The 136,853-nt window shown below is 44.0% G+C and overlaps 4 protein-coding genes, 1 long non-coding RNA gene and 1 pseudogene across 10 annotated transcripts; 4 read left to right on the top strand and 2 right to left on the bottom strand.

The window, feature by feature from the left end:
* Window positions 1–25,049: 25,049 nt before the first annotated feature.
* LOC311150805 (disabled homolog 1-like) lies at window positions 25,050–74,885 on the top strand (annotated as a pseudogene). Its single transcript has 12 exons — window positions 25,050–25,140; window positions 59,795–59,934; window positions 61,283–61,381; window positions 63,609–63,740; window positions 66,264–66,383; window positions 67,731–67,769; window positions 68,954–69,019; window positions 70,434–70,502; window positions 72,976–73,094; window positions 73,352–74,213; window positions 74,408–74,535; window positions 74,793–74,885. The product of its transcript is annotated as a disabled homolog 1-like (transcript).
* Window positions 74,886–80,555: 5,670 nt separating this feature from the next.
* On the bottom strand, window positions 80,556–82,429 carry LOC311150821. The gene is made up of 2 exons (XR_014615141.1): window positions 81,817–82,429; window positions 80,556–81,695 (listed from the first exon to the last, which is right to left on the bottom strand). It is a non-coding gene; the product is annotated as an uncharacterized lncRNA (long non-coding RNA).
* A 66-nt stretch (window positions 82,430–82,495) lies between these two features.
* LOC311150817 (complement component C8 beta chain-like) lies at window positions 82,496–85,282 on the top strand. 2 transcript variants are annotated; one of them, XM_084188352.1, is made up of 5 exons: window positions 82,496–82,697; window positions 83,141–83,297; window positions 84,306–84,469; window positions 84,872–84,999; window positions 85,191–85,282. In XM_084188352.1, the coding sequence occupies exons 3-5, from the start codon at window positions 84,326–84,328 to the stop codon at window positions 85,225–85,227; spliced, it is 309 nt and encodes a 102-aa protein (XP_084044478.1). In that variant the 5' UTR covers window positions 82,496–82,697; window positions 83,141–83,297; window positions 84,306–84,325; the 3' UTR covers window positions 85,228–85,282. The 2 variants fall into 2 exon arrangements, with proteins under 2 accessions (XP_084044478.1, XP_084044479.1); XM_084188353.1 differs by lacking the exons at window positions 82,496–82,697; window positions 83,141–83,297 and adding an exon at window positions 83,575–83,866.
* A 131-nt stretch (window positions 85,283–85,413) lies between these two features.
* Window positions 85,414–91,211, bottom strand: c8a (complement component 8, alpha polypeptide). Its single transcript, XM_084188338.1, has 11 exons — window positions 90,990–91,211; window positions 89,471–89,585; window positions 89,182–89,329; window positions 88,829–88,976; window positions 88,468–88,657; window positions 88,193–88,375; window positions 87,672–87,915; window positions 87,302–87,439; window positions 86,853–87,010; window positions 85,905–86,130; window positions 85,414–85,746 (listed from the first exon to the last, which is right to left on the bottom strand). Exons 1-11 carry the CDS (start codon window positions 91,136–91,138, stop codon window positions 85,598–85,600), a joined length of 1,848 nt encoding a protein of 615 aa, XP_084044464.1. The 5' UTR covers window positions 91,139–91,211; the 3' UTR covers window positions 85,414–85,597.
* A 5,782-nt stretch (window positions 91,212–96,993) lies between these two features.
* Window positions 96,994–110,089, top strand: LOC311150802 (uncharacterized protein). Of its 4 annotated transcripts, XM_084188333.1 has the most exons (19): window positions 96,996–97,165; window positions 97,518–98,673; window positions 98,804–98,998; window positions 100,136–100,625; window positions 100,815–100,930; window positions 101,104–101,129; window positions 101,225–101,265; window positions 106,034–106,166; window positions 106,388–106,547; window positions 106,855–106,975; window positions 107,205–107,239; window positions 107,561–107,624; window positions 108,403–108,437; window positions 108,692–108,755; window positions 108,883–108,981; window positions 109,082–109,095; window positions 109,369–109,399; window positions 109,537–109,609; window positions 109,729–110,089. In XM_084188333.1, exons 1-18 carry the CDS (start codon window positions 97,145–97,147, stop codon window positions 109,604–109,606), a joined length of 2,871 nt encoding a protein of 956 aa, XP_084044459.1. In that variant the 5' UTR covers window positions 96,996–97,144; the 3' UTR covers window positions 109,607–109,609; window positions 109,729–110,089. The 4 variants fall into 4 exon arrangements, with proteins under 4 accessions (XP_084044460.1, XP_084044459.1, XP_084044458.1 ...); XM_084188332.1 differs by lacking the exon at window positions 109,082–109,095 and having other exon boundaries at window positions 107,567–107,624; XM_084188331.1 differs by lacking the exon at window positions 109,082–109,095 and having other exon boundaries at window positions 96,997–97,165.
* Window positions 110,090–112,323: 2,234 nt separating this feature from the next.
* Window positions 112,324–128,855, top strand: LOC311150812 (phospholipid phosphatase 3-like). Its single transcript, XM_084188347.1, has 6 exons — window positions 112,324–112,773; window positions 120,927–121,084; window positions 124,357–124,637; window positions 124,873–124,930; window positions 125,429–125,605; window positions 125,757–128,855. The coding sequence occupies exons 1-6, from the start codon at window positions 112,632–112,634 to the stop codon at window positions 125,883–125,885; spliced, it is 945 nt and encodes a 314-aa protein (XP_084044473.1). The 5' UTR covers window positions 112,324–112,631; the 3' UTR covers window positions 125,886–128,855.
* Window positions 128,856–136,853: the final 7,998 nt, after the last annotated feature.

Consider the following 136,853-nt stretch of genomic DNA (forward strand, 5'->3'; position numbering starts at 1 on the left):
TCTTTCAATCTCTCTCTCTCTCTTTCAATCTCTCTCTCTCTCCCTCGCTCTCTCTCTTCATCTCTCTCTTTCAATCACTCTCTCTTTCAATCTCTTTCTCTCGCTCTCTCTTTCAATCTCTCTCTCTCTCTCCCTCTCTCTCTCTCTTCCTCTCTCTCTTTCAATCTCTCTCTCTCTTTCTTTCTGTCATTCTGTCTTTTTCTCTCTCTCGCTCTCTCCCTCCCTCGCTACCTTTAATTCATTTTCTCTTCATTCCTTGTCAGTCATAAATCTGTAGCTACTTAGGCACAAATGAAACTCCACTATCCATCATCAAATATCAGCTCTCAGTGCTCTCCTCATTCAGTTTGCTTTGGGTGGATAAAATATATTGGAACATATACTGTGTAGATTCATTGTTAATGAATTAGACTTTGGAGTGGTTTTTTGAAATAGATGTATCACAGTAACGCCCTCTGTGGAACAAACCAAAACTGGGTCAGTGCCTCAAAATACAAGAAGAAACAGCCTCATTACCATTTCTGTGTATTGTGAGTCTCTGCTCTATTGGAAAATAACACCCTGAACAACAATAGACTGGCAGTATTATCATGAGGGAGTGAGATGGTTGGAAGTGAAGGCCACCGAGTCTCCAGATGTCAGGATAGCTCTATGTGTGTGTGTGTGTGTGTGTGTGTGTGTGTGTGTGTGTGTGTGTGTGTGTGTGTGTGTGTGTGTGTGTGTGTGTGTGTGTGTGTGCGTGCGTGCGTGCGTGCGTGTGTGAGTGTGTGGGTGTGTGGATGCGTGGATGTGTGTGTGTGGATATGTGTGTGTGTCTGTGTGAGAGTGCATACATGTGTGAGTACATGTGTGTGTGTGTGTGTGTGTGTGGGTGTGTGTGTGTGAATGTGTGGGTGCATGTGAGTGTGTGGGTGCGTGTGTGCGTGAATGTGTGCGTGCATTTGTGTGTGTGTGACCTACATACCACTGGTTTACACAACAAGCTCTCACAGTCTCACGTCAGAATTAGAAGTTCATCCATGTTTCTCAAACGTCAACGTGTTTAAGGTTAAGTTTAGGCATTAACTCCGAATGGTTAAGGTAAGGGTTAAGGTTTGGGAAAGGCTTAAAACAAAAATCTCAAAAACAACTTTCTATCGCTGGATTCGAACATGCAACATTTCGAACCAGAGACAGATGCTTACGCCCATCCGCCATCCCCGTCCTTCACTCACTGTTGCCTCTAGTGGCCGATTTCCAAGTCAGCTCCCGACATCCTCAGACATGGATGGACGTCGAATACTGACTTGTATCATGGGTGACCTAGCTGGGTTTACATCACATTAAATCGCTCTTCCGTCTTCTAACTAATACAGTGAGGCATATCACTCCCTCCTCCTCTTTAATGAAAATTACGATAAGGTTCTTTGTGACAGGGAGGGAAAATGCCTTCTCTTGTCTTCTCTGACACTCGGGGGGTTTTGTTTGAAAAGTACTCACAGCATATGTAGATTGGCCTCCCGCTCGGACCAGGCGACGTGACATAACTTAATCTGCCTCATAAGCGCACTTGAATGTGTGTGTGTGTGTGTGAGTATGTGTGAGTATGTGTGTGCGTACGTGTGTGTTTCTATGGTGTGTGTGTTATGAGTGGGGGGGGGGGGGTTATATGTGTTAGTGAGACATTGAGAGAGATCCACAGCAGCTGAGTCCATCTGTGAGTGTGAGTGTGATCATGCGAACATGTGCATGTGGGTGTTTCAGTCAGTCTATCAGTCAGACTGGAGTAGCTGAATCCTCATGACAGAGTGTGTATGCTGCTAACCACAGCGCCTCTTTTAACCCAATAAACCCAGCTCAGTCCTGACACACTCTTCAAAGATGACCTCCATTTAGTTTCGAATGCTAACAGACATGACATGATATGGCAGGCTTATTTCCCAGTGCATAGAGGCATAGAGGATGGTATGCTTCTTCTCTCTCGGGTTTGTCTATCTTCCATTTGTCGCTCTATGCTCTCTACAGCCTCATTCGCAGAACTGTCACACAGACCAGGTCTCTTTCTCTTCACCAGACATGTTGAGACTTGTTAAGGAGGGCTTCTCTTTCATTGTTGTGTGTGTGTCTGTGGGGATATGTGCGATTTATTTTTGTGCTATTTGTGGTACACTTGCGTGCACGCTCACACACACATATGCATGCACACACATATGCATGCACACACATAGACGCACCCGTGCACATGCACATGCACACACACACACACACACTCACACACACGCATACACACACACTAGCATATAATCCATCAAAACACTTTGATTGCATCATGGTTCCATCTTTTCTGGGGTTGTGACAAGCCTTTTTGCTTCACATGGTTCAAATGAAATCCAATTATATCTGTAATGGCTTTCAACTCTTCCATTTTTTTAAGAGCCAGCTTGAATCCTCACTTCTTGGCCTCAATGTGTTCCCTAATTCAGTGCTATTCTATGGAGAGTTGAAGTGGATAGTGTGTATATTTTGGCAGAGTTTGTCCCAATCACCCTTATGGGACCATAATAATGTATTATGTGTGTAGTGTGAGTGAACTCTCATCAGAAGTTCTGCTTCCATCCCCAGGCAAGTGTATTCTATGGTTGTAATGATGGCTGTCGATTTTATTTGCATATTTTAATGAAATGGCTTGAATTTCAAATTAATCACTTCCCATATTTATGGGGTAATTTGTGGTGTTTGTCCTTGACTTGTCAGCTTCAACTGTCTTTCTGCCTGACGTATCACACGCAGCATACATTTATCACTGTTACTCTCTCTGACGGGTACAAAGTTGGGATGATACCTTTAAACTTTTATCTGCATTCTAAATCCCACAGTGACCTCTTTTCTGACAGAAGTGTGTCCTACATATCAAAGATGTTCTCTTCTGGGAGAGAGAGGGTGTGTGTGTGTTTGTGTTTTTGTGTTTGTGCGTGTGTGTGTGCATGTGCTTGTGTGTTTGTGTGTGTGTGTGTGTGTGCGCACTAGTGTGTGTGTGCCCAAGTGTGCGTATGTTTGTGCACTTAACTGTGTGTGTGTGTGTGTGTGTGTGTGTGTGTGTGTGTGTGTGCAGGGTGTCCCAAACACCCAATACACCTATTAAATAAAAGGCTTTGACAAATTGAACACGAATAAGGGGCAGCACGTTACCATGGTAGCCAGTAAGCCTCTGTGTGTTCTGTGTGAGTTGCTGAGTAGGCAAGGCCAGCATCACCCCTTTACTTTACTCTATATAACCTGAGAGTCCATTGTCTCAATTCTACATTCTCACTGGTGTCTCACTCTGTGTGGTTTCTCTTCAATATAGCCTTAAGTCTTAATTTAGCGATGTCTATGGGAATTATCATTATGTATTAGCTAGTCAGGCTAACTTAATGGTAATGGATGGGACTGGGGAGGCAGAGGCAGGCAGTGTGGGATCAACTTTGGCACTGAGAGCCAAAGGCTCAAAGGTCATAAATCGTTTATCAACGTCAGCTCTCCCATCAACGATAATCTGAATGCTAATGTCGCTCACTATTCTCCATCAACGACTTGTGATCACAATGAGATCATTTGTAGACTTGATTAAAACAGTCCATTATCATAGAGCTCAACGTGTAGAACACGCAACATTAAAAAACACCCCATTATCTCCTGTTCCACAGAGACCCCTCTAAGAGAGACCCCCCCATCAGTCAGTCGGAATGTCTTGGTGTCATGAGCACATTTGAATCACCAAACAATGACGAGGCCCTGTCCCACATAAAGCCTGTATGAGAAAAACAAAGCATCTTTGGGATTTGTGTGAGAGAGCATTAGAGCAAATCAGCAATGTACTGTATATTCATGTCTAATAACATTTTTGTATGTGTCGGAGCATGTGTTGTGTAACGTTCCTATAGACACTGCTAACCATGTAAATGTGTAACCAGGAAAGATTGATTGATCTCATCCCCTATGGGGTTTCCTATGGGGGTTTCGGGGGGCAACAAGCACACTATTTTCATGAGAGAGATTACTAATCAATGGCCACAGGCAATAGTACGACGGTGATGACGGGGATTTTGGATCTAGCTAATATTGGATTATATGGAGATTAACAACAGCAGCTAAATGATGACGCTCTCTCTCTCGCTCTCTCTCTATCTCTCTTTTTGTCTTTGTTCACATCTCCATCTGAACTGTGGGGAATCGCTATCTCATTGCTCTGCCTCGTTCTGCCTCGTCTCTCCAGGGGGATTCCCCCTACTATCAATGGAGTCCCATCTACATGGAAATCAAAGCTGATGGATGTGCAGATGTGGGAACAAGATTAGAAAGAAAGAAAAATGCATATTCTTTCCTCTATACGTTTCGCTCATAATAAGGCACAGGCACGAGCTATTACTGAGAACAAACATAACACAGTATCCTGTGAAGGAAGGTATAGCCTACATGGTTGGGCAAGCGTGAACATGTCAGGGTGGAACGATAACAACGTGGGCCGTATGTAAGTCCTGTGGACTCCCGCCTCTCTAAACATTTGATTTGCCAGGCTGTGGTTCCTTTGTCTGTATGTTGGAAACTAAGGATTAGTTGTCCCCTCACAGGACCCAGCTGCCTGACCACAGTCATGGCACTGACCTGTTTTGTTGTTATTGGCAAGATGGATGAGTATCTAAGAGACGTACAGTAGGGTGGGCGACGCTGGAGCTTATGGCCGAGGGAGGGGAGAGGGAGGTGGGAGGTGGGGTTAGAGGGGATCAGGAGGTGTGGGGGGGGGGGGGGGAGGGGAGCAGACAAAAAGGGAAAGATAGACTCCATCTGTGAAAAGCATTGAGATTACTGTGTGGGTAAACCAAGAGCGACATGTCAATCAACCACTCTGTGTGTGATACACAAACACCATACACACATTCTCTCTCTCTCTCTCTCTCTCTCTCTCTCTCTCGCTCTCTCTCTATCGCTCTCTCTCTCTCACACACCCACACCCACATATAGGGGAGGGGGGACCCCCAACACTGCCGTTGCCATTTGTAATGTGAAGGATGGATTGCAGCCAGTAACTAATCAATCACACACAAAGGCGGGAACACAATGCTGGACCATTTTAATAATAGACAGAAAACGTTTAAATATATTCTCCTTATGTTTTCAATTAATGTAATTTAGAAATAGATTAGACATCGATGTCAAATTCAAATTTTATGGCACAGTATAGAGTCTAGACAAACTTGGATGGCAGGAAATATTTTGAAGAATATTTCATGTCTGGCAGAAATATACCCCATATTTTTTCTGCAGAATGTGCAGATTGTCCCTGCGATGATGAGTAGAGAAGTCCCACATTGCTAGGACCTGCCTCTCTGAGAACAGTGTTGCAGAGCCCCCCCTACCCGGCCCCCCACCTCACGAAACAACAGAACGGTAGAGTTGGTGTCATTGTGGCCGAGTAACAGTGATTGAAGCTGTCTGGCTCCCCTACACCTTTCACCCCAGTGGGAAATTGAAATCAATATGGCCTGTGATGAGGAGACTCAATGGGGCTGAATGTAGGGATGGAGAGATGGAGGAGGGGGTGGTCTTGATAGATGGCTGGTTAAGGAGCCTGATGGATTGGTCTTTGGGATTTCCAGAAATGAGCCAGATCTTTGACTCTCAAAAGAACATGAGAACATTACCTCCTCCTCTTATTGAGCGAGGTGAGGTGAGGAAGACATCTGCCATGGCTGGCTGCAGTCTTCATATTTAGGCTGGGATCATTCACTGTAGATATTGTACATGATCTGCCTGCTGTGTGCTCTCTTGTGAGAACTAGAAGTCCATGGGCAACCGGTCTTCCTCTGCCCCCTCCCCCCTTTTATTTTTGTGAAATGTTTAATCCTCTTCCCCTCCCCCTCCAATCCAGACCATCTACTCTAACGGATCCCCCTTTCTACATTATTCTCCATGCATTTTAATTTTTTTCTGTCACTGGGGGCTCACTTTGCCCGCCCACTCCCCTAATTTTAGCTTGAAACTAGAATAGCCGAGCCAAGAAATAGTTAATCCAGGGCTGCTTCTATGATTGGCCGCTGTACACAGTGCTTGAGCCACCTTGAATGAGAAACAGTGGTAACTAGGCAACTTCAGCAGCGGTAAAATAATTTTAAAAAGAAGATAAAAAAGAAGATATGTCCACGAAACACTGAAATTGTAAAATTGTCGAAAAATTAGAGGCGACACAATGTGATTTGCGTGGCCAGCACATGGAATTAACGAATGGATTTTTTCTCTCTCTAAGAAGGGAAAACAGAACGCACAAATGAACGGGAACCTGATTTGGATTAAAACGGTTAAACTGGAAATTTCAGCATAGTTGACATATGAAAGGGTAAGTGTCAGATCTGTAATAAACATATTTTATATTGTAGGCTATTTTACAATCAAGTTGAAGTTAGGCTATGTTATTTGATGCTAAAGAGCTCACCGACACGTTTTTTTTGCCTTGATTTCTGATCAGAATTATTGTTCATAGAACTGTCTATTTAGGTGACCGAATTACAGTAATTCGATTTCAGAGATGAAGCTTTATCATTATGTAGCCTATGCTATTTCTCTGAATTGAATGTTTTATTACTGTAGCCTACATACCGGATCCTGTGTTAACCAGTCGCAGTTGGCCAGAATAAAATGCGCACAGCCACATTTCCATAATTTTCGTTTGAAAGTTGTCTGGCTCAAAATCGGATGCAGTATGACTCGGGATCATATTAAAGATAGACTTCAATTTCAGGGGAACCACGCACACCAGCCCCGTCCAAGGTCCCCTGTCGGAATAACAAGCCCCCTTCGTGGACAGATCATCAAGCTCTCCAAACGCCTCACCAGGAGCGTTTTCACTTTGAGTGGATATTTGTATATAGGAAATCGAAATGAAAATACATTTGACAGTAGACTTGTGTTGAACTTAATGTAGATAGGTTACCCTTGTTGCAGTTCAAGCTATGATACTCGACCAATATGCTCACCAGCAATAACGGTCTGTGAATGCATCCGTTTGAATTGGGATGCAGCGTGCGGTACCTGTGGATGGAACCGAAGCACTCAGTGACGCCGGGCGGTGTGAGATGTCGAAATCTCTGCAGGAAATCATAGAATATGCTTGGGGTCAACGCCTACTAATCACGGTTCAAGTTCATGGTTCATGGTTCATTGCGGTGAAAAATGTTGGTGTTTGGAGGAGCTTTGATGCGCGCGTGGGGGTTGTCTGCTGCTTCAAGGCGTCAAATCACCCCTTAATTTATGGTCTAGCACAGCTAGTGTCTTCTCCTAGAGAGGGAGATTCTGTTAAAATATAATTAACCAGAATTTCCTCATGCTTTTGATCAGACCTTTTATTGATGGCCTATAGTTATTAATATCATATTTATATGCAATGGAGGAGACATTGAAAAGAACCAGACTCAACCAGACATTTTCATGAGGAAAGAAGAACAACCAACCAACCCACACATCCATCCTTCTGGCTGGCACTGGACAGTGAATGGGCAGTGAGCTCAGTGTAATTGTTCATTGGAGTATCAATAATCAGTTCCTACATGGATGAGACCGTAGAAGATTGAACCATATGTACAGTATGATGCTCAGTGGTGTCTTCATGAACAAGTCATTTGAAGGAGTGGCTCAACCAACCTTTCAACCAGTGATGACCTCGAAGACAAGTGATAGGAATAAGGGATTACTTGAGTGGCTGGCTGGTATCAGACTGCTCCAGACTATAGCAGTAGCACAGACTGAACTAGATTCTAGCAGCTAATGATGTGAACAACAGAGTGATTGATTGGTTTAGAGGCCTGAGGCCCTGTTTGTGGTGTGGCTCCACTGTTTATCCACAAAGATCAGTGTCAATGGTGCAGCACTGCAGGGGGCAGAGGGGCAGGGTTCAGGGGTGTCTTCCTCTATAGTCTGCCAAACTCAGTAATCTCCTTAGAAAAAGCCCTGCTACCCATCTGAGCTGAAGCAATGCGTGAACACATACACACACATGCACGTTATGTTATTCTATCCTCGTGGGTACCTAAAATTAATTATTATTATTTTCCCTAACCCCTAACCCTAACCCTTACCATAACCCTAACCTTAACCCTCACCCTAACCTTAACCCGTAACCCAAACCCTAAACCTAAGCCTAACTCCTTACCCTAACCCTAACCCTAACCCCCCCCCCCCCACACACACACACATGTTCTGTTGTATTCAGTTGAATGCAGCAGTCCCATAACATTTCCTTGCAGTCCTCTGGTGGGTTGCGAGGCTTAGATGGTACGGCACAAAAACATTGAAGAACATTAACTTCTGCAGAAAACAGCTCTTTGTTGCCCTCCCAGTGGAATCTAAACTCCTGACAGCCAGGCAGCAGAACCAGGGAGGGAGTATTGGAGCCATACTAACGGATTAAGACTGTAATGCCTTTTCCCCATTCTGAAACTAGTGTAAAAAGAAAAAGGGTGAAATAGGATGTTCTCTTTTTACATTTCATGTTGTTTCCCTGAAATGTTATGTACAAGAAAGAACAACATAGCCTACCTATCCTGTTGGTTGTTATTCCGTGAAGCACACTCCCAATGCTTGCTTGTTTTTGTTACTCTTCTCCACTTTTCCAAAATGATGTGATTCTTCTTTTGTCCCACTGAAAGCTTTCTTAAATCTGTTGTTTTCTCTTCTGTATTATTATTGCAGTAGCATTACCTCAAATTGAACTCCCACAGGACTCCTCCCGTAAGGCCCTGAGGTGCTGCATCTTCAAGAGCAGTGCAAACATAGACACGAACATGTAGGGCTGTATAGAAGAACATTGTCGCTGCAGCGGCCTAAATCTTTTATAAGAATTTAATTCACTGAGCTAGCTCAAATAAGAATGAACTTTCATTGCGCTCGTATCCCTCTCCCGACCTTGCTTGTCACCATGAAAGAAGATGTTAGCCAGGACAGGTGCAGATTAGGGGTGAAATGGAGGCGGCCATTTTAGATTAGGTACAATGCAATATTTTGTTTAGATTAAGTGAATTGTGGGAGTTTGTTTCAGGCACGTGTTTGGTTGGCGTTATGTCGTCATGACAGGTGCTTCCGTCTGCAAATAAAAGTTTGATGGGAATCACTGGACAGAAGAAGTAACATAGTGACATACTGGGATATATTCCAAATTGTGTGATAAATCAAAACATCTTGAGATTTTTTATCTGGATTAGGCTATTTTGAGTATAATTTTTTTAAATGATCCAAATCAAAAGATACCTACACTTTCTCTGATGAGAGTTTGAATAATGAGGTCAGCTGATCCCAAATGTGACGATTGTTTTAAAAAAAAGGTGTAGAAAAGTCACAGTCATCCATTATTTCATTATGTAGACAGAATAATAGGTGTCGTCACAATATCCTGGTGACTGATTTGACCTGAAACATCTGATGAAGACAGAGTCAGACCACAGCGTCTGGCCTGGACACTGAACCAGAACAGCCTTCTCAGCCATCACTCCCTCTGGCCACTCCACTTCCAAGAGACTGCATGGAATCTCCAGTGCATCACTGACAACCACCATCACTGGGGAGATGTAGCATGCCAAACCAATTAATCATTAAGACTCAATTGGCTGGGAGGTATGGGGCGGCCTGCCATATGCCTCCAGGTTCCAATGCAATCTGTACCAGAGTTTCTACTGTACCATACAATTTGCTATATTTTTTGTAGTATCACTGTACGACTGTGATATAGCCTACTTCTGTGACTAAGTCTGATATAGACCATAATCCAGCTCAAAGGTGTGTTTTGGTGTTTTCAATCCATCGTCTGTATGTGTACATTTTTTGTGTTTTTTTTTTCAATATAAAGCCGCCCAGTCTTTGTATTGATATGAGCCGCCCGCCAAGTCTCAGTACTACTCAAATGAGCTGCCCAGCCCAGTCTCTATTGAAATGAGTCACTGTGACCTTCAGCTCAACTCATGTAGGGCCAGTTGGCACCATATGAAATAACCATCCATCTATTGAAGTATGAGGCTGCGGAGCCGTAGATAAATCTAAAGAGGGCGAGGGAGGGAGGGAGATAAATAAAGCGGCCTCTTGTCTGTATCCGCTTCAATATTGACTTCACTCCTCACTGCCAAGGAGAGGCAGCATGTGATTGCAGAGATCTATCCATCCCCAAATCTAGTTTGCCTTATCACTGCCAAGGTAACAGACTCACTCACCTTATCAGTGCCAAGGTAACAGACTCACTCACCTTATCAGTGCCAAGGTAACAGACTGACTGACCAAGACAAATGGAAGGAGATGGGGTAGAGAAGAGCCCCTCAAGCACAGATTCAATGGTCTACTATATACATCAAGCAAGAGTAATACAACACGGTTCATGTGTTGCATTAGGGATACATTTCTCTCTCTCGCTCTGTGTGCATATGTGTGTGTATGTGTGTGTGTGTGTGTAAAATTAGGTGAAACCCATTTACGTGGCTGTAGGTTTAGGTGATGGGGGAACTCATCGTCAGAGCAGTTCTGCTCCAGTTTGTCTATTCCAACACGTGCTGTTCCAACTGAAACTCCTCAAGCGTTTTCACCGCATTACCCAGAAACCATGTTCGTGTGACCCAATTTATCAAACACTCCTCCCCATTCATCTGCTCTCACAGATGCACTAGAGCTAGAGGACTAGAGGAGGCTCCGTCAGTGTCAGAGCATTCATCACCTTTGAGTAGTAAGGTCTCTACAGTTTCATCACTTCACCACTTGATACTAACGCACCTCAGGCTAGAGTTGTACGCCATATGTGGTTGATGGTTTGAATCATGTTGCAGGAGTAGTAGCTAGATGAAGTGGTGTGTATGTATGTTTTCTGTTTTCAGCAGGAATTTTATTTTATTTATTTTTTATTTACAGACAGCCAGGGGCACACTCCAACATTCAGACATAATTTAAAAACGCAGTATTTGTGTTATTGAGTCCGCCAGATTAGAGGCAGTAGGCATGACAACATTAATATTGTTATATTAATAGGTGTGTGAATTGGACCCTATTGCTGTCCTGCCTGAGCATTCTAAATGTAATGAGTACTTTTGGGTGTCAGGGAAAATGTATGGAGAAAAAAGTACATCTTATCTTTAGGACTGTAGTGGTGTAAAGTAACTAAGTAAAAATACGTTGAAGTACTACCTAAGTAGTATTTTGGGTATCTGTACTTTACTATTTATATTCTACTGAGACTTGTCCCGAAGCCACTCCTGCGTTGTCTTGGCTGTGTGCTTAGGGTCGTTGTTCTGTTGGAAGGTGAACCTTTGCCCCAGTCTGAGGTCCTGAGTGCTCTGGAGCAGGTTTTCAACAAGGATGTCTCTGTACTTTGCTTCATTAATCTTTGCCTCGATCCTGACTAGTCTCCCAGTCCCTGCCTCTGAAAGACATCCCCACAGCATGATGCTGCCACCACCATGCTTCACCGTAGGGATGGTGCCAGGTTTCCTCCAGACGTGACACTTGGCGTTCAAGCCAAAGAGTTCAAGCTTGGTTTCATCAGACCAGAGAATCTTGTTTCTCATGGTCTGAGAGTCTTAAGGTGCCTTTTGGCAAACTCCAAGCGGGCTGTCATGTGCCTTTTACTGAGGAGTGGCTTCTGTCTTTTACTGAGGAGTGGCTTCCGCCACTACCATAAAAGCCTGATTGGTGGAGTGCTGCAGAGATGGTTGTCCTTCTGGAAGGTTCTCCCATCTCCATAGAGGAACTCTAGAGCTCTGTCAGAGTGACCATCGGGTTCTTGGTCACCTCCCTGACCAAGGTCCTTCTCCCCTGAATGCTCAGTTTGTCCGGGCGGCCAGCTCTAGGAAGAGTCTTGGTTTTTGCTCTGACATGCACTGTCAACTGTGGGACCTTATATAGACAGGTGTGTGCCTTTCCAAATCATGTCCAATCAATTGAATTTACCACAGGTGGACTCTAATCAAGTTGTAGAAACATCTCAAGGATGATCAATGGAAACAGGATGCACTTAAGCTACATTTTGAGTCTCATAGCAAAGGTTCTGAATACTTACAGTGAGGGAAAAAAGTATTTGATCCCCTGCTGATTTTGTACGTTTGCCCACTGACAAAGACATGATCAGTCTATAATTTTAATGGTAGGTTTATTTGAACAGTGAGAGACAGAATAACAACAAAGAAATCCAGAAAGACGCATGTCAAAAATGTTTTAAATTGATTTGCATTTTAATGAGGGAAACAAGTATTTGACCCCTCTGCAAAACATGACTTAGTACTTGGTGGCAAAACCCTTGTTGGCAATCACAGAGGTCAGATGTTTCTTGTAGTTGGCCACCAGGTTTGCACACACCTCAGGAGGGATTTTGTCCCACTCCTCTTTGCAGATCTTCTCCAAGTCATTAAGGTTTCGAGGCTGACGTTTGGCACCTCGAACCTTCAGCTCCCTCCACAGATTTTCTATGGGATTAAGGTCTGCAGACTGGCTAGGCCACTCCAGGACCTTAATGTGCTTATTCTTGAGCAACTCCTTTGTTGCCTTGGCCGTGTGTTTTGGGTCATTGTCATGCTGGAATACCATGTTCAATGCCCTGGCTGAGGGAAGGAGGTTCTCACCCAAGATTTGAAGGTACAAGGCCCTGTCCATCGTCCCTTTGATGCAGTGAAGTTGTCCTGTCCCCTTAGCAGAAAAACACCCCCAAAGCATAATGTTTCCACCTCCATGTTTGACGGTGGGGATGGTGTTCTTGGGGTCATAGGCAGCATTCCTCCTCCTCCAAACACGGCGAGTTGAGTTGATGCTAAAGAGCTCCATTTTGGTCTCATCTGACCACAACACTTTCACCCAGTTCTCCTCTGAATCATTCAGATGTTCATTGGTAAACTTCAGACGGGCCTGTATATGTGCTTTCTTGAGCAGGGGGTAGTTCCCGTGTAGTTCTGGGCTGATTCCTCACCGTTCTCATGATCATTGCAACTCCACGAGGTGAGATCTTGCATGGAGCCCCAGGCCGAGGGAGATTGACAGGTCTTTTGTGTTGCTTCCATTTGCGAATAATCGCACCAACTGTTGTCACCTTCTCACCAAGCTGCTTGGCGATGGTCTTGTAGGCCATTCCAGCCTTGTGGAGGTCTACAATCTTGTCCCTGACATCCTTGGAGAGCTCTTTCATCTTGACCATGGTGGAGAGTTTGGAATCTGATTCATTGATTGCTTCTGTGGACAGGTGTCTTTTATACAGGTAACAAGATGAGATTAGGAGCACTCCCTTTAAGAGTGTGCCGCTAATCTCAGCTCGTTACCTGTATAAAAGACACCTGGGAGGCAGAAATCTTTCTGATTGAGAGGGGATCAAATACTTATTTCCCTCATTAAAATGCTAATCAATTTATAACATTTTTGACATGCGTTTTTCTGGATGTTTTTGTTGTTATTCTGTCTCTCACTGTTCAAATAAACCTACCATTAAAATTATCAGTGGGCAAACATACAAAATCAGCAGGGGATCAAATACTTTTTTCCCTCACTGTATGTAAATAAGGTATTTTTGTTTTTTATTTGTAATGTATATGCATTGTCATTATGGGGTTTTGTGTGTAGATTGCTGAGGATTATTATTTTTTAAATCCATTTTAGATTAAGGCTGTAACGTAACAAAATGTGGAAAAAGTTGTGGGGTCTGAATACTTTCCGAAGGCACTGTACTTGTGAAAATACCACCAAAGCGATTGAAAAGAACTGTAATGAAATTCCTTGTTCACACAACTCAGTTTTCTCAACTGCGTGGGTTTAATTCGGCCAGATTTCATTGTTCGGTGGCGTTATCTGTGGTGCAGAACTCATCCAGTTTTCCATACAGCTGCTGAGGTCAGATCCAGAGGGAAAGGACCTACTCTCTCCTATATGTTTCTAATGAGTGTGTGCGTGTGCGTGTGCGTATATGTGTGTGTATGTGTGTGTATCGATGTGTCGGTGTGTCAGTGTGCCTGTCTATGCCTGTGTGTGTGTGCGTACATGCGTGAGTGTGTGTGTGTGTGTGGGTGTGTGTGTGTGGTAGAGATGTCCTCTGTAGGAGAGGTTTAACACCATGCAACGTGGTGCAGAGAGAACCATCTTACCCTGGCCATCTGCATAATATTGGCAGAAGGAGTACGATAGCACAGTGTTGCATCGTCAGTAACATCATTCCTCTGACATGATGTCATTGTTCTGCCCCACTTTGTCTGACTCCAGCTCTTCTACATTACTTAAACTCTCCTCTATAGAAGTCATTGTCAAGATGTTGCTTTAGACAATCGTTAGACGATCATATTTTAAAGCAGGGTTTTCGATACTGGTCTTGTTGTGCAGACTTTTGTTTGCCCAGCGCTAAGACAATATGAAGAGTCATTCCAAAACACTATATATACATTTTCCGAAATGTTGGTAAATTAGCTTTTATTGTTTAAAGAAATCATGAAAGAGATTGGTGTGTTTTTTCACTATCTAATGATGGCTTGGGTTGTTGAAAATCTATCACTTGATGGTTTCATTTCTGAGAGACATGTTTTGTTGCAAAACTCTATATATCCCCCTTACTCTCAGAGAAGTATGTAAACTCAGCAAAAAAAGAATAATGTGTCCCTGAACAAAGGGGGGGGGGGGGGGGGGGTCAAAATCAAAAGTAACAATCAGTATCTGGTGTGGCCACCAGCTGCATTAAGTACTGCAGTGCATCTCCTCCTCATGGACCAGATTTGCCAGTTCTTGCTGTGAGATGTTACCCCACTCTTCCACCAAGGCACCTGCAAGTTCGCAGACATTTCTGGGGGGAGTGGCCCTAGCCCTAGCCCTCACCCTCCAATCCAACAGGTCCCAGACGTGCTCAATGGGATTGAGATCCGGGCTCTTTGCTGGCCATGGCAGAACACTGACATTCCTGTCTTGCCGGAAATCACGCACAGAACAAGCAGTATGGCTGGTGGCATTGTCATGCTGGAGGGTCATGTCAGGATGAGCCTGCAGGAAGGGTATCACATGAGGGAGGAGGATGTCTTCCCTGTAACGCACAGCGTTGAGATTGCCAGCAAATGACAACAAACTCAGTCCGATGATGCTGAGACACACTGCCCCAGACCATGACGGACCTACCACCTCCAAATCGATCCCGCTCCAGAGTACAGGCCTCGGTGTAACGCTCATTCCTCCGACGATAAACGCGAATCTGACCATCATCCCTGGTGAGACAAAACCGCGACTCGTCAGTGAAGAGCACTTTTTGCCAGTCCTGTCTGGTCCAGCGACGGTGGGTTTGTGCCCATAGGCGACGTTGTTGCTGGTGATGTCTGGTGAGGACCTGCCTTACAACAGGCCTACAAGCCCTCAGTCCAGCCTCTCTCAGCCTATTGCGGACAGTCTGAGCACTGATGGAGGGATTGTGCGTTCCTGGTGTAACTCGGGCAGTTGTTGTTGCCATCCTGTATCTGTCCCGCAGGTGTCCGTCCTGTCTCCCTGTAGTGTTGTCTAAGGCGTCTCACAGTACGGACATTGCAATTTATTGCCCTGGCCACATCTGCAGTCCTCATGCCTCCTTGCAGCATGCCTAAGGCACGTTCACGCAGATGAGCAGGGACCCTGGGCATCTTTCTTATGGTGTTTTTCAGAGTCAGTAGAAAGGCCTCTTTAGTGTCCTAAGTTTTCATAACTGTGACCTTAATTGCCTACCGTCTGTAAGCTGTTAGTGTCTTAACGACCGTTCCACAGGTGCATGTTCATTAATTGTTTATGGTTCATTGAACAAGCATGGGAAACAGTGTTTAAACCCTTTACAATGAAGATCTGTGAAGTTATTTGGATTTTTACGAATTATCTTTGAAAGACAGTGTCCTGAAAAAGGGACGTTTAGTACTGCTAGGTTTTACACAGTCAAATGTGACAAATAACTACATTTCTTATAAAGAAGTGTACAAATGATACATTTGTGACCTCAATATTTTACAAATGTAAAAAATAAAAATTCTATAAAGTAATATGAGTTCAATGTAAAAAATGTACATTTGACATTTTAGTCATTTAGCAGATGCTCTTATCCCGAGCGACTTACAGTAAGTGCATTCATCTTAAGATAGCTAGGTGAGACAACCACATATTACAGTCAAATATACAGGATACGAACATTCCATTCCAGCTAAACAATGGATATATAGCGTTTTGCAAGAAATCACATTTTCATACATATCTAAAATATATTAATAAAAAATCTGAGAACAGTAATATTTTACACACACATGAAGGTACCCATAAGCAATCATTTCTGATTTTAAAAAAAACGTGAAAAATGTGGGGATAAAGCGTTTTTGAAATAACATCCTAATATTCTAAATATTCACAAAGCATCTCAGAGTGCTGATCTATGATCAGGTCCTTCCTGTCCATATAGTCCATATAATTGTATTCATTATGATCTAAAAGACTACACTGATCCTAGATCAGGACTGTTACCCTGAGACCAATGAATACTTGAGAATTGGAGACCCTTGTTCTGAAGACATAAAATACTTTACTGTACCATGAACATCCCATATCTGGTCATAGCTAACTTGTCATATATTACTAAAGGGGCTAGCCAACTAAGCAATATGTGAGTTCATGACCTTGGCGGTTGGCATTGTAGCAACGGCAAGAATATTTCACTTATCATTAGCAGCATGATTAACTGCCAATGGGCTGTGGTGTGGTTATATCCCTAGCTAATCTCCTGAGTGTGATAACATATGAGATGACAACAGTTTCACACCCAGTTTCACACCTCCCTCCCAGGCTCCTGCCGTGGTGGCTCCATTCGTTGTGGTGCGGTGTGGTGCTTCGCGGCCTAATCACTCATGTGAGATTAATGAGCAACATTGAGGAGACGTTGAGGTGTGTTGGGAGCACAACTAATTACTATAGCTGACAGACTGCACTGCAATAAGAAGGATAGACAAAGATGAGAGAGAGAGTGTGTGTGTGTGTGTGTGTGTGTGTGTGTGTGTGTGTGTGTGTGTGTGTGCGTGAAGGAGGCTGTCATCACCACCACATCAATATCTGGCACGTAGTCCCGTGTAGCTCAGTTGGTAGAGCATGGCATTTGCAATGCCAGGGTTGTGGGTTCGTTTCCCACGGGGGGCCAGTATGAAAAAAACAAAAAAACATTTATGCACTCACTAACTGTTGCTCTGGATAAGAGCGTCTGCTAAATGACTTAAATGTAAAAAGAGGTCTTTGGCCTCATCATTGGGACTTCCTGGTTTAAATGAAGTCTTAACGGCACACGTGTCAAACTCATTCCACGGAGGGTCTTCGCTCCTCCCTTGTACTTGATTGATGAATTAAGGTCCCTAATTAGTAAGGAACTCCCCTCACCTGGTTGTCTAGGGCTTAATTGAAAGGAAAAACCAAAAACCCACAGACCCTCGGCCCTTCGTGGAATGAGTTTGACACCCCTGCTTAAAGGTGTATGTTGATGGCTTTTGGCTAATTCAATCAAAAAGCCAGGTTGATGCAACATGATTACGTTGATGATAAGGCATGGTGAAATAACCAATGTTTCCCTGGTGGCTATGTAAAGCATATTCCAAATGATGACCTTTCAGATGACCTTTCAGTTAGTCAACAGAGCAGACTGCCTGGCAATGCCAATGGTTTTTCTCAGTCACTTTGTGCATCAAGACTTTTAGTTATTTTCGTCTCACAAAATCGGTTTGTTAGGGTGTTTGACCTTCAAACCACACGTCTACAATACTCTACAATCAAGACGTTTTTCTATTAAAGTATATTAAAGCCATAATAAACAACACTGTCATGACAAAATATTGTGGTCACAGTTGAGTTGAGATAGTGTTGACTCAGCTCACACATGTTTTATTGTATCAATCACCCTTTTGCAATTATGGGAGTCACCTCTCAGGTGTTTATTTACCATAGTTCTAAGTGAAACACAGAGACGGAAAAATAACCCTTAATAGTTTCATTAATTACTGGCTGCATGAAATAATGACCACACTGAGCTACTCTGTTTTCTTTTGTAATGTTCAAAGGAAACTTGCCTCAACTCTCTTTTCATAACTCGGAAGGAGGGAGAAAAAGGAGGACTGAGAAGGACAGAGGTGGGAGAGTAAGAGAGAGAGGGAGAGAGAGGGAGAGAGAGAGGAAGAGAGAAAGAGAGAGAGGGAAAGAGAGAGAGAGAGAGAGAGAAAGAGAGAAAGAGAGAGAGAGAAAGAGAGATAGAGAAAGAGAGAGAGAGAGAGAGAGAGAGAGAGAGAGAGAGAGAGAGAGAGAAAGGACTCAGAGCCAGAGAGATGTGTTGTCTTGGTTGAATACGAGGTGGTTGAGTGTTCTTCCAGGCCTCCTCTCCTGGAGCCGGCCCAGTTCTCGCCCACTGAATGTGTTAAATAGGCTGTTTGAACACACTGTTTAGACACTGAGACAGAGCACAACAACAGAGCAAATCAACAGTGAATTAAAGACTCCTCAGGGAAGCCATAGAGAGACATCGAAGGGGGTTGGAGCTTCCTACTGCCCAATTACTCATTCCAGGCTACCTGGGTCCAGCCTCTCCTCACACAGACTAACGCACGGCAGCATGCACACTGCCTGTATTTCTAGACATTAGGAGTCACGTTAGGAGACCAGATAGAATGAGACATTTTACATTTTAGATATTTAGCAGACACTCTTATCCACAGCGACATACAGGAGCAATTAGGGTTAAGTGCCTTGCTCAAGGGCACAGCGGCAGATTTTTCACCTAGTCGGCTCGGGATTTGAACCAGCGAACTTTCGGTTACTGGCCCAACACACTTAACCGCCACGCTGAGACGAGACATGAAGAACGATACGAGACTTATAGAACATATAATGTAGATTTACATGAAGAAGTGGGAATTATATTTCCTCTTGATCTCTGTAATTTGCTTGGTTTATTACTGTCGCCAAAGCAAGGTAGCTGCTACACTCATTCCTAAGTGTAAATATGCCTTTGATGCTGTGCCATTGTATCATCAATCTCAGCAATATACAACTACAACTAAGAAACCTTAGCAAGACTCACATCTTCTATGAATTGTATGTGCATGCTGTATGTGTTTTCTTATTTATGTCACTTCCCAGACTTGAAGTTCCCTCCTCTCCCTATTAAATGCGGCCCTTTGTGCTGGAAGCTGAGGTGGTAAACTGGCTAATGTAGGAGCGAATTTAGAGGGCAGACCATTTCTAACCCTGTGCCCATCCATGTCTGGCCCTGTTGAAGCCGTGGCTAAGTGAGTGCACTGCTCCAAGGTTTATTTTGACATAAATCCGCGTGGCAAAGAAGCAACTGTGCCGGCAAATACTAATTTAGTTTACCAGCTGTATCCAGTGAACCTGAAGTGATGCGGCTTCTAGTTTCTATCAGGAGGCAAATGAGTATACTGCTGCAACACATCACATGAACAGAAGAGAACAGTATGTTTTCCTCTTTCTCTTCTCCCCTCACTTTGACCGTTGTGTCGTTTCGGTGGTCAGGCCCAAAGCTCTTCCATCTTGTCATGAATGAGGTTAACTAATAGGGCATGAAGGAGCAGCCTGATATCAGAGGCTGTCAGTCCTCTCGGAAGGCCAGACAAACGGTTCCATCAGAAATCTATATTTTTTGACTGTCTTTGGCTCCAACCAGCACTATGGAGTTTTACTGTTAACACCTGGGTTTAAATAGTTATTGTTTTCCTTACAATAGCCAGTGTGGTGCGCCTGATTATCGGTATAATATTTTTGGAACTATATCCATTGGTTCTATAATGCCAGGCAAGCCAACTGCAGCACAAACAAAAGCAACAATTACATTTATGGGCCCGTAATGATCTATATACTTGGAAACTACCTGGTAACAAAATACATAATTATAAGCCAATTGTATTACCAATTTTATTCAATAATAATTTAAAGTATGCCTAATTAGGCTACCAGAAAATACCACATACTATTTCCACCCAGGCCTGGCACTGTAAAACCTTGTTGTTTGGGCTCACAGATGTAATAACACAATTCATTGGTAGCCTGGAAAGAGTAATACATTGAAGTGTAACCTCACAGACTGCTGTGTGGCTCATATAGAGCGGTTAACCAATTACAAGTAGCTAATTAGCTATCCACCAGCAGCAAATGATGTCTTATCTCATAATGGAGGGCTATCAGGCGATGATAGGACACCAGAGACTATAGACTATCATTAATTGTGAGAGCTTGATAACAATGGTTGAATCTCCTCCTGAAATGCGTAATATTCTCTGTCAAGCCCAAAGAAGAAACCCTGCAATAACACTTATATTTTAAAACATATTAGGCCTTGAAGTATTGTAGAGAGTACATGGTCGCTGTTGGCTGGGACTATCCTAGGTGACACAAGGTAAAACAGCAGGGTGAGTCTTGCGGGCGCCAGGCTTGCGCTGCAGCTAGCTCAGGCAGGTTGTGACAGTGCTGTCCCCATCCATAAGCTGGGGGGTGTTTTGTAACAAAGATGACCGGCGCTAGGTGCCAAAGCCAGTCTGTCAAACAAACGGACCCACCGCCCCCAGGCCACGCCAGCCTTGGCAACACAGTAACCCACACAGATGATCTAGGGACAGGCCTGGCCTGCTAGTCGACAGACGTCAGCCACACACACAAACACAGGCTGGAGTGTGATGTCTGCTGAGGCGTAATACATTTTTTACATTTTTAGTCATTTAGCAGACACTCTTATCCAGAGCGACTTACAGGAGCAATTAGGGTTAAGTGCCTTGCTCAAGGGCACATCGACAGATTTTTCACCTAGTCGGCTCAGGGATTAGAACCAGCGACCTTTCGGTTACTGGCACAACGCTCTTACCCACTAAGCTACCTGCCGCCCCATGACCGTTCAACCTTTGTTACCCATCTGTAAGGTAGCTAGGGGCCAATCTTACCATCTGAGCCTGATGGTACACTGAGATTGTGTTTTAAACGGTGCCTCTATTAGGAGATACAATTACAGATAAACTGGAAATAGAATGACATGATGTTGGCTTATATTCAGACCTATCATTACTTCTGTTTATGGCTAGTGATGCTGGTTAACATGACTGACGTACACATAAAGGAAGCTTTAATGTCATGATGGAGATTGAATTTAAAATTGAATTGAATATTTCATATTACAAGTTTTTATTTATAAAGCAGTTTTTTTTATGGGATTTGAGTTTTTCCTTTGGTGAAATTCAGAACACCAGTTGTGTTTGAAATGTCTCAGTATCAGGGGATACAGACAGTCACAGATAAACATCCAAATGTAAACATCTAAAGTGGAACCAATCCTGTCGTTTGATTATTATGTATGTCCAGGGAGCTGGTTAAAGATAATTTAATATGTCATCATATTGGCAACATCTAAAAATGGAATCAAAAGAATGTTGAATCAGTTCCAATGTTAATGGAAACATGAACTAATATGGTAATACTGTATGTGTTGTATTGAATATCTCGGGGATAATTGTTTTCCTGTCTTTGCAAAAAAATATTCGGAGCACGTCACATCGTATTCCATTTATGCCACATGACAGGTTATATATACCTGATACCCAAGGGCTCTGGCTTTGCCATGCGAAGGTGTGTGCTCTGACTCCCTCCACAAAAATCAATGGCTTACTCAGTGATTGATGTTCTCAGTGATAAGAGGAGAGAGTTGTCATATTTCATCAGGCTTCCTTCCTCACACGGCAAGAGGCTGTATTTGTTAGCTAATCCCGTTACGACGGCAGCAGCATATTTTTTGACGGGAGAAGGGGAGGGGGATAGTGGGGCGGGGGGGGGGACTATCCCCTGAGAATGATTTCATTTCTGAAAATATGTTTTACTTAAATTAGCTCTCTCTCTCTCTCTCTCTCTCTCTCTCTCTCTCTCTCTCTCTCTCTCTCTCTCTCTCCTCGTCTCCTAAACTGAGAAAAGACCCGAGTATGGAGGTGTAGAATAGACGGAAATGAAATTGACTTACTTCAATAAGGAAGTGTTCCCTCAATCTCTCACACTAGAAACATGAGAAATATAAATGAGCCAAATGAATAAATAAAGTATCCAGGCTTTGACAGACTGACTCTTAACAGCTCAGAATGAGAGGAGAAGCTGCGTTGAACACACACCAACGCATGACACTCCATCGCTTGTTAACTCTGACCCAAATCATTAGAGACACTGGAAGCTGTTAAAACATAGAGCAGATTGTGTGTGTGTGTGTGTGTTTGAAAGAGTGGTTTGTGAGGCATATCACTCCCTCCTCCTCTTTAATGAAAATTACATTACGATAAGGTTCTTTGTGACGGAGAGGGAAAATGCCTTCCCTTGTCTTCTCTGACACTCGGAGGGTTTTGTCTGAGAAGTACTTATATGTAGATTGGCCTTGTGACATTATCTGCCTCATAAGCGCACTTGAATCATTCCCTTGGTGAAACGCTCACAGGGCGACAGTGAAATGCTTGCAGGGCGACAGTGAAATGCTCGCAGGCCGACAGTGAAATGCTCGCAGGCCGACAGTGAAATGCTTGCAGGCCGACAGTGAAATGCTCGCAGGGCGACAGTGAAATGCTTGCAGGCCGACAGTGAAATGCTCGCAGGGCGACGATGAAATGCTCGCAGGCCGACAGTGAAATTCTTGCAGGCCGACAGTGAAATGCTCGCAAGCCGACAGTGAAATGCTCGCAGGGCGACAGTGAAATGCTCGCTGAGTGACAGTGAAATGCTCGCTGGGTGACAGTGAAATGCTTGCAGGCCAACTAGCTCTCACAGTCTCATGTCAGAATTAGACATTCATCCATGTTTCTCAAATGTCAAATTTCAGTGTTTAAGGCTAACTTTTGGCATTAACTCCACATTTTTAAGGTTAGGGTTAAGTTTAGGCATTGACTCTGAATTCTTAAGGTTAGGAATTAACTCTGAATGGTTAAGGTAACGGTTAAGGTTTGGGATAGGCTTAAAACTAAAATCTCAAAAACAACTTTATAACTGAAACCTACTTGAAGGTAACAGCGCTCACTGTTGCCCCTAGTGGCAGGTTTCCACGTCATCTCCCGACGTTCTCAGACATGGGTGGACGTCGAATACTGACTTGTATCACGGGTGGCCTGGTTGCGCAGGCAGCGCGATCCACAGGGCCAGACGTTTACATACTCACACGCAGAAAAACAGTAATGACTAGGCGGGTTGCAGTAAGCTGTTGTTTTGGGAAATGTAATGTGATGAGTCTTTTGTGTTTGGGCTCTGAGTAATAGCAGGGCTGAAGACTCACCTGCAGCGACGGAAGAGAGGAGAGTAGCTATTGCTCTGGACCCGATAGGATATTTCTATCTGTCTCTGTCGCTCACACACACACACACACACACACACACACACACACACACACACACACACACACACACACACACACACACTCTCTCTCTCTCGCACACACGCATGTACAGTACAATATCACACAATGTCACAGCAGACGCATGTGCACAATGCCATGTGAGCTACTGAGCAGAGCTGCTCTTTTTGAGGACAGACACAGGGGAGTAGAGGTCTACTCTTTCAACAATGAACCATCACCATGCCAACCACATTGTTGTTCTCGGTACCAGCCTTGGCCTTGGCACTGCCCACATGTTAGCAGTGGATGATTCAAGGGCATTAAGCGCGCTGGGGGTTCCAATTCAAAGTGTGTGTGTGTGTGTTTGTGAGGGTGTGTGTGTGTGTGTGTGCGTGTCTCTGCGTGTGAGTGTGTGTGTGTGTGCACACTTGTGTGTGTGTGTTTTTGTGTTCCAATACAACGCTCCCATGCGAAGATTCTCTCTCCACAGTTCTCCACTAGAAAGTCTGCTTCTTGTCCTTTCTTCTATAATAGAGAGCAAATTACAGGAAACACTGACCATATATGGGGTGTATAACTTTGTAATATTGTTTGCTTACAGCTACAATCTGGGATTCGTTTTTTCAGGAAAACGCCAGCCTGCCACTTGTTTTGGTAAATGTTAAGAATTCAAATGACCATTAAACAGATTCCCAGATCCCAGATTGTACCTTTAAGAACAGAAATAACCTTGGTGATCTAGATGGAAACAAACACGTGACAGCGAGACGAGATAATGACTACACAGTTGAGTGATTAATTGGTATCTGTCGTTCTCATGCTTTAATTAATGTAATAAGGACTAATGCTGGAATGTGTTTGTCATGTTAATTACCAGTGGCTAATTTCACACAGACACACACAGACACATAGACACACACACACACACACACACACACACACACACACACACACACACACACACACACACATACATTGTCATTAGCTAAGGCTAAATGTCTTCCATGTCTCTTTGACTTCCAGTGCTAATCGAGGGAGGGACAGAGGTGTACAACAGAAGGACAGTCTCTGAAGTATCCTACCAGAGAGGAATACCAGTACTCAACCTGGACTAAAGAATAATACAGTACAACAACAACCCATGTGTTCCCTTTGGAAGGAAGAATTCACCAATCACTAGGTGGGATCTGCACTAAAGAGCAATAGAGGGACCATGTAATACTTGACCTTATCATCTAGCCACCATGTTAGAACTAGTCTGAAGCATTCAGAAGGACCGCCACAACATCTACCCTTCATCAGCTCAGAGAGAAGACTCTGAGGATACTACCAGGATGGGTCCACGTTGAAGGAGATCAGAACCCCTGGATCTCTTCACCAAAGAGGAATAACACCAGACTTCTCACCATGGACTTGGAGGAAAGCTCCGTCCTAGACCTGGAGTAGGGGACAGTGGGGTTGTGGGCAGTCCATAGGAGGTAGGGTGTGTGTGATAACCATCCTGGAGTAGGGGATAGGGGACTAGTCCATAGGAGGTAGGGTGTGTGTGATAACCATCCTGGAGTAGGGGATAGGGGACTAGTCCATAGGAGGTAGGGTGTGTGTGATAACCATCCTGGAGTAGGGGATAGGGGACTAGTCCATAGGAGGTAGCAGAGGAGTGATAACCCCATGGTGGATCTGCTGTGAGGAGTACTGAGGACAGGAAGGACCCAGGAGGATGTCATCAGCCGGAGGAGAGTCAGCCAGCTCGGAGCTCCAAGCAGGTGTCAAAACCAGCACGCTGAGACGGGAGTCCAGGAGGACTAAAGGTAAGAATTCTAGATGCATGGATGTAATGTATGCTATGCAACACCCCCCCCCCCCCCATCCCCCCTACCCCCGCCCTCACACACACACACACACACACACACACATACACACACATATATACACACACAGACACACACACACAGACACACACAGTGGCTCACACATACGCCCACATGCATACGTGTACACACACATGCATACATACAAACAAAGGGAAGGTACATTCCCCTTGGTACAAATGAAGTTATTATATTCTATTGCATTCTAACCCACCCACACACCAGATGGGAAGGTATGTTAAAAACATGTACATACATGTTACAGCAACCCACACAAAGCACACAGACGAAATGTACACTGTATTCTCACAGAATACAAACACATCCCAATAACACACACACACACATTTATAGACAAAATAAAAAGACAGACACTTGCATGTGTGGCAGTGAGCAGTGACACACTTCTATCTGTATTAATAGTGAGTCATTGTAGACGTGGATAAATATCATTCCTCCTATCAGAGAAAACTTCAGTCAGCCTTCAGTCACAGAGAAGAAGAGAGAGGGAAAGAGACAGAGGGAGAGACAGAGGGAGAGAGAGAGAGAGAGAGAGAGATGCATAGAGGACGGGAGAGAGACAGAGCGACAGACACAGAAAGAGAGAGAGAGAGAGATGCATAGAGGACAGGAGAGAGACAGAGCGACAGACACAGAAAGAGAGAGAGAGAGGTAGAGCGCCTCCAGAGCTGTCCTGCTCCACCCAGGGACTCATCCAGATGCAGCAGCAGATCTAGAGCAGCTATTGGCTGTAGCCAGGGGGTTGGTAGTGTCATGATTTAGTTGTGGGTTCGTTTCCCACGGGGGGCCAGTATGAAAAACTCACTTAACTGTAAGTAGCTCTGGATAAGAGCGTCTGCTAAATGACTAAAATGTAAGGAGAGAGAGGAAGATAAATGTATTATGCTTGCTTCTCTCTTGCTCTCTCCCTGTCCTTCTCTCCTTTCATCCCTCCTCACTCCTTCCCTCCCTCTCGCCATCTCTGCGTCCATGAATAAAGCCGGTACAGTAAATCTGGCTTCTCCTAGAACAGAAGCAGCAGCAGCAGGGCTCTGGGGTCAGGTCCTCTGGGGTCAGATCCTCTGGGGCCGGCCATTTTAGTGGATCTGTCCGTCAGATCACACCAGATAAATGGCCGGGCTGGCGGAGAGCCTATCGATTTGAGTTAAGTGGAGGAGGGGAGAGAGAGGTAGGCTTATTACACACATGGCCATGCGAAGCGACACCATAGGCCACTGGTGGAGAGAGACAGGACAGGCTATCAGAGCATGTTATCAGTGCAGGCTTTAGCATGTTAATCACTGGAGATGCTGTTTAGATTCATAGTAATGGAAATGGGATTAGCATGGAGATTGGTGCACACTGTCATAAAGCGCTGGGCTCAGAGAGGTGACTGACTAGGCTGGGTGAAGAACCCTCTCAAGGTGTATTGGCAGGATGGCTGGATGGATGGATGGATGGGTGGATGTATGGATCGTGGGAGGGTGGATCGGTGGGTGGATGAATGGCAGAGCTTTAGACAAAGCCTGTACCTGTTTGGCTAGGTGGGTGGGCGGATTATAAAGTAGGTTAATATAAGTGTGTTTTCAGATGCAATTTGGTTATTTCTTTCATTGTGCTTAACGTTTCCCCTGATATCGCCCAATAATTTAGTTTTCATACTTTAAAAAAATGAAAATAAGTAATATACACTGCTCAAAAAAATAAAGGGAACACTAAAATAACACATCCTAGATCTGAATGAATGAAATAATCTTATTAAATACTTTTTTCTTTACATAGTTGAATGTGCTGACAACAAAATCACACAAAAATTATCAATGGAAATCAAATTTATCAACCCATGGAGGTCTGGATTTGGAGTCACCCTCAAAATTAAAGTGGAAAACCACACTACAGGCTGATCCAACTTTGATGTAATGTCCTTAAAACAAGTCAAAATGAGGCTCAGTAGTGTGTGTGGCCTCCACGTGCCTGTATGACCTCCCTACAACGCCTGGGCATGCTCCTGATGAGGTGGCGGATGGTCTCCTGAAGGATCTCCTCACAGACCTGGACTAAAGCATCCGCCAACTCCTGGACAGTCTGTGGTGCAACGTGGCGTTGGTGGATGGAGTGAGACATGATGTCCCAGATGTGCTCAATTGGATTCAGGTCTGGGGAACGGGCGGGCCAGTCCATAGCATCAATGCCTTCCTCTTGCAGGAACTGCTGACACACTCCAGCCACATGAGGTCTAGCATTGTCTTGCATTAGGCGGAACCCAGGGCCAACCGCACCAGCATATGGTCTCACAAGGGGTCTGAGGATCTCATCTCGGTACCTAATGGCAGTCAGGCTACCTCTGGCGAGCACATGGAGGGCTGTGCGGCCCCCCAAAGAAATGCCACCCCACACCATGACTGACCCACCGCCAAACCGGTCATGCTGGAGGATGTTGCAGGCAGCAGAAAATTCTCCACGGCGTCTCCAGACTCTGTCACGTCTGTCACATGTGCTCAGTGTGAACCTGCTTTCATCTGTGAAGAGCACAGGGCGCCAGTGGCGAATTTGCCAATCTTGGTGTTCTCTGGCAAATGCCAAACGTCCTGCATGGTGTTGGGCTGTAAGCACAACCCCCACCTGTGGACGTCGGGCCCTCATACCACCCTCATGGAGTCTGTTTCTGACCGTTTGAGCAGACACATGCACATTTGTGGCCTGCTGGAGGTCATTTTGCAGGGCTCTGGCAGTGCTCCTCCTGCTCCTCCTTGCACAAAGGTGGAGGTAGCAGTCCTGCTGCTGGGTTGTTGCCCTCCTACGGCCTCCTCCACGTCTCCTGATGTACTGGCCTGTCTCCTGGTAGCGCCTCCATGCTCTGGACACTACGCTGACAGACACAGCAAACCTTCTTGCCACAGCTCGCATTGATGTGCCATCCTGGATGAGCTGCACTACCTGAGCCACTTGTGTGGGTTGTAGACTCCGTCTCATGCTACCACTAGAGTGAAAGCACCGCCAGCATTGAAAAGTGACCAAAACATCAGCCAGGAAGCATAGGAACTGAGAAGTGGTCTGTGGTCACCACCTGCAAAACCAGTCCTTTATTGGGGGTGTCTTGCTAACTGCCTATAATTTCCACCTGTTGTCTATTCCATTTGCACAACAGCATGTGAAATTTATTGTCAATCAGTGTTGCTTCCTAAGTGGACAGTTTGATTTCACAGAAGTGTGATTGACTTGGAGTTACATTGTGTTGTTTAAGTGTTCCCTTTATTTTTTTTGAGCAGTGTACTCATAAATGAAAAGAGGTACAACCCATCCACAATAAAGGACAAATCCTTTTAGCCTTTTAGATTTGAGCCTTTTTGTCTGAGGAATTTCGATCCATGGTGTTTTCTAACCAGACCAGATGTCAGAAAAACCAAACCCTTACTGCAGTGTGTGTGTCTTCCTGCCTGTGAAGGTAAAGGCAAGCCACCCCTCTGCCCATCGATGGAATTGCTTCACATGCGTGACTTCACTCCATCTCCATAGCAACTGTTGCTTGTCAACTGTAATCTGTGCAACAAACAATTTTTACTTCAACAAAAGAATGGGGGAAAAAGCCTCAGCATAAATCTACAGTCAGTGAGTATTGCATTGGCAGGGTTGAAAGATGCCCTAGAAATTAAACACCATTATGACCCCGTACATTTTAGCTCCACATCATCTTCTATTCCAATCACAAATAGGTAATGGTGACACCTTAAACTCAATCTAGTTATTAACCAATTTATCATCGGAAGTCCCACTATGCCATCATAGGCTACTCAGATGTGTCACACACCGACATGTTTATTGAGAAGGCACTGAAATGAAATATATTTTATATATTTAGTCAAGAATAGAATCTATCTTCTATATTGTTATATTGAAAAATTATCAAATTGGGGGCACATGCCCCTTCAGTTTCAATAGGCATGACACCTCATATCATACTGTTGTAATCATTGCTGTAATGATTCTGTAATTTACCCCCTGCTAAAGAGTCACCTGATCATCACAACCCAGCCAAAGCACATTAATACATTTTTTACATTTTACATTTTAGTAATTTAGCAGACGCTCCTATCCAGAGCGACTTACAGTAGTGAGTGCATACATTTTCATAAATTTTTCATACTTTTTTCAATAGTTGTGTGTAACTGTGATGTGATCAATGTATTATCCACTGACTGTATTGATGATGTGCACAATACCCCTCGTTAACTCACTAATTGGTTTAACTAGCTCTGGTCCAGGGCATTAGTGTGGCTTGCTAACGCTGAGCCTTCAACAAAGGTGCACAAACACCCTGGACCAGAGTGTAGACCTAATTTTATCCTACCTCCAGGTCTGTGTCCATGGGATCCAGGAATGTGTGCTGATGTTTAGTAAAAGTGTGTGTATGTGACGTGTGTGTGCTGAGGCTTGTGAATGATACTTTATCTTTCAACACGCAGGGGATGGAAAGGGAAGAGGAGGCAGATGGTGCAGATAGACTCTACTCTAGTCTACTCTAGTCAGGCCTTCATATTTTATGCTGCTTCTTAGCCCCAGCAGACCAGGAAAACTTCTGTAAGACTAACTGACTAAAGCTGAGTTGTGAACGAACTCAGACAAAGAGACAGATGGATGGATGAATGTAATACATACATTCAAATTGCACATGTATAGATTCATATTATAAATAGACAATGATGCAAAGATAGATGGGTAAAATCCTCGCAACGTTCAAAGGTTAAGCTTTATTGGATGCTGGGCTCCCCAACTAAAGTTGCAGTTGCCAACTACTCGTATCTGGAGGGCCACGTATGATTCTCCATCTGGTGCCGTCCTGCCATCTGTCCTTTCCTTGTCCCCATTTTACTGAGGCGTGGGGGTGCAGACACTATCTTCTCACAGCCAGCTAGTCCATTGACTCCACTCCGTAACCAGTATGGAGGAGGGCTAGCAATTGTCCTCTCAATAGGCTGAGGTATTTCGTCTCAGGTGGTTAATTGGAGAGCTTTAGTCTGAATTGATCCAGAAACCAGTTACTCTACTGCATCCACGCTCTACTACACCCACAAATCAAATCAAATCAAATCAAAATGTATTTGTTACATGCGTGGAATACAACGGGTGTAGACTTTACTGTGAAATGCTTGCTTACGAGTCTTCCCCAACGTGTGCCTCTTTGCTTGACATCATGGGAAAATCTAAAGAAATCAGCCAAGACCTCAGAGGTCTTGGCAGAGGGGTGGCAGCATCATGCTGTGGGGGTGCTTTGCTGCAGGAGGGACTGGTGCACTTCACAAAATAGATGGCATCATGAGGAAGGAAAATTATGTGGATATATTGAAGCAACATCTCAAGACATCAGTCAGGAAGTTAAAGCCTGGTCCCAATTGGTCTTCCAAATGGAAAATGACCCCAAGCATACTACCAAAGTTGTGGCAAAATGGCTTAAGGACAACAAAGTAAAGGTATTGGAGTGGCCGTCACAAAGCCCTGACCTCAATCCTATAGAACATTTGTGGGCAGAACTGAAAAAGCGTGTGCGAGCAAGGAGGTCTACAAACCTGACTCAGTTACACCAGCTCTGTCAGGAGGAATGGGCCAAAATTCACCCAACTTATTGTGGGAAGCTTGTGAAAGGTGAAACGTTTGACCCAAGTTAAACAATTTAAAGGCAATGCCACCAAATACTAATTGAGTGTATGTAAAATTCTGACCCACTGGGAATGTGATGAAAGAAATAAAAGCCTAAATAAATCATTCTCTCTACTATTATTCTGACATTTCACATTCTTAAAATAAAGTGGTGATCCTAACTGACCTAAGACAGGGAATTCTTACTAGGATTAAATGTCAGGAATTGTGAAAAACTGAGTTTAAATGTATTTGGCTTAGGTGTATGTAAACTTCCGACTTCAACTGTATGTGTGTGTGGGTGTGTGTGGGTGTGTGTGTGTGTGTGTGTGTGTGTGTGTATATGTGTGTGTGTGTTGTGTCGTATGCTTGTGTGTGTTATGTGTTTGGGTTTTGTGTGAGAATGTCAGTGTAGTGTGTGTGTGTGAGTGTGTATACAGTGTGCTTACAGTGCCTTCAAAAAGTATTCACACCACTTGACTTATTCCACATTTTGTTGTGTTACAAGGTGGGATTAAAATTTATTTAATTGTCATTTTTTGGTCAACGATCTACACAAAATACTCTGTAATGTAAAAAATTTGAACATTTGTAAAACGTTTATGAAAATTAAAAAACTAGTATATCTTAATTAGATAATTATTCAACCCCTTTGAATAATTTGATTTTCTCCAAACATAACGTTTTGTATTCAGGACATAAAGTTAATTTATTTGCCACATTTGCAAAAGGATGCATGTTTTGGAATATTTTTTAGGTTAGTATTGTGGAGTGACTACAATGTTGTTGATCTATTCTCAGTTTTCTCCTATCACAGACATTAAACTCTGTAACTGTTTTAAAGTCACCATTGGCCTCATGGTGAAATCCCTGAGCGGTTTCCTTCATCTCCAGCAATTGAGTTAGGAATGATGCCTGTATCTTTGTAGTGGCTGGGTGTATTGATACACCGTTAATTAATAACTTCACCATGCTCAAAAGGATATTCAATATCTGCTTTTTAAATGTTTTACCCATCTACCAATAGGTGCGCTTCTTTGCAAGGCATTGGAAAACCTCCCTGGTCTTTGTGGTTGAATCTGTGTTTCAAATTCACTGCTCGACTGAGGGATCTTACATATAATTGTATGTGTTGGGTACAGAGATGAGGTACTCATTCAAAAATCATGTTAAACACTATTATTGCACACAGAGTGAGTCCATGCAACTTATTATGTGACTTGTTTAGCACATCTTTACTCTTGTACTGATGTAGGCTTGCCATAACAAAGTGTGGTGTATTGAGAAATGTATTATGTGTTAATGAGTTTAGATTTTAAATGGTTGCAAATAGCCAATGGGATTTGTATGCAGGGGTTGAGTTATTTGAATTAACAAATGACAATGAATTAACAAATGACAATGGGGTTTCCGTTATTGCATTGAAGTGATTGGATTACGTGATGCAAGGGCGGTGAAAGTTCAATGATGTATTGAAGAGTTGGGCTGAAGACACTGTAGAGAGTGGTCGACTGGAATGTGTTAAGGAGAACAAGAAATAATTCTGTTCTGGTTATTATAAGTGTGCTTCGGAGTCTTCAGTAAAAGAACCCAGCATCTTAGGATGCAACAACAAAGGGGTTGAATACTTATTCACTCAAGAAATGTCAACTTTTAATTTGTAATTAATTTGTAAAAAAATCTGAAATACATAATTCTACTTTGACATTGTGGGATATTGTGTGTAGTCTAGTGACACAACATCTCAATTTAATCCATTTAAAATTCAGGCTGTAACACAACAACATCAAGGGGTGTGAATACTTTATGAAGGCACAGTATATAATAATATGCCATTTAGCAGATGCTTTTATCCAAAGCGACTTACAGTCATGCGTGCATACATTATTTTTTTTTTGTGTATGGGTGGTCCCGGGGATCGAACCCACTACCTTGGCGTTACAAGCGCTGTGCTCTACCAGCTGAGCTACAGAGGACCATATATATAGTCTTGTGAGTGTGCAAAGAGTCAGTGCAAGATAGGGTAAACGCAGATAGTCCGGGTAACCATTTAATTAACTATTTAGCAGTCTTATGGCTATTTAGCAGTCATATGGCTTGCGGTTAGAAGCTGTCTCGGAGCCTGTTGGTCCAAGAGCCGATGCTCCGGTACCATTTGCCAGACTGTAGCAGAGTGAACGGTCTATAGCTTGGGTGGCTGAAGTCTTTGGCAGTGATGTCCTGGGCCGTCCGCATTACCCTCTGTAGAGCTTTGGATCGAAGCCGGTGCATTTGCCATACTAAGCGGTGATGCAGCCAGTCAAGCTGCTCTCGATGGTGCAGCTATAGAACTTTTTGAGGATCTGAGGGCCCATGCCAAATCTTTTGAGCCTCCTGAGGGGGAAGAGGCACTGTCGTGCCCTCTTCACGACTGTGTGGGTGTGTGTGGACCATGTTAAGTCCTTAGTGATATGGACGCCAAGGAACTTGAAGCTCTCGACCCGCTCCACTACAGCCCTGTCGATGTGGATGGGGGCATGCTCGCCCCTCTTTCTCCTGTAGTCCACAATCAGCTCCTTGGTCTTACTGACGTTAGGGGGAGAGGTTGTTGTCCTGGCACCACACTGCCAAGACGCTGACCTCCTCCCTGTAGGCTGACTCATCGCTGTCGGTGATCAGGCCTACCACCGTCGTGTCATCAGCGAACTTGATGATGGTGTTGGAGTCGTGCCTGGCCACGTATTCGTGGGTGAACAGGGAGTACAGGGACTAAGCATGCACCCCTGAGGGGCCCACATGTTGAGGGTCAGCGTGGCAGAGGTGTTGTTGCCTACCCTCACCATCTGGGGCCGGCTTGTCAGGAAGTCCAGGACCAGTTGCAGAAGGAGGTGTTCAGTCCCAGAGTCCCAAGCTTGGTGATGAGCTTGGAGGGGACTATGGTGTTGAAGGCTGAGCTGTAGTCTCTGAACAGGATTCTCACATAGTTATTTCCCCTCTTGTCCAGTTGGAAGAAGGCAGTGTGAAGTGCAATAGATTAATCTGTGGATCTGTTGGGGCATTATGCGAATTGGAGTGGATCCTAGGTGTCTGGGATGATGGTGTTGATGTACGTCATGACCAGCCTTTCAAAGAACTTCATAATTACAGATGTGAGTGCTAGAGGGCTATAGTCATTTAAGCAAGTTACCTTGGAGTTCTTGGGAATAGGGACAATGGTGGTCAACTTGAAACATATTGGGATTACAGACTGGGACAAGGAGAGATTGAAAATGTCAGAGAAGACACTTGCCAGCTGGTCTGCACATTTTACGTGCCCTAGTAATCCGTCTGGTCCGGCGGCCTTGTGAGTGTTAACTTGTTTAAAAGTTTTACTCAAATCGGCCATGGAGAGCGAGATCACACAGTCATCTGGAACAACAAGTCATGCAGACCTTGGTGTTGTTTTCCTCGAAGCGAGCATAAAGGCATTTAGCTCGTTTGGGTTTTCTGAGTCACTGGGCATCTCACGGCTGGGTTTCCTTTTGTAATCCGTTATCGTCTGCAAGCCCTGCCACATTCGACAAGGGCCGGAGCCGGTGTAATAGGATTCCACCTTCCTCCTATATTGTTCTTTTGCATGTTCGATGTGTCGTCGGAGGTCATAGCGGGCTTTCTTGTATGCGTCCATGTCCTTGTCCCGTTCCTTCTAAGGAGTAGCTCTAGCCTTTAGCCCAGCACGGATATTGCCTGTAATCCATGGTTTTTGGTTTGGATACGTTCGTATAGTGACTGTGGGGATGATGTCATCTATGCACTTATTAATGAAGCCTGTGACTGATGTGGTAAACTCCTCAATACTATCAGATGAATCCAGGAACATATCCCAGTCTGTACCAAGGAGCCAGGGTTCCGGTCTAGAAGCTCCTACGGTTTTGCTTCGGTACTGCAGTTTAACTGACACCCGGCCCAGAAAGACAATTTCCATACACGACCACATAGAGAAATGTCAGATTTGAACATTCCTAATAAGACACCCTAGTCATCACCTTTGTGCACAAAACATCCATTGAATTATTCAAATAAATCTGATTTTTTTCAGCACTCACAGCCGAAGATATTATAATGTTATATTCATCCAATGTCTGCCATGTCGCTGCTCATACTGCTCCCTGTGCACACTGAGTGCTAGTGCACATGTGATGTTGGTCTGTATAAACCGGATTAAACCTGGATATAGACGGTCCATGAGTAGATTACCTTGAAAACAACGGTCGGACATCTTGGATACAGTCTCCAGTTGTTATTATACCTCAGTGGTCTGTGCTAGCAAAACAGTCTTCATCGGACGGTACTTCCTGTTTGAGCTTTTGTTTGTAAACAGGAATCAGGAGGATAGATTCATGGTCTGATTTGCCGAAGGGAGGGCGAGGGAGGGCCATGTATGTATTTGTGTGGGTAGAATAAAAGTGGTCTAGAGTTTTAGCGCCCAAATTGGTGTAGGAGACGTGTTGGTAGAAGTGAGGTAGAATGGTTTTAAGTCTCCCCGCGTTAATGTCTCCGCCCAGCAGAAACGCTGCCTCTGGGTGTGCAGTTTCTTGTTTGTTTATGGTCCCATAAAGTTTGTTTAGTGCCAAAGTGGTGTTGGCTTGTGGAGGGATGTAGACAGCCGTGATAATTATGGATGTGAACTCTCTTGGTAGATAAAAAGGTCTGCAGCTTACCATGATATATTCTATATGGCAAAGCTCTAGTTTTCCTTCACACTGGAAGCAGCACACCAAGTGGTGTTTATGAAGAGGCACACCCCTCCCCCTTTGGACTTACCTGAGGCTGCTGTTGACCGATCGTGCCGCTGCATGGAGAAACTACTGAGTTCGATGTTCATAGATTGAGCCAGCCCAAGTTTCTGAAATGCATATAATATTGCAGTTTTTCAAGTCTCTCTGATAGGAGACTCTGGAACGAACCTCATACATCTTTTTCTCGAGTGACCGAACATTTATCAATAAAACAGAGGGGAGTGCCGGTCGATTTTCTCTTCGTCTCAGTCTCACCAGGATGCCAGCCAGTTTATCGCGTATATGCCTGCAGCGTTTCGGTAGCCCATGAAACAAAGGAATAATGTCCGGTGTGAACTAAGGAACAGCTGAGTCGGCGTTGAAATCAGATTTGAAGTTGATATCGAGGTTAGTAATTGTCGATCTGATGTCCAAAAGTGCTTGGCGGTCATATGTGATAATATACTGAACAAAAATATAAATGCAACATGCAACATTTTCAACAATTTTACTGAGTTACAGTTAATATAAGGAAATCAGTAAATTTAAATAAATAAATTAGGCACTAATCTATGGATTTTATATGACCGGGCAGGGGTGCAGCCATGGGTAGATTCCAGGTGCGTCGTCGTCGGGTGAGGTTGTGTCTCTCTCTGGCGGGAGGTAAGCTTGGCTTATATGGTTTATATACATGGTTTGGGCTTTGTCGAGTAAAGCTTAAACTATGTATTTAGATTGTAGTTAGGTATTGTAGGTAGTTATCGTGGGTTGTTGTATGTAATTATTGTAGGTTAGTATTGTATTCGGCTGAGCCCGGTGAAGCACGAAGCTAGCTAGCTAACCCACTACCTGGACTAGCTAGCGGGTGGCTACTGGTAAATATTAGCAACTGTGGATAGTTGTTTCACGCCTGAGAGTGCGTGTAATTACGCCAGCTAGCTGCCTACAATAATGACATACAATAATGCCAATAATGCCTACCATTCAGCTGTTTTTCTAACCTCATTGTCTGAAGCGTTAACGTTAGGTAGTAAGTGGCTACTGTGCTTGAAATTTAGCTAGCTTGTTGCTACCTGGATAGCTACTAAACAATGGCTGGAACGACCTAGCGAACAGACGCGAACTGGCTGAGTCAATTCAGTGGCTAGCTTTGCACTTGGCTAGCTAACAGTAGCTGCTAGGGGTAAGTTATAACCTACATTTGTGTTTTGTTTTTACATACTGGTAGCCAGAGTCGTTCAAGGGAATTCGGGACATGGGTGACTAGTTAACGTTAGCTTGGCTCTCTCTGTGTGTTCGTGCCGTGGGAGGAGGGGTTGCTTCGTTGTCTGAAAGCAATGGCTAGTTAGTATGCTAACTATTCTAGCTAACTAACTGGCTGAATAAGTTGACGACGGACTCACTCAAGCTGTCGGGACTAACCCACAACGTTAGACACGGACACAAATGATCTGCTTGGCGTGTTGACACACTGGTGGTTTGTTGTGGCCGAGGATTGGTGCTAAACCGTGTTGTTGGAGTCCGGCATGCTAGTTGGCTGTGGTGTCATATGACTAGGTGCCCTGGATGATTTTCATGGAAGAATACTGTACCAAGTTAGCTAGCTGAATAAACTAAGTTAGTCTATTCCTAGAAAACATTGAACCGCTGTAGTTTACAACAAGTATAGTTTCTGAGGTGGAAGTTGGAAAAGTTTTATATTTGGGTGTTTCAGTGAAACGTAAGTGAGGGAGGCCCCGCTCTCTCCTTTCCCAGATGTTTAGTTCATTTCATTCCGATCTCCTTTGCATTATTGTAGCCATTTTCTTTAGCCTGTCAACTATGCCTCTGTCTATACCTGTTCTCTCCTCCGCACAGGCTATACAAACGCCTCACACCGCGTGGCTGCTGCCTCTCTAACCTGGTGGTCCCTGCACGCACCACCCACGTGGAGTTCCAGGTCTCAGGCAGCCTCTGGAACTGCCGTTCTGCTGCCAACAGGGCAGAGATCATCTCAGCCTATGCTACCCTCCAGTCCCTCGACTTCTTGGCGCTGACGGAAACATGGATTACCACTGAAAACACTGCTATTCCTACTGCTCTCTCCTCATCTGACCATGTGTTCTCGTATACCCCGAGAGCATCTGGTCAGCGGGGTGGTGGCACAGGAATCCTCATCTCTCCCAAGTGGACATTCTCTCTTTTTCCCCTGACCCATCTGTCTATCTCCTCATTTGAATTCCATGCTGTCACAGTCACTAGCCCATTCAAGCTTAACATCCTTGTCATTTATCGCCCTCCAGGTTCCCTTGGAGAGTTCATCATTGAGCTTGACAAGTTCCTTTCCTGAGGATGGCTCACCCCTCACAGTTCTGGGTGACTTCAACCTCCCTACGTCTACCTTTGACTAATTTCTCTCTGCCTCCTTCTTTCCACTCCTCTCCTCTTTTGACCTCACCCTCTCACCGTCCCCCCCTACTCACAAGGCAGGCAATACGCTTGACCTCATCTTTACTAGATGCTGTTCTTCTACTAATCTCACTGCAACTCCCCTCCATGTCTCCGACCACTACTTTGTATCCTTTTCTCTCTCGCTCTCCTCCAACACTACTCACTCTGCCCCTACTCAGATGGTAATGCGCCGTCGCAACCTTCGCTCTCTCTCTCCCGCTACTCTCTCCTCTTCCATCCTATCATCTCTTCCCTCTGCTCAATCCATCTCCCTCCAATCTCCTGATTCTGCCTCCTCAACCCTCCTCTCCTCCCTTTCTGCATCCTTTGACACTCTATGTCCCCTATCCTCCCGGCCGGCTCGGTCCTCCCCTCCTGCTCCGTGGCTTGATGACTCATTGCGAGCTCACAGAACAGGGCTCCGGGCAGCCGAGCGGAAATGGAGGAAAACTAGACTCCCTGCGGACCTGGCATCTTTTCACTCCCTCCTCTCTACATTTTCTTTATCTGTTTCTGCTGCTAAAGCAACTTTCTACCACTCTAAATTCCAAGCATCTGCCTCTAACCCTAGGAAGCTCTTTGCCACGTTCTCCTCCCTGCTGAATCCTCCCCCCCCCCTCCCTCTCTGTGGATGACTTCGTCAACCATTTTGAAAAGAAGGTTGACGTCATCCGATCCTCGCTTGTTAAGTCAAATGACACTGCTGGTCCTGCTCACACTGCCCTACCCTATGCTTTGACTTCTTTCTCCCCTCTCTCTCCAGATAAAATCTTGCGACTTGTGACGGCCGGCCGCCCAACAACCTGCCCGCTTGACCCTATCCCCTCTTCTCTTCTCCAGACCATCTCCAGTGACCTTCTCCCTTACCTCACCTCGCTCATCAACTCATCCTTGACCGCTGGCTATGTCCCTTCCGTCTTCAAGAGAGCGAGAGTTGCACCCCTTCTCAAAAAACCAACACTCGATCCCTCTGATGTCAACAACTACAGACCAGTATCCCTTCTTTCGTTTCTCTCCAAAACTCTTGAGCGTGCCTTCTTTAGCCAACTCTCTTGCTATGTCTCTCAGAATGACCTTCTTGATCCAAACCAGTCAGGTTTCAAGACTGGTCATTCAACTGAGACTGCTCTTCTCTGTGTCAAGGAGGCTCTCCGCACTGCTAAAGCTAACTCTCTCTCCTCTGCTCTTGTCCTTCTAGACCTGTCTGCTGCCTTTGATACTTTGAACCATCAGATCCTCCTCTCCACCCTCTCCGAGCTGGGCATCTCCGGCGCGGCTCACTCTTGGATTGCGTCCTACCTGACCGGTCGCTCCTACCAAGTGGCGTGGCGAGAATCTGTCTCCGCACCACGTGCTCTCACCACTGGTGTCCCCCAGGGCTCAGTTCTAGGCCCTCTCCTATTCTCGCTATACACCAAGTCACTTGGCTCTGTCATATCCTCACATGGCCTCTCCTATCATTGCTACGCAGACAACACACAACTAATCTTCTCCTTTCCCTCCTTCTAATAACAAGGTGGCGAATCGCATCTCTGCATGTCTGGCAGACATATCAGTGTGGATGACGGATCACCACCTCAAGCTGAACCTCGGCAAGACGGAGCTGCTCTTCCTCCCGGGGAAGGACTGCCCGTTCCATGATCTCGCCATCACGGTTGACAACTCCGTTGTGTCCTCCTCCCAGAGTGTGAAGAGCCTTGGCGTGACCTTGGACAACACCCTGTCGTTCTCCGCTAACATCAAAGCGGTGACCCGATCCTGTAGGTTCATGCTCTACAACATTCGGAGAGTACGACCCTGCCTTACACAGGAAGCGGCACAGGTCCTAATCCAGGCACTTGTCATCTCCCGTCTGGATTACTGCAACTCGCTGTTGGCTGGGCTCCCTGCCTGTGCCATTAAACCCCTACAACTCATCCAGAATGCCGCAGCCCGTCTCGTGTTCAACCTCCTCAAGTTCTCTCACGTCACCCCGCTCCTCCGCACACTCCACTGGCTTCCAGTTGAAGCTTGCATCTGCTACAAGACCATGGTGCTTGCCTACGGAGCTGTGAGGGGAACGGCACCTCCGTACCTTCAGGCTCTGATCAGTTCCTACATCCAAACGAGGGCATTGCGTTCATCCATCTCTGGCCTGCTGGCCCCCCTACCTCTGCGGAAGCACAGTTCCCACTCAGCCCAGTCAAAACTGTTCGCTGCTCTGGCACCCCAATGGTGGAACAAGCTCCCTCACGACGCCAGGACAGCGGAGTCACTCACCACCTTCCGGAGACACTTGAAACCCCACCTCTTTAAGGAATACCTGGGATAGGATAAAGTAATCCTTCTATCCCCCCTTACCCCACCCCAAAAAAATTAAAACATATTGTAAAGTGGTTATCCCACTGGCTATAAGGTGAATGCACCAATTTGTAAGTCGCTCTGGATAAGAGCGTCTGCTAAATGACGTAAATGTAAATGTAATGGGTGGGCCTGGAAGGGCATAGGCCCACCCACTTGGGAGCCAGGCCCACCCACTGGGGAGCCAGGCCCAGCCAATCAGAATGAGTTTTTCCCCACAAAAGGGCTTTATTACAGACAGAAAACTCCTCAGTTTCATCAGCTGTCCGCGTGGCTGGTCTCAGATGATATGCTCACTAACAGGGATGTAAACAAATTTGTGCACAAAATTTGAGAGAAATAAGCTTTTTGTGCATATGGGACATTTCTGGGATCTTTTATTACAGCTCATGAAACATGGGACCAACACTTTACATGTTGTGTTTATATTTTTGTTCAGTATGAACATTCTGTAAAAAAAAAAGTAAAGATAAACATGAAAAAAGTCACTAAATAGCAAAGTCGGAACTCTTAAGATGTCGGCCTTCTCCGTCGGCGCCATCTTTTGTGCGCTCTATTACACCCACACTCTACTACACTACTACACCCACACTCTACTACACTACTACACCCACACTCTACTACACTACTACACCCACGCTCTACTACACTACTACACCCACACTCTACTACACTACTACACCCACGCTCTACTACACTACTACACCCACACTCTACTACACTACTACACCCACACTCACACTCTACTACACTACTACACCCACACTCTACTACACTACTACACCCACGCTTTACTACACTACTACACCCACACTCTACTACACTACTACACCCACGCTCTACTACACTACTACACCCACGCTCTACTACACTACTACACCCACGCTCTACTACACTACTACACCCACACTCTACTACACTACTACACCCACACTCACACTCTACTACACTACTACACCCACACTCTACTACACTACTACACCCACGCTCTACTACACTATTACACCCACGCTCTACTACACTACTACACCCACACTCTACTACACTACTACACCCACACTCTACTACACTACTACACCCACACTCTACTACACTACTACACCCACACTCTACTACACTACTACACCCACACTCTACTACACTACTACACCCATACTCTACTATACTACTACACCCATGCTCTACTACACCCATACACTACTACACTACTACACTCACACTCTACTACACCCACACTCTACTACACCCACACTCTACTACACCCACACTCTTCTACACCCACGCTCTACTACACCCATGCTCTACTACACCCACACTCTACTACACCCATACACTACTACACCCACACTCTACTACACCCACACTCTACTACACCCACGCTCTACTACACCCATACACTACTACACCCACACTCTACTACACCCACGCTCTACTACACCCACACTCTACTACACCCATACACTACTACACTACTACACCCACGCTCTACTACACCCTAACACTACTACACTACTACACCCACACTCTACTACACCCACACTATACTACACCCACACTCTTCTACACCCATGCTCTACTACACCCACGCTCTACTACACCCACGCTCTACTACACCCACACTCTACTACACCCATACACTACTACACTACTACACCCACGCTCTACTACACCCTAACACTACTACACTACTACACCCACACTCTACTACACCCACACTCTACTACACCCACACTCTTCTACTACTACACCCATGCTCTACTACACCCATACACTACTACACTACTACACTCACACTCTACTACACCCACACTCTACTACACCCACACTCTTCTACACCCACGCTCTACTACACCCATGCTCTACTACACCCACACTCTACTACACCCATACACTACTACACCCACACTCTACTACACCCACACTCTACTACACCCACGCTCTACTACACCCATACACTACTACACCCACACTCTACTACACCCACGCTCTACTACACCCACACTCTACTACACCCATACACTACTACACTACTACACCCACGCTCTACTACACCCTAACACTACTACACTACTACACCCACACTCTACTACACCCACACTATACTACACCCACACTCTTCTACACCCATGCTCTACTACACCCACGCTCTACTACACCCACGCTCTACTACACCCACACTCTACTACACCCATACACTACTACACTACTACACCCACGCTCTACTACACCCTAACACTACTACACTACTACACCCACACTCTACTACACCCACACTCTACTACACCCACACTCTTCTACACCCATGCTCTACTACACCCACGCTCTACTACACCCACACTCTACTACACACATACACTACTACACCCACACTCTACCACACCCACACTCTACTACACCCACGCTCTACTACACCCATACACTACTACACCCACACTCTACTACACCCACGCTCTACTACACCCACACTCTACTACACCCATACACTACTACACTACTACACCCACGCTGTAGTACAAAAAGAGCAGTGATTCTTCTAGGGGACAAGAGTGTGTGTCATATTTATCTTCTTCCTGGAAACATCATTTAAACAACATCCCAAATCGGTTGGTTCCCAAATCCAGCTACAATGTAGTGCACTCACCGTGATGTGAACCCTGGGCGTATACTGCAGAGATTATCATGTTGTATCTAGACTCTGTATCTAGACGCTGTAGCAACACTTGCATTTCCTATGCAGGGAGGGCTGCTTGGGGTTTTTGTGGCTCTTTGCATAAATCCACAAAATCTCTCCTCAAGTGTGATTACACAGTTGGCATACAGTACAATGTAAAGCACCAATCTGCTTAGGGGACTCAGAGGGAAGCACTGGATGAGACAGTCCTATAGTAGTACAATATATTTTGGTAAGACTTGATAAAAGATGATATACAGTGCCTTTTAGAAAGGATTCATAGCCCTTGACTTATTCCACATCTTGTTGTGTTACAGTCTGAATTCAAAATGAATAACATTAATTTGTTTTCTCACCCATCCACACACAATACCCGATAATGACAAAGTGAAAGAAAGTCTTTAGAAATTGTTGCTAATTTATAGAAAATTCAATAGAGAAATATCTCATTTACAGTGCATTCGGAAAGTATTGAGACCCCTTCCCTTTTTTCACATTTTGTTACGTTACAGCCTTATTCTAAAATTGATTAAATAAAATAAATCCTCATCAGTCTACACACAATACCCCATAATGACATAGCGAAAACAAATTTATGAAAACAAAAACAAAAACAGAAATAGCTTATTTACCTAAGTATTCAGACCCTTTGATATAGACTCAAAATTGAGCTCAGGTGCATCCTGTTTTCATTGATCATCCTTGAGATGTTTCTACAACTTGATTGGAGTCCACATGTGGTAAATTCAATAGATTGGACATGATTTGGAAAGGCACACACCTGTCTATATAAGGTCCCACAGTTGACAGTGCATGTCAGAAAAAAAACCAAGCCATGACGTCAAAGGAATTGTCCGTAGAGCTCCGAGACAGGATTGTGTCGAGGAGCAGATCTGGGGAAGGGTACCAAAAATATTCTGCAGCATTGAAGGTCCCCAAGAACACAGTGGCTTTCATCATTCTTAAATGGAAGAAGTTTGGAATCCTAGAGCTGGCCACCCGGCCAAACTGAGCAATCGGGGGAGAAGGCCCTTGGTCAGGGAGGTGACCAAGAACCGGATGGTCACTCTGACAGAGCTCCAGAGTTCCTCTGTGGAGATGGGAGAACCTTCCAGAAGGACAACCATCTCTGCAGCACTCCACCAATCAGGCCTTTATGGTAGAATGGCCAGACGGAAGCCACTCCTCAGTAAAAGGCACACGACAGCCCGCTTGGAGTTTGCCAAAAGGCACTTAAAGGACTCTCAGACCATGAGAAACAAGATTCTCTGGTCTGATGAAACCAAGATTGAACACTTTGGCCTGAATGCCAAGCGTCACGTCTGGAGGAAACCTGGCACCATCCCTACAGTGAAGCGTGGTGGCAACATCATGCTGTGGGGATGTTTTTCAGCGGCAGGGACTGGGAGACTAGTCAGGATCGAGGGAAAGATGAACGGAGCAAAGTACAGACCTTCTCCAGAGTGCTCAGGACCTCAGACTGGGGCAAAGGTTTACCTTCCAACAGCACAACGACCCTAAGCACACAGCCAAGACAATGCAGGAGTGGCTTCGGGACAAGTCTCTAAATCCTTGAGTGGCCCAGCCGAGCTCGGACTTGAACCTGATCGAACATCTCTGGGGAGACCTGAAAATAGCTGTGCAGCGACACTCCTCATCCAACCTGACAGATCTTGAGAAGATCTGCAGAGAAGAATAGGAGAAACTCCCCAAATACAGGTGTGCCAAGCTAGTTGCGTCATACCCAAGAAGAATCGAGTCTGTAATCGTTGCCAAAGGTGTACTGAGTGAAGAGTCTGAATACTTACAGTGAGGGAAAAAAGTATTTGATCCCCTGCTGATTTTGTACGTTTGCCCACTGACAAAGAAATGATCAGTCTATCATTTTAATGGTAGGTTTATTTGAACAGTGAGAGACAGAATAACAACAAAAAATCCAGAAAAACGCATGTCAAAAATGTTATAAATTCATTTGCATTTTAATGAGGGAAATAAGTATTTGACCCCCTCTCAATCAGAAAGATTTCTGGCTCCCAGGTGTCTTTTATACAGGTAACGAGCTGAGCTTAGGAGCACACTCTCAAAGGGAGTGCTCCTAATCTCAGCTTGTTACCTGTATAAAAGACAAATGTCCACAGAAGCAATCAATGAATCAGATTCCAAACTCTCCACCATGGCCAAGACCAAAGTGTCACGCCCTGGCTCTAGGGACTCTTTTATGTTGAGCCAGGGTGTGTAGAGTCTATGTTTTGTGTTCTTTGTTTCAGTTTCTAGTTCATGTGTATCTATGTTGGCCGGGGTGGTTCTCAATCAGAGGCAACGAGAATCAGCTGTTGCTTGTTGTCTCTGATTGGGAACCATACTTAGGCAGCCTGTTTGGCACAGTGTATTGTGGGATCTTGTTCCATGTATGGTTTGTGTTTGTTACCAAGGACTTCACGTATCGTTTTGTTGTTTTTGTTCGTGTGGTGAATATAATAAAGTATGTTCGCATTCCACGCTGCGCATTGGTCTACTCCTTTCGACGATCGTGACAGAAGATCCCACCTTGACTGGACCAAGCAGCGTGTTTCGGAGCTAACGCCGGGTAAGGAGATGGAGAAGTTGGCGATGGCCCAGGTGGGCAAATGGTGGTCCTGGGAGGACATGTTCGAGGGCAGAGGACCATGGGCAAAGGTTAAAGCCTTGGCGAGAGAGGAGGTACGGCGCCAACAGTGTCGTCGTCGGACAGGCGAGAGGCAACCCCAAGACATTTTTAGGGGGGGGGGGCACATGGCATGGACGACGGGGCTGCTGGAGGCAGATAAGGGGCGAGTTTGTGGACGAGGAGAGAAGGCCACCGGGTTACGGGAGCCATTGGTGATTAGAGGGAGGGAAAGTGTAGAGGCACGGCGAGAGGTACTGAAGTGTGTTGTCAGTCCGGTCCGGCCCGTTCCTGATCCCCGTATAAGGCCAGTGGTGTGTGTTCCCAGTGCGGTCCGGCCTGTTCCTGTCCCTCGCACCAAGCCTATGATGCGCGTCGCCAGCTCGGTCCGGCCTGTTCCTGCCCCTCGCACCAAGCCAATGGTGCGCGTCGCCAGCCCGGCCCGGCCTGTTCCTGCCCCTCGCACCAAGCCAATGGTGCGCGTCGCCAGCCCGGCACGGCCTGTTCCTGCCCCTCGCACCAAGCCAATGGTGCGCGTCGCCAGCCCGGCCCGGCCTGTTCCTGCCCCTCGCACCAAGCCAATGGTGCGCGTCGCCAGCCCGGCCTGTTCCTGCTCCCCACACCAAGCCAATGGTGCGCGTCGCCAGCCCGGCCCGGCCTGTTCCTGCTCCCCGAACCAAGCCTATGGTGCGCGTCGCCAGCCCGGCCCGGCCCGTTCCTGCTCCCCGCACCAAGCCAGGGGTGCGCGTCGTCAGCCCGGTCCGGCCCATTCCTGCTCCCCGCACCAAGCCTGTGGTGCGCATCGTCAGTCCGGCTCAGCCCGTGCCCGTTTCACCGGTGCCTGGTCAGGTACCGGTCAGCTGCTCCACACCGGAGCCTAAGCAATCCGCTCCACCGATGTCCAGTCCAGCTCCAGCCAGCGGGGCCAGACCAGACCAGGGGCACTACGGGGGGGTTATTAGAGGGTGGTGGTCACGCCCGGAGCCGGATCCGCCTCCGAGGAGGAATGCCCACCCAGCCCGCCCCTGTTCGGTTTATGTTTGGCGCGGTCGCAGTCCGCGCCTTTGGGGGGGGGGGGGGGGGTACTGTCACGCCCTGGCTCTAGGGACTCTTTTATGTTGAGCCAGGGTGTGTAGAGTCTATGTTTTGTGTTCTTTGTTTCAGTTTCTAGTTCATGTGTATCTATGTTGGCCGGGGTGGTTCTCAATCAGAGGCAACGAGAATCAGCTGTTGCTTGTTGTCTCTGATTGGGAACCATACTTAGGCAGCCTGTTTGGCACAGTGTATTGTGGGATCTTGTTCCGTGTATGGTTTGTGTTTGTTACCAAGGACTTCACGTATCGTTTTGTTGTTTTTGTTCGTGTGTTGAATATAATAAAGTATGTTCGCATTCCACGCTGCGCATTGGTCTACTCCTTTCGACGATCGTGACACAAAGAGCTTTCCAAGGATGTCAGGGACAAGATTGTAGACCTACACAAGGCTGGAATGGGCTACAAGACCATCGCCAAGTAGCTTGGTGAGAAGGTGACAACAGTTGGTGCGATTATTCGCAAATGGAAGAAACACAAAATAACTGTTAATCTCCCTCGGCCTGGGGCTCCATGCAAGATCTCACCTCATGGAGTTGCAATGATCATGAGAACGGTGAGGAATCAGCCCAGAACTACACTGGAGGATCTTGTCAATGATCTCAAGGCAGCTGGGACCATAGTCACCAAGAAAACAATTGGTAACACACTACGCCGTGAAGGACTGAAATCCTGCAGCGCCCGCAAGGTCCCCCTGCTCAAGAAAGCACATATACAGGGCCGTCTGAAGTTTGCCAATGAACATCTGAATGATTCAGAGGAGAACTGGGTGAAAGTGTTGTGGTCAGATGAGATCAAAATCGAGCTCTTTGGCATCAACTCAACTCGCCGTGTTTGGAGGAGGAGGAATGCTGCCTATGACCCCAAGAACACCATCCCCACCGTCAAACATGGAGGTGGAAACATTATGCTTTTGGGGTGTTTTTCTGCTAAGGGGACAGGACAACTTCACTGCATCAAAGGGACGATGGACGGGGCCATGTACCAACAAATCTTGGGTGAGAACCTCCTTCCCTCAGCCATGGCATTGAAAATGGGTCGTGGATGGGTATTCCAGCATGACAATAACCCAAAACACACGGCCAAGTCAACAAAGGAGTGGCTCAAGAAGAAGCACATTAAGGTCCTGGAGTGGCCTAGCCAGACTCCAGACCTTAATCCCATAGAAAATCTGTGGAGGGAGCTGAAGGTTCGAGTTGCCAAACATCAGCCTCGAAACCTTAATGACTTGGAGAAGATCTGCAAAGAGGAGTGGAACAAAATCCCTCCTGAGATGTGTGCAAACCTGGTGGCCAACTACAAGAAACGTCTGACCTCTGTGATTGCCAACAAGGGTTTTACCACCAAGTACTAAGTCATGTTTTGCAGAGGGGTCAAATACTTATTTCCCTCATTAAAATGCAAATCAATTTATAATATTTTTGATATGCGTTTTTCTGGATTTTTTTGTTGTTATTCTGTCTCTCACTGTTCAAATAAACCTACCATTAAAATTATAGACTGATCATGTCTTTGTCAATGGGCAAACGTACAAAATCAGCAGGGTATCAAATACTTTTTTCCCTCACTGTATATAAATGTGATATTTCAGTTTTTTATTTTTTATACATTTGCAAAAATGTGTAAAAACCTGTTTTTGCTTTGACATTATGTAGTATTGTATGTAGATTGATGAGGATAAAAAACAATTGAATCCATTTTAAAATAAGGCTGTAACGTAACAAAATGTGGAAAAATTCAAGGGGTCTAAATACTTTCCGAATGCACTGTATGCCTCATCACAATTCTATCTCAGAGATCTACAGACAGTTCCTTAGACTTCATGGTATAGTTTCTGCTCTGACATTCACTGTGAGCTGTGGGACCTTATGTAGACAGGTGTGTTTCTTTCTAAATCATGTTCAAACCATTGAATTGGCCACAGGTGGACTGTAATCAAGTTGTAGTGACATTTCAAGGATGATCAAAGGAAATTGGGTGCACCTGAGCTCAATTTGGAGTGTCATAGCAAAGGGGTGTGAATACTTCTGCAAAAAGATATTTCTGTATTTCATTTTAAATACATTTGCAAAAATGTCTAAAAACATGTTTTCACTTTGTCATTATGGGGTATTGTGTGTAGATGGGTGAGAAAATAAAATATATTTAAAAAAAAAATGAATTCAAGCTGTAACAACAAAATGTGGAATAAGTCAAGGGGTATGAATACTTTCTTAATGCACTGTACTGTATGATATAGTGTATGGTGCGGTATATGATGCAGTACATAGTATGTTAAGTGTATGATGCAGTACATATTATGTTAAGTGTATGATGCAGTACATAGTATGTTAAGTGAATGATGCAGTACAATTATATCATCGGTAGGACTGGTGGAGTTATGTCGCACATGCACCTAACAAAAACATATGGAAATGTCTGCTCTACCCAAAATTACAACTAAATAATTGCAGCATTACCGCAAAAATGGAAGACGAAAGTGGAAGGGGGAAAATGTAAGGAACTTGTCTGTCGGCCTTGCATTAAAGAACATAATTGGTTAAAGAAAACTGTGATAAATAACAAAGTATACCAGTTTCATTTAAGGACCAAAGGATTGACAGCCGTCCCATTAGATTGCAAAATAGTTGGGAAGAGATTTTTGACGTACCGATCCCATGGCATAGTGTTTATGAGCTGATACTCAAAACGACGCCGGATTCAAAACTTAGAATTTTTCAATTAAAATTATTATATAAAATTCTTGCTACCAATATAATGTTATTTATATGGGGGATACAATCTTCCCAGCTCTGCAGATTTTGCTGCGAAGAGACAGAATCATTAGATCATTTGTTTTGGTACTGTCCATTTGTAGCTTGTTTTTGGACACAGGTCCAGGAATGGCTAAAGGATTGCAATATTTACCTGGAGCTAGCCCTGCAGATAGCATTACTGGGTGATCTGAAAAGTCATAGTCAATCGATCAATAATATAATAATACTTTTAGCAAAAATGTTTATTTTCAATTTACAATCTGTAGAAACAATGAGAATAGAAAGGTTCAGAACTTTTGTAAAACATCACAGTACAGTTGAAAAGTATATGGCAAATAGAAAACCAATATGGATGTGTCACGGACGTTGAAGGACGGGTCAGACCAAGGCGCAGCGTGAAATGCGTACATGTTTATTAAACTGATAAACACACGACAAAACAATAAACAAACGAAACGTGAAGTCCTAAGGTTGAACACACAACAAACCTATACACGGAACAAGATCCCACAACTAACGAGTGCCAATAGGCTGCCTAAGTAGCCGACAGCTGTCTCTGATTGGGAATCACACCCTGCCAAACATAGATATACAACACCTAGACTGAAACATAGAAAACCCAACATAGAATATTCACACCCTGACTCAACATATAAGAGTCCCCTGAGTCAGGGCGTGACAGTACCCCCCCCCCCAAAAGTGCGGACTCCGACCGCACAACCTTTGCGGTTTACATAACAGGGTAGGGGCCGGGTGGGTATTTTCCGCCTCGGAGGCGGATCCGGCTCCGGGTGTGACGACCACATACTCTCCGCCTCCCTGTTGCGCCCCTGGTCTGGTCTGGACCTCAGCACGCTGCTTCCCCTCTCCTTCCTCCCACGATACTCCAAGCCCTGTTTGGACCCTGGTGTGGGAGACCCCGAACCTGGAGAGGGGCTGACGTCTGGGTCTGGACTGGAGCCGCTGACCGGAGCTGGACCGGGCACCGGTGGAGCGGACTGCTCTGTCTCCGGACTGGAGCCGCTGACCGGAGCTGGACTAGGCACCGGTGGAGCGGACTGCTCTGGCTCCGGAGTGGAGCAGCTGACCGGAGCTGGATCAGGCACCGGTGGAGCGGACTGCTCTGGCTCTGGAGTGGAGCCGCTGACCGGAGCTGGACTGGACCCCGGCGGAGTGGACTACTCTGGCTCCGGAGTGGAGCAGCTGACCGGAGCTGAATCAGGCACCGGTGGAGCGGACTGCTCTGGCCATGCCGGACTGGACACACGCACCACTGGCTTGGTGCGAGGAGCAGGAACGGGCCGGGCCGGACTGGCGACACGCACCACTGGCTTGGTGCGAGGAGCAGGAACATGCCGGGCCGGACTGGCGACACGCACCACTGGCTTGGTGCGAGGAGAAGGAACAGGCCGGGCCGGACTGGGAACACGCACCACTGGCTTGGTGCGAGGAGCAGGAACGGGCCTGGCCGGACTAGCGACACGCACCACTGACTTGGTGCGAGGAGCAGGAACAGGCCGGGCCGGACTGGCGACACGCACCACTGGCTTGGTGCGAGGAGCAGGAACAGGCCGGGCCGGACTGGGAACACGCACCACTGGCTTGGTGCGAGGAGCAGGCACGGGCCGGGCCGGACTGGCGACACGCACCACTGGCTTTGTGCGAGGAACAGGAACGGGCCGGACCGGACTGGGAACATGCACCACTGGTCTGGTGCGAGGAGCAGGAACGGGCCGGGCCGGACTGGTGACACGCACCACTGGCTTTGTGCGAGGAGCAGGAACAGACCGGGCCGGACTGGGAACACGCACCACTGGCTTGGTGCGAGGAGCAGGACGGGCCGGGCCGGACTGGCGACACGCAATACTGGCTTGGTGCGAGGAGCAGGAAAGGCCGGGCCGGACTGGCGACACACACCACTGGCTTGGTGCGAGGAGCAGGAACAGGCCGGGCCGGACTGGGAACACGCACCACTGGCTTGGTGCGAGGAGCAGGAACGGGCCGGGCCGGACTGGCGACACGCACCACTGGCTTGGTGCGAGGAGCAGGAACAGGCCGGGCCGGACTGGGAACACGCACCACTGTCTTGGTGCGAGGAGCAGGAACAGGCCGGGCCGGACTGGGAACACGCACCACTGGCCTGGTGCGAGGAGCAGGAACAGGCCGGGCCGGACTGGCGACACACACCACTGGCTTGGTGCGAGGAGCAGGAACGGGCCGGACCGGACTGGGAAGGTGCACTGGTGACACAGTGCGTATTTCCGCATACCTGGGTTCCTTTATTAACCCCCGCTCCTTATGCTGCCTAACCAGCTCCTCTCTCCGTGCCTCTACTTCCTCCTTCTCCCTACGAGCCTCCTGCAGTGCCTCCTCTTGAATGGATCTCTCCTGCTCTATTCTAGCTATCAGCCCCCGTAATATGGTGGCCTCCTCTCTTACTCTGCCGATCCGATCCTGCTCTCTCTCTCGGCACTCCTCCTCCAGTGAGCACTCCTCCTCCAGTAAGGACTCCTCCGGGAGCCCCCACGAGTTAGGGAAAAGAAACTCATCGTCGTCGTCATCCTCCGACTCCTCAGTTTAATACTGTTCCCACTCTTCTTCCCATGGTTGTAGGGACTCAATCTGGAAACCCACCGGGTGCAGTGGTCGGGGCTCTTCTCTCTTGCTCCCCGACCACCCCTTTAGCCCCCCCCCAAAAAAATATTGGGGCTGCTTCTCGGGCTTCTTCCTCGACCGGCTTCTGTGTTGCTGTTGCTCCTCTCCTGCCTGGACTTCCTTCTTCGCCCAGGGTCCAAATATCTCCTCCCACGACCACATCTTCCCACCTGTGTCCAGGGTGTTCGGTCCTCCTGGGCACGCTGCTTAGTCCGTGTTTGGTGGGATCTTCTGTCACGTTCGTTCAAGGACGGGTCAGACCAAGGCGCAGCGTGAAATGCGTACATGTTTATTAAACTGATAAACACACGACAAAACAATAAATAAACGAAACGTGAAGTCCTAAGGTTGAACACACAACAAACCTATACACGGAACAAGATCCCACAACTAACGAGTGCCAATAGGCTGCCTAAGTATGATCCCCAATCAGAGACAACGAGCGACAGCTGTCTCTGATTGGGAATCACACCCGGCCAAACACAGAACTACAACACCTAGACTGAAACATAGAAAACCCAACATAGAACCCCACACCCTGACTCAACATATAAGAGTCCCCTGAGTCAGGGCGTGACAGGATGGTGTTAGGGAATGATGGGTGGTGTTGAATGGAGTTGAAGGATGGGACTAATAACAACTGACAACAACTAATAACAACAAGATAACTAATAATGTAAGCATACTGTGTCCATAATAAGTATATATGTTATAGGTTAAGAGCTTTTGTGAAAGAGCACAGTTAGAAAGATATGGCATATAGAAGCAAACCGGATGGACATCATGAAAATGATCGGAGAGGTTGAGGGTAGAGGAAGTTCAGGAGTAAAAACAAACAGAATAGAATTATTGTAAAATTGACTGTGTCCATAAAATGTATATAGTATGTAAAAGCTGGAAGTAGAGGCCTAAGCATTGTTGTTCACTAGTTTACTCCAATTAGGGAAGGGGTGGTGGGGTTGGAAAGTAATAAAGGGAAATATATTTTAAAAAAGGAAATGTATATTTATGTGTATATATGTATGTATATATGTATGTATGTATGTATGTATGTATGTATGTATGTATGTATGTATGTATGTATGTATGTATGTATGTATGAATGTATGTATGTATGTATGTATGTGTATGTATGTATGTATGTGTATATATATATACAGTGCTATGAAAAAGTATTTGCCCCCCTTATAATTTTCTCTACTTTTGCATATTTGTGATACTGAATGTTATCAGATCTTCAACCAAAACATAATATTAGATAAAGGGAACATAAGTGAACAAATAACACAACAACTACATATTTATTTCATTTATTTCATAAACAAAGTTATGCAACACCCAATCCCCCTGTTTGAAAAAGTAATTGCCCCCTTACACTCAATAACTGGTTGTGCCACCTTTAGCTGCAATGACTCCAACCAAATGCTTCCTGTAGTTGTTGATCAGTCTCTCACGTCGCTGTGGAGGAATTTTGGCCCACTCTTCCATGCAGAACTGCTTTAACTCAGTGACGTGTGGGTTTTTAAGCATGAACTGCTCGTTTCAAGTCCTGCCACAACATCTCAATTGGGATTAGGTCTGGACTTTGACTAGGCCATTCCAAAACTTCCAATTTGTTGCTTTTTAGCAATTTTCATGTAGACTTGATTGTGTGTTTTGGATCATTGTCTTGCTGTATGACCCAGCTGCGCTTCAGCTTCAGCTCACAGACGGATGGTCTGACATTCTCCTGTAGAATTCTCTGATAAAGAGCAGAATTCATGGTTCCTTCTATTAAGGCAAGTCGTCCAGGTCCTGAAGCAGCAAAGCATCCCCAAACCATCACACCACCACCACCATGCTTGACCTTTGGTATGATGTTCTTACTGTGGAATGCAGAGTTTGGTTTTCGCCAGGCATTACTGGAACCATGTCATCAGTATCACAAATATGCAAAAGTAGAGAAAATTAGAAAGGGGGCAAATACTTTTTCATAGCACTGTATATATATATATATATATATATATATATATATATATATTTGCGAGAAAAAAAAACCATATGGGGGATTGGAAGTAATGCAGACAGTTACAGTGGGGGAAAAAAGTATTTAGTCAGCCACCAATTGTGCAAGTTCTCCCACTTAAAAAGATGAGAGAGGCCTGTAATTTTCATCATAGGTACACGTTAACTATGACAGACAAATTGAGGAAAAAAATCCAGAAAATCACATTGTAGGATTTTTAATGAATTTATTTGCAAATTATGGTGGAAAATAAGTATTTGGTCACCTACAAACAAGCAAGATTTCTGGCTCTCACAGACCTGAAACTTCTTCTTTAAGAGGCTCCTCTGTCCTCCACTCGTTACCTGTATTAATGGCACCTGTTTGAACTTGTTATCAGTATAAAAGACACCTGTCCACAACCTCAAACAGTCACACTCCAAACTCCACTATGGCCAAGACCAAAGAGCTGTCAAAGGACACCAGAAACAAAATTGTAGACCTGCACCAGGCTGGGAAGACTGAATCTGCAATAGGTAAGCAGCTTGTTTTGAAGAAATCAACTGTGGGAGCAATTATTAGGAAATGGAAGACATACAAGACCACTGATAATCTCCCTCGATCTGGGGCTCCACGCAAGATCTCATTCCGTGGGGTCAAAATGATCACAAGAACGGTGAGCAAAAATCCCAGAACCACACGGGGGGACCTAGTGAATGACCTGCAGAGAGTTGGGACCAAAGTAACAAAGCCTACCATCAGTAACACACTACGCCGCCAGGGACTCAAATCCTGCAGTGCCAGACGTGTCTCCCTGCTTAAGCCAGTACATGTCCAGGCCCGTCTGAAGTTTGCTAGAGTGCATTTGGATGATCCAGAAGAGGATTGGGAGAATGTCATATGGTCAGATGAAACCAAAATAGAACTTTTTGGTAAAAACTCAACTCGTCGTGTTTGGAGGACAAAGAATGCTGAGTTGCATCCAAAGAACACCATACCTACTGTGAAGCATGGGGGTGGAAACATCATGCTTTGGGGCTGTTTTTCTGCAAAGGGACCAGGACGACTGATCCGTGTAAAGGAAAGAATGAATGGGGCCATGTATCGTGAGATTTTGAGTGAAAACCTCCTTCAATCAGCAAGGGCATTGAAGATGAAACGTGGCTGGGTCTTTCAGCATGACAATGATCCCAAACACACCGCCCGGGCAACGAAGGAGTGGCTTCGTAAGAAGCATTTCAAGGTCCTGGAGTGGCCTAGCCAGTCTCCAGATCTCAACCCCATAGAAAATCTTTGGAGGGAGTTGAAAGTCCGTGTTGCCCAGCGACAGCCCCAAAACATCACTGCTCTAGAGGAGATCTGCATGGAGGAATGGGCCAAAATACCAGCAACAGTGTGTGAAAACCTTGTGAAGACTTACAGAAAACGTTTGACCTGTGTCATTGCCAACAAAGGGTATATAACAAAGTATTGAGAAACTTTTGTTATTGACCAAATACTTATTTTCCACCATAATTTGCAAATAAATTCCTACAATGTGATTTTCTGGATTTTTATTCCTCATTTTGTCTGTCATAGTTGACGTGTACCTATGATGAAAATTACAGGCCTCTCTCATCTTTTTAAGTGGGAGAACTTGCACAATTGGTGGCTGACTAAATACTTTTTTTCCCCACTGTACATTGATGGAACTTACAATCTATCTGCAATATTAAAGCTGATCTACCCCCTAAAATAAAAAATACAAAAAAAGTGTATGACGCAGTAAATTAAAATATACATTCAAATGGACGCACAGTATGGGAAATGTGGATAGATTTCTAATGGTGATGTGGTACAGTAACAACACCTATAGTGGAGAATGACTAGGAAAGGAATGAGCTTTCAAATGAACAGCACAAAATGGATGTGTAATGTAGTTTCTATCTAACATGTCAGCTGATACTGTATGAGGCAGGTCTGATCTCCAACGCTCAGTGACTATAGGCGGGTTGGTTGTTTAGCAACAAAACCGACACGTGCGCAACTATGGGGCAGAACAGACAGGGTTGGCTTAAATTGTTGACAACATGTAAGCTATATTTCGTCTCCAATGTTTATTGAAATCATAAATAAATTTGCACAATGAGCACTTGTTGTCTCTCAAATACATTGTTACAATTGTTGGTTAGCTAGCTAGTGAATCTTAGCCATATTAGCATTGACATGAAATCAGTCAAAACACGATTCCCCACATGGTCAGTTTCTTGTCATTCTTGCTAGCAATCTGGCCATCCAGAATCACAATAACGCGCTGACTTCTGCCCCATGGAAGCCCTCACATCGTTTTTGTGACATTGTCAGATAACCCATCTACAGTGGGGAGAACAAGTATTTGATACACTGCCGATTTTGCAGGTTTTCCTACTTACAAAGCATGTAGAGGTCTGTAATTTTTATCATATGTACACTTCAACTGTGAGAGACGGAATCTAAAACAAAAATCCAGAAAATCACATTGTATGATTTTTAAGTAATTAATTTGCATTTTATTGCATGACATAAGTATTTGATCACCTACCAACCAGTAAGAATTATGGCTCTCACAGACCTGTTAGTTTTTCTTTAAGAAGCCCTCCTGTTCTCCACTCATTACCTGTATTAACTGCACCTGTTTGAACTCGTTACCTGTATAAAAGACACCTGTCCACACACTCAATCAAACAGACTCCAACCTCTCCACAATGGCCAAGACCAGAGAGCTGTGTAAGACATCAGGGATAAAATTGTAGACCTGCACAAGGCTGGGATGGGCTACAGGACAATAGGCAAGCAGCTTGGTGAGAAGGCAACAACTGTTGGCGCAATTATTAGAAAATGGAAGAAGTTCAAGATGACGGTCAATCACCCTCGGTCTGGGGCTCCATGCAAGATCTCACCTCATGGGGCATCAATGATCATGAGGAAGGTGAGGGATCAGCCCAGAACTACACGGCAGGACCTGGTCAATGACCTGAAGAGAGCTGGGACCACAGTCTCAAAGAAAACCATTAGTAACACACTACGCCGTCATGGATTAAAATCCTGCAGCGCACGCAAGGTCCCCCTGCTCAAGCCAGCGCATGTCCAGGCCCATCTGAAGTTTGCCAATGACCATCTGGATGATCCAGAGGAGGAATGGGAGAAGGTCATGTGGTCTGATGAGACAAAAATAGAGCTTTTTGGTCTAAACTCCACTCGCCATGTTTGGAGGAAGAAGAAGGATGAGTACAACCGCAAGAACACCATCCCAACCGTGAAGCATGGAGGTGAAAACATCATTCTTTGGGGATGCTTTTCTGCAAAGGGGACAGGACGACTGCACCGTATTGAGGGGAGGATGGATGCGGCCATGTATCGCAAGATCTTGGCCGCATCCACAGATCACACAGCCAGGGCAACTAAGGAGTGGCTACGTAAGAAGCATCTCAAGGTCCTGGAGTGGCCTAGCCAGACTCCAGACCTGAACCCAATAGAAAATCTTTGGAGGGAGCTGAAAGTCCGTATTGCCCAGCGACAGCCCCGAAACCTGAAGGATCTGGAGAAGGTCTGTATGGAGGAGTGGGCCAAAATCCCTGCTGCAGTGTGTGCAAACCTGGTCAAGACCTACAGGAAACGTATGATCTCTGTAATTGCAAACAAAGGTTTCTGTACCAAATATTAAGTTCTGCTTTTCTGATGTATCAAATACTTATGTCATGCAATAAAATGCAAATTAATTACTTAAAAATCATACAATGTGATTTTCTGGATTTTTGTTTTAGATTCCGTCTCTCACAGTTGTGTACCTATGATAAAAATTACAGACCTCTACATGCTTTGTAAGTAGGAAAACCTGCAAAATCGGCAGTGTATCAAATACTTGTTCTCCCCACTGTATATGAGCCTCATTATCTAGGCTTCTCCTCTAGCAAGGAAACAAGCATGAATTAGACCCCATATTTGGTATTCACTTACTTGGATAGTTTAATGACTTTAGCATCTTCAAGCCCTCTCCCCCCTTTAGAGAGTTGAGCCCTCATGAATTAGTGAGCGAGTTTGCATAGCCAAGACGACGACAGGCTCTCCACATTTCAACTGAGCCGTCTTCATTCGCAGGGCCACTTAATTTGGCCTTTTTTCCCCTTCCTGTTTCTGTTTCTTTTTCCTGGGTAATAGAAACACTGACAAGACATTTCACTGAAATATTTAGCGAGGCGTGAAACTTAAATTACATTTCTGTAAGATGTAGTATGTGGATGGCATCTGTTTTCAGCGTTGGAATAAACTCATTTGGTGTAATATGGTCTTAGTTTGCAGCTTGACGGTTTTTGTTAGGGATATTAAAGGCTGTCCTGCTTCTCTTCCACAGAGCTTAGCCATGCAGCCGGTTTAAAATGCCCTGCAAACTGATGTGATGAAGGGTATAGTCTCTTGGCCGAGAATAGTGAGGCAGAGCGGGGCCTGAAATAGTCTCAGCTAAACTCTCCAAGGTGCCTTCGACCTTGATTTGAAATACCACTATGTGTGTGTGTGTAAGCAGCAACAGACAGTCGCTTCACACTAACAAACCATCTGCAGGTTATGTAGAGACAGGTTACTCACAGACACAGACAAGTGGAGGGTTTGGGCCAACATAATCAAAACCAGGAGGACAGCGGAGGGGAAGAGAAAATGAAAAAAAGGTTAGTGTCAAGGTGATGGTTAGGTGTCTGGGGGACTGGGGGACGACGATGACAGATACCGACAGAGAAAGAGGCCAGACATACCAAAAAATCCTGTAGATCTGTCTTCCATGTCCCACACCTCACTCCCACTCCCTCTCTCCATCTCTCCCACTCTTTCTCCATCTCTTTCCAACTCTCTCCCCCTCCGCCTCTCTCTTTCCTCCCTCCCTCCCTCCCTCCTACTGTATCTTCTCATCCATCCATCACTCATGGGGGGCTTATGGGATTGTGGGCATGCGTTGGACCGAGATGATTCCTCTCAATAGCAGCATTTCATGCTGTTTGTCAACAGCCAACAGTGCCCATGGGAACAGAGAGGTGTGTGCAGTGACTCAGAAATCAAGGAGGGTCAAGGCACTCTTCATTATATTAAAATGCCTTTATTGCAATGGCGTGTTGTTCAATAGAACAGATTCTAAAAAGCCGCTGATGCGTTTCGGAGTCATAGCCTTCGTCAGGGAGACAGTGATGAAGGATGATGCTCTAATTTTCTCCTCAGACATTTCATATTAATATTCCATAAATATATATTTTCCCACCTACTGTACCCTTTCCTCCCTACACACACACACATGCACGCGCACACACTTCTTAAACCTCTCTCTCTCTCTCCCTCTCTCTCTCCCTCTCTCTCTCTCTCTCTCTCTCTCTCTCTCTCTCTCTCTCTCTCTCTCTCCCTCTCTCTTTCTCTCTCTCTCTCTCTCCCTCTTTCTCTCTCTCTCCCTCTCGCTCTCTCCCTCTCTCCCTCTCTCTCGCTCTCTCTTTCTCTCTCCCTCTTTCTCTTCCCCTCTCTCTCCCTCTCTCTCTTCCTCTCTCTCCCTCTTTCTCTCCCTCTCTCTCACTCCGTCTCTCTCGCTCCCTCTCTCTCTTCCTCTCTCTCCCTCTTTCTCTCCCTCTCTCTCACTCCGTCTCTCTCTCTCCCTCTGCAGGTCAGGACCGCAGTGAGACGGGGCTGATTAAGCGTTTCCGTGGTGATGGCGTGCGCTACAAGGCCAAGCTGATCGGGACTGATGAGGTGACAGCGGCACGCGGGGACAAGCTGTGCCAAGACTCCATGATGAAACTCAAGGTGTGTGTGTGTGTGCGTGTGTGTCTGAGGAGAGGGCGGTGGTATTCAGGTGTAGAAGAAGAAGTGAATTCAGCCATCTCTATTGATGCGTCTTTGCAGGAGCCAGATGTAGTTACAAATCCATCTACAGAAGAGAGAATATGGATGGTTTTATTATGTCTCTTAAACCATAGTAGCATTACCGTACAGCCAGCAGGCAAAGCCATCTCCTGCTCTGATCCTCTCATATCAGATGTAGTTGCTCCTCATGTCCAATAACACAACAAGCAGGAGTTTTGTAGATCCATGCTGTGACCTGCCTACGACTCCCATATCCAGCAGTCACTGCCAGTTACAGTCAATGTTTTCAGGTTAATAAAGGCATGATATTATATAGACAGGCAAAAGAGGGGGATAGAGGGATGAAATGGAAGAGGGGAAGCGGTCTCTACTGAGCTCCCTCTCTAAGCTTGAGGACTTAATACACCAAATGGAGAAGCCGATTGCGAATTGACGATAGCCATAGACACCTCTCTCTCCTCTAGCTCTTTGTTTCCCACTTTGGAGAACAAACAGAGGGCGAGAGGGAGTTTGATGGTTGATGGTTTCCAAGTTTCTGTATTAATGGATGAGGCTCAGATCTTGAGGTTGAAAGGAGGGGAGAGGGGCGATATAGTGTACTGTTAGTGTACGAGGTCGCTCGCTCAACCCTCCTCAACGTGACCGGGGTTCCAGGGTTGTCAGACGTGTTCAGCATTCACGATGAGGTTCTGTCTTCTTTTCTCTTTTCACACAGCTTATTTACATGAAAGACATGTCAGGCTTGTGTTAATGAGGGAGGGTCGTGCCTCCATTTGAGTCTGAGAAACATGCAGGAAATGTTAATTGTTTTTGTAAAGAGAAAAAGGAGCTAAGATCCATGGGAAAATCTACTTGAAAGGCTCCATGGACGTGACAGAAGTGTTCCAGCGAGGTGAAGGCTAGGCTACGGTTGGTCAGCAGAATACGTTCAGTCAGAGAAACTTAAATTCGCTACATGGTAGTTTGGCGGCTTGTGTCACAAGGTGCAGGCAGCTGCAGCCTACTTAAGAAATCAGCCTCTTAAAAGCTGAACAATAAAAGACTCAGTGGTGAAAAAGAGAAACTCTGTTGAGAGAATGAAAGTTCAAAAATAGCAATATTAAAGAGCCTTCTGTCGTATTGCACCTTATATAACAGCTGTCACCCTCTTCCTTCCCTCTCCTCCCCTTATCCCCCTCTCCTCCTCCACCCTGTCATACTTACCTGAGCTGTGAGTCGATGGCATGCTGCTGTCTTTCACACTGAGCGTATTTCCCTTCATCTCCCTGTGTCTCTTCCTCTCCTACAGGGAATGGCTTCGTCAGCGCGTTCCAAAGGAGAGCACAAGCAGAGAGTCTTCCTCACCATCTCCTTTGGAGGGATCAAGATTTACGACGAGAGATCAGGGGTGAGTGAGTAATGAGGCTCCACAGTGCAGCTGCGCAGCCAGGCCAACTGCGGTGAACCTTTTAGGACATCCAAAGGGCAGAGGCTAATACAAGTTAAATCACAGTCATGTAGAAGAAGGGCAGCCATCTTGTGTGCCTACCTGGCATATGGTGCAGTTGACATGACAGGGAATACAACAGAATACAACAGAAGTCTAGGCACTCTATTGGATATATACTGTATAAGCATTATAGTAATAGTTTCACTAAGCCTTCTAATTTGCTAGGTGGCAATGTCACAATATTGCTTCCATCCATGCAATCCTTATTGGGAGTAGGGGCAAGGGGTTGATTTGGAATTTAGAATGAGTAAACTGCTTCGACTTAACATGGGCCTGGCCTAGTGTGCTGTATGATGGCTAATGTCTGATGATAAAGACCTGTCTACTGTAATGACAGTGTGTATGTGAGGGATGTGATGTTATCCCCCTCCTCCCCTCCATGCTATGAGACAATCTGCCTCCCCTCTCCATTTCATTCCCCCCCACCCCTCCTCCCCTGAGGGCCCAGATGCCTGCTGTTCCATTGCAGAATGATAGAGGGGTTCCTCCTCCCCCCAGCCCTCCCAGCCCCCCCTACTCACCATCCTGAGGCTCTCTGCTCATCACCGCTATCCACTAGGCTAATTATCCCACAGTTCCAACCCTAATCATCATCACTGCTAACTGCTAGCCTAACTGCCCCATAGCTCCACCTCAACTGTCATTAAAGGGGGAAAAATATCATTAATTACTCAATATTGTTACTGTATAGACCCGCTCCTCATCGTTTGATATTTGATGACTTCCCTTTTTATTTGGTTGGATAGTGGCGCCACCTGCCAATTGCCGCCAGCCCTTTCATTTATCAACAACAGCTATATAATAACCCTCATAGCCCCATAGTGTGTGGGTGTGTGTGTGTGTGTGTGTGTGTGTGTATGCCCTACCCCCTGACGCTCATCACCGCTGGCGTCTTCTGTAATTTTGTTTGAGAATCATCGTTCCCCCAATGCTCTTTCATTTTATAAACGGATTACCCCAACAGCACTTCATTTCCCCAACAATCATTATGGTAAAATATGGGGCTTATTCAGCAGGACGCAGCGTTGCAGAACGTTCAGATAGAAATGTGTAATGTAGCAATGTACTGTCATCTAGACTATAGAACAGTGTTAGCTCTAGTACGATATAATTCTCTCTACTATGTTCTTATCATTACACCCCACTGAAGAAGCCCTGGGTAATTTCTTAGTAGCTCCTCCCCATTGCTCAAAGCTTATCAATTATATTAGTGGAGCAGCAGGTGGGAGTAGATGAGTGACAGCCCAACTACTGTGTGTGTGTGTGTGTGTGTGTGTGTGTGTGTGTGTGTGTGTGTGTGTGTGTGTGTGTGTGTGTGTGTGTGTGTGTGTGTGTGTGTGTGTGTGTGTGTGTGTGTGTGTGTGTGTCTCCATGCACATGCGTGAATATATGTGTTAGTGTTAGTTGTACTTTTGCCCTTGGTGTTCAGCGCTGCCCTGTGGATGCACCATGCTCTGTTAACAATGCATATTTGGCATATTGCACAATACACAAGAACAACATCCCCCCAGGTTAGAAAAATCTTCCAAATAAGTGAAAATGGGTTGTGTGTGTGGTGTCTGATCTGCACGCACACACACACACACGCACACACACACACACACACACACACATCCTGATCTGCTGTTATTCATGCAGTAAATGTGCTGCGTCTCCTATTCCAACTGTGAGAGCTGGAAATGAGGAAAGAAAGGGAACAATGGTAAAAGTGGCAGTTATCCCTGTCAACAGTAAGACAAAGAGAGAATAACCCATTTCCATCTGCCTTCCTTCGTTCCCTGCTGCGGTGTATCTGGAGCACCATATTGCCATAGTATTAGAATGAGTAAGTAGCTGTAGCCTACTTACGCTGAACTCCCAGTTCACTCCCTCATTTTGGAACAAAGCATTCTTTCATGAATTCATGAAATTCATAGAAATGCATTGAATAGAGCCGGGAGTTCAGGGTCTAACTAAATGATAAAATCAGGACCTTGGCCCTACAGTATCCAACATGAGTCTCCAAACCCCTCCATTTTGTATGGTTCATTTCCTGCTTCGGATCTGTCACTTCCTCCTGTTTCTCAGATCTCCTATATTACTTCCTACCCCTAACTTATGTCACCTCCTCCATGTGTGTTTTCAGGTTCTGCTGCATCACCACTCAGTGCATGAGATCTCCTATATCGCCAAGGATACCCGGGACCACCGGGCCTTCGGCTACGTCTGTGGGAAGGAGGGACACCACAGGTTCGTGGCCATCAAGTCTGGCCAGTCGGTGAGTACCGTACCTGAGATCATAACCTACCCTGGTTGTAGGGACTCAACTCAAGTACCAGGAATGAGGTGTATATTGGTATTAGTCAGGAATAACATTACAACCCAAGTCAACACTTTTAGAATACAATATGAACAGGGACAGACTGACCATAGAGCAATTCTGGCAAATGCTATAGCCAAAAAGAGTTGACCTGCCAGTCCATCTGTAAATCTGTGGGTCAAAACCACCAGAAATATGCAATAAATATGCAATAAAACTGAATGTTATCAGAAATGTTTAAAAACACTTAAAAATAATTAAATATGTACATATTTACAGGAGCTCTCTGCTTAGGCTGCTACTAGGTGTGCCATGTGACCAGTGTAGCAAATGTGATCTTTGCTCTCTCTTGTGTTGTGTAATAAAGGAAAAGCCAGCCAATGGTCCCAGTTGATAATATACAGTGGGGGAAAAAAGTATTTAGTCAGCCACCAATTGTGCAAGTTCTCCCACTTAAAAAGATGAGAGAGGCCTGTAATTTTCATCATAGGTACACGTCAACTATGACAGACAAATTGAGATAAAAAAAATCCAGAAAATCACATTGTAGGATTTTTTATGAATTTATTTGCAAATTATGGTGGAAAATAAGTATTTGGTCACCTACAAACAAGCAAGATTTCTGGCTCTCACAGACCTGTAACTTCTTCTTTAAGAGGCTCCTCTGTCCTCCACTCGTTACCTGTATTAATGGCACCTGTTTGAACTTGTTATCAGTATAAAAGACACCTGTCCACAACCTCAAACAGTCACACTCCAAACTCCACTATGGCCAAGACCAAAGAGCTGTCAAAGGACACCAGAAACAAAATTGTAGACCTGCACCAGGCTGGGAAGACTGAATCTGCAATAGGTAAGCAGCTTGGTTTGAAGAAATCAACTGTGGGAGCAATTATTAGGAAATGGAAGACATACAAGACCACTGATAATCTCCCTCGATCTGGGGCTCCACGCAAGATCTCACCCCGTGGGGTCAAAATGATCACAAGAACGGTGAGCAAAAATCCCAGAACCACACGGGGGGACCTAGTGAATGACCTGCAGAGAGCTGGGACCAAAGTAACAAAGCCTATCATCAGTAACACACTACGCCGCCAGGGACTCAAATCCTGCAGTGCCAGACGTGTCCCCCTGCTTAAGCCAGTAAATGTCCAGGCCCGTCTGAAGTTTGCTAGAGTGCATTTGGATGATCCAGAAGAGGATTGGGAGAATGTTATATGGTCAGATGAAACCAAAATATAACTTTTTGGTAAAAACTCAACTTGTCGTGTTTGGAGGACAAAGAATGCTGAGTTGCATCCAAAGAACACCATACCTACTGTGAAGCATGGGGGTGGAAACATCATGCTTTTGGGCTGTTTTTCTGCAAAGGGACCAGGACGACTGATCCGTGTAAAGGAAAGAATGAATGGGGCCATGTATCGTGAGATTTTGAGTGAAAACCTCCTTCCCTCAGCAAGGGCATTGAAGATGAAACGTGGCTGGGTCTTTCAGCATGACAATGATCCCAAACACACCGCCCGGGCAACGAAGGAGTGGCTTCGTAAGAAGCATTTCAAGGTCCTGGAGTGGCCTAGCCAGTCTTCAGATCTCAACCCCATAGAAAATCTTTGGAGGGAGTTGAAAGTCTGTGTTGCCCAGCGACAGCCCCAAAACATCACTGCTCTAGAGGAGATCTGCATGGAGGAATGGGCCAAAATACCAGCAACAGTGTGTGAAAACCTTGTGAAGACTTACAGAAAACGTTTGACCTGTGTCATTGCCAACAAAGGGTATATAACAAAGTATTGAGAGACTTTTGTTATTGAACAAATACTTATTTTCCACCATAATTTGCAAATAAATTCATTAAAAATCCTACAATGTGATTTTCTGGATTTTTTTTCTCATTTTGTCTGTCATAATTGACGTGTACCTATGATGAAAATTACAGGCCTCTCTCATCTTTTTAAGTGGGAGAACTTGCACAATTGGTGGCTGACTAAATACTTTTTTCCCCCACTGTATTTATAAATAGCACATTCAATTTACAGGGCTCAATGCTCTTGATGGCTGTAGATAGCTGCAGATAACAACAACTCTGTATTAGCAGGGAGCTAATATGATCCGTGTGCGGTTCGTTCAATCAATATCCGAACTTAAACAACTAAGACGGATAATCATTTCGACTACTTTAATTAATTTTTCTTATTTCACATGTCAGTTGGTAACCAGTTTATAATAGCAATAAGGCTTTGTGGTATATTCCGCTTCACGTAGTGCTTAAGAACAACCCTTAGCCATGGTATATTGGCCACACCCCGTCGGGCCTTATTGCTTAAGTGTACAACATGTGTGTCACCTTGTAAGATGATGACGGTGTGTCCTCCTCTTCACCCCCTCACTCTCTCCCCCCCCCCCCCCCCCCCCCCCCTCTCTCGCTCTCTCTCTCTCTCTCTCTTTCTGTCTCTCTCCCTCCCTCTCTCCGTCCTTCCCTCCCAGGCGGAGCCACTGATCATTGACCTGCGTGACCTCTTCACGCTCATCTATGACATCAAGCAGCGAGAGGAGATGGAGAAGAAGTTCCAGAAGGACAAGCAGTGTGAGCAGGCCGTCTACCAGGTAAACAACAACAACACAACTGTTACCATGGCAGTTATGCATCACAATAACACGTTGGCCATTTGAGTGTACCCATGAGTGTAGTCTACCAGGGAAATTGCTGTGGACAATACTGTCCAGGCTTTGTCTGTTCTAGTGATTCTAATTCTATGACCAGAGAACACTTCCTGTTCTTTCACTGTTCAATAGAGCTCTTTTCAACCTTCAACCACTCCACTGTGAGATCACACTGCATATACTATAAATGAGGATTGTTCATTGAAACAATTGAATGTGAACGCTTTCAGCTTGGGCTGTGTATGCAGACTGCAATACAAATTATTTTAGTGTTTTGAAGGACTTTTGCTATACTATACAGATGTTTTATGCTGAAACATGACTCCATGCATCAGAAGAGTCCCATCAATGTAAAAGGCCTAATGTAATGTATAGCTGTGTCCACAAGGGAAGGAATTATTATGTGGGAAATGTTACTGGACTGTACAGTCATTTAGACAAATGTGTATATTCCCCCTTAGACCCAGCAATTCATTTTTGTCCTCTCTAATGGACATTAGTTTTTGGTCTGTATTTCTAAGGGCATACATGCCACTGTGTAAGGTCCTGTTGTTCCTTTGAGAGGACATTCTTAGCGTTTCAATGACATCACATGTGTGTGGGTGTCACCTTGATATTTCTTTCTGGTTCTTCAAAATGAACAATTACACAATTAGTTTGATATTCAGATTGTTTTTAATAGGTAAATATCTCAGGAATAGTTTTCAAAGCAGTGTAATATATTTATTTTACATTAAATAAGAGCTAAATAAGAGCTTGTTAATAAATGTTCTCTGTAGTCGACATCAAGATGCTCTAACTATGTTTTTTACCTACTGTCCCAATTTACTGTAATGTTAAATGTATCATATTTACTATCAACTGAGTCCTAATGGACACTACACTGCACATACAATAATAAATGAATACAAATATGTTTTCACTTTTGTTTCTTTCTAACACGTTTTTTTCCCCCCCAAACAAAAAAAGAATAATTCCAAAACCTTTTTTTTGCTGGGTCTCAGGAGGATAAAAATAGATGAAGAGGCGCTCTCTTCTGAGTTCCTAATAAGATAGGCCTCTTTTCCCCCAAGCCAATGGCTAATTGCTCACACCTGATGTCCTAGCATGCTCTTGCTCTGTTCTTCTATCTGTTATTCTATCTCTTGTTTTATCTGTTATTCTGTCTGTTATTCTGTCTGTTATTCTATCTGTTATTCTATTTGTCTCTCTATGTTCTTGCTCTGTTCTTCTCTCTGTCCGTCTTCTACTTGTTATGTAAAACGTTCCTTCTCTTCAACCATCACACAGACCATTCTGGAGGACGAGGTGGATGATCCAGTTTACCAGGTAAGTCGCCACAAAACATCAACACAGCCAATCCGAACTAGCGATGGAACCTCATGTGACCTTTACTCTCTAGCTTCTACTGACACCATTGTTTTCAGGTGATTCATTCTATAGAATAAAAAAACAATTAATCCTTAATGTAAATATCTGCCGCTGATCTGCTTGAATGAATGATTCATGATATCCAAACCATCCCAGTAATACGCAGTAGACCAACCATCATAGTAGAAGGTTTGTTCAACCATTTGACTCTTCCATTGCCAGTGCAGTGTTGTAAAACCATATATTTTCAGTTGATCTGTGTATATGTTCTGATTTTCTTCTAAAGACCTATCTGACCCTGACTGGTTGTTCTCCCCTCTTGCTTTTGGCTGAAACTGGAACCTGATACTCTACTCTGTTGCTCACACTGAATACAGACAACACTAACCCTTACTCTGAATACTTATGTTCAGTGGTTATGCCCCAACCCCTTCAAAACATTTCTAATGTTTGCCCCTTTAGCTTTTACTACAACTGTATGCCCCCAAAAAACATTTAATTTGCAATTCTGTGGTAGCATTGCCTGTTTTTGTTTGTTTTGTTTTGAATACAAGAGTCCAATGACTATTGGGCAGAATCCTAACTTGAGATCTGGGCGTGTAACAAATTCAGACTTTCGTGTAAATCAACTAAGTTACAAGCGTGGATCTCAAATCAGGATTAGGCCCTCTGTGTCTACGTGGTAGTGGAGATGGAGAGCAGTGTTCTGCTGAAGTTTGTGAAGGGAGAGCAGAACTCTTAGACCTCTACAGTACCTGTTACCACTGCCTGACCAATTACTGTACTCTCTCCTCTTCCTTCTTCACTCTATATTCTCTCTCTCTCTCTCTCTCTCTCTCTCTCTCTCTCTCTCTCTCTCTCTCTCTCTCTCTCTCTCTCTCTCTCTCTTTCTCTCACTCTCTCTCTCTCTCTCTCTCTCTCTTTCTTTCTTTCTTTCTTTCCCTGTTTCTCTCTCTCTCAATGTTTTTCTCTCTCTCTGTCCCTCAATCTTTCTCTCAATCTCTTTCTTTCATTCATTCTTTCTCTCTCTCTCTCTCTCTCTCTCTCTCTGTCTCTCTCTCTCTCTCGCTCTCTCGCTCTCTCTCTCCATCTATCCCGTCATCCTCCATCCCTATTGGCCCAACCTACTTCCTTTGTTGTAGTACATTGTGTTTGAGGCTGGACATGAGCCCCTCCATGGCCACCAATCAGAGGAGAGCGTTTACCAGGTACAATACCAAGCCCCACCTCTTCCTTACCTTTTGTAGAGTAGTCAACCCAGAGCATTGTGTTACAATAGAATATGTATGTTTGTTAGAGAGCAGAGCAGAGCAGTACACTCTAGATATTGATTTTTTAAAATACTATACTCACATCATTCCTAATGTAAATTATGAATAACATCTCAAATCTACAGTTCAGTGAAGTGCAGTCAAGGCCAGTTATTTTGACAGACCAATTCATCCAGGCTTCTCTAGAGTCTATGTGGGCTCCCTGCAGACATCCAGAGGTTTGACCTTCCCGTTCAGTTCAAGGGACCAAGAGCAGCCTCTAGGAACCTAGAATGTGATTTAATCTGCCCCCCCTCCTCCCTCCTCCTCCCTCCCCCCTCCTCTCCTCTCCTCCCTCTACCACCTCCCTTCTCCTCCCTTTACCTCACCCCTCCTCCCTTCACCTCCCCCTCCTTCCTCCCTCCTCCTCCTCCCTCTACCTCCCGCCCCCCTCTTCCCTCCTCCTCTCTTCTCCTCTCCCTCCTTCCTCCCACCTCCTCCCTCCTCCTCCAACTCCTCCTCCTCCCTCTATCTCCCTCCCCCTCCTCCTCACCTCCCTCCTCCCTCCACCTCCCCCTCCTTCCTCCCTCCTCCTTAAACTCCTCCTCCTCCCTCCACCTCCCCCTCCTTCCTCTCTCCTTCTTAAACTCCTCCTCCTCCCTCTGTCTCCCTTCTGCTCCTCCCTCTCCTCCTCCCTCCTTTCTCCCCCCTACTCCCTCATCCTTCCTCCTCTCCTCTCCTCCCTCCTCCCTCCTCCCTCCTCCCTCCTCCCTCCTCCCTCCTCCTCTCCCTCGCCTCTCTGAAGATGTAAGATGCATAGAGATTAATCACTTGCTATACCATTTGATCTCCAAATGAAACAAGATCAATAGACAAGAAGAAATTGCAGCCCAACGCCAAGTTAGACAGCCGAAAGAGAGAAAGGAAGGCCATATTGTTGAATACGGTTAATAGATGAATGTGAGGAAAATATACAAAAGAGAGGAGAGGAGAGGGCAGGACACAATCCTGTGTCGTCAGTTTCCATAGATTTAAACCTCTTGTTGAACATTGTACAAATGGAGAAAAACAATTGTGTGATCTTAATGTCCAAACAAAGAAGTAGCATGCACAATCTTACAGCATTGCTTACAATCAATATTGATTTAAGTAGAATTGATTCGAGAGCGGTACAACTGTCAAATTTTATTTGCATAACATTGCTTTTAAACCAGACCACAATATCACCATTTGTAGTCTAGAGACCCATTCTGAAATGATGACAGAGCAGTAGCTTTGAGACACTGCAGTAGAAAATATTCATTTTGTAATAAATAAGCTAAAATGGTGTTGCTCACTGTATTGTTTTATTTTGACCGGACCTCCAACGCAGGTCCCTACCGCTACCAGTCAGCAGAAGGGAGAAGGGATCTATGACGTCCCAAAACGCCATTTTATGACTGTAGGTGTTTTGTTTTTGTTTTTTGTTTTGTCCACTCCCCCCACTGGCAAACCTCTCTGTCTCTCTCAATGGAAAACCTCCCCTCTTCTTTAGTTTCCATTTATGAACCACTGTCTGTGTGACCACTGTTATACACAGTACACACCATCAAACTGGTTTAGACTGGTTATCATCACTGTGCGTCTAGGTCATGGTTGCCTGCCTGTGCACTAACTATCTGATATTGATTTTCCTGGCCAAGGAATTATATACAGAAATATAATCTATTGCTTTGGAATGATCAACCATGGGGTCTTAGACACTTCTAGAGTTATGATGATACAATGATATTCATGATTTATGCATAACCTGCCCCAACAGATTCATTATGTGTCCATCAAGCTTGGATGTTGCACCAGCTAGAGATGGAGTCTTTGCTTCAAATCCTCCACACAATTTAAAATATGACTAGGAGGACTATTTGACATTGAAGAAGCGTAATGTCTTAAAGACTAAATGTTTTTTGTCATTTCCAGTCTTAGTTGAATAGTGGGTTGTTCCATCTTCCTGGGAGGTGAATATGAGAGGTTTGCTGGTGGAGTTGCTGTTTGTTTGGTGGAGCTGCATGCAGACAGGCAGAGTGGTCTCCTAGGTTACCACCCCACTCATAAAAACACTGTACCTGTATGCAGAGCAAATATATATATATTTTTTTTTACAGCAGATTAATTTCCGACCACAAAAAATAGACAGGTCATGGATTCACTTTTAGTTTTTTTTCCATCCTGTTAGTTGTTATGAGCTTTCACAGTGTCAGATGCAATAGTTAGTCGTTCTTCTCCAAACCATCATCCAAACATTTATTTAAAGCTGGAATCCTTAATGGGGAAACTTCCACGTCCGTTTGTGATTTTACAACAACAAAGGAGTTACTGTAAACAACAAACAGTTTTTTCCCCTCTGACATCATTGCACATCTGATAGAACAGCACAGTATGTACCAAAACATTGTTGTACCATGCTGCTCAAAGCTCCTCAGCTGGGCAACAAAAACAATAACAACGGTGGTGGAGCAGCCAGTGGTTTCCCTATACTGCAGGATTCCATCTTTAAGCCTATTGGTCAAGACATTTACATGGAAACAGAAAAACACTTACAAACCCTAGAAGAGAGTGTGCTTTCTTTTCCCCTTTGCTTTCTTTCTGTGCTGATAGTTCAGCAGCATATCAACTAGATATGGTAGCTACACTGTCACCCCGCTATCTCTCCCCAACACACATCATGCTAGCTGGTGTTGTATGAATAGCTGCCGACGCTGCCTCCATATCTCTAAGAGTTACTGCTTGTCTGTTCATTCAGTTGGAGCTTTACTGAGAGCCTAGATCCCCCGGCCCTAGCCTGACATGTTCAAGTTCAAGTTTGTTTGTCGTATGTGCACGATACACAAATGAACTTGACCTTGAACGTGTGTGTCACTCTGCCTGCCTGCCAGTCTGCCTGAGGGGAACTATAACCACACTACCTTACAGACACCTGCCTCAGCCCCCTTAAGGTTAAATAAGACTGTCAGACCAGTACATCATGTATAACAACAATATGGTACAATGTATGTACTGTATATGATTGGATTCCTCCACACAATTCAAAGAGGACAAAGACAATGTTATGTTACCCCCCCCCCCACACACACACACTGATTGCTGTTTTCCCCTCATTTTCTCTCTTCTTTGGGTGTGTGTGTCTTTATTTCTTGCATGCAAATCCTGTGTGTGTTGCCGTGGTGATACATTGTCTGCTTGTGCATGGCGCCTGCAGTCTATGACATACTGTACATGTCATGTGACTTACCCATTTCATAGTCTGGTTGTAGAACCCATGTCCTTCCTCCCTACCTCCTCTGTATTGTGATTGTACTGTTAGAGCGCTGAATGTAAATGGCCAGGGGGGTGAGACGTAGTAGTCGGAACGGTCACGTCTGCAATATGGGTCAGGTGGTTATATTGTCTCGGTGGGGGAAAATGGTGGGCTCAAAAAACACATGTATAAAGCCTGAATCCTAATGATATAATATTATCTTGTGTTTGAGAGGAATCACAATGGTAATGCATTGTGGGACTTCAGGGGCTGATTTGATTGGCAGAGATGGACATAGGAATATCTAATCAGCGTTCGTTAGATTGGACTGAATAACCCTTTTACCCAGCCAATTACAGAGCACCATGAGAGATTAGTTTAAGATCCATTTTCTGATAATGAAATGAGAGGAAAGAAGAGCTAGATGTTTCTAACCAGCTACAGTACAATTCTCTTTGTGAATAGAACCCACGTCTCCCCCACCTACCCATCACACACACACACACACACACACAGGAGCACAGGAGCACAGGAACACACACACACACGCAGGAACCTAGGAACACATACACACACACAAACACACATAGCCACCCTACCCTGTTATAGATTAGTAGAATGTGTTATTATGACAAAGCAGATCTGGCTTTTGTTTTGTTGTGAAATGTCACTGTTCTCTTTCTCTGTCCCTGTTCCTTCATCCCTGCACAGAACATTAACCATTTTGATATTTTCGGAGACATGTCCACTCCACCCTCGGTGAGTAACTGACCTTCCCATTCAAAATAATGTTGCATTAAGAATGATTTGTTGTGATTAGACTAATACAAATGCTGTTCACTACAGGATGGCTCAAGTAAATAGATTGCAGGACCTCTATTCAAAGTAAATAGATTGCAGGACCTCTATTCAAAGTAAATAGATTGCAGGACCTCTATTCAAAGAAATAGTAATAATGATCCCAGTGAAATAATAGGTGCCTGGTTTAGACGTGTGTGTGGATGATTTGCCTTCAGATGCCCCCGTCCCCGGCCAACACTTTGGACCCCAGCAGGAGCCACCGCCAACCCCAGCACCAGCACCAGCAACCCCCAGAGGTGTTCACCGGTCCCTTCAGCCCCACCTCTGTCCCCTCAGGGTACATGACCATGGGGCCAGTCCAGGCAGCCCAGTGGGCCCAGCAGGGACCCTTCGCTGGCCAGACCCAGACCCTGGCCTTCGGGGTGCAGGGGCCCCTCCAGGTGACCCAGGTCCTCCCGGGGGGCCAGCCCGTCATCTGGAGCCAGGCCAACATCTTCCCCACCACCCAGCAGCAGTGGGCCGCCATGGCTGCCTACATGCCGGCTCAAGCTGTGGGCATGGGGGGTCACCACCTCCCCATGATGGTGCCCATCACCACTGTGTGCCCCGGCCCCCAGGGCCCACATTGCGACCTCTCCTCCACCCCCTCCTCGGCCATCACCAGCCCCCAGCACCAGGCGATGGACCCTGCCCTGCTCCAGCAGCTCCAGCAGCAGCACAGCCTCGGTGGGGACTCTGACGCAGGAGAAGGCCCCTCTTCGCTGGGCCTTGTCATGGTGGGCAGCAGGTGTGGAACACCCGGGCCGATGAGTCCCACTTCAATGGGTCTGGGTGCTGTGGGCAGGTGTGAGACGCCAGTTAGCCTTGTCATGATGGCGAGGTGTGAGACGCACGGCCCTGGTCCAGTGAATGTGCCTCCTGACACCCTGGTCTGTAGCCAGCTGTGCCTGGGGTCACCGCCGGCTGTGATGTCACCATCGGACTCGACCCAGGAAGAGGAAGGCAGCTATAGTGACCTTGACCTCTCTCGGATGACCTTGAGTCCAGGCACGTCAACCTCACCCTCCACTGACTCAGGTAAGCTCTCCCTACTGCCAGTCTCTGCTACATTCATACAAGACTAGATAGATAGTTACAGCACAAATAAGTTACCCAACACGAACCTTAACCTAACCCTACCCACATGGATAACTTTCAATGCTGTAAGTGAAAAAGGTACACCCAACAACCAACACTCCTATACCTCTCTCTCTCTCTCTCTCTCTCTGTAGCATCCACCCCAGCCCCCCAGCCTGGCTCGTCCTCAGACTCCGCCCCGTCCCAGACCAGTGACCCCCCCACAGACCACTCTCCCATTGAAAGAGAGGCCACACCCCGCAGCACCAGGGAGGATGACTCGGTGAGTCTCGGATAAGCTGTTCATGATGATGTAATGAGCTATCAAATAGTTGGTGGATAGTTGTTTTAATGGTTGAAGTTATTGGTTGAAGATACTGCATGAACTTGTATCTGTGGATTATACAACTCTGTGTGATATTAACCATGCTCTCACTCTCTCTCTCTCTCTCTCTCTCTCTCTCTCTCTCTCTCTCTCTCTCTCTCTCTCTCTCTCTCTCTCTCTCTCTCTCTCTCTTTTTGCTGTATCTGTCCATCCAGGGCTCATGCGCCAGGGCTCTGTCTCCCTGTCTAGCCGGTGATGCTCCAGCTGATTCTCCACAGGCCCAGATCTGTCCACAGGAAGACAGTTAGAGAACACTGGGCTCTGGGTGGGTCTCCTCTCCTCTCCTCTCCTCTCCTCTCCTCTCCTCTCCTCTCCTCTCCTCTCCTCTCCTCTCCTCTCCTCTCCTCTCCTCTCCTCTCCTCTCCTCTCCTCTCCTCTCCACCCCTCTCCCTCTCTCTCCACCCCTCTCCCTCTCTCTCCACCCCTCTCCTGTTCTATTGTCCAACCTTTTGTATCCCCTTAAGGCTGCTTAAAACATCTCTGTTTTATTGATTGGTCTAAAAACCCTTTACCACTCAGTTCTTGTTCTCTGTGTCAGTCTGGTGTCTTTCCAGAGGCACAGATCTCTTCTTTGTCTTTAAGTCTCTCTCTGTGTCTTTGCAGCTGAATGGTTTTCAGCCAATTATGGAACATACATGGTTTTGTTTAAGACTTAGTTTATTATGGCTCTGTAATACGTTGTAAAATGGAACATTGCTGCATTGATTCTGTACGAGGACGTAAGGAACAATACTGCCACCTGCTGTTCATAGGCTCATAACTGCACATACACTGCTCAAAAAAATAAAGGGAACACTAAACTAACACATCCTAGATCTGAATGAATGAAATAATCTTATTAAATACTTTTTTCTATACATAGTTGAATGTGCTGACAACAAAATCACACAAAAATTATCAATGGAAATCAAATTTATCAACCCATGGAGGTCTGGATTTGGAGTCACCCTCAAAATTAAAGTGGAAAACCACACTACAGGCTGATCCAACTTTGATGTAATGTCCTTAAAACAAGTCAAAATGAGGCTCAGTAGTGTGTGTGGCCTCCACGTGCCTGTATGACCTCCCTACAACGCCTGGGCATGCTCCTGATGAGGTGGCGGATGGTCTCCTGAGGGATCTCCTCCCAGACCTGGACTAAAGTATCCGCCAACTCCTGGACAGTCTGTGGTGCAACGTGGCGTTGGTGGATGGAGCGAGACATGATGTCCCAGATGTGCTCAATTGGATTCAGGTCTGGGGAACGGGCGGGCCAGTCCATAGCATCAATGCCTTCCTCTTGCAGGAACTGCTGACACACTCCAGCCACATGAGGTCTAGCATTGTCTTGCATTAGGAGGAACCCAGGGCCAACCGCACCAGCATATGGTCTCACAAGGGGTCTGAGGATCTCATCTCGGTACCTAATGGCAGTCAGGCTACCTCTGGCGAGCACATGGAGGGCTGTGCGGCCCCGCAAAGAAATGCCACCCCACACCATGACTGACCCACCGCCAAACCGGTCATGCTGGAGGATGTTGCAGGCAGCAGAACGTTCTCCACGGCGTCTCCAGACTCTGTCACGTCTGTCACATGTGCTCAGTGTGAACCTGCTTTCATCTGTGAAGAGCACAGGGCGCCAGTGGCGAATTTGCCAATCTTGGTGTTCTCTGGCAAATGCCAAACATCCTGCACGGTGTTGGGCTGTATGCACAACCCCCACCTGTGGACGTCGGGCCCTCATACCACCCTCATGGAGTCTGTTTCTGACCGTTTGAGCAGACACATGCACATTTGTGGCCTGCTGGAGGTCATTTTGCAGGGCTCTGGCAGTGCTCCTCCTGCTCCTCCTTGCACAAAGGCGGAGGTAGCAGTCCTGCTGCTGGGTTGTTGCCCTCCTACGGCCTCCTCCATGTCTCCTGATGTACTGGTCTGTCTCCTGGTAGCGCCTCCATGCTCTGGACACTACGCTGACAGACACAGCAAACCTTCTTGCCACAGCTCGCATTGATGTGCCATCCTGGATGAGCTGCACTACCTGAGCCACTTGTGTGGGTTGTAGACTCCGTCTCATGCTACCACTAGAGTGAAAGCACCGCCAGCATTCAAAAGTGACCAAAACATCAGCCAGGAAGCATAGGAACTGAGAAGTGGTCTGTGGTCACCACCTGCAAAACCAGTCCTTTATTGGGGGTGTCTTGCTAATTGCCTATAATTTCCACCTGTTGTCTATTCCATTTGCACAACAGCATGTGCAATTTATTGTCAATCAGTGTTGCTTCCTAAGTGGACAGTTTGATTTCACAGAAGTGTGATTGACTTGGAGTTACATTGTGTTGTTTAAGTGTACCCTTTATTTTTTTGAGAAGTGTATTTCACACAAGTATATCTGAAATTCAGTGTGTGTGTGTGTGCGTGTGAGTGTGTGTACCTTCCTTGTATGTGTTTTAATGCTGCTCCCTCCCTTTCCAGGAGAAGGAACCTCTCTAGGCCCAAAGATGTGACCGACCGGAGGATAGAAAAGGATGAGAGGAGAGGAGAGGAGGACAGCATACTGAGAGATGAAGGAGAGGAGACTCTGGACTCCTATGTCCCTCCTAATAACTTGATTACACTGATCACTGTTCTGTTCTGGGGAATACTGATATTGGCAGCCTAAAGCAGCAATACAATAGGATTGGCTTCTCTCCTGAGCCGGACAGCACAACACACTCATCACATGCTGTCTTTTTTTTCCCCTCAGCCAATCGGAAGCCCTTTCTCCCATGAAGTGACCTATGATCTTTGACCAAACTGTAGCAGCGGGTCGTTGCCATGACAACTTCCTGCCACAGGTCAGTGGGCGGAGACACCTTATCTATCATGTGACCTGGGAGGACCAATCGAACTGCATGGTCAGGATGAGGATTCTAATGGGTTCTAAGGATTCAAATAATTATTTTGTGATTTTGAGGAGGAATGGTGTCCTATGGGGTTATACCCTTCGTTTGGAGAACTGCCACCCGCCTGAGAGGACTCACTGTGCAAAACAGATGGATTTGCAAAAACTTTTTCAAACAGCTGACTTGTTCTATTTGCATGAACAGACTATGTATTGTGGCTCCAGCAAAACACAGCAGAGACTGCGAGACAACTGTTCTCCATAGCTTCATAGCTTCCTTTTCAATAATGCTAAAATATAAAATAAAAACATTATTTTGTAAGCTGCGACTTCAGAGTTGACGCTTCTGAGCGTTTTAAGGATAACGAAAACATTCCTGTTTGCCAAATGTCTATTTTGTAAATAAGATTTCCTCAAGGCCCCTTACATCTGAACCTCTGTGCCAAAAGATAGGTCTGTCGTCTGCCTCTCTGATGCAACCTACAGTGGGGAAAAAAAGTATTTAGTCAGCCACCAATTGTGCAAGTTCTCCCACTTAAAAAGATGAGAGAGGCTTGTAATTTTCATCATAGGTACACGTCAACTATGACAGACAAAATGAGGGAAAAAATTTCAGAAAATCACATTGTAGGATTTTTAATGAATTTATTTGCAAATTATGGTGGAAAATAAGTATTTGGTCACCTACAATCAAGCAAGATTTCTGGCTCTCACAGACCTGTAACAAATTCTTTAAGAGGCTCCTCTGTCCTCCACTCGTTACCTGTATTAATGGCACCTGTTTGAACTTGTTATCAGTATAAAAGACACCTGTCCACAACCTCAAACAGTCACACTCCAAACTCCACTATGGCCAAGACAAAAGAGCTGTCAAAGGACACCAGAAACAAAATTGTAGACCTGCACCAGGCTGGGAAGACTGAATCTGCAATAGGTAAGCAGCTTGGTTTGAAGAAATCAACTGTGGGAGCAATTATTAGGAAATGGAAGATATACAAGACCACTGATAATCTCCCTCGATCTGGGGCTCCACGCAAGATCTCACCCCGTGGGGTCAAAATGATCACAAGAACGGTGAGCAAAAATCCCAGAACCACACGGGGGGACCTAGTGAATGACCTGCAGAGAGCTGGGACCAAAGTAACAAAGCCTACCATCAGTAACACACTACGCCGCCAGGGACTCAAATCCTGCAGTGCCAGACGTGTCCCCCTGCTTAAGCCAGTACATGTCCAGGCCCATCTGAAGTTTGCTAGAGTGCATTTGGATGATCCAGAAGAGGATTGGGAGAATGTCATATGGTCAGATGAAACCAAAATAGAACTTTTTGGAAAAAACTCAACTCGTCGTGTTTGGAGGACAAAGAATGCTGAGTTGCATCCAAAGAACACCATACCTACTGTGAAGCATGGGGGTGGAAACATCATGCTTTGGGGCTGTTTTTCTGCAAAGGGACCAGGACGACTGATCCGTGTAAAGGAAAGAATGAATGGGGCCATGTATCGTGAGATTTTGAGTGAAAACCTCCTTCCATCAGCAAGGGCATTGAAGATGAAACGTGGCTGGGTCTTTCAGCATGACAATGATCCCAAACACACCGCCCGGGCAACGAAGGAGTGGCTTCGTAAGAAGCATTTCAAGGTCCTGGTGTGGCCTAGCCAGTCTCCAGATCTCAACCCCATAGAAAATCTTTGGAGGGAGTTGAAAGTCCGTGTTGCCCAGCGACAGCCCCAAAACATCACTGCTCTAGAGGAGATCTGCATGGAGGAATGGGCCAAAATACAAGCAACAGTGTGTGAAAACCTTGTGAAGACATACAGAAAACGTTTGACCTGTGTCATTGCCAACAAAGGGTATATAACAAAGTATTGAGAAACTTTTGTTATTGACCAAATACTTATTTTCCACCATAATTTGCAAATAAATTCATAAAAAATCCTACAATGTGATTTTCTGGAGAAAAAAAATCTCATTTTGTCTGTCATAGTTGACGTGTACCTATGATGAAAATTACAGGCCTCTCTCATCTTTTTAGTTGGGAGAACTTGCACAATTGGTGGCTGACTAAATACTTTTTCTCCCCACTGTACCTGTGGCTCTCTCAACATTAAAGCAATGCCCTACCAGCACCTCTGTCTGTATCGTCTGGATGTTTGCTTGGCATTCTTGCCAATTTATTTGATTTTTTTACTTTCTGTTTCTCTGTTGGGTTTGGTCGGTCTGTGACATATGAACTGTGAATCTGTGTTACATAGCCATTGAATCAAAGCAACGATGATGATGCCTGCTACCTACGTATGACGTAACTCACTCTTTTGAAATAAAATGGTGCTCCTCACACACAAAAGAAAAGATCCACAGGCCAATAAAGTCCCTGTCACTTTTACCTGGGGGGGGGGGGGGGGGGGGGGGGGGGCATAACCTTGCTTTTAGCTGTTTTAGACTCCCAAACAGGTGTACTACCCATCCTTCAGTATTTGCTTCAAACTCTATGTTGACCTACTCTACTGCTACCAGACCTGGGTTCAAATACTATTTAAACCTTCCAAATAGTTTTGAGCATTTGCTTTAGCCTGCCTCGAGTGCCATGTTGGCGTGGTTTGCACTTTTGGGACTTTTCTATTGGTTCCATAGCAACAGGCAAGCGCAATCACCGCTAAAGTATTTGAAATGATTTGAAATAATATTTGAACCCAGGTCTGCTACACATATCTGGGTGGTTTCTAGGAACCAAACCAATGAGCTAGTTGTAATGGCCCAGCCAGCAGTAGACTCCAGAGTACCATTACTATGCCTTATTATTGTTGGTTGTATTGCGTTGTCCCGTCACTGTTATAGCGTCCTGTCATTGTATTACAGTAACACGGTTCATTCATGCAACTAAAGGTTTGGGGCATATTGTAGGTCTGTCTGCTCCACGGAGTTACAAATGGCAAAACGTGGTGACTTTATAAGATTATGAACGAATAGAGATATTATTGCTATTTACTTCTAGACTATGATGATAATAACTGTAACCCTGCTCGTATATGAAAATGCGAAATGAAATGGTCCAACGATATTTTGTAAATTTTATTTATGAATTCCAATGGTCGTGAAAAGAGAAAAGGACTTTTGTACGTATATTTATTCCCATTCACTGTACTACTAATCCCCACTGTCCAGTCACAAATAAAATATAATGTGATTCCCACTTTGGTCCTGAATCTTTGATTATGCTGCCAGTCAGACAGTTTTTAGGACTATAAACTGAATATCACTCAAGCCTTGCTTGTTTACACCTTGCACTAACATGTACATTTTGTGATCTGATCAATATGTATGCAGATTATTTGACAGATATTCTTTCAAATATACAGTATGAATGTATTTATTTGAAGACAACTACTGATGTCATAAGTCAATGACCTACCTGTCAATGATTTTAGAGGCCGGTATTATGATGATTTAAATGGTTTGACCATCCAGATCTGTTTACACTTGATTGATATCCAGACACAATGCGTGCCTAGTCCCATTTATAACTGGTGATAACATGTGCCCTTTGTCCTGATCTTGTACACATTCTGATTATGCCCACATTTTTTGACTGGTGTAGATGATTAAAAGACACATTGTGATCTGATTGTGATCAGATCTTCCTGACCACCTCCGGAGGTAGTCAGGGACCCATTGTATCTGGATATCAAATCAAGTGTAAACAGATCTGGAAGGTCAAACCATTCCGCTTCACAGGTTGGAATTTATGTACTAGAGGCAGCTCTTCAGAGTGGTCACTAGCTGGCACAGCCACAAAGTCATAAAATCTGATTTTAAACCTTAACCCTAACCTTAAACACACTGCTAACCCAAATGCCTAACCCTAACCTTAAATTTAGACCAAAAAGCTAATTTGTGTTTTCATTCATTTTGACGATAGCCAAATTTGACTTTGCAGCTGGCCAATCTAGCAGAAATCGATCAGTTCTGCCTCCAGGGCAAGATGAATGACAATAAACGTCATCTTGCTTCTCTTTCACTATTGTTTCACTATTAGATAATTATGCTGTGTTCATATCCAAGTGGGAAGGTGGTATTTACCACATACGACTGGGAGAAATCCACTTTAACGGCCCTCCAACTGATAATTACTAGTGGGAAACTCGTCTGTCATCCTGAGGTCCCACTTCTCCCACATGCTGACCTCTGACGTCACCTACTAAGGAAACATCGATAACAGCATTTTAGGCAGTTAAATGCAACAACAAAACATTATTTACAAAAAGCAATCTATGAATATGTTTTTTTCAAGCATGATAGCAGTATTTTCGGTTACCCACTTGATTACAAACGTAGCATTATTCAGTTTGGATTCCAGGCAGGACATTTGTATTTTGTTCCAACACAATGGATCCAACAGAGGGTGATGTGTACCTGTTATTACCAGTGTTGTGTTCATTAGGGAAAAACCAGGGATATGTTCAATGTGACAAACAAGGGTTGTGTTCATTACGGCAAAAGCATTAATGAACATTTGGGATTGGAATTTCAGTTTACTCCCCGAATTGAATGAAATGGAATTGGCACCAACTCTGAAGGTCCTAAAAGACAACTAAACAGACAGTGTGTGTTGAATAACTGGTCCATGAATGGGCGCAGGGAAACTCTGTTACGGGAAGCTAGACATTGAGAAACACTAAGTACACAAGTCATGTTTGTTGGAGTGTTTGTTTGGTGATTTCCCGGACCACAAAACCAAACGACTGACCCAGGGTCAGAGCCTAACGTTGAGTCTGTGTCCCTGATAATATTAATCAGTGTGTTTACACACAGACAGACAGACCTACTGAACATTAACACGCACGCACGCACACACACACGCACGCACGCACGCACGCACGCACGCACGCACACACACACACACACACACACACACACACACACACACACACACACACACACACACACACACACACACACACACACACACACACACACACACACACACACACACACACACACACACACACACACACACACACACACACACACACACACACACACACACACACACACACACACACACACACACACACAGATCATCCGGTTGGTGTCAGTCCTGATCCACCACCACTACCTTCCTCTCTGGATCCATGTTGAAGCCTACAGTCAGCCCATGCTACTGCCTCCTCTGTGCTACACTGTGCTGGATCCTAATCTGGTAAAACCTTTATTAAGTCTCTGTGTGTGGAAGATAGAGATACAAGGGCAATGGCTGTCCTCTACAAGCATCAATACTCTATACAGTTGACAGACAATGTATGATTTAGTGTGAGGTTAATTTGCAGTACACTTACTCCCGATCGTCAATGTTTTAGACTGAAGCTTTCACTGGGTACAACGAGAGGGAACAATATTCTGGATTTAAACTGTGGGCTGTTGAAATCAATGAAACGGTCGATAGAGAATAAAAAATGGTGTGTGTGCGTGCGTGTGTGTGTGTGCGTATATTTATTAAAAGAAGTCCAACTTTTTTAAACCATAATGATTTTCTTTCACACCAACACACAGATGATTCCTCCCCTGTCTCGCCCTGCTTGACTAATATACTTTAAGGGGCTGATGCACTGTGGTTAGCTGTGAGTTACGTGACCTATGTTTCAGTGACGTTGCCATAGCGACAGCCACCGGCGGTGGCGAAGAGCCTATTGGCGTCCGTGAAGCTCGGTCTGTGGGGATTCAGGTCGCCATGCACCCAGTGGACTGTGTCCAATCAGAGTGGACCGCCTGGACACGCTGCGATGGCTGCAGGAAGAAGAGGGTGAATATTAGCAGGAGGAGATGGATGAAGATGATGATGGTAGTGATGATGATGATGATGATGATGACGATGATGATGACAATAATGATGAGGATGATGATGGTAGTGACGATGAAGGTAGTGATGATGATGATGATGGTGGTGGTGGTGGTGGTAATGATGATGATGAGGAGGAGGAGGAGGAGGAGGAGGAGGAGGAGGAGGAGGAGGAGGAGGAGGAGGAGGAGGAGGAGGAGGAGGAGGAGGAGGATGTAGATAAAACCTGTTAGTGGAGAGTATAGGTATAGAGTCTAGGTGGAGAGTCTAGGTGGAGAGTCCAGGTGGAGAGTCTAGGTGGAGAGTCTAGGTGGAGAGTATAGGTGGAGAGTCTAGGTGGAGAGTCTAGGTGGAGAGTCTAGGTGGAGAGTCTAGGTGGAGAGTCCATGTGGTACAGGTTGCTGTTTGTAATCCACTTTGCATGGATAAAGACAACAGGAGTAGCTAATCTAATATCATAACGGACGTGTGATGTACTTCACATTCTGTGCATGGATTGGGTAATGCAGCCTTCTGTGAGAAAAAACCTTACAGTAAGTGGGACACTTGCATAAAGATTGGTTGTACTATAGCACTCAAATTGTTTTAAATTATATTTTATTCTCTCTCTTCCTCCCCCTCTCCTTCTCCCTCCCCCCCACCTCTCCTTCTCCCTGCCCTCTGCTCCCCTCCCACTCCCCCTCCGCCTCTCCCTATCCCCCTCCCTCCACTCTCCCTACCTGCCTCCCCCCACTCTCCCTCCCTGCCTCCCCCCACTCTCCCTCCCCTCTCCCTCTCCCCCTCCCTACCTCCCCCTCTCTCTAACCCCCTCCCACCTCTCCCTCTCCCCCTCCCTACCTCGCTTCCCCTCTGCACTCCCCCTCCACCCCCCCTCTCCCTCTCCCTCTCCCCGTCCCTCCACCAACCCTACCCTCTCCCCCTGCCTCTCTCACTCACTCACCCTCTCTCTCCTCTCCCCTCCCCCTCCTCTAGAGGACACAGTGAAATGCAGCATGGTGGAGGACTTTGTCTCTGTGGTTAGAGGGGGTGACAGTAAGTCCATCACCTCGCTGGCTGCCAAGAAGCTGCCCACGCCACAACTGATGAGACGGTGGGGAGAAACTGTGCATTACAACCCTGACTTCCTCCGCAGCACGGTGGGAATACTGTCTCTCTTTCTCTACTCTGTTCTCGCCATTTATCTCTGTCTCTTTTTTATATTTCCTCTCTCTCTTTCTACATCTCATTTTCTCTTCTCTCACTTATCTGCAGCACCCTGGGATCCTTGCTTTGTCCTTTCCATTTATATCTCTCTCTCTCACTCTATTGCTGTCTCTTTATTTTCTCTCGCTTTTCATGGCCCTCTTTTTCTCTCTCTGTCTGTCTCTCTCTCTCTTCATCTCCTCTCTCTCTCTTTATCTCCTTCTCTCTATCTGTCATTCAGATTTCCCCAAGGTCTCTCTAAAGGTGTCCTCTACCTGTCTGTCAGACTCCAGACCTGAGCTGGTTGTGCTGATGTTAAAGTATTGTTGTGGTTGTTGTTGTTGTCTGTGTGACAGATGCGACCACTATATGAGCTGGTGACCTCCAGAGACTTCTCCCGCGCTATCTCCCTGAAGAAGAACCTGAGGAGACAGCTCCTGCCGCTATGCCCCCTTCCGCAACAATGGACTTGCTGTTCTCAAAGGTAAACACCCTCCCTCCTGCCTGCTTCAAAAACAGATAGGCTTTTCTTAAAATACTCCCTCCCTCCTCAATCCAACTATACTTGGTAGATGTATAAACCTGTGAGAGATGATGGTGATGATGATGATATGATGATGATACTGAGGATGATGATCATCACAATGATAACAATGTCTTCATCTCTCCCATTAGGCATGGCCTGCAGAGGACTCCAGGTGGAATCTACTGACTGTTTCTGATATTGTTACAGACTCTTAATTGAAATAAAGATAATTGGAAGTGTTGTGCCTGTGAGACAGTATGTTTTCATTGTTGAGTCTTTTATAGCGAAAGTGAGTTAACTGAGAAAAACTGAGGAGGTAAAACATATTCGGCGCATGTGACAAAAATAAATAAATGTTTTGATAATAGAGAATATCTTTAACTGTTTTTATTTCTGAACACAAACATTTTGACCCTTATCTTTCTGGCCAGATAAAAAGAGAGTTGGTTTCATTCTTTACTTATTCAACATACATAATTGGTATTCACTCCAACTTCCTGGTGTAGTGTTGAAATCTGTGCCCCCTGCTGTGCTGTGACCTATCTGGCTGGTGACATCAACAGCGTTGGTTCTGGGAGGAGGAGCCAAGGCAAGCGGCACCCCCATCTGGCCGGGGGTTGTCACATGACCGTCTGCGCGTCTTACTTCCTGACTGACAGGAAGACCACGCACCCCAGCAACTCCAGGCCCCGTCCGTCGTGGAACCTATCAGACGACAGAATGCCAGGCTCTGTGTCACCCACTCATCGGAGTCTTAAAACGTACTAACCCAAGAGCATAGTTACTGTAGTAAGGTGTGGCACTTGCTGCCATCTGATTGCGGATATAAGTAACTGCATATAATAGCACTCTGTTACACCCACCTTTCCTGAGGGTGTCCTCGCAGGCTTCCCCCCTGAAGCCCTGCTTGCAGATGCAGTGGCAGGAGGTCTGGGAGAGGACAGGGATGCCGTCATGCCTGCAGGGGGCACAGCGACAGGAGTTGAACTGGAGCAGGTACTCCTCCCACGCCCTCCTCAGGTGGGCCGTCCGTGCCCCCACGTGGTCCCCCGCTGTGCTCAGACGCACCAGCTCAAATATGGGCAGGGTCTGGGGAGAAGGGTGGAGGAAGGGAAGGGGAGAGAGGGAGGAGAGGAGGGGTGAAGAGACCATGCTTGATGAGTTACTAATTATTGTGCATATTGAACGTACTATGTGCAGTATGTTTGAATGCACTGTATATAAAGTAAAGTAAACACATGCAAAAGTACCATGCTTCAAGTAGCATGCACAGATGTAATGTCCAGCACCATCTGTGTGCTGAATGCACAATTTATATATACACTAGATGACTGACAAGGGCCGCTGTTGTGAAGCCCCCGCGCCGCCATCTTGGCACTCCCCCACCATTGTAAAAAATATTCTGGAAGCTATAGAAATGCATTTATGAATGTCTACATTTGTTTTTGCCGCGTTTATTTTATTACAGACTTTTAAATTATGTTATGTGAGCTAAACATACATATACATTTAATTTATATACATATATACACATAAACATTTTCCTTAAAGTATAATCTTTAGAAAGTTCTAATGTTACTGTCATCACTACAGCAAAAAATACTTTTGTCCTTGAAACATTTAATTGAAATACTGTAGAATGCCATTAATTCCTTTGGAGGACTGCTTCTCCTGTGGAGTGTCAATATGGCCAACCGGTCACTTCAAAGCCTCTCATTGGCCAATACATAGCATCAGCAATCCATGGTTTATATACATCATTGGCTGTATACAGTGTGTTTAAGTATATCTGTAAGTAAATGCTATTATACCTCATACTCGATGAGCGTTGGGTTGTACTTGAGAGAAAGGCCCCACTTCCTGTATGTGTCAGGGTCCCTGATGGCCAGCAGACCCCCACTACTTCCTGTGGTGCCCCCCTTCACCAGCGTCACAATGTCCTCGATCAAACTGGAGCTGCTTCCCTTCTCTGGGTTACAGAGGGAAATCATCAATACCCACACGGGCCCATCTCAATTCAGTAAACTCAGGAAATAAACTGCAATTCCAGTATACTTACTGAATGAACTCATGTGAAATAGAATAGACCCTATCCCTGTTACCCACAATTGCTCCAACTGAATGTTACTACCAGAAAGTCCGAAAGTTGAACAACAATATACATTTGAAATGAGCTAGACATCTGGTGTTGTTAGAAAAAGTAGGAAATGTTAACCAAGTTGTCTTTTGCAAGATAAGGTCGGTTGGGACGATCACACACCTTTTTCATAAAATCCAATGCCTTCGCAACCTTGGACTTCAAGTTTGCCTCCAACTTCTACCTGCTTCGACTTGCCTAGAGGACTGCTTATGCCAATGGATCCGCCCAAACACCCTTTAAGTTGTCCCGCATTAATGTCTGTTAAAGTCAAGAGCAAAAACAAGTTTTGGAATAAGCATTCAATTACCACAGAAATTGACTCTTCAAATACACCATGGACTATAATAATTCACATGATAATATTTTACGGTTCCTTCCAAAATATAGAAAGGTCTAAAAATCCTTCACACTTTTTCCACCACTGACCCAATCTGAAACCTCGCTCACTCATTCAACGACAGCATCACACAAATAACAAAGGACACCATACTAGATTTTTCCATGGCGGTTTTGTTGACGACCGCCACATACTCCAGGGTCCCTCCCATGATGCCCTGGGTGACGTAGTGCGTTCCGTAGGTGTTGAGGAAGCGGGAGTACAGGCCAAAGTCATACTTCTCCTCAGGAAGCTCCATGAGGGACAGGTACATGTCTTCATAAAGCATCAGCCCCTCGCTCCTCATCTTAAACTGGGCTGTCTGAACCTTAGACTGCAACCTGATGAAGCCAAGTTCCTGAGGGACAAAAGAGAACACATAATCATAACTCTATTTGTATAGAGCTTTTCAGCTTCATACAACATGCTCAAATGAGAAATGTAGGACTCAGGGGTTTCATTTCCGGATGGATGTTCCTTCCCATCTGCCCTCGTTCACTACCCTTCATGGATCTGAGAAAACAAGGTTGTAGGCAATAGCTTCCTGGAATGAAACGCAGCCAGGGACTAACTACAGTTGTGTTCCTTGGGTATAAAGAGGCTGTTTCGGGGTATTATTTAAGACATTCTCTTACCTGATTGGTGTATTTTGTTAAATTGTTTAGAAACTCAGTCTCCACATTCCCTGCTATTCCAAACTCCACGTACTGAATCCCAACAGTAACACCCAGATTAAAAGAATCTTCCGTCTTTCTGGCTTTCAAGAATGTGGCCATATCTTCATAATACTCTGAGGAGCCTTCAGAAGTAGCCTGGGCCTAGAATAACGCAAAAATCAACATTGATAAGTTGAGCATTGAAAAAAGGGTACATTTTGCGACATGATGATGCACACAGGACAGTGCCGTACCATGAAGCGGTATGAATGGAAGTTGTAGGGTTTCCGGTAGTTTTTCTCATCCTCGTTATAATGTAAATTCTCACAGAAGGCATCATATGTGAGTTTTCTCCATTCTCCATTGTAGACATATTCACACTGTCCTCCATAGTATTGTGGGTCAAGAACGTGGTCCACAAATTCTCCTGTCAGTATGTTAAAGCTAGGAAAATAAAGAGAAATACTTCATTGTTGTTTCAAATGAGGTGTGTGTGTGCGTGTGTGTGCGCAGCACTAGCAACAACATGTATTTTGTGTGTCAGATGCATCCTGTTGTTCCCACTTACCATGACTGTTGATTACCCCTGTCCTCTGACCCCTGACCTCTGCTTACCCCTGAGTGCCGCGGCCAGCTCCAGGGATGGGTAGCAGTGTGGAACACTTGTCCTGTCTGTAGTCCACCTGCTCACAGTCCTTCTCATCAGACTCGTCATCACAGTCGACCTCATCGTTACAGCGAAGCGCCTGGCTCACACAACGACCTAAGGACGGATGGAGAGACACACACGTACACACACACGTACACACATGCACGCAATCACGCATGCACACACACATGCTCATTACAAGCACGTATGCACACACAAACACAAACACAAACCCACATGAAACATTTGGAGACAAAAGCAGACTCAAAACATTGTATGCATGGCTTAAGGTTGGTGGTAATGTATATTGTGCACTTACCTGTGGCATTGCAGGTGAACCTTTCTCCACAGATGTCTGGTACCCAACACACTGCCTGTGCTGTGGGGCATGCCAGCTCTTCCCACTGACTGTCCAAACATTGTCTTCCACCAAACTGGGATGCTTGCTCCATGTAACGGAAACGAAACTGGGCAATATACATAAAGAATACAAAATATGAGAATTGTTTTAGTGGAACAGCAGATCATTGTGTATCATAGAAACTATAGTATATCATTTAGTCCCAAGCTTTGAACATGAACCGTATAATGAGAACCAACCCTTTTACCTTCTTGTCTGTGCAGGAGTTACAAGGGGTCCATGACGACCACATTTTCATCTTACAGTTGATAGGAGCTGGTACGTTTACACTCCTGACCCTCCTAATAGCAGATTGCCCTGCTCTTCAGTCAAATACAATTACCATTATAGTTTCAAGCTTCACAGACATTTTAGATTGAAGTAGGGCGATTCCACTCCAGCTGGAGCAGAACATATTTTTGGTATCTCTGATTTTTCTGGCAATTCTCACAGAAATGTAATTGGCAGGAAGGATGTTTGACATGTTTTTTACATTTGAATCACAAACCATAAATTTTTGGCCCTTTTTAGACCTGTAAGTACATGATACAGACAACATCTTGATGTCATTATACTCCTTATAGTGTGCTCTAGCATATGGAGTATGTCTAGATTCTGAAATACACATTTTCACACTAATTTATTCTACATAAAAATTATAATAATATGAATATCTCAAAACTACCCTTTTGGATTTTGTTCATTTTAAATATGAGTACAAGTAGATCAAATTTCCAAAGTGGGCTCTGCTAATTCTGAAGTTCTGATCAATTTTATGAACACCAGCAACACAGTGAATGGTAAATGGATTCTAAGGGAACTCCCTCTGCTGGTGATTTGCTGAATATACAATCCTAAAGGAGGGCTGTGATTGGTTAATGACCTATAATGTCGATTTCTATGTAAAAATGGGTCATATCATTAAAAGTACCACAGAGCCCACTCTGGAAATTTGATGGGTTTGAAGAGACAATATGTCTAAAACTAAGCTACATCAAAAAGGGTCGTTTTGAAATATTAATTTTAATAGTTTTCATGTTTAATAAATTAATGTGAAAATGTGTATTTCAGAATCTAGACATTCTCCATATGTTAGAGCACACTATAAGGACTATAATGACACCGAGATGTTGTCTGTATCATGTAAGGTTCACATATCATAGGGTCTTACAGGTGACATCTAACCTAGCAGTTAAGATCGTTGTGCCAGTAACCGAAAGGTCGCTGGTTCGAAACGCCGACTTGATGAAAAATCTGTCGATGTGCCCATAAGCAAGGCCCTTTACCCTAGTTGCTCTGGATAAGCATGTCTGTAAAATGCATGCACTCTATGCTGCACACCGCATCAAGCCATCTCTGAAATGTACACAAAATAACTGCACTCTACTGCATTTAGAAATATTCATACTGATACTGCACATCGGCTGTATACCCATTCTCTTATAGCTCTATGCTCACTCTACCTAGTTGTATATAATGTATGTAAACTTTGTGTAATCTCCGCTGTCTGTATTCTGTCTCTAAATTATCATCATGATTTTCTCAAAAATGGTTTGTGATACAAATGTAAAAAGTATATCACTCATCCTTCCTCTCAATGAAGTGTCTATGTCAGAATTGCCAGAACAATCTGAGATACAAAAAATATTTTCCTCTCCTGCTGGCGTGGAATCGCCCAGTGGTAGTAAATAAAAGTAGTATTTCTAGTAAAAGCTATGGAAATCTACCTGGTTTCAGCCATATTCCATGAGTTCTCCGTTGCATCTACAGTGAGAGACTTGTTTAAAACCAGCAGCAGAATGTAGGAGCCCAATAATGCACATATCAATCTATCCATATTGGAAATAAAAGAGCTCCTTGATGAAAATGAGCTCATGTTAAGCTTTGTTTAGATGAGTGATACTTGTCATCCTAGGGAAAGTGAACTCATGTCATCAGACAGACTCTCCAGTCCACAGTGAATGATTGATCAAGGGTAAACACATGCTCTAACAGTTGGGAAATATATTTTCCGTAATATCACACACATAGGCCTACACAAGCACACCCCTTCCTGGCCCACTCACTTCTAAAATTCCCAGTACAAAAAACACACACACACACAAACAGTATATTTTGGGTAGTGTAAATTGGTCAAACAAAACTCATTTCACCTCATTTTAATGTTCTGTCATAAAGAGCACATGTTCAACTTCATACAAAAAACGTGTTTGGGGGAATGTAAGCGTGTTGTGTGCAACAAGGAGGAGAAATTGAATTGCTAAAACAGTTCTAGACTATCTACAGTGGGGGAAAAAAGTATTTAGTCAACCACCAATTGTGCAAGTCCTCCCACTTAAAAAGATGAGAGAGGCCTGTAATTTTCATCATAGGTACACGTCAACTATGACAGACAAATTGAGGAAAAAAAATCCAGAAAATGACATTGTAGGATTTTTTATGAATTTATTTGCAAATTATGGTGGAAAATAAGTATTTGGTCACCTACAAACAAGCAAGATTTCTGGCTCTCACAGACCTGTAACTTCTTCTTTAAGAGGCTCCTCTGTCCTCCACTCGTTACCTGTATTAATGGCACCTGTTTGAACTTGTTATCAGTATAAAAGACACCTGTCCACAACCTCAAACAGTCACACTCCAAACTCCACTATGGCCAAGACCAAAGAGCTGTCAAAGGACACCAGAAACAAAATTGTAGACCTGCAGCAGGCTGAGAAGACTGGATCTGCAATAGGTAAGCAGCTTGGTTTGAAGAAATCAACTGTGGGAGCAATTATTAGGAAATGGAAGACATACAAGACCACTGATAATCTCTCTCGATCTGGGGCTCCACGCAAGATCTCACCCCGTGGGGTCAAAATGATCACAAGAACGGTGAGCAAAAATCCCAGAACAACACGGGGGGACCTAGTGAATGACCTGCAAAGAGCTGGGACCAAAGTAACAAAGCCTACCATCAGTAACACACTACGCCGCCAGGGACTCAAATCCTGCAGTGCTAGACGTGTCCCCCTGCTTAAGCCAGTACATGTCCAGGCCCGTCTGAAGTTTGCTAGACTGCATTTGGATGATCCAGAAGAGGATTGGGAGAATGTCATATGGTCAGATGAAACCAAAATATAACTTTTTGGTAAAAACTCAACTCGTCGTGTTTGGAGGACAAAGAATGCTGAGTTGCATCCAAAGAACACCATACCTACTGTGAAGCATGGGGGTGGAAACATCATGCTTTCGGGCTGTTTTTCTGCAAAGGGACCAGGACGACTGATCCGTGTAAAGGAAAGAATGAATGGGGCCATGTATCGTGAGATTTTGAGTGAAAACCTCCTTCCATCAGCAAGGGCATTGAAGATGAAACGTGGCTGGGTCTTTCAGCATGACAATGATCACAAACACACCACCCGGGCAACGAAGGAGTGGCTTCGTAAGAAGCATTTCATGGTCCTGGAGTGGCCTAGCCAGTCTCCAGATCTCAACCCCATAGAAAATCTTTGGAGGGAGTTGAAAGTCCGTGTTGCCCAGCGACAGCCCCAAAACATCACTGCTCTAGAGGAGATCTGCATGGAGGAATGGGCCAAAATACCAGCAACAGTGTGTGAAAACCTTGTGAAGACTTACAGAAAACGTTTGACCTGTGTCATTGCCAACAAAGGGTATATAACAAAGTATTGAGAAACTTTTGTTATTGACCAAATACTTATTTTCCACCATAATTTGCAAATAAATTCATTAAAAATCCTACAATGTGATTATCTGGATTTTCTTTTCTCATTTTGTCTGTCATAGTTGACGTGTACCTATGATGAAAATTACAGGCCTCTCTCATCTTTTTAAGTGGGAGAACTTGCACAATTGGTGGCTGACTAAATACTTTTTTCCCCCACTGTATATATGGGTAACAGGGTTGATGTGATATTATGCTTGACACTCACAGTTTTCCACCACAAAACACCAGAAAATTGCCAAAAAGAGTAGAACCAGCTCATCTGCATTTACACTATGATTTTACTATTATATCTTCAATGTTTCTTAAAAACAAAACAAAATTTAAAGAATAGTTTCACCATATTAAAACAAGAGTTCAGTTCAGGTAATAGGGTTGACCTTAAAATGAGGGAAGGAAAGTAAATGAATCACTAATCACATTAAATAAATAATGATCTTCAGAAATGACTTTGCAAAGCAAGAACATAACTAGGGCTTTACAATGATTGTGAAAACTTGGATACATTTTGGGGTTAAGTGGGTTAAAATCTTCCTAGAATTGGCTAGAATGGTCCCACCTGATCTCGCCTCTCCTGCCTGCCTTCAATCTTTGAGGACTTGTATTTCCATTGTTAGAGCGGTCACTCGACTATCTTGTCAATAAATAGGCAATGTTTGAGTCATGGATAACTGCATACATGAAGCGTGTCTGAAAGTGGGCGTGCCAACAGAAGTGGGAGGCTCAACAGTGGGTGTATAGAACGCAAATCAGCTAATTGGGCAGATTTGTTGTCACTCAAGACTGTTTTGTGTGGCTGATTGGGCTGCACAACATGTCGATTGTTGACAACTGTAGCATTTTAGCTATGCCTAACCCTTTTCCTAACCTTAACCTCATTCTCCTAACATGCCACGTTAATTATCCTAAACTGCTACATTAATTATCTTAACCTGCTACGTTTGTTCTCTTAACCTGCTATGTAGGCTAAACATTAAACTGACCCGCGGTGCACCTTGCTATGGCCGGTCTAACCAATAACGGAGCGCTTCTGTTACACTCATCGCTGTTGATCCACCCACAGATGTTACACCGATTAGTGAAGCGCGGGTCAGCTGTTTGTTCAACCGCACCCGCCAGCAATTGCTAATAATCCATCCGCAACCGCCTGCCTATAGGCCTATGTCATAAAGTGAAAATCACAAGACCCTATTCCGCTAATATAGAAAATGGCTGTAGGCTACAGTCAGAGACGGCGGGAATATTTTTTGACATGGGGTGTAGGATTTTTTGTGCCTGATTTTAATGTTTCTGCTTATAATTTCCCACATGATGGTAGGCTAGTTGTTACTCAACTTGTCTATAATTAGATACATGCAGCTTCTCTTCGGTCATTATATGTTGCCCTAAAATACTAAATAAAATACTAAATAAATACTAAATAATGTCATAAACGATATAAATGAATGCTTCGATCTAGTTGACATTAATAAAGTGTTCGCTGTCATATCTGCTTCTTTCGCGGAGCAAAGACCTTTAGGGGCCGAGGAGAAAATGCAATAACATAACAAAAACAAACGGGAAAGATGACATCAGTTTTACCGGTTGTAAGGAAATAGAAACCTGTGAAAACGACCCAACATCATGTTTCTGATAACATCTCAGTTCGGCTTGGATGCATGCATATTTTATATGGTTGAAATGGGCTACTATCAGCTTTTATTATGCTGATAAGGGCTCCTATTCGCTTTTATTATGCTGATAAAGATAGCACCTCTACAGACAGATGGTATCTAACTGTGCATTCGCAATCTCTCAAGATGCTGAAAGAAAGAAATCATATTTCTCCACTCCTGTTCCAAAGTAAAAATGTAGCCTACATTTGGTGTATCATTTTAGCCTGCTGCAAGAAATGCTTAATTCTGCAGGAGTTAATATTAAGGCTATGTGAGAGGTTATAGACCTACAGTCAGTGTCCAGATTTCACTTGACGTGGCATAGACCTATTTGAAGTCCCGTTTTGTGACTGTGAAATATGTATAGCGCCTCACAATCATCAAGTAGGCTATAATATAGCAGGCACTGCTATCGTCCTTTTACCACTTCACCAAATCTTTCCCAAACATTACTTTTCTGGCCCTCCCTTCTCTTTATTTTAAACTCTCCATTTCGCAGCTTTTCTCTTATTCAATTAAACTCCAACATTTTACTTTTTGCCTACATAAATGAAGTTAACTTGTTCTGCCTGTTCCCAAAAGCATTTTTGGCCCTAATGCCAGATAGACTAAAATAATGAAATAAAAACCTAATGTACAATACCAGTCAAACATTTGGACACACCTACTCATTCATGGGCTTTTCTTTCTTTTTTACTATTTTCTACATTGTAGAATAAAAGTGAAGACATCAAAACTATGAAATAACACATATGGAATCATGTAGTAACCACAAAAGTGTTAAACAAATCAAAATATATTTTATATTTGAGATTCTTCCAAGTATTCACCCTTTGCTTGATGACAGATTTGCACACGCTTGGCATTCTCTCAACCAGCTTCATGAGGTAGTCACCTGGAATACATTTCAATGAACAGGTGTGCCATGTGGAATTTCTTTCCTTCTTAATGCGTTTGAGCAAATCAGTTGTGTTGTGACAATGTAGGGGGGTATACAGAAGATAGCCCTATTTGGTAAAAGACCAAGTCCATACTATGGCAAGAACAGCTCAAATAAGCAAAGAGAAACGGCAGTCCATCATTACTTTAAGACATGAAGGTCAGTCAATCCGGAAAATTTTAAGAACTTTGAAAGTTTCTTCAATTGCAGTCGCAAAAACCATCAAGCGCTATGATGAAACTGGCTCTCATGAGGACCGCCACAGGATAGGAAGACCCAGAGTTACCTCTGCTGCAGAGGATAAGTTAATGTGGGGGTGCTTTACTGGTGACACTGTCTGTGATTTATTTAGAATTCAAGGCACACTGAACTAGCATGGCTACCACAGCATTCTGCAGCGATACGCCATCCCATCTGGTTTGCGCTTAGTGGGACTATCATTTGTTTTTCAATAGGACAATGACCCAACACACCTCCAGGCTGTGTAATGGCTATTTGACCAAGAAGGAGAGTGATGGAGTGCTGCATCAGATGATCTGGCCTCCACAATCACCCGACCTCAATCCAATTGAGATGGTTTGGGATGAGTTGGACCGCAGAGTGAAGGAAAAGCAGCCAACAAGTGCTCAGCATATGTGGGAACTCCTTCAAGACTGTTGGAAAAAGCATTCCAGGTGAAGCTGGTTGAGAGAATGCCAAGAGTGTGCAAAGCTGTCATCAAGGCAAATGGTGGCTACTTTGAAGAATCTCAAATAGAGAATATATTTTGATTTGTTTAACACTTTTTTGGTTACTACATGATTTCATATGTGTTATTTAATTGTTTTGATGTCTTCACTATTATTCTACAATGTAGAACATTCAAAAAATAAAGAAATACCCTTGAATGATAAGGTGTGTCCAAACTTTTGACTGGTACTGTAGATATAAATATAGATATGAATTGCACAAGAATGATACAGGTATTGTTTTCTCTTTATTCAACCCGCCCTTTATCCACACAATATTTCATAACCCTAAACTCACCCGCCCCGCTGGGACTGCGGGTGACGAGTCCACCCTCTATTGATCCACCCACTTCTTTTGCAACGCCCACTTTCTGACACACTCCAAGTATTCAGTTACCCATACTTCCAATCATTGGCTATAAAGGCCCAGACTTCTGCAGAGGCAGGTAGGTCCTATGGCACTGGTTATGGCACTAAACCTTGTATTTAGCCTATAATATAAACTATAATAGGCAGTTATCCTACAATCAATACACTAGATATCATTGCGACTAATTAAAACACAGGTCCCTATAGAACACAAAAATATGATAAAATCTACGTTTCAAGAAAATAACACGTTCTTCGTGTGCACACGTGACATCATTCAATAAGGTCATGGGCACATCCGCGCAGGTTTATCGCGGTATCTCTCTATTTGTTTGCAACTTCAGAGAAAGTTTAGAAATCAGTTTATCAAAGAATGCGTTCTATTTTGGCGGCTGCGTCGACATAATGAGACAGTGAACTGAAACGTGTCCAGTTGCATAAAATAACGACATTTGATTGTCAGTTGATGAAAGAAACAATGGAACAGGTAATGAAATTCGAGATGATCTATTGCTGCCCCTATTGATCTGTTTGCATATCTGTTGGATGTTATATTTTTTCTCTGCAAAGTCAACTCGCGATTTATCAGAAACTGATTGCAGTTGGTTTTCTGTCTGCACAGTATTTTAGTAGACTATGAAGCAACTGAGTTGTAATGTTATCTGCTATACCATCCATGAACAACAGGTGCCTTATAATAATTATCCTTGTGTTATCCATATAATTAGTTGAATGCACACAATGTTATATGCTGAGGTTGAAACAATTATTACTTTCAAACAATTGTAGCCCGTTTAAGCATTGTTCACTAATCACTATAGTGATCTCATTGATCCTAGGAGGGACCAATCAATGTCAAAGCTCTGCGGGCCAAGTTTCAGGAGGAAGCCAGAGTCCTGGCTCTAGCTCAGGCTCAAGCCAGCGAGCAACACCGACCTGCTATTGCTGAGAAGCCCAGACGGCTCCCACCCACCGTCCCTGGGGGGCGATGCAGCACCTTGATGAGCTCCATCCACTCGGCTGTGGAGAACAAGCCTGTCGTCCCCAGGGTCATCTTCAGGGATGGGACCAGGGTGTCCGGGGGCAAACGGCCCGTCTCCTTCCCTGCACTTGTACTGCAGGCCATTCCACCAAAACCACCAACACCACCACCACACCAGAACAGTCACCAGAATGGTCACCACAATGGTGGAGCGGACTGCACAGCGACAGCCAAGCAGTCATTGAAAGACCGCCACATGCCTCTCGTACTGCCTGGCCTGCCTTTGAAGGAACAAAGAGCAGAAGCTCATAAAGAGGTCCCACCTCTAACAAAATGCAAAAAAAAGGGTTTGCTGCTCCACCACCCCTTCAAGTCAACCAAAGTCTCCAAGGTTGGTGGTGAACCTGCAGAAGAGCCTGCGTATGCTGGTGTGACCACCAACAGACATTCAGGAGCTCCAGTAGAAGGGCTTGTGATGGACAGGCATAAGGCTGAAGATGGGCTGTCTCTCCAGGTGGAACATTCCAGCACGGAGTGCCCAACCTCCAGGCCAGACATCACCATCACCACTCCGTCAGAAGGCCCAGGTGAAGAATCGTCCTCTATGGTTAGTGCGACCCAGTTCTTCAGCACGTTGGAGAAAGGCAAGAAGCGGTTCTCACCTAAGCACCTGTTGGTGTATGCCAGACCCAAGAGCCTGCGTTCCAATGGAGTCCATCATCACCCAGACCATAGCTCTACTACGGACAAGGGAGTTCATCATCACCCAGACCATAGCTCTACTACGGACAAGGGAGTTCATCATCACCCAGACCATAGCTCTACTACGGACAAGGGAGTTCATCATCACCCAGACCATAGCTCTACTACGGACAAGGGAGTTCATCTGCCCTCTACAGATTATGAGAGTCATGCCCCAGAACATGACCTTCCAGCTCCTTTGCCCGTCTGTCTCCCACACCTCGCTTGTGTTTCAGCTCAGCCATTCTTCAAGATGAATGGCTCTTCCTGCAGTAAGCCATCTTAGATTCATAACAATTTCGCGATGTGGTCATTCTCATGTTCTGTTCTGCTACAATATTGTTAGAGTTAATGAGGTATGATTGCATAGTTGAGATACAATTGCTCTCTTCTTTTTCTTAGGACTAGAGACTGCTTCAGAGAAACCGTTTGGCCGGGATAGGGCAGGTCTTCTGCTTGTAAGACCTGATGGACTTCCTCGTCCACTCAGGAAACCTCTACCTGACCGGGGGTCTCTGGGACCCTTGCCGATGAAACCTCCAAGACCTCCATGGGTAGATCTCAGATGTTACCACCCAACCACAGAACATCACAGAGGTACTTTCAGTTCTGTTTCGACCATTTAGTTGTGGTAAATTCTACAGTAAGTGACACAGACTCAGATTTTTCACTTTAAAATATGTCTAAACAAAAAACAATGATTGCAAAGTTAAACAAAGCATACAACTCTATGCACAAGGACTTCTTAACAATTTCCAAACAACATTTTACAAAAACACATTTACTTGAAGAACCGTACAGATGTAAAGATGGTAACCGTATGACGGCACAGTACAAGTACAGTAAAAACGGTCATTCTGTTACCAAACTTTGCATAATGTCCATGGCAAATAAAGTGAGGTGTCAACTTAAAGAATGTATATTGATGTAATGCAATTTACTTAGAAGATAATTTGATTTACATTTACATTTTAGTCATTTAGCAGACGCTCTTATCCAGAGCGACTTAGTTAGTGAGTGCATACATTATTTTTTTCATACTGGCCCCCCATGGGAATCGAACCCACAACCCTGGCGTTGCAAACGCCTTGCTCTACCAACTGAGCTACATCCGGCCATTCCCACCCCTACCCTGGACGACGCTGGGCCAATTGTGCGCCGCCCCATGGGTCTCCCGGTCACGGCCGGCTACGACAGAGCCTGGATTTTTATTTTATTTTTTATTTCACCTTTATTTAACCAGGTAAACCAGTTGAGAACAAGTTCTCATTTACAACTGCGACCTTGCCAAGATAAAGCAAAGCAGTGCGATAAAAACAACAACACAGAGTTACATATGGGGTAAAACAAAACAAAGTCAAAAATACAACAGAAATAAATATATATACAGTGTGTGCAAATGTAGCAAGTTATGGAGGTAAGGCAATAAATAGGCTATAGTGCAAAATAATTACAATTAGTATTAACACTGGAATGATAGATGTGCAAGAGATGATGTGCAAATAGAGATACTGGGGTACAAATGAGCAAAATAAATAACAATATAGGGATGAGGTAGTTGGGCGGGCTAATTTCAGATGGGCTGTGTACAGGTGCAGTGATCGGTAAGGTGCTCTGACAACTGATGCTTAAAGTTAGTGAGGGAGATAAGTGTCTCCAGCTTCAGAGATTTTTGCAAATCTATGCTGTTCATTGAGCTCAAGTCAAATGTATGTTTTGTTGTTTTGCTTGCAGAGTTGACTCCAGCGGTTGAACCTGAGCCATGTGAGGATCCACACTCTGAGCCTCCATCCATTGCCAATCCTGAACTGGTTGCTCCAGAGTTTCCAGACTTTGAGTTGAATTCAGAACTGGAAACTGCAGAAGGCAATGCATTTGACATCGCAGCTCTAGAACTAGAGGCTACAGAATTTGGAACCCCTGAACCTCCAGTAGATCTAGACTTAGGGGTTCCAGATTTTCTATCCCCTGAATGTGAGTTACCATCGTGTGAGCCTCCAGAAATTCCCAGCTTTGACCATCGAGCCCTGACCCTCAGCAGTCTTCATGATCTAGTTCTTTCAGAGTTCTTGGATCAAATACGGGAGTTTCCAGCTTCAGTTCTAAAACCTCAAGCTGTTGCTGAGCTATCTGCTGAAATGGTGCCTGTTGAACCCTCATTCACAGAGGACACTGACCATGACTCTGCTTCAGTCCTGAATGAGGAAATTCGACCGAAGTCAAGGTAAACTGCTTGAAAACTATAATCTTATTTTTGCTAAATACTGTAGTCTGCTGAATTGCCTCACCAGGGATTGTGTGGGGACAGAAACTACTGAGTATTTGGTATAGTGAACCTATTTGCGAAAAGTTTAGCTCTGGGAAGTCTGTTATTCCTCTTTACATCTAACCTTTGAAATTTCCTCTCTTCTAGTGTCTGTCAACAGGAGAACTATTATGAAACCTGTGACAATGTGTATGAAGTTGTTGAAAACACCAACAAGTTCACTGTCAGTCAAAACTCACGCAAACGCAAAGGCCCACCAAAGAGTAAGACACTAATGTTTCACTTATTTCATTGAGAGCCCATATTATTATACCAGTATCTATAACGTTCAGCCATTTTTGGATGAGCTATTTAGCTTTGTCAAAGCCTACTCTAATTCAAAGAGGGTGTGTTTATGATTTGTCCCAAACGTTATGTTTTTAAAATTCTCTACTAGATCCATATGGGGACCCCCATCCAGCGGTAAGTGACACAATTTTACTGCAGAGTTTATTTTGGTAACTGAATGGTTGGCGCTGTTGTGTATAAAAATGATTATTCTCTGTTTGTATCTGAAGAAGGAGGAGCCTCGAATGCACATATGGCCCCGGAATTCATGGTATGTCGGCTCTAAAAGATGGCCCAATTATTCACACATGGTCTATGGTGCCATTGTAGTTGTTGCACAGGCAAATTAACCACAAGTAAGGCCAAAAAGAGATTGTATTTGAAAATAACATTATCATTTCATATCTTGGTTACAATGATACACAATGACGCATCTCTTTTTATTTGTGGGTATACTTGGGAACAAATTTCCTTAACAATAATTTTAGCTGAATTCCTGGTGATTTTTATATTCTCCTTTTTTTTTGTTTACTTAACTTTGGGGGACCAAATCACTAGTGAGTCGATTTGGCCAAATCACTAGAGGGCCTGTTGCCAAGCCCTGATATACAATCCCCTCCATATGTATTTGGACAGTGAAGCAACATATTATTATTTTTTGGGCTCTATACTCCAGCATTTTAGATTAAAGCTGAGAATGTTTGAGGGTATTTTCATACATATGTTTTACTGTTAAGAAATGAAAGCGTTTTATGTATCTAGTCCCCCCCATTTGGAGAAGTCATCAGTATTTGGAGAAATTCAATTATAGTGTATAAAAGTAGTCAAAATGTATAGTTTGGTCCCACATTCCTAGCACACAATGTCAAGCTTGTGACTACAAACTTCTTGGATGCATTTGCAGTTTGTTTTGGTTGTGTTTTGGATTATGATTTACCCAATAGGAACTGAATGGTGAATAATTTATAGTGCCATGTTGTAGTCACTTTTAGTATAAGTAAGAATAGAAAATGTTTCGGAATACTTCTACATTCATATGGATGCTACCATGATTATGGATAATCATGAATGAGTTGTGAATAATTTTGAGTGAGAAAGTTATGGAGGCACAAAGATCATAATCCCCAGAAAATACTAACCGCCCCTATTATTGGTAATGGTTAGCATGATTTGTTGTAGCCTCTGTAACCTTCTCACGCATCAGACATTATTCATGATTCATTGATGATTTTTCTTAATTTAGAAGTGTTCAGAAACATCTTATCTACTCAATTGTAAAGAAAATTATTCCAATCATCACCATTCAGTTACTATTGGGCAAAACATAACCCAAAACAAACTGAAAATGCATCAGCGAGTTTGTAGAGTCACAAGCTTGATGTAGTCATTGCGTGGAAGGAATATTGGACCAAATACTAAACCTTTGACTACTTTAATACCATTATAAGTGAATTTGTACAAATACTTATGACACCTTCAAATGGGGGGGGGTACATAAAGTGGTTTAATTTCTAAACGGTAAAACAGATATGTATGAAAACACCCTCAAATAAAAGGTGACATTCTGTACTGTCGCCTCATAACATTTTATCTAAAAAAAAAAGTATAGAGACACATTAAAAATGTTGGCTTCACTGTCCAAATACATATGGAGGGGAGTGTACATCATCATGTTCACAGGTATGTTTGTCATCTCATCTCTCACTGTTGCTTCAATGAAAGGGAATCATCAAATTCATCAATACCTCTAATATTTGGTTCCACTTCATAGCATGTTGTCAGTTAGATTCATGTTTATACAGTTGAAGTCGGAAGTTTACATACACCTTAGCCAAATACATTTCAACTCAGGTTTTCACAATTCCTGACATTTAATCCTAGTAAAGATTCCCTGTCTTAGGTCATTTAGGATCACCACTTTATTTTAAGAATGTGAAATGTCAGAATAATAGTAGAGAGTGATTTATTTCAGCTTGTATTTCTTTCATCACATTCCCAGTGGGTCAGAAGTTTACATACACTCAATTAGTATTTGGTAGCATTGCCTTTCAATTGTTTAACTTGGGTCAAACGTTTCGGGTAGCCTTCCACAAGCTTCCCACAATAAGTTGGGTGAATTTTGGCCCATTCCTCCTGACAGAGCTGGTGTAACTGAGTCAGGTTTGTAGGTCTCCTTGCTCACACACGCTTTTTCAGTTCTGCCCAAATTTTCTATAGGATTGAGGTCAGGGCTTTGTGATGGCCACTCCAATACCTTGACTTTGTTGTCCTTAAGCCATTTTGCCACAACTTTGGAAGTATGCTTGGGGTCATTGTCCATTTGGAAGACCCATTTGCGACCAAGCTTTAACTTCCTGACTGATGTCTTGAGATGTTGCTTCAATATACAGTGGGGGAAAAAAGTATTTAGTCAGCCACCAATTGTGCAAGTTCTCCCACTTAAAAAGATGAGAGAGGCCTGTAATTTTCATCATAGGTACACGTCAACTATGACAGACAAAATGAGAAAAAATAATCCAGAAAATCACATTGTAGGATTTTTAATGAATTTATTTGCAAATTATGGTGGAAAATAAGTATTTGGTCACCTACAAACAAGCAAGATATCTGGCTCTCACAGACCTGTAACTTCTTCTTTAAGAGGCTCATCTGTCCTCCACTCGTTACCTGTATTAATGGCACCTTTTGAACTTGTTATCAGTATAAAAGACACCTTTCCACAACCTCAAACAGTCACACTCCAAACTCCACTATGGCCAAGACCAAAGAGCTGTCAAAGGACACCAGAAACAAAATTGTAGACCTGCACCAGGCTGGGAAGACTGAATCTGCAATAGGTAAGCAGCTTGGTTTGAAGAAATCAACTGTGGGAGCAATTATTAGGAAATGGAAGACATACAAGACCACTGATAATCTCCCTCGATCTGGGGCTCCATGCAAGATCTCACCCCGTGGGGTCAAAATGATCACAAGAACGGTGAGCAAAAATCCCAGAACCACACGGGGGGACCTAGTGAATGACCTGCAGAGAGCTGGGACCAAAGTAACATAGCCTACCATCAGTAACACACTACGCCGCCAGGGACTCAAATCCTGCAGTGCCAGACGTGTCCCCCTGCTTAAGCCAGTACATGTCCAGGCCCGTCTGAAGTTTGCTAGAGTGCATTTGGATGATCCAGAAGAGGATTGGGAGAATGTCAGATGAAACCAAAATAGAACTTTTTGGTAAAAACTCAACTCGTCGTGTTTGGAGGACAAAGAATGCTGAGTTGCATCCAAAGAACACCATACCTACTGTGAAGCATGGGGGAGGAAACATCATGCTTTGGGGCTGTTTTTCTGCAAAGGGACCAGGACGACTGATCTGTGTAAAGGAAAGAATGAATGGGGCCATGTATCGTGAGATTTTGAGTGAAAACCTCCTTCCATCAGCAAGGGCATTGAAGATGAAACGTGGCTGGGTCTTTCAGCATGACAATGATCCCAAACACACCGCCCGGGCAACGAAGGAGTGGCTTCGTAAGAAGCATTTCAAGGTCCTGGAGTGGCCTAGCCAGTCTCCAGATCTCAACCCCATAGAAAATCTTTGGAGGGAGTTGAAAGTCTGTGTTGCCCAGCGACAGCCCCAAAACATCACTGCTCTAGAGGAGATCTGCATGGAGGAATGGGCCAAAATACCAGCAACAGTGTGTGAAAACCTTGTGAAGACTTACAGAAAACGTTTGACCTGTGTCATTGCCAACAAAGGGTATATAACAAAGTATTGATAAACTTTTGTTATTGACCAAATACTTATTTTCCACCATAATTTGCAAATAAATTCATAAAAAATCCTACAATGTGATTTTCTGGAGAAAAAAAATTCTCATTTTGTCTGTCATAGTTGACGTGTATCTATGATGAAAATTACAGGCCTCATCTTTTTAAGTGGGAGAACTTGCACAATTGGTGGCTGACTAAATACTTTTTTCCCCCACTGTATCCACATAATTTTCCTTCCTCATGATGCCATCTATTTTGTGAAGTGCACCAGTCCCTCCTGCAGCAAAGCACCCCCACAGCATGATGCTGCCACCCCCGTGCTTCAGGGTTGGGATGGTGTTCTTCGGCTTGCAAAGCTCCACCCTTTTCCTCCAAACATAACGATGGTCATTATGGCCAAACAGTTCAATTTTTGTTTAATCAGACCAGAGGACATCTCTCCAAAAAGTACTATCTTTGTCCCCATGTGCAGTTGCAAACCGTAGTCTGTTTTTTTTATGGCAGTTTTGGAGCAGTGGCTTCTTCCTTGCTGAGCTGCCTTTCAGGTTATGTCGATATAGGACTCGTTTTACTGTGGATATAGATACTTTTGTACCTGTTTGCTCCAGCATCTTCACAAGGTCCTTTGCTGTTGTTCTGGGATTGATTTGCACTTTTTGCACCAAAGTACGTTCATCTCTAGGAACGCATCTCCTTCCTGAGCGGAATGACGGCTGCGTGGTCCCATGGTATTTATAGTTGCGTACTATTGTTTGTACAGATGAACGTGGTACCTTCAGGCGTTTGGAAATTGCTCCCAAGGATGAACCAGACTTGTGGAGGTCTACCATTTTTTTCTGAGGTCTTGGCTGATTTCTTTTGATTTTCCCATGATGTCAAGCAAAGAGGCACTGAATTTGAAAGTAGGCCTTGAAATACATCCACAGGTACACCTCCAATTGACTAAGGCTAATTGACATCATTTATCAGAAGCTTGACCATGACATCATTTTCTGGAATTTTCCAAGCTGTTTAAAGGCACAGTCAACTGATTGTATGTAAACTTCTGACCCACTGGAATTGTGATACAGTGAAATAATCTGTCTGTAAACAATTGTTGGAAAAATTACTTGTCATGCACAAAGTAGATGTCCTAAACGACTTGCCAAAACTATAGTTTAACAAGAAATGTGTGGATTGGTTGAAAAACGAGTTTTAATGAGTGTAAGTGTATGTAAACTTCCGACTTCAACTGTATAATAATTATGATAGTTATAATAATGATATCTTGTTCTCAGTAAGGAAAAACCGAGCCCTGAGAACCATGAGGACAAGGACCAGAAGAAGAGAGAGAAGCACCGCCTCGAGAAGGAGAAGAAAGAGCAAAAGGAGAAAGAGAAGAAGGAGAATGAAATGAAGAAAAAATTCAAAGTCAGTCGGAGCTTGTGACATGTAGCCTTAATGAGAGATTATCTTACTAGCTAGCAGTTTAAAAGTTGCTGTGTCATGTGTATCAGGCTCATAGGTCAGTCTTGTTTTGGTATTCTGGGGGTCCAGCTTTATTTGCCCATAGGTCAACATTCCAAAACACTCCACGTCAAACAAAGTTTGCCAAACTATGGCTGTGGTTACTGTGTAATGTCTGTGTTCAGGTGACGGGCCAGGAGGAAGCGATGTACCATGCCAGGGTGACAGTGGCCAGTAAGGTGCGTAAGAACGACCTGCCAGTGAAGAGTGGTGACACGGTTGGCATCATCCGAACCACCAACTGCCCCAAAGGAAAATGGCTGGCCCGCGACGGCAACCACAAATGTGAGACGGTCAATGTTGTATTATTGTTGCAAAATTGTTGGTTAGGGATCTGGATTCAGAAAGAGTCTCCGAGGTAGGAGTGCTGATAAAAAAATATATTATATAAATTAAAAAGGAGTGCTAATATAACATTAGGATCAGTTTTGCCCTTAAGATCATCAGAGTAGACACTTTTTGAATACGGCCCAGGTCAGGAAAAACTCTTGCTAAACTGTGGCCCAAATTATTCTTAGAGCAGTGAATAACTGAAGCCTATCTGTTGCTGTTGTGGCTGTGTTTTTCCCTGTGTGATTGTTCACTTTTCCAGATGGCTATATCTCTGTGATGAATGTGGAGCTGAATATCAAAGAGATGCTGGAGCTAGGGAAGAAGGCTCAGGCTGCTGGCCGAGGAGGCACCGAGGTAGATACCATCAGCGTTGGGAGCAGGTACGCAACAGTCTATTGTTCAGCACTCTACGTCAATTCCAAACCCATTTTGTTGTACAGAGAAATATTCACCTTTCTTAGAAGAAAAAAATGGAATGCAAAATGAAAGAATTTAAGCATGTTGCCATAATCAGGGTATTTTTATATTTTATTTTACCAAAAATTATTTTATTTACTCACTCCCTTTGGTTCCGTGCCCTTCCTAATCTCTCTACATTATATTTTACAGATCATCTAATCATCATCCCATGCTACACAGCAGCTGTAAGTCCTCAACATGCTTACAGACAGTTCTGTGTAAAAACTGCATGATTGCTAATCAACGAACACATTGATAAAGTACTCCGTCTGACTGAGGCACATTGAAAAATCAGCCTACACTTACAGAGGATTGGAGTTATGCAGAAGCACAACTGATAGATATAATCCAGAGTTATTTTATCAGTTGGCTTTATGATCGTCAATGTTGTTTTATGATAGTAAAGGAATTCCATGCGTTTTAGGCAGCAGGCCTGCAGTGTGTTGTGCCAAAGACCTTCCCATTGGCTATGGTGGTTTTGCAGCTTATCATACTCTCTCTCTCAGTCACAGATGACGATGAGGAGTGGACATTAGACGAGGAGACCCTGTCCCCCTACATGGAGAACCGGTGAGACCTTCTACACTGTCTGGGAAGCAGTCAAGCGGTCCCAATTTTATTTGTAAAGCCCTTTTTTAGTTGTCAAGTGCTTAACAGCAGTGGTTCTTAATTGGTTTTGCCTCGGGACCCAAATTTAACCAAGTTGTCTTTGTCGCGATCCAATATTCGCCATGCGATTTTTATTTTTTATAAAAATTGTATTTAGTCAAAATGCAATCTGGAAAACAATTGAATGCCATATTTATAGTCAATGTAGCAATTAAATGGCCAGGGAACAACATTTCCACCTTTTTCATTGTCAATAATTCCATTTTGGCTGTATTCTTGATAACGAATGTTAGTAAGCTCACTTGTTTAAGACTACAAAATCAACCAAATCCACTAAATAGTGCTGCTAATAGCTTTTATATTGGCAATACTGTGATTTGAAGAAATAGTTCTCAGAGATTAAATTATTTAATCACTTTCTATCTGGTTTTAGTCATTTAAATTCAGACTAGTATTTTTTTAATCCCAAAAAAATTCACACACTAAAAAAAACTCCAGCGACCCCTTCAAAACTTTGGGTCGTCACCCACCAGTTGAGAATAGCTGCTTTACAGTTCACGTTTGATTCAGCTCAACCATATTTCCACAGAATTTCTGTATAGATAATGGATGAAAAACTTTTGAAGATTGCAATGTACTGTATAAAAATATAAATTAAAGAATTTAAGTTTGTTTTTCTAGGAAAAGCTGAGCGAAGGACTGATATATTTAATTTAATGTGTTTTTATGTCTTCTTTAGCGTTCACAATCGGACTGTCTCAATGCCTGATATGCGTGAGTATTATTTGTATGGTATATTTCCATATCTTTGAAGTTATAGATTAGATTTTTGTTTTAGATGTCTGGATTAGAGATAGTGTACCTGCTGTCTCAGGTCTTCATTCTACTGCCCATATACTTATGGCAGACCATTTCAATCACACCTTCGAAGACCACCTTAAAATGACCCTCTCCACCCTCTTTTACTACCCCTTCACTCTCTTTCTTCTCTTTCATCCTCCCTCTCTCCTGTCCCCTCTCACTGGCAGTCTGCAGCCATGCTAGTGCCCACCACACCCTTAGTGATGGCAGCACAGAGGACCCCCACACACAGTAAGGCTCTACTTTGTCTTTACTGTGATGCCAAATTCAAATGTTATTTATACAGCCTTTTCTACCACAAAATGTATCACAAAGTGCCCTAACTTAGTAGTTAATGGTTTCTGTCTCTTTTCTTCAGAACCAGACATGAGGCTCTTCAGAAGTTAGCCATCTTCTTTCAGAACAAAAAAGCTGGCATCAGTGACACGACAGAAGATCGAGTGGCGACCCCTACAAAGTACAGTACAGTATATACAAATTGCATTACAAATCCTCAATGCAATCTTTCCAGTCCGTTATTCTAATTTTAAAACTTTCTTTCGCTTTGTCTTCTGAAGTGCTGAAGCTCCAAGTAAGTAGTTGGATACTGACTTCTCTATGGCTGGGTCTGCTATCACCACGCATGTCACTGTCACTGATTGTGGTGGGGTTGAAAAGTGAACTCACTCCAGCCAATGTTTGTGGGACTTCATGTCAACTCTAATGGAAACAACTTCATAGGGAACTCGGAACTGAGACATGTAGCACATCACTGTACTGTCTACATCCTGATCTGTTACTGCAGATAGTGAGGACAACAGTTGTGTAACTTTCATGTCCGTTTTATGTTTATGTCCATCTACAGGCTTCCTATGTGTTGTGGAGCCTCCATACTCGTAAGTGAAGATAGTGTGTATATTTCATTCATTATCCTCATTGGTCTTGATAGCCCTTGAGGTAGTAGTCTAGCTTGGACCGTAATGCATGATGTTATTAACTGGACTTAAATGTATGTACCTGTTTTCTATGGCAGAGACCAGGAAGTGGTTTTTGCAGATTTGGAACTACTTCCCCCTCCAGTTCTATATGCAGATTTCCTGTGACAGGTCAGTACAGACTAACACTAATGGCCCAGGGGTTTTCCGTGGTCAGATCATTATGGCCAGGAAAACTACACTAGTCCTAACTTCTCAGAGCATTAAACAATTATTTCTCTGACCTCTAGCTTCATTGTCCGAGAGAATTAAAGTAGAGCACACACAGCTTCTTCTCCCATGATTGGCTGTGTAACCTGATCGGTACTGATGCAGGCCAGGCAGCCAGCTGACCAACAAACCAACCCCGCACATCTCACTCTGCCTCAGGCCTGGAGAACATACACCATGAGCTCCAGATGAACCTCTGTCATTATAGATATATGGACTCTAGATCTACCACTAGATCCAGATGAACCACAGTCATTATAGATATATAAAACTCATATTTACCACTAGCTAGATAAACCATGGTCATTTGATAATAATCTACCGTTCAAAAGTTTGGGGTCACTTAGACACTTTTTTTGTCCATTTTAAAATAACATCAAATTGATCAGAAATACAGTGTAGACATTGTTAATGTTGTAAATAGCTATTGTAGCTAGAAACTGCTGATTTTTAATGTAATATCTACATAGGCGTACAGAGGCCCATTATCAGCAACCATCAGTCCTGTGTTCCAATGGCACGTTGTGTTTGCTAATCCAAGTTTATCATTTTTTTAAAGGCTAATTGATAATTAGAAAACCCTTTTGCAATTATGTTAGCACAGCTGAAAACTGTTGTGCTGATTTAAAGAAGCAATAAAACTGGTCTTCTTGAGACTAGTTGAGTATCTGGAGCATCAGCAATTGTGGGTTCGATTACAGGCTCAAAATGACCAGAAACAAATAACTTTCTTCTGAAACTCGTCAGTCTATCTCAGACTGCCCATCTTAATCTTTTCTTTTTATTGGCCAGTCTGAGATATGGCTTTTTCTTTGCAACTCTGCCTAGAAGGTCAGCATCCCGGAGTCGCCTCTTCACTGTTGACGTTGAGACTGGTGTTTTGCGGGTACTATTTAATGAAGCTGCCAGTTGAGGACCTGTGAGGTGCCTGTTTCTCAAACTAGACACTAATGTATTTGTCCTCTTGCTCAGTTGTGCACCGGGGCCTCCCACTCCTCTTTCTATTCTGGTTAGAGCCAGTTTGCACTGTTCTGTTAAGGGAGTAGTACACAGCGTTGTACGAGATCTTCAGTTTCTTGGCAATCTCTCGCATGGAATAGCCTTCATTTCTCAGAACAAGAAAAGACTGACGAGTTTCAGAAGAAAGTTATTTGTTTCTGGCCATTTTGAGCCTGTAATCGAACCCACAATTGCTGATGCTCCAGATACTCAACTAGTCTCAAGAAGGCCAGTTTTATTGCTTCTTTAATCAGCACAACAGTTTTCAGCTGTGCTAACATAATTGCAAAAGGGTTTTCTAATGATCAATTAGCCTTTAAAATGATAAACTTGGATTAGCAAACACAACGTGCCATTGGAACACAGGACTGATGGTTGCTGATAATGGGCCTCTGTACGCCTATGTAGATATTACATTAAAAATCAGCCGTTTCCAGCTACAATAGCCATTTACAACATTAACAATGTCTACACTGTATTTCTGATCAATTTGATGTTATTTTAATGGACAAAAAAAATGCTTTTCTTTCGAAAACAAGGACATTTGACCCCAAACTTTTGAACAGTAGTATATAGATCAGATCTGCCACTAGATCTGGGCCCAGTTTTTCAAAAGTTCTCATCGGGTACGATTATAAGCATAGAAATATAATGAATAGAACTGCCCGTATTATTTACTTGAATGGGGATGCCTTTAATCCTATTCAATTGCTGAAATCCGATCAGATAACTTTTGAAAACTGAGCCCTGAAGATCAAGCAGCCTCCAGGGTTTTTCCAGTATGTTCCACCATGTTGCTTTTGATGGGCTTCCTTTCTCATGTTGGGGGGATGTTTGTGTCCTTTTTGTGCAGTTATTGTTATTGAAGTATGTTTGACCTGATGCCTTTATTTCTCTCGATCACATTTGTTTTGATAGTTGTTGTTGTATGGTTGCTTAATGCTTTATCCATGGCATGTGTACTGTTATACAAGGCTGCTTAGATCAATTGTTTTTGTTTTTCTTGTTGCTTTTGACTATGAACACAGTAAATGATGCACTGTTTCTGTTCATTGATCATTTTGACTCTACTGAATGGGAAACGATGAGGTAGGTACTCAAGTCTGCACTTTCTGTAACACAATGGTGAAACGGTACATTGTTTTGTGTACAATGCCTTGGTCAAGAGTGTGTATAATAATTTTTTGGCTCTTCACACTTGTTTTGGTCTGGTTGCAGTTTGTTGAAAATATCGGTTTTCTGTTTTTGATATCCAATGTATCACGTTTCTGTAAAGCATCAAATAAATTGTAATATTTCTAGTCTATAACAGTGCAATAGCATACTTTTTTCAGTAGAGGGCACCGCTGTTCAAATGGAAACATGATTGTTACCCTGTTGCAAAAACTGACAGATGAAACCAACAGTGACTTCACTTCTCACAATGTATCCAATCCATGTAATAGTAACAATGGCTGTACTGAATTTTAAAGATGATTTAAGGCAGCTGCTGTCAGCCAGTTGAAGATATAAAGGAAAAAAAACCTGGTTGGTTAGACAGTGGCCAGTGTTGTTTCTGACAGGGCTGGGGTAGTGTCCGGCTATAGCGGGTAGGGGGAGGGTCTTGTAGGAGGCGGTCACGGGGAGTGGGAGCGCAACTAAACCTTCCGTGGTCCTCAAGGATTATTAGAAACTGGCTCAACAGGGCTAGCAGAATAAACGAGAACGAAATAAGCCCTAGCAGTTAACTTGAAGGTCAACATTTTTATCAGAAAAACCGGCACATCTCCTTTTTAATTTATCAGCACAATATATGGAAAACTATTCAATCATCTCTCAGCTGATGGTAACTCAAGAACTAACTCCGCTCGGCTTTATATTTGAAGTTACGAGTTCGCCACGCTTTCTTTTTATTTATTTGGAAAGCCATTCAAGGGGCCTATAAATGCAACGCTGTTTAATTTATGAGAAGACAATGGCACCAGAGACAAGGAATGGAGGAAGTTCTTCCCTGAATAACAACAACTGTAAAGACAACAGCAGGAGAAAGTTGCTGGTCGGTGTAGATCTCTTCTGCTTGTTTTTAGGTGAGATTTTCTGCCTTTCATTTCTATAGATATTTAATGATTTTCGTATGTGCAGTAGGTCAACATGTTTTAATTTGCATAAAATCTGGCTATGCGAATTAGCATATTTTGTATTATTGAGGTTATTCATAATTTTTACATCATTATTTAACCTTTATTTAACTAGGCAAGTCAGTTAAGAACAATTTCTTATTTACAATGACGGCCTAATAAGCAGCATAATGTTCTGGGACAATGTTAGTTTGTCATCATAGTCGACCTAGAGTGTTTATCCCATAATTATGTCAAGCCCATAAACTGTCAGTCTAAAAATATGCATTAATCCAATCTCAGAGCAATGTCAGTCTTTATCCAAAATACAGATTAAAAAATATATATAAGACAGCAAAAATAGTTAACGTTTTTCCCCCTTAGAAAGACAATGATTTCTCATGACAATATTTGGCCAGAGTTATTTGAACGCCATCGCCCACAATGCAACGATTTATTCTGCTGGCAAATGGGAAAAGGTAATTGATAAATTGCTCCAAGAGGATTTCTTTGGTGTCCGCCCATACTTGTTGCACTCATTTGGCCTGTTTTAATATTTTCCAGAATGTCTCACATTCCACAAGCCAGGAATGCTCTTGAAGTGACATCTGGTGTATGTGTGATTAAAGGAAAGTGGTGAAACGGTCAGCCATATGTTCAGCTAATGTTCTGGGTGCCATATATTTCCCCCGCTCTCTCTCTCTCTTTGACTGAGCTTGGCGTGAATTATTCCTTACCAGGCTCAAAAACACTAGGGTGGTGAAGTGCCAAACAGCTCAAAGGTGAATGAATCAGTCATTCCAAGAAAGACTTCAAACTCAGACCCTAATAAGTCTTCTGATCCAAGGTCTTTGATCTGCTGGGGGACTTGACACAACACCTACTGTACAAAGTGTTATCATATGCATTTCAGAGACCAGTCATTTTTACCCCTTTACAGTTTGAAATTATTATTCCTTTCACGGGTTGAAATGTATAATACATGGAGGTGGAATAGAGGTTGAATATATTAGTCTGTGGTGAAGACGTAGTATTCAAGTTCTACTGGGTCACTGACTGAGTTGACTGGGTCCCATGGGACATCTATGGCCACTTCTTACCCCACAACTGTTTAGAATAAATAATCTCTAAGGTTATCGCAGGTCAGTAGAGGTTCTTCTGTCAACAAACTTCTGTCTCTCTATTGCCCTGCAAATGCAGAAATACAGTGCCTTCGGAAAGTATTCAGACCTCTTCCCTTTTTCCACATTTTGTTACGTTACAGCCTTATTCTAAAACGATTAAATAAAGAAAAATGTCCTCAGCAATCTACACACAATACCCCATAATGACTAAGCGAAAACTGGTTTTTAGAAATGTTTGCAAAAACAGAAATACCTCAATTACATAAGTATTCAGACCCTTTGCTATGAGACTCAAATTCAGCTCAGGTGCATCCTGTTTCCATTGATCATCCTTGAAATGTTTCTACAACTTGATTGGAGTCCACCTGTGGTAAATTAAATTGATTTGACTTGATTTGGAAAGGCACACACCTGTCTATATAAGGTCCCACAGTTGACAGTGCATATCAGAGCAAAAACCAAGCCATGAGGTCGAAGGAATTGTCCGTAGAGCGCCGAGACAGAGCTCTAGAGTTCCTCTGTGGACATGGGAGAACCTTCCAGAAGGACAACCATCTCTGCAGCACTCCACCAATCAGGCCTTTATGGTAGAGTGGGCAGACGGAAGCCACTCCTCAGTAAAAGGCACATGACAGCCTGCTTGGAGTTTGCCAAAAGGCACCTAAAGACTCTCAGACCATGAGAAACAAGATTCTCTGGTCCGATGAAACCAAGATTGAACTGCGTCACGCTTGAATGCCAAGCGTCACGTTTGGAGGAAACCTGGCACCATCCCTACGGTGAACCATGGTGGTGGCAGCATCATGCTGTGGGGATGTTTTTCAGCGGCAGGGACTGGGAAACTAGTCAGGATCGAGGCAAATATGAACAGAGCAAAGTACAGAGAGATCCTTGATGAAAACCTGCACCAGAGCGCTCAGGACCTCAGACTGGGGTGAAGGTTCACCTTCCAACAGGACAACGATCCTAAGCACACAGCCAAGACAATGCAGGAGTGGCTTCGGGACAAGTCTCAATATCCTTGAGTGGCCCAGCCAGAGCCCGGACTTGAACCCGATCGAACATCTCTGGAGAGACCTGAAAATAGCTGTGCAGCAACGCTCCCCATCCAACCTGACAGAGCTTGAGTGGATCTGCAGAGAATAATGGGAGAAACTCTCCAAATACAGGTGTGCCAAGCTTGTAGCGTCATACCCAAGAAGACTCGAGGCTGTAATCGCTGCCAAAGGTGTTTTAACAAAGGACTGAGTAAAGGGTCTGAATACTTATGTAAATGTCATTTTTATTTTATTTTTATACATTTGCAAGCATTTCTAAAAACCTGTTTTAGCTTTGTCATTATGGGGTATTGTGTGTAGATTGATTAAATAGTTTTTTTCCCCCTCATCAATCTTAGAATAAGGCTGTAACATAACAAAATGTGGAACAAGTCAAGGGGTCTGAACACTTTCTGAATGCACTGTATATATTTTTTCTTATTGGATGCAGGTAAGTTGGGCCCACTCTGTGTATATACCTGCCCACAGAAAACACCTGTCAAGAATCCAGCAGTGTTTAGCTGGCTAAAGATGTGGATTGAGGGGAGTGACTGCAAGGAGGAAATGATGGAAGCGCACTGGTAATTACTAGCCTGCCTCCATTCTCACTGTGACTGGAGTTCCAGCATCTCCAGGACGGAAGGACTTTCCTCTCAGTTTACAATCAGGGGCCATATTCATAAAGCGTCTGAGTAGGAGTGCTGATCTAGGCTCAGTTTTGCCTTTTCTATAATAATAATAATAACTAAGCTTATATGGACAGGAGTGACCTGATCCGAGACCGAAATGCTTTATGAATACGGGCCCAGATCTCAGTAGCCTGGTCCAGAGCTTTATATTTAGATGTCAATATCTCAATAAGGCTGTGGTCTGGTTCCATACTGTATGCATGTGCTGTAGCCAACTCTTTTATCACTATGACAATAATAAGACAATACTGTTGGCTACAGCACATAGAGTATGAGACCTGGCTAGCTTTTAGTTCTGTGATACCCCAAGACCATCATGGACAAAATAGCATTTGTTTAAACAGGCAAAACTTTAAGGTAACATTTCAGTCCCGTGCAATGCCAGGGTTGTGGGTTCAATTCCCACGGGGGGCCAGTATAAATTGTGTTTAAAAAAAAAAGTATGCACTCACTAACTGTAAGTCGCTCTGGATAAGATCGTCTGCTAAATGACTAAAAAGTAAATGGAAGAATAATTTCTAAAAGATTTTTACATTTTTCTAATGGATTATTCATGAAAAGTTATTATAAATTGTAACCAAACTCAAGCTTTATTCCCTGTAGATTGAACTGAATCAACAGTGTTTTCGCTAAAACCTACCTTAATCGTATGGTTGAATAGGGTTAGTTGAACAGTCGTTGCAGGTGGGTTTTACGTTTTCTAATTGTCTTATAATGTCCCCATTAGCTGATGCCTGGCTGTAGCTCATCAGAAAGTTCTAGGGGGCTAAATCAGCTATAGCATGACTGTTTTTAATGTTTTATTTAGTCAGTAACATGTTGAGACTATGTGGCACGCAGATCCTTTTAAAGGGCCAATCTGCAGTTGCTACATACATTTTTGGACTTGTAAATACAGTTATGATATGTATGCAGTGATTCTTGAAGAATATAACTCATAAATGCCTAGATGAGCTTAGTTCAACTGTCACACCCCATCAGAACCCAAAATAGAAGCTTGTTTTACTCCAATGTTTGTAAACAAAGTCAATTTAAATAAACACTAGCCTCAAAACATGCTTAAAACTATCATTTTGATATCATGGATAGTCAGTCCTTGCATCCATAGTTCTGGCTATGAATTTGAGAGTGGTTACATCCCTCAGCTTTTTTACCGAAACAGTGGCTGGGGAGTTCTTTGTTATTATTTCAACTGCTGATTGCCACCTTAAGTATTCATCAGTAATAGTTTTGGCAACCACAATTCAACACAAATGTGATCTTTCCCCTCCGTTCCTTTCTCCCAGCAGTCTGTGGAAGGACTAGAGCATAGGGACGGGGTTTGCCCACCGCACCACGACCAGACACACAGACAGGGAGTCGTTTCTGTGGGGGCTACTGCCTGCCATGCACACAAGGGTACAAGTAAAAACAAGGGCATCTGTATATACTCTCTTATACATGTAGTATACATTTCTATGCCAGGGGGTGAGCAATGGCAGCAAGTGGAAAATGTGTCTGTTTATTTTAGCTTCAGCAACTGGTGTTATGATATATGCCCCAAAAATATGATGAAATTTAATTCATTCAATGCAAGCCTCTATTTGCCTGTTCCAAACATTGATTGTAGTTTCCATAGTGGAATTGAAGCCCCAAACTGAAACTCTAAAAAGTCCTATGGGCATGCTTAAGAATTCTTATAACCCAATAAGCTCAAGGTAAATGTTTCTCGCTTCCAATTTTCCATGAGAGAAAGCAAAGCATTCAGGTGTTTGAGTACTAACTCATCACTTCGAGGAAGTTGTTTGGTTATACCTTACTGGGGCTTTAAAGGGATTCGCTACGATGGTAGAAAAGCCTAATAATAAATAAACCACCATTGTGATATTGGTAAAATAAAATTCTACGAGCTCACTCATGCCATTTTTTATTAGGGAGTGTTTACTGTTTTCTGTTTTTTGGGGGTCAGTGTAGCTAATGCATTAGACATACGCCTCGGCTGGTGTTGTTGTTGGCAACTAGCGGGGCACTAGTTTTCCCTCGCTTGTGCGAAGGGCCAGGAAAACGGGAAATTCCTAGATGCCTTGCAGAATGCTGATGCTGCACTGTCTGGTGGCATGGGGCGTCGGGGTTGGGGGCCTCGGGGCAAGACAACACAGCTGAATCATGGGAAAACCCGGCTTAGTAACGTCTCAATTTCCTTTTAACTTCCTCTCCTTTTTACTCGCCAGCCTACACTGTGAGTCTTGGATCTGGTTATGTGTTTAAAGGTGGTCAGTGAGATCAAGACACCACGATTAACACCTTGCACGTTCGTAGCAGTGCAGAGCCCAGGGCTCTTTTTTCTTTCCACTGTCCTACATCCAGTGGTGTTAAGTACTTAAGTAAAAATACTTTAAAGTATTACTTAAGTCGTTTTTTTTGGGTACTCGTACTTTACTATTAATTTTTTTTGATTACTTTTACTTTTACTTCACTACATTCCTAAAGAATATAATGTACTTTTTACTCCATACATTTTCCCTGACACCCAAAAGTACTCGTTACATTTTGAATGCTTAGCAGGACAGAAAATTGTCCAATTCACACACTTATCAAGAGAACAACCCTGGTCATCCCTACTGCCTCTGATCTGGCGGACTCACTAAACACAAATGCTTCATTTGTAAATGATGTCTCAGTGTTGGAGTGTGCCCCTGGAAATCCGTAAATAAAAAAATTAATAAAAACAATTGTGTTGTCTGGTTTGCTTAATATAAGGAATTTTAAATGATTCATACATTTACTTTTACTTTTGATACTTAAGTATATTTTAGCAATTACATTTACTTTGATAAGTATATTTAAAACCAAATACTTTTAGACTTTTACTCAAGTAGTATTTTACTGGGTGACTTTCACTTTTACTTTAGTCATTTTCTATGAAGGAATCTTTACTTTTACTCAAGTATGACAATTGGGTACTTTTTCCACCACTGCCTACATCATCAGCAAGCAGCGGTCCTAAGCTGCCAAACCAAGCACTGTGCTGTGAGAGGAATGCCTGCTGATTCCCTCCCATCACAAGGGCCATGAAAAGGCCTGACGGATCAGACAGTCAAGATCGGACACTACTTAAAGTATGTTTTCTCTCTGCTAGAGCTCTAACGCCACTGAAAACACCTAGCTTCAAATGGTCTCCTGGTTTATTATTGCTCCTGTCACGGTATTTGTTTGAATAGTAATAGTAAAAACAGTAACAGTAATAATGTGAATCATGTTGAATCTTGGATGTGAGGGAGGACAGCCAGCGGAGTGGTTAGGGTCTGGTCTGGGATTCCCATCAGGCAGAGAGACTGGCCTGTAACATGAGCCGCTCCCAGCTGGGCCTTCAAAGCCCAGGCTGCTTGGAGCAGAGCGAGGGGTGCCAAGCATACTGAGGCGTGTGTTGACATTTGGGTTTGAAGACATCAAGCCCCCTACCTCAGCTCTGCAGTACCCAGGCCAGCACCCCCAGTTTGACCTCTCCCCCCCGGCCTCAACCTGTACCTAGAGAGAAGGGGCAGGGGGGATGAGAGAGAGCAGATGTTTGTTTTTCTTTGTATTCATACATTACATAATTATTCAAGAGGTTCACTTCAAAGCATCAAACATCAGTTAAAGTTCCACTTTGATGTATGTTTTCCAAATTTTGTCAGGGAGAGAGTCCTCTCCTGGGTACTACTTTTCCCCTTTATCTGTAAAAGTTCCTTTCAAGTTGGGGGAAATGACCGGTCCTCTTGGCCTACGTTTTATTTTCTCATCCAATATGTTTGTTATTTGTTTGTTGTAAAAAAAAAAATGTAAAGTGGTTATCCCACTGGCTATAGGGTGAATGCACCAATTTGTAAGTCGCTCTGGATAAGAGCGTCTGCTAAATGACGTAAATGTAAATGTAAATGTAAAAAAAAAATTGATAAGCTATTTTACCTCTAAAAGTGGCCAAAGACACTAATTAGATTTGACAAAAACACCCTTCAGGCACCTTTAAGTCTCAGCCTTGAAAGGCTGTTTTCTGGTAGAGGAAGGAAGAGGTTGAAGTCTGATAGCACCGCCATGTTTTTTCCACATTAGTTATCAGTGATGGATACCATCCAACCCTTTTAGTACTAGCTGCCTCCGTTTGATGTTGGTTATTCATAGTATGATGGGCGCTACAGATTCTAACAATGACAGATCTTCCCCTTTCTTGGCTGCCATGTCAGTGAATTTCATTTAGTTTATTTAATTTGCTGTCATTAAGTTAATATTGTCAATGGCTGGGTCATTCCAGTACACAGAGATATGGATAACAACAGCAGGATGTTCATGTGTTATCTGGTGGTAGAGCGAGAGGCTCTATCGCTTCAATGGTTATTCGGTAGATTATTTGCTGTAGCCTGCATGTCCCCTTGATATCTTCCTCAAATTGAACATCGTACAGGTCCAATTTTGATCTCTGTATCATTTTATATTACACAAATGTACAACGTTATCAGCAGAGGTTTGTTTGAAGAAAACGTTGATCAATGTTATGATGAGAACTGCATAACAACAGTTCCCTTCCAGAGCCCATGCAAGTGTATTTGTCCGCCCCAGGTAAGTGTGTGGGGGTGTCTTTCTGTGTTTGCTGTGTGAGCGTTGGGGTTAACTGCAGAAATACAGATTTTGTGTGTTTGTATGTCAGTCAGAATACATGGGCTGCTCTCTCTCACCCCAGCTCTCGTGTGTCTGTCTGTGTGCAGTGATGCTCTTTGCTGTCTTTCTGCACAAGTTTCACATCGTGCCCCACCGGAGGGGGTTGTTCTGCAATGACAGCAGCATCACCCTGTCCTATAAGAACAGCACGGTGCCCACCACTGCCCTGGTAGCTGTGGGGTTCATTGTGCCCATCACCTCCGTAAGTCTTTAATATGGCGCAGCAGCAGGAGGGACAGAGAATGCATACAGGGGACTCACTCCAACTCCACCCAGGCACTAACTGGCTATCTAAATGTGTCCGTACACACTTATAGCTTCCTAACATTTAGTAGTTGGGGATCACCTTTCTAGTCATATCAGTTGGCTATAGCAGAAACAGACCAAGGCCAGTAGGGGAATTCATTGGTCCAAAATACATTTAGAGTGAGAAGTGAGACCCCCATATTCCCTGTCCGTCCATCGCTGTGCCATCTACCTGTGGACACTCCTCTAGGAGCCCCTTATTGACCCTCTCTCTCTCTCTCTCGCTCTCTCCGTCTCTCTCTTCCATTCCTTCTCTTCTCTCTCTCTCTGCCTCACCGCTGCTGTGTACATAGCCGGCCTGCCTTTCCTGATCATAGAGACTAGTGCTGTACAGCCCTACCGCCGAGGCTTTTACTGCACCGATGAGTCCATCAAGTACCCGGCCAAACACGGAGACACCATAAGCGACGCTGTGCTTTCTGCTGCTGGCATTCTTATCACCATCCTTTCTGTAAGTCACTATAACTCACTAATTAGCCTGAGTCCCAGATCAGTTTGTGCTGTCTTGCCAACTACTATGTATAAGAGTTCGCACAAACAGATCTGGGACTCAGGCTACTCACTAATGTATGTTCACCTCACTTTTCACTTCACTGTCTCAGCACTGTGCACCATCACCTACTCATTGTACTGTGTGTCTACTGTGCCACCCACTGTGTCCTAGTCCCAGTCACTGTACTATGGGTCAACTAAATGTCACCACGGATCGAGTCACCTTTGAACTATCATGTCTAGTGAACGTTATCAAAGATCAAGTTTGTTTGTTTTTTGACCACCATTTTTGACCACCTTGCCAATACACATCATTCAACGTATAACTTTCTCTGAGTGCCTACATGCTCACAGACAGATTGTGGAATTAGTATCTTAATGCGCATTTCCATACAGGATTCACCTCAGTGTTTTACTCAAAAGGCTCAGACCTTTCTGTTTCCATCTATGTGGGCCGGCACCTGTGTCTCACTGGGCCATGGCACTGGTACTTTTCAGCCTGCATTTACATAACAAGGGCTAACTGTGAACTTTAACATCTTCTCACAAAGCAACTGTTTTGATTATGCAGAGGTTGTTGATTCTGCTGTTCACAAGTCCTCACTGCCAGCCCTAGCTATGGAAACAATTTCCCCAGTATAACATAAGGGTGTTACAGTCGAAAAGCAGCATTATTGACTATGGTTTTCAAGACCTGTCATATCAGGACTTTTAGTGTTCTGAGTAGTGCTAGATAACAGCCAATCACAATCAACATTCCCTGTTGGTTCTGCTGTTAGTGTTATCTTGATTGGTGTTATTAAGATGGTTCCAGTAATGAATGTGTTATAAAAGAGTTAAGAGCGTTGAAGTGTTAAATGGATCAGGCTGTTGCTGTTTACTGTAAGATGACTGAAGATCTGTTGCTGGTATAGGGCTCCCTCTCACTTAAGAGAAGTCTAACCTCAGGGTTGCAACGTTAAATAACTTTCAGATAGTAATAGATTATGTAGAACAGACATGCTTCTCTGTCCTATAAAATAGGGTCAGATGATCATGTCAACTGCTCTATTCAAGACATTTCTATCCTCAGTCTTCTGTAAGGTTGCACCCCACTGAACAGACCCAGTCAAGGGTTGAGGGGATTGGATTGGTTTGCATGGTGAGAAGGATCTCCCTGGGCCTGTGTAATTATGGTTGACGCAATGGTTGTTCGGTCAAACACTGTAATTCATGGGCCTGGAAATGTGGTGGATGGCACAGGAGATTTTTCTTCTTCTGAACGTGACGTTAAATTCCATGTTCCCCAGAGGCCCAGAGCCTTTTGGCTGGCCTTAGTCGTTCTTGAACTCTTGGAAAACTCTTAGCATTAGGTCATTTAATGCTTCGTTGCCCCTCGGATAAAGTGGAGAGAGAATCTGCCTGTCTTAAAGGCATAGAGGCTGTGTCCCTTGAAATTGGCACTGCGTAAAAAACCTCTTATCATTTGTGAGACGACTAGACGTTTATGAGACAAGCCACGAGACAACCTCTTCCCCCCTTTGAATATCTCTGAGTTTACAACTGTAACAGTTACACAAAGTTACTACAAAGCTGTTTCATTCAAATAGTTGATCTTCTCTCAGTTGTCACACAATGAGAACCAGATGTGTTCTTTTCTCTCCCATGAAGCAGCTGGGTTGGATCAGCCAGGCACTAAAGGGCTCCATGGTGGAAAAACAAAACAAAAAAAATACATGTTATCAGCTTGTAAAATCTCCCTATAGGACTTTCCCCCAAAGGAATGTTTTTTTTTTTATTTATTTTTTTTTTTTTTATGAGAAGTTTTTTCGCCCAGACAAGAATTTTGCGATGAAACCGAGATACTAACAAGAAAACACCCACACATCCCCTAGTGAAATCAGAGCCCCAGCGAAAACAAGTCAGCTGGTGAGGTGGAAAACTAACTAGCCCCTGATGTGAGCCTGCTCTGGCCGAATCTGGACACCATGTCGCCTAGCTCAGCGTTTATCCTGATTAAAACCAGAAGTTCTGCCCCCAACCTCCCTCTCTCTCTCTCCCTCCTGCCCTTTCTCATTCCCTTCTCAATTCCTCTCCCTTTTCCCTCCTTTTCTCCCTCCCTCTCTCCCCCTCTTTTCTTCTCTCCCCACTCACTCCTTCTCGCCACCCTCCCTCTTTCTCTCCCTCGCTCTCTTCCTCCCTCTCTCTCCCCTGCTCTTCTTCTCTCACTGCTCACTCCCTCTCTCCCTTCCTCTCTCCCTCTCTTCTTCTCTCCCCCTCTGTCCCTACCTCCTGTCACACTCTCTCTCCCTCCCTCTCTTCCCTCTCCCTCACTTCTCTCCCCACTCACTGCCATTTGTCAGTGGCCAGGTGGTGGACTAGAGTAGGGTGGGGAAGGGAAAGGGATTTGTACTTGAACAGCTGTAGTGAATTATTGGTGTCCAGTCCACGTCCCCTAGTCCAGTCTACGTTTAGGTTTACTGAAAACCTCTGCATGTGTCGTCCACAACTCACATACTCACTCACCCTCACATACTGTAGCTATGCTGAAATTTATGCATTTTGTTTTTGTTGTTAATTTTACAGACCGAGGGTTTGATCTGTAGTGTTTTTATCAACTTTGTCCTCCAAAACAAACAGAAACATTTGAAAGTCTTAGATGTAAGGCTTTTTTCCTCACTCAAGGAAAGTTCACAGTATTGATGTCACTGTTCATATCACATTCTGATTAATCCTAATATTGTCCCTCTCTACTTTCTGATCTGTCTCACCTGTTTTACTGCTGTGATTTACTGAATGCCAAGTGTGTATTGGATGTCTGATACTCTATCATACGGTATATTTAAGAAATGAATAAGCTGTTCAGTTTTGTTGACATAAGAAGTGTCTACATAACCACTATGGAACAGAGAACATACAGTAACTAGTAACAATGAATTATTGTTATTTACCTTGGCAGTAATTTAGTGCTGTATGCTATACTAGCAGTCATTTGATTGCCCCAGGTCTACAGCGGCCATCTTTGTAGATGACGTGACTGCTAAGCCATATATACATGCAGAGATATGTGTATTTCTGTATCCTCTCCTTGATCCCTCCTGTCAGATCATCATTGGTGAGAGATAAAGTCATGTAATCTACAAAGATGGCCGCGTAGACTCCGGGTCCATTAATTACCATTTGACTGCCACAGCGGCCATTTTGTACTGTCGATTACATGACTGTATCCTCTCCTTGTTCCTTCCCCATCAGATCATCATTGGGGAGAGCTATAGGATCCACTACCTGAACGAGGGCTCCAAGTCCTTCGTAGGGAACCCCTACATCTCCGCCCTCTACAAGCAGGTGGGTGTGTTCATCTTCGGCTGTGCAGTCAGCCAATCGTTCACGGACATCGCCAAGGTGTCGGTGGGCCGCATGCGACCCCACTTCCTGGACGTGTGCAAGCCCGATTGGTCCACCATCAACTGTTCCCTGGGCTACATCACAGATTACCAGTGTCATGGGCCCGAGAGCAAAGTCCAGGAGGCCAGGTACATTACTCTGACATGACTCCATTGTGATTGTGAAGCATCTATGTAGTGCTTATGAAGACTTTATGAATTCTCTATAAAGAAACGTATAAGTTAAGCTTCGTTTAAAGTGATACTGGTTATATTTCATGCAAAGTGAATGCTTAGTTCAATACCCACGAGAAAGGCATGAAGTTGCTCTTACCTGTATAGCAACAACAACACTGTATTAACATGTTTTTGCTCTCCTTTTCAGGAAGTCGTTCTTCTCTGGCCATGCATCCTTTTCCATGTACACCATGCTGTATCTGGTGGTGAGTTACTGTTATGTGTCTTAGCCACATGCACAGGCACACACACGCACGCGTATAACAGACGTCACGCTGCTTGCTTAGCGAGTACCACTTCCTCGTGATTCGACTCACACTGAGGCTGGAACCCAGGACCTCTGCTCTGCTAGCACACAACGCTACACAAAAAGCTAGCTAGGCTGAGGAATACATTTCACACACCCCCATGTGCTACACACGCACACGCACACACACACTCTTCCTCCCTCCCTCCCTCCCTCCCTCCCTCCCTCCCTCCCTCCCTCCCTCCCTCCCTCCCTCCCTCCCTCCCTCCCTCCTTCCCTCCCATACACACACACACACACACTCCCTCCCCCCCACACACATGCACACACACATCCGCACACGCACACGCACACACACACACACACTCTTCTTCCCTCCCTCCCTCCCTCCCACACACACACACCTACTTGTCACCCTGTGTTGATACTATTTCCCCTCTATGTCCTGTCCTCCCAGTTCTACCTGCAGTCCAGGTTCACCTGGCGTGGAGCCCGTCTCCTGCGCCCCCTGACCCAGTTCACCCTCATCATGATGTCTTTCTACACCGGCCTGTCCCGCGTGTCTGACCACAAGCATCACCCCACAGACGTCCTGTCTGGCTTCGCACAGGGAGCCTTGGTGGCCTACTGCATAGTAAGTACTATAACTATGACTTACTACATAGGATGATATGGTACTGCATATACAAATTACTACATACATTATGCAGTTATGCAGTCTGTATCAATAAAATGTATGACCTGTTTTTACTATATAATATATTATGTTTTTTTCTATCCCCCAGGTGTTTTTTGTATCTGACCTGTTCAAGCCCAGAGGCAGGAGTTCAGCTCTACCAGCGACCCCAGTAAAGAACCCCACCAACCCCATGACAGACATCAGAGAGCGGAGCAACCACCTCACCATGGCATAGTAGAGACCACTAGAGTCCAGCTACCTACCGCTCTAGGTTTTAAAGATCACTTACTTAATCTACTGGTCTATACTGGATACGTTCAACAACCAGCTAAAGCATCAAGACTGAAAACGGACATGTCTGTAAGGCACAGAGAAATAATAAACTGGAAAACATTGGAGAAAAGAGGAGGGTTGTACACACACACACACACACACGTTGTGCCTTTTGAACAGCCAGCAACACCCATGTTGCTCACCATCTCATGTGCCATGTGAATGTGGAAGAACGTGGGGAGCACCGCTCTCAATTTTTATCCGGAGAACTCCGTTTTTCTATTGTGTTTTAATTAGTGAAGGTCTCCATCCAACCTGCTGCTCTGCAGATTGACTTAGTCTGGTAACTTCAGGCAACACGGATTCAGGCTCATAATTCTGCCTATGACAGAAACGCATGAACAGAAACAAATTCCTTGATTACAGGAAGGATGTTTTTATTTTATTTTATGAATAACCTTTGTTATATAGTCGAGCTATAGCACTATATCCAAACTCGATATTTGATTGTCACCACTTGAATGAACTGAAAACGTGAAGCTTTTTTGTAAAGCTTTGTATTAAAACCAGCTTTTAGGTTTGTATAGAAATTTAGATATAGGTAATGGAGTTGTGGTAGTGTATACAGTAGATAGAGAGGTGGGCCTCTTTCTGCTGGTTGGGACGAGCCCCCACTGAGCCCTGTAATGAAATAACTCTGTGTGTGTCAGACGGCTGCTCACAAGTGTTAGGTCAGAGTGACTGTGTGTGTGTGTGTGCGTGTGTGTGTGTGTGTGTGTGTGTGTGTGTGTGTGTGTGTGTGTGTGTGTGTGTGTGTTTGCGCGTGTCTCGTGTGTCAGTATCTGAATGTCATGTCTATATTTGAGTGTGTTTGTGTGTTTTGTCATAAACGCTTCAGGTTGAAGACCGGGAACATGAGGCTGCTTCAACAGACGTTAATATTAAAAACAGGAAAACTGTGGAATTATACTTTCTTATAGCTTTGTGATACATTTTGTAATGTTTCACATATACTGTGCCAACTGCACAACAAAAAAATAACCCAATCTCTGTGACAATATAGTATATCCTGCCCTTTCATGTCCTTTCAACCACACAGCAATATCGGTTTTATTTTTTTAGATAATTTATGTATCAGAGAATTATGTACAATATCATTTATCTACCTTTTCATGAAATATCCACTATGAATTTTGACGGGTCGATGCCTGTGTAATTGTGTAAGTGCTGCTTAAACAAGCAATGATTGCCAGACTTTTGTGAGTATTCAAACTTTTGTTTAATAGCTTTTTTAAAAGACAGCTTCAGTACATGTACACTACTGGTCAAAAGCTTTAGAACGCCTACTTATTCAAGGGTTTTCCATATTTGTACTATTTTCTACAATGTAGAATAACAGTGAAGACATCAAAACTATGAAATAACACAAATGGAATCATGTAGTAACCACAAAAGTGTTAAACAAATCAAAATATATTTTATATTTGAGATTCTTCAAATAGCCACCCTTTGCCTTGATGACAGCTTTGCACACTCTTGGCATTCTCTCAACCAGCTTCATGAGGTAATCACCTGGAATGCATTTCAATTAACAGGTGTTGTGGAATTTCTTTCATTCTTAATGCGTTTGAGCCAATCAGTTGTGTTGTGACAAGGTAGGGGGGGGGGGGGTATACAGAAGATAGCCCTATTTTGGTAAAAGACCAAGTCCATATTATGGCAAGAACAGCTCAAATAAGCAAAGAGAAACCACAGTCCATCATTACTTTAAGACATGAAGGTCAGTCAATACGGAAAATGTCAAGAACTTTGAAAGTTTCTTAAAGTGCAGTCGCAAAAACCATCAAGCGCTATGATGAAACTGGCTCTCATGAGGACTGCCACAGGAATGGAAGACCCAGAGTTACCTCTGTTGCAGAGGATAAGTTCATTAGAGTTACCAGCCTCAGAAATTGCAGCCCAAATAAATGCTTCACAGAGTTTAAGTAACAGACACATCTCAACATCAACTGTTCAGAGGAGACTGTGTGAATCAGGCCTTCATGGTCGAATTGCTGCAAAGAAACCACTACTAAAGGACACCAATAATAAGAAGAGACTTGCTTGGGCCAAGAAACACGAGCAATGAACATTAGTGTGGGTGAACGGATGATCTCCGCACGTGTATTTCCCACCGTAAAGCATGGAGGAGGAGGTGTTATGGTGTGGGTGTGCTTTGCTGGTGACACTGTCTGTGATTGATTTAGAATTCAAGGCACACTTAACCAGCATGTCTACCACAGCATTCTGCAGCGATACACCATCCCGTCTGGTTTGGGCTTAGTGGGACTATCATTTGTTTTTCAACAGTACAATGACCCAACACACCTCCAGGCTGTGTAAGGGCTATTTTACCAAGAAGGAGAGTGATGGAGTGCTGCATCAGATGACCTGGCCTCCACAATCCCCCGACCTCAACCAAATTGAGATGGTTTGGGATGAGTCGGACCACAGAGTGAAGGAAAAGCAGCCAACAAGTGCTCAGCATATGTGGGAACTCCTTCAAGACTGTTGGAAAAGCATTCCAGGTGAAACTGGTAGAGAGAATGCCAAGAATGTGCAAAGCTGTCATCAAGGCAAATAGTGGCTATTTGAAGAATCTGAAATATAAAATATATTTTGATTTGTTTAACACTTTTTTGGTTACTCCATGATTCCATATGTGTTATTTCACAGTTTTGATGTCTTCACTATTATTCTACAATGTAGAAAACAGTAAAAATAAAGAAAAACTCTTGAATGAGTAGGTGTTCTAAAACTTTTGACCGATGTGTATATTAAAATAACCTTTTAATAATTTTGTATTGTCCTTTTTTGTATTTTTTTCAATAAAAATACAAGCCATATGTATGTATCAAATATGTGCTTTGTAATAAAAAAAACATTATGTTAAGAGTTTTTGTGCTTCTTTTTCATGTCTTTCCTCACTTTGACTGGGACAAAGCCATAGAAAAGACTTCCAGGAGAGTTGATAGTGAAGCGGAGCAGCTCTATCCGACCGTGTGCGAGGGTGAGATCTGGGCGTAGGTTCTAGTCTATGGTAGAGTTCCGTTCCGTGCTTCACTTCCTGAAGGGGAAATAGTGTGCATTCCAGGTTTTAACCCATGTCCCCAATGGCACACTGTAATAATATAGACCATGCTGGTGAGTATGCCACAGTGGCAAGTTAGTACATTCCATAAGAGAATGTAATTCTTGGAAGACTAGCCCTTTGGTGAGCTGAAAGAGATCCTAATAATGTACAACAATAGTATGTTTCAGGACTCAATTGTTACAACTACAATCCCTATTGAAAAATGCATCCTCTGTAGGTTGTTCCATAGGCTACTATTCAATCCTTGAAGAATCCATACTCAAATGAATGAGCAACATAACTATACTGTAGATCTGGCAGTGTCAGCAAGGAGCTTATATGTAATTATGGCTATAAGCTGGAAAGCGTGCTTAGTCTAGTTATGACTCAGTCACAACCATTTCCTGATGTCTCCATTGTCATAACAAGGCAGAGAAGAACCCTAAAGAAGTGTGTTGTACATAGTTTTGGCTATCTATGCTCTTACCAGTTATGGTACTTACCCACCCATCGTCTTCCTGAGTAGATACTTGGCACAACTGAGGAATGAGAGGCCTGAGCAGTAACAGTGTCTTAAAACCTCAAAGTCAGTTTTGTCTCCCTCTGTTTCTATAAACAACGCTGGTGAAAGTTTCACAAACCAAACATGGAGCTTTTTTTCTGAGAGGTGAAACACTATTGACACACAACTTTTTATTGCTACCAAACATGGCTGTCTCTTTTATCTATATTTTTGAACCACTTCCATAGAAGTCATAATAGTTAGAGGAAGATTAAGAAAGCATGTACAGTGTCTGAACTCTATTTCTCCATGAAATAAATGTCCTTGTCTGATGAAGACAGTGGCCAAGAGTCTAATAGATATTCAGAAATGTGATGTGAAGCCTTCTTGAACCCCTTGGTTATGCTCAGATGGTAAAGGTTTATCACTAGTCCGACTTTTAGCAAACTACAGGTTCAATGAAGCGTTCATAAACCCTTTATAAGGCCTTCAGAAATCACTCTGTGTGCCAGTTTGATCAACATGTGTTGCAATGATTTGGAGTGAAATGTTTGACTTAAAGGTTTTCTCTTTGTTTTGACCAAATGTTTTTTATTGTTTCAGCTAGGGTCACTAAAAGGCTTTTTTGGTGGTTTTCTTATAAACATTTATGTGTTGCAATTATTGGGAATGAAATGTTTGGCTTGAGGTTGTATACACAGTACTTTTTAAACCGACATATGGCCACGACAGACATACCATTTCTGGGAATTCTCATCATGTTTTTTTTTTCATTGAGAGAAAGAACGATTTCTTCATCAACAGTCCTAAGCACACTAATAATGGAATCTCTTAGATGTGGTCTTTAAACAAAGAGGTTAATTTGTTGTTCTTGTTTTCCCAGTCATTTAACGCCTATTATGTGTGCGGTTGCATTTTTGTGTTGAGTGTTGCCCTGACTGCATTCTTCACATGCAGTTAGCTCTGTGGAACTGTTGTGGTCACCTCTGAAGTCACATTTGAAGATATTATTTTTCTTGTTTGTTTATTCAAAAGGGACCCCTTCTGCTCTTGAAATGCGAACATTGATCCAAAGCACAAATGTTATCAATTAAAACGACTGAAGCGGTTTGTTTCTATCACACAAACAAATTAGGAGATTTGCTGAGGGGCTCTACTACATTCTCTGAGCTGTATTTTACAATGTGTGAGCTGTTATTTTGGCAGTCTTTTTGATGTGAGGTCTTATAAATGTGGAATGTAGAAAAACGTATGGCAACCATTAGAAGTAACATGTCATATTAATCTCCAATGATAGCGAGCATAACAAACGAGGCAAAGGGATAAGAGAGGAACAACAACAGCAGCCAGTGTAGATCGTTTGAAGAGAGCAGCCCAAAGTGAGGAAGATCAGTTTCTCCATTTGAGATCTCTCATATGGTCTGTCAGTTGTTTATGTTGCTGAGGTCCTCCCTCCCTCCCTCCCTCCCTCCCTCCCTCCCTCCCTCCCTCCCTCCCTCCCTCCTCTCCCTGACAGATTGGGGGTTGATAGGAAATGAGGCACACTCACAATGCTCCCATTGCCTCGGCTAATAACTGGCCCCACCCACCCACCCGCACACACACACGCACACACACATGCACACACGCACACACACACACATACACACGTATGCACACAGCTGATAGGTGACCTCATTACAACGTGGGTCTCTACTCAACATGTTCTGCCCGAATCACAGGCCTTCACCCATGAGACACCAACCATCACCAGACTACGAGAGGATAGTCAGTGTGCGTCATCTCACACATACACACACACCCACGAGCACACACACACACACACACACACACACACACACACACACACACACACACACACACACACACACACACACACACTTTATACCTCTTTCCATCTCCCTACATAACCTTCTTGTTTAACTAGAGTATTTGTTGCCCGTTAATGTTTTATGTGAAAGGTCTGGAATAAACGCTGGGCACTTGGGTGAGGAGAGAGAGTCAAGTATCAAAGACTTATGTAAGAATCTTTACTGTTCCTCACAGGTCCACACACACACACACACACACACACACACACACACACACACACACACACACACACACAAACATACACACACACACAGCATGCTTATCCATTTGAGCTGTCCTAAATCTCTAAATCAAGGAGGACGTGTGGATTTAGGTCCACAGATGTAAATCATTATCTCCGTCTCTCCTCAGTCACTGGAAAATGTAAACACGTGAGGGTGAAATTCTCTCCCATCCATTCCAACCTATCCTCCAGTTTAACACTGTCACTCTGCTTGATACCCATGCAACCGAGACATGAGGGACACAAACAGGGACATAGGCAAATTACAGTTGGCCCAGAACAGAGCTGCACGGCTGGCCCTTAAATGTACACGGAGAGCTAACATCAATAACATGCATGTCAATCTCTCCTGGCTCAAAGTAGAGGAGAGATTGACTGCACCACTACCTGTCTTTGAGAGAGGTATTGACATGTTGAAAGCACTGAACTGTCTGTTCAAACGACTAGCACACAGCTCAGACACCCATGCATACCCCCACAAGTCATGAGGTCTCTTCACAGTCCCCGAGGCCAGAAAAGACTATGGGAAACACACAGTACTACATAGAGCCATGACCACATAGAACTCTATTCCATATCAAGTAACTCATGCAAGCAGTAACATCAGATTTTTTTAAAACCAGATAAAACTACACCTTACTGAACAACACAGACTGTGAAGAGACATAGACAGGCACACACACACGCATACAAACACACACGCTAACACACACACACACACACACTCTACACACACGGAAATTGTAATGTTGTAATATTGTTGCATTGGGATATTATACATTTTGTATTACAGAGTAGTGGTGTAATAATGTTTTGTATGATTTATTGTTACATTGAAATTTTTTTGTGATGTAATCGTCTTAATCTTGTTTGGACCCCAGGAGGAGTAGCTGCTCCCTTGGCAGGAACTAATGGGGATCTATAAAAAATACTAATATAAATATATGTGCAGTGAAATATTCTGAATGTTGCAGATAGAAATGTAATAAATAGAGTTGACACAATTCCCTATTATACATGACAGACAATCATATCAGTTCTACACTATACATTTCTATCTGAACCCACCAGGCCCATGGTTTACCCAGGCCAGTAGTCAAAATCTAAACTGCCACTGGAACAATGAGAGTGAAGAAGTATGATCAGAATAGTCTGATTGTAATGGTAAACTTTGTTTACCAGGATGGAGGATATTCAGAGGGGAGCTGTCCATAGGTGTAATATAACTGTATCTCTCAACCATCTACCCCATATGGTATGTCTGTCAGTATCACCACTGTGACTAAAACCAACTGACCCACATGTCACAGCTTGGCTACAGATGTATCCTGGTGCGTTTGTCTCCATCCTGACCAGATTCCGTCCACCATTAGTTTCTATATGTTCTGTATGTCTATATACAGTGAGGAAAAAAAGTATTTGATCCCCTGCTGATTTTGTACGTTTGCCCACTGACAAAGAAATGATCAGTCTATAATTTTAATGGTATGTTTATTTGAACAGTGAAAGACAGAATAACAACAACAAAATCCAGAAAAAAGCATGTCAAAAAATGTTATAAATTGATTTGCATTTTAATGAGGGAAATAAGTATTTGACCCCCTCTCGATCAGAAAGATTTCTGGCTCCCAGGTGTCTTTTATACAGGTAATGAGCTGAGATTAGGAGCACACTCTTAAAGAGAGTGCTCCTAATCTCAGCTTGTTAACTGTATAAAAGACACCTGTCCACAGAAGCAATCAATCAATCAGATTCCAAACTCTCCACCATGGCCAAGAACAAAGAGCTCTCCAAGGATGTCAGGGACAAGATTGTAGACCTACACAAGGCTGGAATGGGCTACAAGACCATCGCCAAGCAGCTTGGTGAGAACGTGACAACAGTTGGTGCGATTATTCTCAAATGGAAGAAACACAAAATAACTGTCAATCTCCCTCGGCCTGGGGCTCCATGCAAGATCTCACCTCGTGGAGTTGCAATGATCATGAGAACGGTGAGGAATCAGCCCAGAACTACACGGGAGGATCTTGTCAATGATCTCAAGGCAGCTGGGACCATAGACACCAAGAAAACAATTGGTAACACACTACGCCGTGAAGGACTGAAATCCTGCAGCGCCTGCAAGGTCCCCCTGCTCAAGAAAACACATATACATGCCCGTCTGAAGTTTGCCAATGAACATCTGAATGATTCAGAGGAGAACTGGGTGAAAGTGTTGTGGTCAGATGAGACCAAAATCGAGCTCTTTGGCATCAACTCAACTCGCCGTGTCTGGAGGAGGAGGAATGCTGCCTATGACCCCAAGAACACCATCCCCACCGTCAAACATGGAGGTGGAAACATTATGCTTTGGGGGTGTTTTTCTGCTAAGGGGACAGGACAACTTCACCACATCAAAGGGACGATGGACGGGGTCATGTACCGTCAAATCTTGGGTGAGAACCTCCTTCCCTCAGCCAGGGCATTGAAAATGGGTCGTGGATGGGTATTCCAGCATGACAATGACCCAAAACACACGGCCAAGGCAACAAAGGAGTGGCTCAAGAAGAAGAACATTAAGGTCCTGGAGTGGCCTAGCCAGTCTCCAGACCTTAATCCCATAGAAAATCTGTGGAGGGAGCTGAAGGTTCGAGTTGCCAAACGTCAGCCTCGAAACCTTAATGACTTGGAGAAGATCTGCAAAGAGGAGTGGAACAAAATCCCTCCTGAGATGTGTGCAAACCTGGTGGCCAACTACAAGAAACGCCTGACCTCTGTGATTGCCAACAAGGGTTTTGCCACCAAGTACTAAGTCATGTTTTGCAGAGGGGTCAAATACTTATTTCCCTCATTAAAATGGAAATCAATTTATAACATTTTTGACATGCGTTTTTCTGGATTTTGTTGTTGTTATTCTGTCTCTCACTGTTCAAATAAACCTACCATTAAAATTATAGACTGATCATTTCTTTGTCAGTGGGCAAACGTACAAAATCAGCAGGGGATCAAATACTTCTTTCCCTCACTGTATGTCTTCATGACTGTATTTGACACTGTTTCACACAGTACCCCCCCCCCCCCCCCCCCCCCTTCCAGAGACACAAATCCACTCCCAACCCCTCTAGTCGACTTCCAACCTCGAATCCCAAGGACTTTTTCCCCCCTCCTTTCTTTTTCTTGCCAAAGAATTTGAACAAATTACCTCCATATGTGTGTGAAGGAGCCCCATGGGAAGGAGCCAAGAAGAATATATTGCTGACTGAACACAAACATTGACTTCATTAAACAGCAAACTCTGACACTCTCCATATGGTCACCTGGCCCGCCATTCACTGCCACTGACAGCAGGGACTGCTACATATGTCTGTCGTTTCACTGGTGGGTTTATCTAACCATCCCAGTAACCCATCCCACATGTGTAGCCTACATACAGCATCTGACATGGAAAGACTGGTGTGTGTTGTCAGTGACTCCGGTTACACAACTCACGGTATGTCTGTGTGGGTTTCTTTGGAATGTTACGGGGGAACGTCTTTAACGAAGGAGAAAACTAAAGGAGAGTAAAACAACAACAGATGTAGAATTCCGTACACAACAAGGTTTGAATGTTACAAAAGTCTGTGCCATAGGTTGAGAAACTTCGAAACAACATCCTCGACTGTGTAATGATGACTGGTAGACGCTAAACATTTGGGGACCATGACCCTTGGTTTGTCCCCTCGGGTTTTGAACCTGAAACCAGAGCAGTGAGAGGGGTGAAGCAGGAGACAAAGACAGACAAATTGGAAAGGAAAAGGAAAAAATTGCAGAGAGAAAAAGTCCCCAGTGTTTGGTTTACTTTTAGTTTCAGGTACCACTCTCATTCTTAACTGAAACATTTATTGGCGAACGCCCAAAGGTATTTGACCTCATTCACTTCTCTCTGCAGCATCATTCAGCGAGCGGTAACACCCTCAGCGAGCTGTAACACCCTGCAATTCCCTAGGCGATGAACTTCTGGAGTATTATCAATTATTGAAAAACTCAAACACACCAACTTCAGAAGGCCAAGGGGAAAGACCAATCATCTATGGCCATATTTCATCTGATCATCATTGCGCTCCTCTTTGAAACACAAATGGTCCCATGGCACTGACCTGCGCCACCAAGAATGTGTGATTCACAGGAAGATGGGTGGATTTGGCTGCTGAAAGAAGAGAGACGTACTCCTATCTAGAGTGGACCAAGCAGGAGAACCAAGCAGGAGAACCAAGCAGGAGAACCAAGCTGGAGAACCAAGCTGGAGAACCAAGCTGAAGAACCAAGCTGAAGAACCAAGCTGGAGAACCAATCTGTACTAGCAGATCTAGAATAATTCTGCCAACGCTCTCCTCTGCATGTCAAACGGAACATGGCAGAGTTTTCAGAACTTTTGGCAATAACAACATTTCTCCATCAGAAAATGGAGAAACAATTTGCAGGGGTTTGCTAATGATATTGTCTAACGTTCCAGAGAAAATAGGGATATTCTTACCCTCTGTGTCCTGCTATTTCATGGTGATTAGCTAACAATGTTTATCCAGGGACACAAAGTCCAAAATGCAAGAGAGAGAGAACCATCTGGCTGGTCCTGGCTGTGGCATGCAGCGCTGAGATACCTGGGGCCTGTTCAGGAGAGTGCAATGTTACAGAACGTTCAGATGTGTTGTGTAGAACATACAGTGCATTCGTAAAGTATTCAGATCCACATTTTATTACGTTAAATACCCCATAATGACAAAGCAAAAACAGGTTTTTAGAAATGTTTGCAAATGTATAAAAAAAAATATATATAATCACATTTACATAAGTATTCAGACCCTTTACTCAGTACTTTGTTGAAGCACCTTTGGCAGCGATTACAGCATCGAGTCTTCTTGGGTATGACGCTACAAGCTTGGCACACCTGTATTTGGGGAGTTTCTCCCATTCTTCTCTGCAGATCCTCTCAAGCTCTGTCAGGTTGGATGGGGAGCGTCGCTGCACAGCTATTTTCAGGTCTCTCCAGAGATGTTAGATCGGGTTCAAGTCCGGGCTGTGGCTGGACCACTCAAGGACATTCAGAGACTTATCCCGAAGCCACTCCTGCATTGTCTTGGCTGTGTGCTTAGGGTTGTTGTCCCGTTGGAAGATTAACCTTCGCCCCAGTCTGAGGTCCCGAGCGCTTTGGAGCAGTTTTTCATCAAGGATCTCTCTGTACTTTGCTCCGTTCATCTTTCCCTCG

This window comes from Coregonus lavaretus (genome assembly GCF_964263955.1).
Source record: "Coregonus lavaretus genome assembly, chromosome: 23".
Lineage (NCBI taxonomy): Eukaryota > Metazoa > Chordata > Actinopteri > Salmoniformes > Salmonidae > Coregonus > Coregonus lavaretus.

Excerpts from the sequence above, each read along its gene's own strand:
- LOC311150802 (XM_084188331.1), top strand. The coding sequence starts at position 97,145 with ATGAAAGAAACAATGGAACAG. Across the intron at positions 101,266-106,033 it reads ATATGGCCCCGGAATTCATG|TAAGGAAAAACCGAGCCCTG; the intron begins GTATGTCGGCTC and ends TCTTGTTCTCAG. Across the intron at positions 106,976-107,204 it reads ACCATCAGCGTTGGGAGCAG|ATCATCTAATCATCATCCCA; the intron begins GTACGCAACAGT and ends TATATTTTACAG.
- c8a (XM_084188338.1), bottom strand. The coding sequence starts at position 91,138 with ATGAGCTCATTTTCATCAAGGAGCTCTTTTATTTCCAATATGGATAGA. Across the intron at positions 89,330-89,470 it reads ACTCCTGCACAGACAAGAAG|TTTCGTTTCCGTTACATGGA; the intron begins GTAAAAGGGTTG and ends TATATTGCCCAG. Across the intron at positions 87,011-87,301 it reads CATTGGATTTTATGAAAAAG|AGAAGGGAAGCAGCTCCAGT; the intron begins GTGTGTGATCGT and ends TCTGTAACCCAG.
- LOC311150817 (XM_084188352.1), top strand. The coding sequence starts at position 84,326 with ATGGTGGAGGACTTTGTCTCTGTGGTTAGAGGGGGTGACAGTAAGTCC. Across the intron at positions 84,470-84,871 it reads CTGACTTCCTCCGCAGCACG|ATGCGACCACTATATGAGCT; the intron begins GTGGGAATACTG and ends TCTGTGTGACAG. Across the intron at positions 85,000-85,190 it reads TGGACTTGCTGTTCTCAAAG|GCATGGCCTGCAGAGGACTC; the intron begins GTAAACACCCTC and ends CTCTCCCATTAG.
- LOC311150812 (XM_084188347.1), top strand. The coding sequence starts at position 112,632 with ATGCAACGCTGTTTAATTTATGAGAAGACAATGGCACCAGAGACAAGG. Across the intron at positions 124,931-125,428 it reads ACACCATGCTGTATCTGGTG|TTCTACCTGCAGTCCAGGTT; the intron begins GTGAGTTACTGT and ends CTGTCCTCCCAG. Across the intron at positions 125,606-125,756 it reads CCTTGGTGGCCTACTGCATA|GTGTTTTTTGTATCTGACCT; the intron begins GTAAGTACTATA and ends TCTATCCCCCAG.